Raw genomic sequence first — 139,609 nt, 5'->3', positions numbered from 1 at the left:
TCTTTTGCAGGTGAAAGTGCTGTGAAATGTATTATCTTTGAATTATTTACTTGCAAAATGTGTCTGGTATTGTTAGGCACCAATGTTGCTTTAATGAGTTATCTAAATTTACAGAACTCACATAAATGTGTACTTGGAAGGCTGCATCTACACTATGAGAGAAATTCAAATTTAAGGCAGTTAGCTCAATATTACCATGTGACTGCTTTCACTGCAAGTGCCATAAGCTCGATTTAGGGAGCACTAACATTGATATCACAATATCGTTGCTACCTGATTCGTGTAGCATTAACCTTGAATCCTAAAGTTCCATTAAAGGCCAATGTGGAAGTGCCACATCTTCAAATCAAATTTATTAGCCATTATGTAACCCACAATGCCCCTCAGTGCTTCGATCTGGCCGCTGCTCTCTAGGTGCACAGGAATTAGGTGTAACCCTTCTGTTAACGCCAGATGCCTGCCAGAAGGGCCGGGTTCAACTCTTGTGGGGTTTTCCTATCAAGGATACAATCAGCCGGCTCGAGCCCCCACCCAGTGGCCTGGGACAATTTCACCCCCGTGCTGGGTGCCTGTAAGGCGGTTCTCCCCCGCCCCGCAAGCACAGAGTCTGAGATAGAAATGGCTTGTTTAATGACCGTAACCTACCCCAAGGTTACAGCGACAGATGCAGTATATCTCAGCACAGAAGAGACAAAACCCCTTTTACCCAGATACCATCCCCATATGCAGTAGAACCCAGTCTCTTGCTGGGGCTCTTGGCCCTTTTCCACACACACACAGTTACAGGGTGTACCCTCTGCGGTGCAGTCCCAAACTCAAAGCCCACAGATACATCACCAGGGCAATACTAGCTGTCCACTTCTCTGTAGCCTCCCCTTGCTGTCACCAGCCGTCTGCCAGTCGCCGTCGTCTACCGACGCCGCTCCTACCGGCCGCTCCTACCGGCCGCCCGCCGGTCACCGCCGCTCCTACCGGCCGCCCGCTGGTCGCCGTCATCTACCGCCACCGCCACCGCTCCTACCAGCCGCCCGCTGGTCCTGCTGTTGTCCGCCGGTCCTAACCCCACTGCTTGGAATTGCCCTAAGGCAGAACCCAGTGATTTCAGCTCTGTGTGGCCTCAGCTGCCACTCTGTGATTTCAGCTCTTGGTATCTCTAGTGTGGGGTTTCACAAACACCCTAGTATCCAGCTCTATCTTTTAACAGGTGGGGAGGGTTAGTCAAGCCAGGCTTATAGCTACATGGCCAAGGCATAGGCAGGGCCAAGGCACTCAGCAAGCTGGCTCAACCCATACCCTCCCCTTGCTCTCTCACAATGCTTTAAACCAGGGAGCCCTGTGTAATCAATGTCTTACACAGCTAAGGCGACTGCCCTGTCCCCCACAACAACCCAGAGCATTGGTGAGATCTCTCAACTCCCACATTAAACGTCAGCTTAAATTGTGATTTTACAACTACATGTTTACAATAGACCAACTCTCATGGCTTACTTGCTACCCATTAGGCTTTGCCTGAAAAGGTATCACACATGCACACCTTTTGCATTCTCATGCAGATGACCTCTGGGAGACTCATTCCTCCCAGCCTTCAGCAGCACTGCATTCCTTCTGCCACATTCCCTACATAGGTAACAGGAAGACTGTGACTTTCCAGTGGAGACCAGGAAGCTTGTGGCTGTGGGCTCATGTTTGTGTGAGAGCCTGACAAATGTCTCTCGTTCTTTGCTATTAGCACTGTGAGATCATCTACTCATTACATTAGTCCCTGCACGGAGTTTGTGATTCTATCTCCGCACTTGTTATGTTTTCTGTGCTGCCTGGTGCCAGCTGCTGCCCCGCCACACCACGTGGCAACAAGGCTGTTGTGGGGGTCGTGCTCACATAAGAAGCCTAGAAACTTCTTCTCAGCGGTTTACATTTGTGCGTGAATCCTCCTCCCTTCTCCACAGGTGCCACAGAGTCGGGGTCTTTCCTGCGCTCAGTCACATCACATGGGAAGCCCCCAACCCAATAAAAGGACATGCCTGCCATTCAGTGCTGACCATGTTGCCAGGCAGCACCATGTCCTGGCTTGTGCTCAGTTAGGGCTTCAAGGGTGGGAAAGATTTCTGGGGGCTTGATGCTGCTGGGAGGAAGTCTCTCCTAGCAGCTAAGATATTTGGGTGGGACTACTTCAAATGGCTCCCCACCAAATATATTTTCAGAGCCTTTCTGTCACCAGGTGGAAATCTCTGCTGGAAGCTAAGGTACTCAAGGGGACTAATTCAGCTGGCTCCCCACTGAAAGCACCCCATGCCCCTAGCAAAGGACCCATGGGGCTTGCTGCCACCAAGAGGAAGTCTCCCCTGGCAACTAAAATACTCGGGGTCTTGCTGCCACCAGGGGGAAGTCTCCCCTGGCCGCTAAGATATTTGGGGGGACTATTGCAACTATTTCAACATTTCAACTGGCTCTGCAGCTGCAGACCACAGCCTCCTGCCACCAAAAATATTTTCAGGGGCATTCTGCCCATTGCAGACACCTGCTGGTTTGATATTTCTGTTATAAAATCTTTTTCCTAACATTTCCTATCTGTCTTCATGGTTTGACCCCCAAAAAACACAGAGTGGAGGGCCAGCTGAGATTCCTGTTTCCATTATAAGTTCAGTGTATGAGATTTCACTGCCATCCCCCGTGCTGGCAATGTCTGTGTAGTGCAGAGGGAAGAAAAAGATCTTTTTTCCTAGACTTTTCTATTCTATGTTTGCTGACTTTGAACCCTTTCATGCAGGGAAGAGTGGGCGGATGGCCAGTTGAGAATGTAGTCTGTCCCTGTGTTATTTTCAGGGATTGGATGCAATCACAGGAGGGGTGACAGTGGATGGCCATTTGAGAACACAGCCTGTGCAGAGAAGCCTTACAGAGCACTGGAAAGCCAAATACCATTCCCTCAGCAACTCTCATTTTACAGAAACTTTATCATCAGCTCTTTCTTCAAGCTTTTCAGGGTCCCTGTGGACGGGGTTTCTCTTAGCGGACAGATTTTAGATGTGATTAAAATGAAACCCTCCACACGGAGGACGTGAACCTCTGAATGCACAGATCCTAGGACCCAAACCAGAACCCTGCTGCAATCCCAAGACAGGAGAGCGCCACCCCAGTACACTCCAAACCCCATGAAGGCCTCCTGGAAAGAAGAGGCTGGCAAGGACAACGAGACCAGGACTAGGGCTAAATTTGAAACAAAGTAATTACTATCTTTATAGATTAGCACAAAGTAAAGTTAAACAAGTATCAACTCTAAACAACTAACTATGAATTTACAACAAACATTGTTTCCTGACAGATGGTTTAAAACTTTATTTAACCAGAAGGCAGAAAATTGGTTAGGAGAATAAATATAGGTGAGTTTATTTAGGATTAGGGTTTTAAATCTCCGCTGTTCCCTTAGAGAGGAGGGGTGACGTCGCTAATCTCACTCCCTACCGGGGCCAGGGTGCTAGCCTGCCCCAAGGGGTTAGGCCTAGGAGGCTGTCAGGGCTGTCCCTCTTCTTTCTTTGGGGGACCCCTCTACTCCAGTGGCCTAACTAGAGGGTACCTGGGAGGCAATAGGCTCTTCCTCAGGTCCTTTAGGGTGAACAGCAATCTGGGAGGCAGGGTGGCTGTGCCTACACCTGCAATATATTTTTATATAGAGATGGAAAAGGCAAAAGGGGATAAGGGAAGTTAAGCCTTCACCTTAATCTTGGATAACAATTAGGATAAATGGGAGTCTATCACTTAAAATGCTAACTATTGATTAAATGTATATCTAATAAATATTTACAAAATTATTAATTAAATATGCTTCTAAAGAATCTAAAATAATATCCCAGCCTGGGCTTTCAGGCCCAGCCTCATGGGTCAGGCCCCCAGGTACTTCCCCTCCCCTGTCAGGGAGGGGGAACAACGGAGGAGCAACCCCCCGCTCCCTCACAGAGGGTCCCGGTATGCCAGACTAGTCTAATAGGAAAAGTGTCAGTGAGCTCCACGTAAAGACATGGGCTGGTGAACAGGATTACTTGTCAAGTCCGGCAGTAGTAGTTACAATCAGGTAAGTTGAGGTCCAATCTGGTGGAGTTGTAGGTAGCAGTTGGTGAAGACAAGATGGCGGCCCCAGGTTCCGTGACTGGGTACGCAGTACCCGCCACCTGACGGTGATGGGCCAGTTCACCACCCGGTCACTTCCCCATGAGGCCGCTTGCTGCTCCTAGCGGTGGTGAAGGAAAACTCTGCTAGCGTGCGATGGCACCATGGTGACAGAGCGGCGCTGTGTGATTTCAGCTCTGCCCAGGTGAGATCAGCTCTGCTCTGACAAATCTTCGCAAAGCCTTCGCCTGAGCAGCTGGCCTGAGGGCTGGTGGATGCCACAAGTGGCCAACACCTCCCTGTACAGGTGACAGAATCCTGTCTGTCCCCAAGGGCCGCAGAGCACTGTGCTGCACCTGCTTTTATTCTGTGTTCTCATGCATTATTCATTAGGCAATTTAAATATTCATGATTCTAGCTGTGGTTCTCAACCAGGTCCTCTGGGCAGTGGAAGTTACTAGAAACTCCCACCTCCGCCCAATCATAGGCCTGGATTTTAAATCCTTGATCATGAATTATTCATGAGTTCAGGTTACTGGGAAAACCAACTGACCCAAAGTGACCATTGCTGATGCAACTAAATGGCAGCCTATGATACTTTAGATTTTTCATGTGCCTGCACTGATTTTATGTAGCCAAAGGCTTGTATTCCCTGGCCCACAGGGGCGATTATGCCCAAGGGATGTTAAAAATCCCTGACACCTGTGTTATTTTCAGGGGTTGGATGCACTCACAGGAGGGGAGACAGTCAGTGGATGGCCAGTTGAGAACACAGCCTGTACACAGAAGCCTTATAGTGAACAGGGAAGCCAAATACCCTCCCCTGTGCAACTCTCTTTTTTCAAGTGAGTGGATGGCCAGTTGAAAATTCAGTTATAGAAGAGATTTCCATAAACCTTGCCATCTTTGTGGATGCCCTACTATTCCTTTCTTCTGACAGGAAAAATGGATGCTTGCTTAAGACAGGAGGGGAATGAGGAAAATGAAAAGTGGCAAGCATACCCAGAATGCTATGGGAATGAGGGAACTGTGGGATAGGTTCCCACAATGCACTGCTGCAACAGTTGATGTTTGCCAATTTGAGTGTGGCAGCAATGAGTCAACTTTGTGCGGAGCATGTGGGGCAGTGAGGATGGTCAAATTCAAACTTATAAATTCCAGAGTTAAAAAATTTATATTAATAAATTCAATTTTATCTTGGAGTGCAGATGCAGTCGAAGTAAGAGCTATGCAAGGAGCTCACTACAATGCCCAATGATTTATTTGGGCTCTGACTAGTCCTTGTACACAACCAGAGTAGGGAGGCTGCCTTTTGATTAATTCTGTGACTGGAATTTTGTTCACACCATCTTATTATTTCTGAAGTTCTCTCTCAATCTTTCAATCTCTTTCACATATTTCCCACTTCAATATTTCTCCCTCTTCTCTAATAATGTGGGGTCAGCAAAAAGGAAAGGAGGAAGTTTATTTTCACTTAAACATTTTCTTTGATCATTTTATTTTGGCCACTATCATTTATAACATTCTTAACCTGTAAACCAATGGCATAATAACTTCACCTCCATGAGAAGTATAGGGCTTATGTCAGTGTACTTAGGGTAACACAGTGTCTGAGTAGCATTGCCTTATTCATGTCTGCTCTTAGCTAGCATTCTTGCCATTTTCAGGGCCTGGTGCTGGAGCTGAAAAATTGACCAAAAAGGCTGGTAGGCTCTTTGGTGCAAACCCAGCACCCAGTTCACAACTTTGGCTATCACCCTAAGTGTGGCCCAAATCAGCTAATTAGGCTGGAAATCAGAGAGTGTGAGGCTGGAGGCAACTAATTAGAGAGAAGCTGATGGGATGGACAGACAGGACTTCTAAAAGGCAGTAAATTGGAAGTAGAGGGAACTACTGGGAAGGACTCCACAATCAGCCCCTGGCAGAAGAAAGGTGTGTTGAGGGAGGGATTCTGGGATGAGACAGTGAGGAGATCAGCAAACCCAGAAGAGTGGGGAGGGCTACGAGGTATGACAATGGCTCGGGAACAGGTAGCAAGGTACAGTCCTGGAGCTGGAACCTGGACAAAACAGTGGGCCTGGGTTCCTTTACCAGACACTGCAAGAGTGGAGTGAAGCAGCAAATATGCAGGAGAACAAGAACTTGGATTATCACTGTTCTCCTGAAAGGGATGTCGCAGGAGTGACTTGGCTGGAGGGCTCCATCACCAAGAGAACAGCAGTGGCTCTGGAGAGCAAGAGGGGCTGCAGAGGAAAAACTGAGGGGGTGTGAATGCTGGAGGAAACATCGGCCTAAGCAAACTATTGCCAAGAGAACTGCCAAGCATTGGCACCATCCAGCAGTGGGCAGAGAAACCTGTCAGTCATTAACAAGTTCCATATTTTCTCTACCACTACAACAAAATCCAGTTCCACTGTTCAATATTTCAGGCAAAGTAGCAGACATGAATATATTGCAAAGGTGGTTTGTCCCCCTGATGTGATTGCAATTAGTCAGAGCTCATGTTTTAGCTTTGGGAGCTTAAGAAATGTTGTAATATTACAACTGCCAAGCTCCACAGCACACCCCATGTCACAGCCTCTCCTCGCTTCATAAAATTGGCTTGTGACTACAAATAAGCATAACTCAAAGATGTTTCATGCAAGGAAGATTATGTTATGTATCAATTTTACAATCACAGTCTGTTGAATCTGTATATCCTATTTTTGTGCATGTATCATTCTTGCATGTGAAGCTAAAAATATGAAGTCTGGATGCGTTTATAGTTCTGAATGTGGTAATAAGGGCTATTAATGATAAGTCAGGTACTTAATAACTCAATACTCAAACCAACAGCCTGTGAATGGTCATGTTTGTCCAATATGTTGTGTATTGGGTTGTTGTGGTGATAGATCAGATGGTTGTCATAGTAACATACTTAGAGCATTAGGCGGCTAGCCCCTGCCTGTTTTGGTTGGTTCTTGCTTGCATGTGAGCTGGTATAAATGGGAAAGTACCTCTCTGTGTTCAACTGATTTCTTCCTAAACTTGGTGACTCCAAACAATATAACAAATGTCAACAAGGATGGAATTCCTGGGCTGCCTCAGGAAGAAGGTAATGTGAGAAAACAACCCTTTAGCTGCCCTGAAGCGGAAGGAAGGTGAACACTGGTGGTGCAAACTGAAATTAACACCAGGGTCTGCTTTGCTCTGCCTGGAGTGAAGCCTTGAGGCTGGGAGAAAAAACAAAGCCATTGCTACACTTACAGGGATCCTGGACCTTTTGAGCAGACTATAGAACAGTGGCACTGTCCTGAATGAATGCAGAGAAAGGCTTAACCCTAACAGAGGGATTTCAGGAGAGGGTTGTCAGGTAAGCAAATGAGAGGAAGAGGGCGTTTTGGTTTTTTTTAACTGAGGGGTCTTTGTGTGGCTGCAGGAGAGAGGATTACTCTTAAGCAGCTGGAATGAATCCAGTAAATATCCTGCCTATCTCATAATCAGCCATAGATATGTAATTAGTAGGGAAATGTGTAGTTAGATATGATCAAGTTATGGTTATTGAATTTAGTGTGGACAATTTTTTTTCCAGTGGCTTTGCATAATGACTTGATTCTTTCCCCTGTATTCTGTAACTTCTAAACTGAATCCCAGCGAAGTAATTCTCTGAGTTATTTTCTCTTGGTTTATGAATAGATTAGTTTTTTCCCTTTGCAGATTGTCTGATTCCTGTGTCCTGAGAAGAGTCTGCATACATTCGTGCCTTAGACTGAAAGGCCAGCTATCAGATTACACCTTTTTGTTCCCAAGATCTCTGAAGGAAAGAATAAAGAGCTGGAGCTTCTCCCACAGGGAGATAGCTGCAAGTGTGTCTTCCTGGGTTAAAGGGTTTTTCACTTGGATGGTGGCAGCTACCATCCCAGGGTCAGGGAATCTGCGACCTTGGGGAGTTTTTAAAGCAAAGCCCTTTACAGGCAAAGTATTTTTAAGGTTTGGTGAGCCCCCACTTTCTGCACTCGGAGTGTCAGAGTGGGGAGGCAGCCCTGATAGGCACATATACTGAGCATTTTGAGCTGTTTGTTATTGCAAATGACTTTAGGAAGAAAAGGTACCAATATTCTTAAGCGTTTTGTATGGGCTAAGACCTACTTTCTGCTACAGTTTATTGTACCCTGTGGAGCCAGGGACTAAACCTTGCAGTGACATTGCAGGAATCCTGGAGTCACATTATGCTCCAAAACCACAAAAGAGACCAAAAAGAAAGCCAAACAGTTGTAGAATTTGTAGCAACTTTGAAAAAACTTAAGGGACACTGAATTTAAGGGGATGTTAAATGAAGTCATAAATGACAGGTTATTGTCTGGCCTGCACAAGTACAGCTATACATAAGTGCCTATTAACAGAGGCCCATCTCCCCTTACAGAAGGCCACTGATCTTGTGGTATCCATGGAACTGGTCACATGACAATACCTAAGTGCACCCCCTACAGTGCATAAAGTGTCCCCAGAAACTATCCCCAAGGCAGTGGGGAGCAAGGTATGTTACTGTTGTGGTAAACTGGGTCACCATGTATCAGAGTGCTGGTATAAGGACCTAGTGTGACAGTGTAGGGAAAAAAGGGACACACTGAGCATGCCTTCAAACAAAAGGAAAAGGGCTTGCAGTCTGGCAGACCAAAAAGGAGAATCTCCATATCCTTCAGCAGATTCAGAATGGTTAAAGTGGTACCCCATCTGAAGCAGAAGATCCACTCCACATTTTGTCTTTGGCAACAGGCTCACATGAATATGGGTAAGCCCGTTGTGGGAGAGCAAACCTTCATGCATGGAACTAGATGCCAGTGCAGCCGATTCACTGGTCTCAGACACTGTATATAAGGAAAAGCTAAAGCACCTGCCACTAATGGCAATGAAGATTGTTCTGAAGACATACACAGGAGAAGCTGGTCCCTGTCAGGCACTACTGATGTTAAGGTGGAGTTCAATGGACAAACTGCTGACCTGCCACTGTTTGTGGGGAAAGACCATTACTCAACTTTAATGGGTAGATCATGGGAAGATCCAGCTGGACTGGGCAGAAGTGCATTGGATAACTAAAGAAGAAACAGGTCTGACCGATCTATTAAAGAAACATGCTGCTATTTTTGGAGAATATCTGGGAAGTATGAGAGCAATCAGCATGAAATTGTCAGCCAACCAAAATATTTGAAGGCTTGAACGGTGCCATCAGGCCAAACAGTGAAGCAGACTCAGAGCACCTAGTCAAATATGGAGTCCTAATGCCAATTACCCATAGCCCACAGGCAACCCAGTTGTTCTAATATTGGGGGGGCGGGAAATGGCTCCATTCAGATTTGCAAAAACATTTAAGGTCACTGTTAATCTGGTGTTGTGTGCAGAGTGATAACCTCTTCCCCAAATCAGTGGCCTCTCTGCAGGCCTGGCTTGGTGACAAAAATTCAGCAAGATTGATCTGAACCAAGCATATTTACAGAAGCACGTCAAGAGAATCGTGCAACATCAACAGCAAGGTCAAGTAAGCAGGCTTGCAGCCAGAGCAAAAGGCTGTACCTTTAGTCCTGACAACCCGATTTTTGGCTCAGAACAATGCTTCTAGAGCAGAGGTTCCCAATCTTTTTCCAGATGGGGACACATTGTGATAATCCAGGAAGACTTGGTGACCCAAGGCAATTCAAAAACAGGAGGTCGGGGGGTGGGGGGGAAGTAGGGCTGTAACTAGCTAATTTTGCACCTGAGGCAAAAATATAAAATTGCGCCCCCTCATGTTTATATAATCATAGTAGTTAGTTCATAAGAAAAAGGATGATGATGATATTTATTACAATTATAGTCGATCTGAGTTGTGGTCAGGGAAAGACCCTTATCTCCAAACCACTCCCCCAACTTCAACCCCATACTCAGAGGTTAGAGGGACTCGGAGGGGAGTCACACTTGGTCTGAGAGGGTCACACTCAGAGGTTGGAGGGGCTGAGTGAGTCACTCTCAGGGGCTGGGGGAAGATACAAACAAAAAATGAAAACTGACAAATTTACTACATAGACCAGAAGGAGAGGCAAAAGTGGGGAAGGATGGAAGGGGGGGCACAAATTACTTACTGCAAGAGTCTAAGTGGCTTGCCTGGGATGGCTACAAACATCAAAAGTGGAGAAGCTGTCTTTGTAATGTGTAATTGCTTCTCTATTGATAGAGTTGCTGGATGTGGACACATACAGCTCCAAGCTGCTGGTGACCCTTAGCAAATCTAATTGCAACCCATGTTTGGGTCCCAACTCATAGGTTGGGAATCCCTGTTTGGGAACTAAAAGGCTCCTTGCCGCCATCATTGATCAAACAGGATCTGTTTCTTTCACTCTCCAGACTGCAGAGGATCTAATCTGACAGTAGCATGTAGATCAGCTGTTGCCAGGTTATGCCTGCCCCCAGGATACATCTCCAGCTGACTTGCTGAGCTCTCCAGGTGGTCTGTGATGGCCAAATGCCATGCCAAGTTGCTGATGTCTCAGTGGCAATGCATGATGTCCTGAGCATATCATCCCAGACTTCTCTCCTGTGCTTTTTTCAGTTATTTCTCACAGCAGGTGCTGAAGTACACAGCAAAAACTGGCAGCCCCACAAATGGGGCAAAAATGAGCTGGAAGCTCCTGGATGCAAAGAGGTGCCTGAGGGAACATTCTTCATGTTCCCAAGCTACCTTGCACTCCATTCCATGTCCGTACAGTGCCTAGTGACATTGTTTAGATCTTTTTTGTCGATCGTTAAATGTTGACAGGGGGTTGCAGTGTAAACATGATTTAGTAAATTTTTCATGTTGTGGGTTTTTTGCATATCTACATCTTTTTCATCACCAAAAAGTAGAAGTGTGGACATACCACAAAGCTCGTTCTCTCTGACTTAAAGTTCTTTACCAGAGATAAGAACAGCTGTTCAGGGTACAGCTTTTCATGTAACAAGTTTCTTAGTGGGTTAGAACCAGCTAAATATTTTCCTGCTAAGTTTAATTTAGTAACTTTGATTTGCTTGCTTTCACTTGCAACCACTTACATTTTGTACTTTTATTTATCAAACTATCAATAATTGTTACTTGGGGGTGGGAGGAACAACCACTGTGCATCTCTTTCTGTTTGTGGGGAACACAGATTTGATTGAGGTTTTCATCCCTTTGGGGGGTTGGTTTCCTGGGTGCTGAATCTTAGAACTGAGTGCTTCCACAGCGGAATGAGTTCAGTGTCTGTGTTGCCCCGCAGGAGGGCAAAAACCCCAACTCATTGCCTGGTCCAGGAAAGACCAAAGGATCTGGCACAGCAGGACAGGGTGGTGGGGAGCCTCAGAGAGCTGGAAGCAGTATCAGTGGCATGATCAGTACACCAGAAGGACAACCCAAGGGGACTTGTGTGATTCACCCATCACGCCTTGAACTGCTTGTAAGAAGTTAGAGGTGTAAACAGAGCTTGAAAGCTGTCTAGTTCCTCTTTAAACTCAGCCCAGAGATATCAAACTAAGAAAGCCTAAGTTAGACAGCAAAAAGATCTGGGAAGTGACCAGCCTCATCTATGCATGCAAAGGTAGAACTGGAGACTTCATCATTTTGCTTTCCAAGTGTACACTAGACCAGAACCATGCCAACGTTTGAACCCCCAAAAGCTTCCCTCTAGGGGACGCCATAAAATGTTTGATTTGATACTGTGTCTTTCATCTTTCCCACTGAATCTTCTGAGATACTTATTCAATAGTGAAGCAAGCAGTGCTGTAGCACCTTTATCAATAAGTAAGATTGTTTTACAAGCTTTCATGAGAAAGACCCACTTCTTCAGACCTGAAGAAATAAGTCTTTCCCATGAAAACTCATTACCTAATACATTGTTAGTTTTCAGGTACTATAGAATTGTTTGCTTTGTTGTGCAAAGATACAGACGAACATGGTAACCCCTCTGAAATTATTCAGTAATGAATGTTTTAAATCATGCTAAGGAATATTGTTTTGTTTACAGTTAGAGCCCCATATGATAAAATAGTTCAGCCATAAAATAAAACAAACCTCATCCTACAACATAAATTACAGAATGACAGATAAATGATAGCACTGATGTGTAGAAGGGGATCCAACCAGACACATGCAACAGCTATACTTGTACATATAACTTCTCCATCCACCTGTGCTGACACAGCAGGAATTATCAATTAAAAGCTTCATTGTGATGATACTGTAAAATGAGTGATGAATGAGATTACATTTACATTTACTAAGCAACTCTTTAACACACGCTGTTGATCTGACTTGTTTATTGGATAACCACACAAAAACATTTCAAGATCAGAGTACTGTGCCATTCAGCTTCTTGCCGTGCGACCAGGATGGAATATATTTACCTGCATATGCACAACCACTGAACCTTATAGCATATTTAATTCACTCACAGATTTACTAATGAAGATGTTGGTGTAATATATTACATAACAAAAATAATTACCTTCTCTGCTTAGTTTCTATTGCTTCGAGACACACAACCAGGCTCCCTCCTTCCAATGGAATCTTTTGTAAAACAGGAGAATATTTAAAGCTGGTGTACAATCCCTTTTCCTTTGAGTCTCTTCCAACATTTCAACTGACCTCGGGGGAAGGTTACAAAACAGGTTGTTCTTTGAAATGTGAAAAGAGTTCAAAACGTATGACTCAAAACATTATATAAATTCCCTGTGTAAGTCTGTATTAAAGAACTCAAGAAGAAGACTTAAAATAATAGCATAGTAATTTGTACTTTCACTCCACCATTTTCATGTCTGAAGTACCATTAAGGAATACAGGAGTGTAATAGTAACAGAGAGAACGCCATGCTAGTCAGAAAAATATTATCAAGGTGAGCAAATCAGAAAGTAGCGGGGGGGTAGGGGTAGTCAAGAATTAGATTAAGCTAAGTATGCAAAAGAGCCACTATAATGACCCAGGAAATTTGTATGCCAGTTCAAAACATGTGTTAATGTGTCAAATTTGAATATAAAAGAGGGTTCAACAGCCTCTCTTTCCAAAGTTGTGTGAAAATTCTTCTTCAGTAAGACGCAAACTCTTTAGTCATTAACAGAATGGCCCACTCCATTAAAATGCCAGCTGACCAGTTTGTGGATCAGGTGTGTTTTTATATCTGTTTTGTGCCCATTAACTCTTTGTCTAAAAGAGTTTGAAGTCTGTCCAATATACAAAGCATCTGGGCACTGTTGGCACATGATGGCATATATGATGCTAGTTGAGGAACGTGAGCATGTGCCCATGATTCTGTGACTAATCTGGTTAGGTCCAGTGATGGTATCCCCAGAACAGATATGTGGACAAAGCTGGCAGTGGGCTTTGTTGCAAGTAAAAGTCTCAGGACTGGTGTTCCTACGGTATAAACTGTGGCTGTTGGTGAGAATCCTCATAAGGCTGGGAGGTTGTCTGTAGCCTCGTACCCTGTGAGCTAGGTGAACTCCAGTTCGGTGCCTCACAGAGGGGGAAGGGGGAGGAAAGATCCTGCGAGCCAGGTGAACTTCTGGCTACCAGATCTCCACCTTTAGGACCATTCCTGAATTTACAAATGGACTTCATTCAACTGCACAAATGTCAGTCTTTTGAATATGTTCTGGTTATTGTTTGTTTGTTCTCGGGATAGGAAGAAGCTTATCCATCCAGGAAAGCTGACACCATTACAGTGGCAAAAAGACTTTTAAATCATTATATCCCATCCTGGGGAACACCTCTCATGATCTCTAGTGATAGAGGTATGCACTTCATTGGACAAATTATTCAAAATTTGGCAAAGTACTCCTCTATCCAACATACGCTACATTGGCCGTGACACCCGAACAGTGTGGAATCAGTGTAAAAAAAAAAAAAAGAAAAAGGATTGTAAAGAATAAGCTTGCTAAAATATGTGAGAACTCTGGTTTAACTTGGGCAGAAGCTCTCCCAATTGCCCTAATGAGCATGAGAGCCACTCCTAACCAAAAAACTGGACTTCATCCCTATGAGATTGTGTGTGGCCAGCCCATGAGACTGCTGAGCAGCCCGGAGATCAACCAGGCTGATACCACACTTATCAAAGGAAGCATCGTTAAGTATTGTCAGAAACTTATGAGGTGTGTGCAGTCCTATCATTCACAGGTCAAGGACACTTTCCAGGAGGCCCCAACTGAGCTGTGCCATAAGCTACAACCAGGAGATTGGGTCTGTGTGAAGATCCACCAGCGAAAGACTGCCTTGAAACCAAGGTGGAAGGGTCCCTACCAAGTCTTTTTGGCCAGCCGTACTGCTGTGAAGTGCAAGGGACTGCCCACCTGGATTCACTCTTCCCACGGCAAACCGGTTCCAGCTCCTATAGAGGCGGGTCCTGAAGAGGAGCTCCGCAGACCTGGCACCAGAGACCCAGGTCCAGAAGTAGATGAAGATCAGCGCAGGCCTGGTACTGGCTATCCAGGCCCAGAAGCAGACGAACCTGAGGGACCAAGACTATGGTACCAGCTGCGACCCAGGAAACCTGCCAGTGATAGGTGAAGAAACTACAAAGTCCTGTAGAACAGCCCAATGGGGCTGTCCAAACAAATCTTGCCGAACTTATGTTTAATCCTGTTTTTAATTCCTAGTAGTTATAGCCTACATGGCTCAAATATGTTTATGCTTTTAATAAACGAAGTTTCCCAAGAATTTAATGCCACAGATTGTTGGATATGTGCTCACAGCCATGTACATTCAGAAGCAGGTGTCCCAGTGATTCCAGTCCCACTAAGTAACACTCAGATGAATGGCACATGGTTTGATGAACTGGGCCAGAATAACACATGGTATGATAAAGGTTTTAATGGCCTAGGATATGTCTGTTTAGCCATAACTCCAGTTGGAGAATATTGTTGGATGTGCAATGGCACAGGAGCTTGTAATCCATCTTCGTGTGGAATATTAGTGTACAGAGCCTCTACATCCATGGTGGCAAGGATGGTGTTGTCAGGAGCTTTTCCGATGTTTTGTATTTAAGATGCATTGATGACATCTTTATGATTTGGACCCATGGTATAGAGACTCGATTACTCCACATGAGAGATATATTTCCTGGACACTATAGTACAAATCAAGGATGGCCAGATCGGTACCACACTCTACCAGAAACCCACTGATCGCTATACTTACCTATATGCTCCTAGCTTCCAGTCTGCATGCATAACTAGATCCATTGTTTACAGTCAAGCCCTTAGGTACAATCACATTTGCTCTGATCCTACTGACAGAGACCAAAAACTACAAGATCTTTACCACATATTCATAAACCTGAATTACCTACCAGGAAAAATAAAAAAACAAATCGACAGGACCAGACGAATACCCAGAGACCAGCTACTCCAAGACAGGCCCAAAAAAGCCAAGAACGGAGCACTACTGGTCATTACCTACAGCCCCCAACTCAAACCACTGCAATGCATTATTAAAGACCTACAACCTATCCTTAATCAGGATGCCACACTCCAGAAGACCCTAGAGACGGGCCTGTTCTCTCCTACAGACAAACTCCCAACCTTATGAGGATTCTCACCAACAGCCACAGTCTATACCACAGGAACACCAGTCCTGGGACTTTTCCTTGCAACAAAGCCTGCTGCCAGCTTTGTCCACATATCTGTTCTGGGGATACCATCACTGAACCTAGCCAGGTTACTCACAGAATCACGGCCACATTCTCATGTTCGTCAACTAACATCATATATACCATCATGTGCCAACAATGCCCAGATGCTTTGTATATTGGACAGACTTCAAACTCTCTTAGACAAAGAGTTAATGGGCACAAAACAGATATAAAAACACGCCTGATCCACAAACCGGTCAGCTGGCATTTTAATGAAGTGGGCCATTCTGTTAATGACTTAAGAGTTTGCGTCTTACTGAAGAAGAATTTTCACACTATTTTGGAAAGAGAGGCTGCTGAACTCTCTTTTATATTCAAATTCAACACATTAACACGTGGTTTGAACCGGGTTGCGAATTTTCTGGGTCATTATAATGGCTCTTTTGCATACTTGGCTTAATCTAATTCTTGACTCCCCCGCCCACTGTCTGATTTGCTCACCTTGATAATTTTTTTTTCTGATTTGTCTACCTTGATTACTATTTTTGGTTCTCTATGCCTTAAATGTTGACTCTGTTCTGGTATGGCTATGGTCTGAAGGAGTGTAATAGTGGAGGTTTTTTTGGAGTACAACTGAGGGGGCCAAATCAGGGCAAATAGCTTAAAACAGGGCAGTTTACAGCCCCAGAATTCATGTCTTCCACTATAAGGCACACCAAATCTGTCATGAAGAGCACTTCTGTCGGCATGCTAGCCAGCAAGAAGACACCCAAGCAATTCCCTCGTACACTTCAGCTTCCCTTGCACCACAACCAGTATCCCTCCTTAAACAGATGACAGGTTATAAAACCCAATCTCTCCAAATCTGAACAGGTTCATCTCCCAAGGGACCAGTCACTTTACTAGGTTAATGGACACCTCAGATCTTACCCAAAAGAGCACACTGTGTCAATTCTTTAGAATCTAAAAGTTTAAGAAAAAAATAGGTTGAGAGTAAAACTGTTAAAACCAACAAATTACATACACCATTCACAAAGTTATTTATGCAGGTATACAGCAGAGGTGGGGCATGCCCAGTAAGGCCTAGGGGTGTGGCTTTCTCAGCCTATAGGGCGGTGCTAGCCATTCCAGTATCAGTCAAGGGCTGGTACGCCCTGTCACAGTCTTCCATACATATTCCTTCCATAAATTATTGGTGACTGTCGTGAGCATTCCTCTGAGCATGCACATGAGAGACCACCCTTGTGCCTTCAACAAGTGAAAGGTTCCTGAAGCCATGAGACACACCCCCACTTTCCTACCAGTGGAGGTCAAACTGTCCACCATTGGTGCCCTCCCCACCTCCTCCAGACCAACCTGCTCCTGCAAAATGTATCTCTTTTGATATGCCACATTCAGGTTTCAGCATAGCTGAGTAGCATGTGGTGACGGGCACTTTTGAAATGTTGGAAGTTTTATATTGGCGTCTTAAGGAGGAAAAAAAAGAGAGAGAGAGAGCAGAACTGTTCCTAAATAAAATGTAGAATATTTCCATGACCCATATGTGTGTTTTCACTGGAGGCTACTGTAGCTGTCTGCTCAGGGTTAGCAGATTAATAGCCTACAGGTTGCCTTGTCTTTCATACAGCCTCTCTTTGCTGCATTCTTTCAGCATGAGAACTTGGTAGTCCACAGGCAAGAAACAGAAGAAAAATTGGTTTATGCAGATCTGGATTGTGCAATGTGGAAAACAGTCCAGGAAAGATGCTTGTATTCATGAGACTGGAGGGCAATATGGAATTAAATGAAGATTTTTCTGATCTTTTTAAGCACAGTATATATTGGTATTCCAAGCTGATTTCATTCTCTGATGATCTAAATAGTTTAAGACAACTTCTTTCAGCACTACTCCAGTACCTAAAGGTCAAGATGGGGCAGAGTGTGGGGAAGGGAAAAAGAAGAGGAAACAGACCCTGTATCTTTTTATATTTTACAAGTGTTTTTTCTAATATTATGAAGTTTCCTATCAGGGACAGGGATTTTATGGAAGAAAACAAACTTAAGCTGAGGAAGAAAATCTGGGTGTTAGAGAATATTTTTAATTTATCAAATGGTGAAACTTGAAACACAGCTGGGATCACGGCTGTCTGAAAGATTAATGGAGCCCTCTGCTATATTATCAAACTGGTGCCTCATGCCTGACAGCAGCTGGGGGGAATGACGATTTTTTGAGACATGTGATTTTTTTTCAACATATTATTGCAATATTTTTAAAACAAATTTTAAACCAGGGCTGTGGATCCACAGGCTGGCTCCAGCCATGACTTGCTTTGATCCAACCCACCAGGCTTGGCGCTTGCCCCCTGCTTGCCTGCAGGTGTGTGAGCTGGCACTCCAGACAAACAAGAGGAGAGGGGGAGGAACAGCGCAGCTCTGAGCCTCATGAACATGATCCAAACAAGCTAGCACTGGATTTAGCCTGTGGGTTCTGCCTGGCAGTGGGGAGAAAGCAAGTCCTGCGTGCTTCAGGGAACTGCCCCTTATTGCTGCCAATGGGAGAAAGAGGTGTGGTCCCTTGCAGTGCACATTACTACATGGAGCCACAGGCATGAGCTCCTCCCTATCCCCTGCACCCTTCTGCTCAGACCCTGTACCCCCCACTCCTACTCCTCCACCAAATCCTGCACTTCCAACCTGCTCCCATACCCTCCCTTTCAGAAGTAACGCCACACTCCACATGCTCTCACAAGCCCCCACACTCCCAGCCCTCTTCTGCACCCTCTCCCCTTCCCAGACCCCTCAATCCCACCCTGCTCCTGCAACCCCCTTCCACACCCTACTCCTAGCCCTCGACCACAGCCCCTTCCATACCTCACACCCCCACATCCCAGCCCGGGCCCATCCATCCCACCCATACCTCACACCCTCACTCCCCCTCCCACCAAGACCCTCTACTCTTAGTCCACTCATGCACACAACCTCCCACCCAGGGCCCACACTGCAAGCTCCCTTATGCGCCCTAGGCCTCTTCCTGGCAAATCAGCTCCATGCAATGAAACTCTCAGGTTGGCCCCACCCCAGGGCCCAGGGGCACCCACAACATCTACTAGCTCCCGTTCCTGAGGATAGTGAGGTGAATGTCTTTTCTCTTTCTCCTTTGTGGGCCACATCTGCGAGGTTCTTATTTTCCCCTCACTTACGCAGGGGCAGGTGAGTGAGAGGTTTGTTTCTTTTTCTAGTTTCTCACTCACATGTGGTCCCCAGCTCTGAAGCAGAGCTAGAGCAGGTGAGTGGACATTAAGACCAAGTGCTGCCTCTAGAGGAGCTGTTGTATTGTGGCCAAGCAGCTGGTATCAGAGAGCTGAGCTGGGGCAGCATATCAAACAGTTTCAATATTTCAATGGCTTTTCTGTTTTAGATCATTAACATTTAGGACACTGCCTGTTTGTCTGACAACTTGTGAGTAACCAGGCAGTCAGGCACAGCCTCAGGACAGATAAGACACACAGGTTCATTGCACAGGTCAGGGACGTAGCACTTTTGTGCTCTGGAAAGCACCCAGAATGGGGCAGTAGGGACCACTTGTGCTTCCAACTAGGGTACTACTGTGATGTGCAAATACACATGGAGAGGAAAGAATTGTAGGTTTCAAATCTTTAATTTGTATAGAACAATGAACACTGCAGACAAATATGTATTTTCATTCACTTTCGTGTATTTTCACCTCACTGCAATGAGAACACTGACTAGATCTCTTTATGAATATCCCAGGTGAACCTGAAAGGCAGGTCTTTCATTTTTGACTTAAAAACATTGTCAAACCCTTTACTATGTGCCACAGTGATGGTGTTCTTCCACACGCCAATGGTCCCTGAGGCAGGAGACACAGAAGGAGAATTGGTGATTAGACGCCCTGCTGCCACTTGGACAAATATAGGTCGAATATCACTTGTGCAGATAAGAGGCTGTAATCGCTGCTATTTGGGTTCAACTCCTGTTCCCCTCTGGTCCTCCATCTCCCCAGAATGTAGCTTTCTAGGGCTTCACAGTGACATTTCCATGCTTGGAGGTGTTGGTAAGCAGAGTAAAACCACCATCCTGCTTATTCAAATTAGGGTTGTACACCTAATCTGTCCTTTCTGGCACTAGAAATATGGCCATTAATATCCCTTAGATTGGCTGGGCAAATGTTTTATTGCTGTGACTTGTATGTTACAGATGTCAGCAGCCTGATCAGAGAATGCTCTGTCTCTGCTCAAACCTATGCCACTGGCAAAAAATTTGATTGTGTTCTATGTGGAATCCAGCCGTGCCCTTACAGAAAATCACAACAGCCCAAATTCAATCTTGGTGTAATTTTGCAGTGTAAATAGTTTGACCCAATCTTTCTGGACAATTTCATTACTTCTTTTTTAGGCACTGGTACTGATCTATTTCATTCCAAATTTTAGAAAAACATATTGGCAACAGGAAGTAGTTATTGTTTAAAAAATATGAGCTTCTCTGAACATCATTTTCAGGCATATTCAACAGCAGGCATCTCCCCTTTCCACACTACTGTGCCCACTCCAGTTCAGCACTGTCAGAAGAGCAAGGTGACCACAAATCCCTGACATCTATTCACGACTCTCCTGTATAAAGGGTACAATGTGAAAAGCACCCATCTCCTAACAGCCACATGAATTGTCTTTTAATTGGATGCTCTAACTAATCCCTGGAAGCTGCAGAGACAAATCAGTTCTAAGGCCCTCCATGTGTGAAGTTTCACGGAAACAGTAAACAGAACTGAGCTGCACAAAATTATTGATGCCTAAAGAAGAAACAGAATTTCTTTCAATTTTCTCCTAATGGTCACATATTTTTAATTTCTTGAAGGAGACCCTTCTCTTTTACAGGCAGCACAAAATAAATGCTACCCTCCAAAAGTGCTTGTCAAAAATTTCTATGTATTGAAATATTAACACTTTCATCAAACTTTTCCATCACTTTGTGCCCAGCTATTGCTCAGCAAACATTTAAGATATAACTGTCTTAGTGCCCCAAAGCCAATTATTTCCCAGGGACACAAGGGTGTGACTGGAAGTCTTAGGCTACGTCTACACGTGAAGCCTACATCGAAATAGCAACATCGAAATAGGCTATTTCGATGAATAACGTCTACACGTCCTCCAGGGCTGGCAACGTCGATGTTCAACTTCGACGTTGCGCAGCACAACATCAAAATAGGCGCTGCGAGGGAACGTCTACACGCCAAAGTAGCACACATCGAAATAAGGGTGCCAGGCACAGCTGCAGACAGGGTCACAGGGCGGACTCAACAGCAAGCCGCTCCCTTAAAGGGCCCCTCCCAGACACAGTTGCACTAAACAGCACAAGATCAACAGAGCCGACAACTGGTTGCAGACCCTGTGCCTGCAGCATGGATCCCCAGCTGCCGCAGCAGCAGCCAGAAGCCCTGGGCTAAGGGTTGCTGCCCACGGTGACCATAGAGCCCCGCAGGGGCTCGAGAGAGAGCGTCTCTCAACCCCTCAGCTGATGGCCGCCATGGCGGACCCCGCTATTTCGAAGTTGCGGGACGCGCAACGACTACACGGTCCCTGCTTCGATGTTGAACATCGAAGTAGGGCGCTATTCCTATCCCCTCATGGGGTTAGCGGCTTCGACGTCTCGCCGCCTAACGTCGAAGTTAACTTCGAAATAGCGCCCGACGTGTGTAGCCGTGACGGGCGCTATTTCGAAGTTAGTGCCGCTACTTCGAAGTAGCGTGCACGTGTAGACACGGCTATAGGCAGCTAGTTTCACCATTCCAGGCTCTACAGGATTAAATACGAATTAGGTTTATCTGCTTCAGCCTCACCTTTGTGAAGAAAATGTCCTTTGTCTTGTTCCATGAGATATTCTGGCATGTTTTCATAGTTTGCGCTGGGATCAGTTTTCATGTTTTCAAATGTAGCCATTTCCACAACTGTGTCCAGATCTTTTTCTTTTAGCTGCTTTCCTAAGAATTTGCAGATTCTCAGCACACCACCTCTGAGATCCTGAAATGAACATTAACTGTGAAGTAACAGTTTCCCAAATTAGAACATTAAAGGAACTAAATTAATAAAATGATTAAGTAAAAGATAATGGGATATATCAATAAAGGGACTGAAATTAAGCACAGGTCTAACGCACTGAAGAATAAAGGTGACTTCTTTTGGGGACCTTTGGTGTTACCACTCAACTTAATAAGTAAGATTTTAATTCCCTGTAAGGGGCTATAGGAGCATTAATAGCTGAGAGTGAATAGAAAGTTAAGCCATTGCAAATTCCTTCAACGTTATCCAACCCATCCTTATGGTCCAATTTTACCAGAGAAAAGGCTCATATCTCTGAGACTGTGGCCACACTAGGAAGTGACGTCGAAAGGGATAATCCCTAGCCATCACTTTGAAATGAGCCGTTTTGAAATGAGTCCTTTGGAAGCGACTACGCACAAAACGCAGATCAATGTTGCGATCCACTACATCGAAAAGACACCCCATCATTTTGAAATGGAGCAGCTATGCAGCCACAGCCTCATTTTGAAATAATGGGGCAGGAAACGGCGAGGGCGGGTCGAATGGCCAAAAAGCCCTTCCTGAAGCATGGGCCAACCGCCCCCTTAAAGGCCCCTCCCAAACACTCCCCTCCCCGTGCACATGCTGAGGACCTTGGCTGCTTGCAGCACGCGACCTTCTAGCACAGCACTCGGCAGAGCCTTGGTGAGCCACCACACCATTGCCTGCCATGGACCCACAGCACTTCACTGATGGGGACACCTTGGACACCATGGCCAGCCCGATGGCCATCCTGACAGCCTGCCATATGAGGCTACGTGCTGCCCGACATGTAGCCAGCCTCCTGCAGGCTCCCCCCATGGTGCATCCAGAGCAGTCCCTGTTCCAGCCCCGCCGTCACCTCTGGCGGTACCCCACCAGCGGGGAATGGTGGGATGACATCGTCCTCGGAGAGTGGAACAACAACCAGTGGCTCTGCAATTTCTGTATGACTCAGGCCATGTTCATGGAGCTGTGCCATTGGCTGGCACCAGCATTTCGTCACCAGGACACCCGCATGCGGCCCGCGCCCCCCCTGGAGAAACGAGTAGCCATTGTCGTGTGGAAGCTGGCCACCCCGGACAGCAACCGCTCAGTCGGCCACCAATTTGGGGTGGGGAAGGCCACCATCAGGGTCGTCCTTCTTGACGAAGGCAGACGGGGCCACACACCCCTGGCGGGGTCCCAAGGAGTGGGGCCCCAGGGATTGGGGTCCCAGGGAGGGGGTTTCCAAGGAGAGGGGCCCTGGAAAGTGGGGCCCTGGGGAAGGGGGTCCCCCATATGCTACCACACACTCATGGGTGCCTGTGCTGTCTACCCCCTATAGGTTGTTGCCACCATCAGTAGGATCCTCCTGCGCTGCCTGATCTGCCTTGGAGACGTGGATGCTGCCATGGCCAGCTTCCAACAGCTGGGATTCCCCAACTGCATCGGTGCATTGGACAGCACCCACATTGTCATCTGGTCCCCACCACACAGCTGGGGATGGTACATCAACCAAAAGAGCAACCACTCCATCATCCTCCAGGCCCTCGTGGATGCCCGAGGACATTTCATGGACATTTGTGTGGGCTGGCCAGGAAAGGCCCACGATGCTCATGTCCTGCAGAACTCGTGGCTTGGCTGGAGGATGGCAGAGAGCACCTCCATCCCCCCACAGGAGCTGACGGTAGGAGATGTCATCATGCCCCTGTGCATCGTCACCGCTAATGCTCCTCTACCCGGGACACACCAATGAGAGCCAGGACCTCTTCAGTGCCCACCTCAACCAGGCCAGGAACACCATGGAGTGGGCATTCAGCTGTCTGAAGGCGCGTTTCAGGTGCCTCCTGATGCGCCTGGAGGTAGGACTGCCCAGCGTGCCTGCAGTCGTGGGTGCCTGCTGTGCACTCCACAACCTCGTGGACAGCAAGCAGGAGCTCTTTGTGTCACACTGGGTAGCTGAGACCGTGCCACACTATGAGCAGCCAGGTGAGGTCCTGTGTCACCAGGTGCACCGGGACAGGGTGCGCGTGTGGGAGGCCCTCCAGGAGGCCTTTGCCCGGGGACGCCCATGACCTCGCCCGACTCACTCCACACAATCCTTGCCCCCGTTCTCACCCCCACCCCACCAGCACCCCTCTTGCCATCCCTACCCGAGGCAGGACACATATCAACATTAAATAAATTCAACTGCTATTTTTGGAAAACAAAGAACATGCGACTCTTTACATGGGGGTGTGTGTGAACTATATACATGGGGAGGCAGGGGGCCTCAATCCTATGTTGGAGTGGCTGGTCAGGAGCCATGACAGCCCTGGGGCCTTGACTGCCCCGGGTCCAGGGACCACGGTGGGACTGGGATGGGGCAGGTGGAATGGGGAGGTAGGGCTGGACTGGGGTATCTAGGGGCTCAGACTCACAGGGAGGAGTGGGGGGAGACACACATGGGCAGGGCTCATCTGGTCACAGCCTGCACACCAGCTCCTACCTCTCAGCTGGGGTCATGTCGGCTGGGAGCAGAGCTGCAAGGGTGGTGGTGCTCAGGTGCTGGGGGAGGGGGGTAGACTGAAGGATGAAGGGCCAGTTGACATGGTCCTCGAAAATCTTTTTGGGGCAGGGAGTCTGTGGCTTGAGGGCCAGTTGAAATGGTCCCCCAGGCAGCAGCAAGCCCCTGAAAATCTTAGGTGCCATAGGAGATATTCCCCAGTGGCAGCAAGCCCCCAAAATATTTTTGGGTGGTGGGGTGGGATCTGTGGCTCAAGGACTAGTTGAAGTGGTCCCCCCAGGCAGAAGCAAGACCCTGAAAATCTTAGGTGCTGAGAGAGACTTCTCCCAGCTGGCGGTAAGCCCCTGAAAATCTTTCCCACCCTTGGAGACCTCAATGTGCACAAGCCAGGACATGGTGCTTCCTTGCAGGATGCTCCTCACTGGACAGCAGACACATCCCTTTATTGGTTCAGGGGTAGCCCCGTGATGTGGTTGAGCATGGGAAAGAGCCTCACTACATGGCAACTGTGGGGAGAGGCGAGGGCCCTGCACAAATGTAAACCTCAGAAAAGAGTTTCTTGGCCCCTCATACAATCATGACCCTGCCCAGCAGCCTAGCTGAGATGTGGTGAGGCAGGGCAGGGGCTGGCTCCAGCACAAAAAGAATTCCTTGTGCACAGGACTGCAGAAGTACAGACAGAACCATGAACTCTGCATTGGGGCTATTTGTAACGGGTAGAAGTGCTGATAGCAAAGAAAGAAAGAAGTTTCTCAGCCTCTCATACAAGCATGACCCCACAGGCACAGGCTTCCTGGTGCCAAATTCAAATTCACGGGCTTCCTGTTCCTTAACTCCCGAACACCTGGAGACCAGCAGAGATGAGGAGGTGAGGCATAAGGGGCTGGTGACAGAGGGGCTTTTTGCCAGCAGGGGCACGTCTACACGGCCTCTTTACTGCGAGCACCCCCCTCTGCCAAGACCGAGCTGTCAGGCAGCTATGCTAATGAGCAGCCAGACCATGCTAGTGAGCAGCCATTTGCAATTCTGAGGCTACTCGTTAGCAAGGACCTGCAAGCAAAGTTGCGCCGTGTAGACCTAGCCACTGTGAGTAAGAATGGCAAAATGAGACTGCAAAATGGAAGTGATGTATTTACCGTTATGTGGGGTGTAAAGCGGTTGACTGGTCTCACCTTCTTCATCTCCTCACAGGTAAGGAAGAGAATGTTGAACTCATCCCTGTGGTTGTTTCAGCCTCTGATGTGATCAGACCATGAGCAGGGCAGTACTTATGAAGGAGAAAATGTATAGAAATAAAAGTTAATACACTCAAACAGAAAAGCCATTCAATTATTAACATTTTTGCATTCCAGTAGGCTCATAAGAACAGCTGCAGGTGCAGAATTGCTGGGGCATACTTCCTTATTTCACCTCTTATTCTCTCTGCTTTTGGGGGGGATATATGGGCTCACAAAGATATTATTCAGTTCCTACTGTTATTCACAAACTTAAAACGGTTTAGCTTTCACATTAAATATGAAATAAAGACCAGGCCAAACCTATCCCCTGTTCCCCAGCCCTGCCCCACAGTTACTTGATAACTAAGACACACTATATTTTTACCTCTGGAACCCACTGGCATCGCAGAATTGTAATTTCACCTAGTGCAGCATATTGGCACTTTTATGTCATGAATTATTTACTTATAGTTAATAATCATCATTGCTTTTGATGGATGGGTGATCCAAATCTAGAACTAAATTGATAGAATCTATTAATCTATGAGCCAATGGCCAGAAGGGACCATTGTGGTTATCTAGTCTGACATCCAGGACAATGCGGGCCATAGAATTTACCCAAAATAATTCCTAACTCTATCTTTTAGATTTGCATCCAATCTTCATTTAAAAATTGTCAGAAATGCAGAATCCACCATGATGCTCAGTGAAGTTTCACAGAGGTTAATTACTCTCTCAGGCTGCATGTACACTATATCTGTGTCTACACACGAGCACCCTTTTGAAAGGGTGGAAATGGAAGTTCGGCGGTTGAAATAGCGGCCGTCGAAAGGGAGCACCCGCCGCCATTTACAGATCCGCACTTCAATTTGCTCTTTTGAAGTGCCGTCGAGGTCTTTCAAAAGAGAGCGTCCACACGGCTCCAGGCCCTCTTTCGAAAGAAGGGAGGCAGGAAACACTGCGGACAGGGTCCCATGGCCAACAAGCCCTTCTGAGTCCGCAGCCAGCCGCCTCCTTTAAAGGGCCTCTCCCTCTGCCTTCCCCTCCACATGAGCTGAGTGCTGCCCAGGCTTTCCCAGCCCAGCAGAGCCCACTCGTGCCCACCATGGAGGCCCAGCGACAGCTCCTGCAGGAGGACACCCTCATCATGGACACCTTGTTGGCAGTGCTGTGCACCATCGCCGCAGCTGCACCCAATCTGATCGGGTGGCTGGTCGGTCCCCCTGGGGCCATGGGGCTCCCCCACCCAGGGCACCGCTGGGCACCCTGACACCTCTGGACCCACCCCAGCAGCACCAACTGGAGGGAGCGCATGGTGCTAGGGGAGTGGAGCAAGAAAAGGTGTCTGCGGAACTTCGGCATGTCGAGGCAGACCTTCGACGAGATCTGCCACTGGCTCACCCCCACACTCCAGCACCAGAACACCTGCATGTGGCCAGACCTCACCCTGGAGAAATGGGTCATGATCGCCATCTGGAAGCTGGCCACCCCGGACTCCTACAGCTCCGTGGGACAGTAGTTTGGGGTAGGCAAGGCCACCATCAGGGCTGTACTTATGGAGGTAAGGTGGGGCTGGGTGGGTGGCGGGGCTGGGGGCAAGGGGAACCCTCCGCTGCAAGGGGCCAGATGGGGCAGGGCCTGGATGGGTGGGGGACAGGGGGCTGGACGGGGTGGGGGCTGGATGGGAGTGGGGGGCAGAACGGGCCTGTGGCAGGGGGAGACAGCTGCCACACCCTCACTAGAGCACGTGTCCCCCTTCCCCCTCTGCAGGTCGTCAGGGCCCTTAACGCGATACTGCTCCATAGGGTTGTCTGCCTGGGGGATCTAGACAACACTGTCGCTGGCTTCCAGGACCTGGGCTTTCCAAACTGCATCGGTGCTTTGGATGGCACATACATCCCCATCTGTGCCCCGCCACACAGCACCAGCCAGTACATCAACCGGAAGGGCTACCATTTGGTGGTGCTCCAGGCCCTGGTGGACGTGAGGGGCCAGTTCACCAACCTCTATGTGGGCTGGGCCGGCTGCACCCACAATGACCAGGTCTTCTGGAACTCCTGCCTCTGCTGGTGCATGGGAGCCAGCACCTTCGTCCCGGAGCGGGAGATCCCAGTGGTGGAGGATGTCACCATGCCGCTCTGCATGGTGGCAGATGGCGGCGTACCCTCTGCAGCTGTGGCTCGTGTGGCCATACATGGGACACCTTGACCCCACCCGGGAGGCATTCAATGAAAAAAAAGGTTTTGGCTGTTCCTGGAGTAATCCTCCCCAATGAGCAAGGTGCATGGCGAGAGGAGATGGAGGAGAAGGGTTCAATTACAGCAGCTTGGATGGCTGCATGGGGCGGGGATCTCTGTAAAATAAAAAGAATAAAAAATAAAATAATATAAAAATCAAAAGAAATCCTGTGTAGAAAGGGATACAGGAGGGAAGACACCCAGCACAGCCTGGCAGCCGTGTGGTGCCACAGAGTCCTGTAAGATAAAAAGAAATGCTTGGTAGAAAGGGACATAGGAAAGGAGATGTCCAGCAGAGCCTGGCAGCCACATGACTCATTGGATTCCTGTAAAATAAAAGAAATGCTGGATGGACAGGGACATGGGAGGGCAGACACCCCAGACAGCCCGGCAGCTGTGTGGTGCAGGGGATCCCTGTAAAATAAAAAGAAATGCTGGGTGGAAAAGGATGCATGGAGGGAAACACCCAGCAGAGCACAGCAGCCATAGGGCACAGGGGAGTCATGAAAAATGAAAAGATATGCTGGGTGGAAAGGGACATGGGAGGGGAGAAGACCCACAGAGCCTGCAAACCACATGGGGGTGGGGTGAGGAACAGAGTTCCTTCCAGCTGTTTCAGGGAAATATAAAGGGGCAGGAAATATGGTAAAAAAAAATCTGATGCAAATTTCTGTGCTTCTGTAGGTTGCCAAAGAAGACATCATCCTCCTAAAACCAACAGATATGGACAAAGAACACCTGCTTATGCTGTGTGACCAGAAGCCTGGAAAATTTGCTAAAATGTTGTGTGGCACCATGACACCAGATTGCTAGCTGGTTGTCTGGCATGGCAAGGTATGCTACCATGGAAGCCACAAGAAGTCAGGACTGCACAAGAACCTCATGAAAAAATACAAGAGTGACTGGATGAGGCCTTCGAGGGGATCTCAAAAAGGAGAAGTGTTCCATCCCAGGGAACATTAACACACTGTTCTGAGGGGCACAGAACCATAGCAAACCTGTACCCATACCCATCTCGATACCTATACCCATCCACAACCCACTTCTAGCATGCAGTATAAATACTCATGTGAACAGCTTAGTCCAAGGGGGCTCGGGGACCAGTGTGAGGTGACTGGTGTAGAGGGGACTGCTTCCAGGTCTATGGTGAAGAGCTCTGGTCTGTTGGGAAGAACGTCTTTGTCCCCTGCTCATTGCCCCCTTCCTTCTCTCCATTGGCCTCTTCCTCTGGGGCACCCAGCTCCTCTCAGCTCACCCTGAACTCCAGACCAGGGCCTCCACAAGTGTCATAATTCATGCCGGGCTCCATGGTGGGGTTGCTCCCCAGAAGCACGTGCAGCTGTTCACAGTAGCAGCAGGTCTGTGGAGCTGCCCTGACCACTGGCTGGGCTCCAGGACTTTTTGATAGGCCTGACAGAGTTCTTTCACCTTCACCAGGCACGGCACAGAGTCCCTGGAGTAACCTCTGGTGGTCATCTTGCCTGACATCTGATGGTAGATTGAAGCATTTCTCTTGGCCACCTAAAGTTTCTTTGCCACCTATTGGTTTCCCCAAATGGCAAGAAGATCCAGGATCTCCTGGTGGGACCATGTTGGGGCTGTCTTGCAAGCCTGAGAAGTACTAGGCAGATCACTACCCTGACTGTTCATAATCACAGTAGATTGCTACTGATGTGGTGCGATGAGATAGGCAAAGGAATTTTTCATTGTGGGTGCCCTTTATTTTGCAGGCCTGGACTCTGCTGAATTCAAATTTAAATTCTAATTCAATCAAAAATTGACGGGCTTCCTGTGACCTTCTTCCTGCGCACTTGGACAGAGAGCAGCAGAGAAGGAAGCAGCCATATATGGAGGGTCACTTGTAGTTTTGAGGGACACATATGGAGGCTCATAAATTCACATTAAGGACATGGTGCTTCCACGCTAGCTTTCATTCGAAATTTTAAATTCAGAATTGACACTATACCCATCCCGTAATATCAACATTTTGTTATCAGTTAGAGCTCAATAAATTGAGCTCATGGTTTTTACAGTGACATCAGTGATATTTTAATATCTAACTCCTTAAAAATTCTATTTTATCTCATAGTGTAGACATGACCTCTGTTAACATTTATGCCTCATTTCCAGTCAAAGGGTTTGTTTATATTACAGGAAGATTAACCCACTCAGAGACATATGAAATTGAACTCTCTGAGTTCAGCAGTTGACCCCTGTACTTCTTGTTATTGCAAGGAGTAAGGGAGGTTGAATAGAGAGTTTCTCTGGTCAACCTCCCTCTGTGTGGACAGCCAGATAAGTTGATTACAGATAAGTCAATTCTAGCAATGCAATTGTGTATCTGCCATCTATTTACCTGCCTAGCATAGACCTAGCCTAAATTTGTCTAACTTCAACTGCCAGCCATTGAATTGTATTATCCCTTTCTCTGCTTGATTATTCCCCATGTAGACGTAATCAAGTCATCCCTTACACTTCTCTTTGTTAAACTAAGCAGACTGAGCTCCTTGAGGGAACATTTTCTAATCCTTCACTCATTGTCATGGCTCTTTCCCTGAACCCTTCCCAATTTATCCTCATCCTTCTTCAGATGTGAGCACCTCAACTGGACACAGTATTCCAGTAGTTGTTGCACCAGCGCCAAATGCAGAGAGAAAATAACCACATCAATGGTGATGCCCAAACTGAAACTAATCTCTTCCATTTCTGTCTGTCATGTGATACTTCTTCCATCTACTCTATAAAGTTATTGTCATCTATTCTGCCCTCTCGTGAAGGGTTCTAACCCAACTGGTTTCCACTTGACAGCTGCGTGTGTGCATCAGAAGTACATGCCCCATATACATCCAATACTTCCTTCTACTTCTAGTGGAAATAAGCTGTTAGCTGGTGATTCCTGGATATAATATATATATATTGTGGCAAGGCTTGCCTTGCTCCTGGGCTCCGGGCCTCTGTTTAGTCCACTGCCCCACGGCCAGGATACCATTGCCCTTCTCGAGACGGGGGGGGGGGGGCGAGGTGCTGGTCTGGGGGGAACCCAGGCCCCACCCACTTGTCCCAGGTTCTGTACCAGGGACCCTGTGTGGCTGCTGGTGGTGGGGGAGGGCCCCCCTCATTATGAACACCACAGCTCTTCTCTGGGCCACTTCCCCAGATGATTCCTCTCCCGCACATGTCCTCCAGGTAGTTGTAGTGGCAGCAGCAGCGGCGGCAGCTGTACATTCTCCCTCCTGGTTTGGCTCCTCCTGTGTGATCAGTCTGCTTGGCCTCACATCAAATCTCAGGGCTTCCTGGGCCAGGCCCTAGCCCCTTGCAGATAAGCACATCTCTCCTCCTCTGGTGCTTCTAGAGAAGCCCCTTTTGCCTCTCTCCTCTCCTCTATCACTTCTTCCATCACTCCCCTCTCCCCCTGTCCTACTGGGCAAAGGGTTCTTTTAAAGACAGGTTTAAGTGGGACCAGCTGGCCCCAATTGACCAAGGGCAGCTTCCTCCCCAGCTGCTCACGCTCTGCTCATTTGCCAGCCCTGCTTTTCCCTCTTGTACTCACCCCTTGCCAGCCTTACCCTGTCACTGTGTGTGTGTGTGTGTGTCATATTGATCCATCCACTGTCCAGAATCTTTGCAGGCATTTCTCAGCCTGTCCACTATGTGTCAATGGGGTTCCTCTGGGGATGTCCCTTGCTTGTTTTTGGCTGATCCCAGGTATTATCTCTTGGGAGTTCTTTCATTTCTCACAAGCAAAAAGAATAGTGGTTGTGATGGGTGTGTGTGTGGAAGCTTCCATAACTTTGCCATCATCCACAGGTCCTCATATCACTTGCACCTCTGTGGACATCCCTTGAAACGTAGAATTCAGTGGTAGCTTCATATTAGAAGACAAAACCACCAAGAAAGTAGAATCACTCATCTACCTGGTTAGCACCATTCTCTGCAACAGAGGTATCTAAATGATGTGACACTGAGGTTTAGGAACACCCACCTCATTCACTAAACAACACATGGAAATCAAAGCAAAGCAAAACAGAGAATTCTCAACTCAAATGTCTCAGGGATAACATAGGGCTGTGATAGCTAAAGATCTACTGAAATGTTAGACAGAGAACTAGAAAATTCTTACTGAGGACCATTGTAGGCGGTGTAAAAATATTTTAGTATGCATTTAATTTTTCAGTGTGCCATAAGCATCATTAGTGAGAAAACTGCATTGACTGAGACCATCTGAGAGAACTCTGGAGCTAGATAGGTGACAGCTGAGTCTTTCAACTCTTTGGAAGGTACCAGTAGTGATTTGGGATTGTGGGCTCAGCAGCAGAGTTATGGAAAAACTATGAAACTAGAACGTTAACATTAGAAAAGTACTTGTGTGGGTTCTGTGCATGGGGCTTATCCTCCCCTCTGGTATCTGAGCACCTAAGTAGAGTTCAAACACATTGAGATCCTCATTGTTGGGATTCAGATTGAACAACTAGTTGAGATGTGTGAAGCAACTTGCACTTGATTGATGCAGTTCACATGACTATGCCACTCCCCTGGACTCTCTTTGCACATGAAGGCTCTATTGTGAACTGTGGATGATACTGCATTTGCTGCAAACTGAGACCCAGGTTGTGAAGTTGGGGCCCAGATTTTGATGAGCTCCACCTTGGTACATGAGTGTTTTATATGGGCTGTGATCAGGGTGCAGGGCTTGGCCTTTAAGCAGTAAGTGAAGCCTTACCTGTCCCAGCTAAAAAGCTCTCCAGAAAGACATTAAAATCCGATATTGTCTCCAGCTGGACTGAAAACTTGGAAAAATGAAAATAGGAAACTACAGTGTCCTTAGGGTTTCTGACGACATAAATAACCCGCAAGGTAAACAGAGTGACAGTCTCAGACATATTCAACAGACATAGTTAACTTACAAATCTCTACACTATTGCTGCAGAGAGCATTAAAGATCACTGTATCTGAAAAAGAGTAGAATAAGGGCTTGATTATATTATTTATTCTGCTTTCACTTGTGTCTTTTTCCGCACTTTCTGTAAATTCAGTATCATTATTGTGCTTCTTTAATTCTGAACCCCTTTGTGCACATGCATAACTGTCTACAGGTGATAGTACCATTGACTCCAATGGGATTACTCACAATTGTAAGGTTACACCATGGGCAAGTTTTCTTAGAAGTGGACTGTCACATTTTTTTGACCTATTTGCGTGAGTCTCTCTAAAAGCAAGAGCTAAGAAAAAAAAATAAAATCACTGAAAATGTGATAATTAAAAGGCACAAATACTGTTGGGGATTGCTGAAAACAATGCAAATGTTTTAATCAGTTGGTTTGATTTTGAGTTTCTTTTAAATGCAATTACTGCTAAGTCCTCAGCAGATGCATAGTTGTTTGCTGTGTCTGGCAAAGTATTTCAGTAACAAATGTATCATCAGATTAGAATCCAAGTAGGCATGAATTTACTGATTTTTTTAACTGCAGATGTTTTGAGACAATTGTAATGGACAAAGTATTTAATGAAAACAGGGGCGTCCTCAGTATACATTGGGGATAGGGACCATGAAGTTGTGACTTAAAGCAAAATGACATACAATGAGGAATTTTCTTCCATAAGAAATAATGTATATAGCAGGGAATAGGGACTTGAAGAGCATAAATTTTGCCTATGTGACCACTGAAACCCTAATGTACCACTCACTTACTGAATCATACATTAAAAGCATTTTAAACAACATTTAAAGAAATTATCCTAATCCAAAGTACATTTGTAAACCAAACTGCGCAGTATGTGACAGAGGAACGTTGCAGAGGATGCTGGGAGGCTTTTCTAAATGATGAAAAGACTTAAGTGTGAGGAATTTTTATGTTGTGTTCCTCCAAGTTTCAATTATGTAAGAGCGAAACAATTTATATTGGAGCGACTTATATTGAGCACTGACTGTAATGCTAAAATCCAGTGCTGCACACCTCAACCAATTTCTTCAGCAATCTTGAGTTGAGAATTTGTGAGAAAGATAAGTTAAGTGGCGGTGCACACAGATAACAACCAGCCAGAAGCCATGAAGAGAAAAAAACTCTGTACATCGCATGCGACTCTTTGCTCAATGAAATGTGGCTCCTCCGCAGAGACACACATCCAGACTGCTCACCACTGCTCTGCGCACGCACCCCAGCACCTGGAGGGAGAAGCGTGTGGCTGGGCCAGCGGTGGATCTGGTGAGACCCAGTTGGGCACGGGGGGAACCAGGGGTGCCTGGCTCTGCAGGTGGGGGAGGGCATTAGGTTAGAGCAAGGAGGCTGGGAGAGGCATGTGGTAATGTGTTAGAGTGGGGTGCTGGGGTTGCCTGGGCTCTGGGAGAAGAGTGTATGCATTGGGGTTAGAGCAGGAAGGCTGGGGGTGTCTGGTTCTGGAGGAGGAGAGGCAGATTGGGTTAGAGCAGGGGGCTGGGAGTGACTGGGCCTGAGGGAGGGAGAGGGTATTGAGTTAGAGCAGGGGTTTGGAGTAATGCAAACTCCAACTTCATCTAGGGGAGATGTGCTTTGGAAAGGGTTGTTGTGGGAAGAACAGACCATCTGGCCCAGAGGATTTGGACTCATTTACTGGTGAAAGACACAAGTTTTCAAGGATAATGTTAAATACATTGTAAAGGTAGTATCACCTACTTTTGCTCTTCTGTTCCTCAGATCTTGTGGAACAAAACTGTAAGGCAGATGAGTTGTAAAGAGACGAGGTGATGGACGATTGACATAATCAATACTATGCAGGTTATATTTGAGCCATGGAACTCTGATCTGTGTTTTCATATTTTCTGTTCCATCCCGATGGCCTTCATGATAATTCAAACTCAAAATATTCTGAATCCGCGCTATTCCTGGAAAAGAAAATAACTTTTTCTGAAACAATTTTGATGCTAATTTTATATTAATGTTATGTAATAATCCCACCATAATTACAATTTCTTAAACTATGTCTCATTTTACATTATAAATGAAGTATGAAATCTGTGCAAAACGGAGTCTATGTATGCAGCAGTGATGGGAATCCAAAGAGCATTATAGTTTGGATTTGATACTAAACGTCCAGGAATTATCTCTCTCTCAATCTATCTGCTGGTCAATAACAAAATCTTCAAGTATTTCTACATAAGATATTCAAGTTCCTTATAGAGACACTAATCACTATAGACTGTGTTTCCCTTTCTTCTATAGCTTAAATGATGCAACTTTGCAGTCTGAGTGTATTAAATCCACATATACAGAATAAGAAACAATGAAAAGTGAAATATGTAGAAAAATTGTAATACTACATTAATTTAGTGGTGAGGGTATAATTATGTTTGTGAGTTTTAACCTGTCAGCTATCCTTCCTGCCTAGCAGAAAGAACCCTACAGGAACCGTTGCAAAATACGCATCAGGTAAGTTGTCACGGTCTACCCAATGCTGAGGCAAGAAAAAAACAGATCCCTTTTTGATAGCAAAATGAACAATAAAAAACCAGCAATTTAGAAATGGCATTTTTAGGGCCCAGCATATGAACCAAAAATATTCTGCAGGTAAAAGTGCTGTGAAATGTATTGTCTTTGAATTATTTATTTGTAAGAAGTGTCTGGTATTGTTAGGCACCAATGTTGCTTTAATAAATTACAGTAAACCCTCGATTTAACCTACTAATATGGGGAAGGGGTATCCATTAAAGCTGAAAGTCTGTTAAATCAAGGGTTTACTAACCACTCTCTCCACCAGCCCCTGTTCCACCCTCGAAAGTGCCTGGGACTCACCAACGGAGTCCGCACCACTGGAGGAGCTGCCAGAGCCTGCTGCCACAACTGGGGATGCCAACCCCACCGAGCAGCTGGAAAAACCCCACCACAGTTGGGACCCTGCTGGCGAGTAGCTGGGGAAACCCCATCGTGTGTGGCTGGAGCTTTTCCGCCACATCTGGGACCCCGCTGGTGTGCCACAGGAGCTTTCCTGCCACATGCAGCTGGAAGAGCTGCTGCCATCACTGGAGCTGCCATGCACTCTTTCCATCAGGGGTGGGGTGCGTATGCAAATGCCGTCTGCCCACATATGTGCCCCACCTCAGGTGGAAGAAACATGTGGCAGCTCTGGCAGCGGGCCAGTACTCCATGGAGGGTTCAGCCGTGATGGACCAGTAAGTCCCTTACTTTTTGCGGGGGAGTATGGAGGGGGGTTTAGGCTTTTACGGGACCCAATTAAGCAGGCTTTGGGAACAATGGGGGAGCTGGGGGATGTCCATTGTTCCTGAAGCCCGCTAAATTGGGATCCATAAGATCAAGGGTTTACGGTATCTAGTTTCACAGAATCCGCGTAAATGGCCACTTGAACTCAGTTATAAAAGGAGCCCACTACAATGCCCAATGCTTTCTTTGGGATCTGACTAGTCCTTGTACACAACCAGAGTAGGGAGGCTGCCTTTCAATTAATTCTGTGACTGGAATTTTGTTCACACCATCCTATTATTTCTAATTTTTCTCTCTCTCTCATATTTCCCACTTTAATATGATTCTCCCTCTTGCCTAGTAACATGAGTTCAGTAAAACAGGAGGGAGGGAGCTGAAGTTTATTTTCTCTCTAGGGTTTTCTGTGATCATTTTATTTGGCCACTATATATTAAAAGATGCTCAACCTGTAAATAGGTAACATCATAATTTCACCTCCATGAGAGGTGTAGTGCTTCTTCTGGTGTACTGAGGGTGATGCAGTGTCTGAGGTAGGGTGACTATACATCCTGTTTTAGCTGGGACTGTTTTTTTAGCTCCCTGGGAAGAATCCTGACCTTTTTTTTTTTAAAAAAAAAAGGCTAATTATCCCATACGTTGCAATGCATGGACCTGAATTTTAAAGAGACAGAACTTTAAGCAGAAGAGTCACAGAATCATAGGGCTGGAAGGGACCTCAGGAAGTCATCTAGTCCAGCCCCCTTCTTCAAGCAGGATCAACCCCCACTCAGTCATCCCAGCCAGGACCTTGTCCAGCCAGGACTTAAAAACCTCAAGGGATGGGGAATCCACCACCTCTCTAGGCAACGCATTCCAGTGCTTCACCGCCCGCCTGGTGAAGTAGTTTTTCCTAATATCTAACCTACAACTCTCCCTCTTCAACTTCAGACCATTACTCCTTGTTCTGCCATCTGACTCCACTGAGAACAGTTTCTCACCCTCCTTTGTAGAGCTCCCCTTCAGGAAGTGAAGGCTGCTATTAAATCACCCCTAAGTCTTCTCTTCCATAAACTAAACAAGCCCAAATCCCTCAGCCTCTCCTCATAGGTCTTGTGCTTCAGCCCCTTAATCATTTTTGTTGCCCTCCACTGAACCTGCTCCAGCACATCCACATCCTTTTTGTGCTGGGGGCCCCCAAAACTGGACACAATATTCCAGATGTGGCCTCACCAGTGCCGAATAGAGGGTAATAACAACTTCTCTAGATCTGCTCGAAATGCTCCTCCTAATGCACCCTAGTATGCCGTTAGCCTTCTTGGCTACAAAGGCACACTGGTTACTCATAGGCACACTGTTTACTCAGCGGGGGTTGTTTGTTTAAAGAGACGGCTGGAGGAGGTGTGTGAGCTCTTTAAGAAGTTTGTTTAAACACTATGGCTGTGGCCACACTTGGCCAAAACTTCGAAATGGCCATTTCGAAGATTACTAATGACGCGCTGAATTGAATATTCAGCACCTCATCAGCATTAGGACGCTTCTGGCCACGGCACGTCGAAAGCACCGCTTTCGAAAGCGCACAGCTTAGCGCGGCTACAAGGGGTCCTTTTCGAAAGGACCCACACCTTTCAAAATCCCCTTATCCTGCTTGCTGATCGGAATAAGGGGATTTTGAAAGGTGCAGGATCCTTTCGAAAAGGACCCCCATGTAGCCACGCCGAGCCGCGTGCTTTTGAAAGCAGTGCTTTCGAAGTGCTGCAGCTGGAAGCATCCTAATGCTAATTGATATTAGCTAATATTCAATTCAGCGCCTCATTAGTAATCTTTGAAATGGCCATTTGCATGGCCATTCTGAAGTTTTGGCCAAGTGTGGCCACAGCCTATGTTGCCAGCAGCTCCCAGGTTGACTGGGGATGGGATGATGGGGGAGAGGGGCAAGATCTAAAGCCAGAATCAGGCTGCTGCGCACTCTTTGCTCACACTACCTGAGAAAGACAGAGGAGGCTGCGTCTCAGATAGTTCCCCCAGCCCCAGATGCTGCTGGCAGGTAATAGGATTGGGGCAGGGTGGGCAGAGCTTCTGGTGGGGAATGTGGGGGGCCGACACTTGGGGAAAAGGAGGGGGCAGATGTTGGTCAGTTGTACTTAGCTTGGTAGCGCAATGGCAGCACAAACAGGCAAGTCTCTGGGGTGAAGGGCAGAGTGGCCCAAGCCAGAGGTTAGATGAGGAATCCTGGGTTTGGACAGCTCAGGAGGGTGCAGAGATAGGAAGAAAAGGACAAGAAAGGTGAATCAAGGAAGAGGGCTGGTAGGACTGGATTAACTCTTCTGGAGGCCAGGGCTGCTAGATGTTTGTGGGGTGCCCTAGGAATGCAGAGAGCATAAGTCATAGGTTCAGAGTATGAGTGGGGTGTGCTTCAGATTGGGCCAGAAGCCTGGGGCGTGAGATGCGGTGAGGGTGCTCCAGCTAGGAGTGTATGCTCTGGAGTAGAGCCTGGGATGAAGGGTTTGGGGTGCAGCAGAAGGGAGCTCCAGGCTGGAGCCTAGAGATTTGGAGCATGGGAGTGGACTCAGTCTGGCCCACTGACAGATGGGGGCAAAGGTGACAAGTGCCTGGGACTCCAGACAATTTAAAAATGGACTGGGAGTCCGAAAACCTTTAAAATTGCTCAGGCAAGTGTATCAGGTGGAAACCCGCATTTGGGGAGGCTAACCCCCTGCTTTGAGAGGAGGTGGAAAAAGGTGAGGGGATGGGAGAAATCAGATGGGAGAAATTTGGCTGCTCCACTTCAAAAAATTCTACAAAATTTACAAATGGATATATATAAAAATCATAGAACTGGAAGGGATCTTGAGAGGTCACCGAGTCCAGTCCCCTGCACTCATGAGCTGTGTCTACACATGCACGCTACTTCGAAGTAGCGGCACTAACTTCGAAATAGCGCCCGTCGCGGCTACACGCGTCGGGCGCTATTTCGAAGTTAACTTCAACGTTAGGCGGTGAGACGTCGAAGTCGCTAACCCCATGAGGGGATCGGAATAGCGCCCTACTTCAACGTTCAACGTCGAAGTAGGGACAGTGTAGCCGATCCGCGTCCCACAATGTCGAAAATGCCGGGTCCTCCATGGCGGCCATCAGCTGGGGGGTTGAGAGATGCTCTCTCCAGCCCCTCAGCTCACTGGTGGCCCCGTGGAGCGGACCCTTAAAGGTCCCCTCCCGCTCCCTTCCTGTGCAGGAAGCTGAGGCAACGTGCAGGCTCCTGCCTGCACACGCGGCGAGCCTGCACAGCCCTCAGCCAGACAGCCAGCAGCAATGGCGAGCCGGCAGCCCCCCCAGCGCCCCCAGGGGACCCCCCCCCAAGGGGAGCCAGGGCAGCCAGCCCAGCCAGAAGACCTGCCAGTCTGGGAAGCGGCAGCGGGGCCCCTCCTGGACGGAGGCCGAGCTGCGGGACCTGCTGGGGCTCTGGAGCGAGGAGGAGGTGCTCCAGGTAATGGGGAACAAGAGGCGGAACGCGGATGTGTTCGCTCGGCTGGCCGACGGCCTGGATGCCCGGGGTCACCCTGCCCGCACTCCGGACCATGTCCGGAGAAAGGTGAAGGAGCTGCGGCAGGGTTATGCCTGGGCCCGTGATGCGGCCAGCCGATCTGGGGTCGCCCCCGTCACTTGCCCCTTTTACAGGGAGCTCAGGGACATCCTAGGCTTCCGGCACACCTCCTCCCCTCCGGCCACCCTTGACACCTCGGCTGACGAGGCCCAGCAGGCCCTGCAGCCAGAGTCTGACCCGGAGGCAAGCCCCGCACCCCGGGGGCCCCCCCCGGAGGCCACCCCCGGGACATCGCGGCAGGAGGAGGAGGAGGAGAAGGAGGAGGGGGGCTCCTCCTCCGCAGAATCCAGCCTGCAGATCCTCCTCCTGCCATCCCGGAGCAGCAGCAGGGCCTCCGACCCCCGGGGATCTCCGGACCATGGGAGCGGACCCACAGGTAGGTACCCCTCTCTGGTGGACACCCCTGGGCTTGAGGGGCGGGGGTAACAGAGATGTGTCCAGGGCCCCCCACACGCTCACATGGCCATGGCCCCAAGGACACCAGGGCCATGGCCCTCACAGCACTGCAGCCATCAGCCCCTGCCCCCGCCACCCTGCATGACAGTGCCATGCCCCATCCCCGGGCCAGGGGGGAGCGGAACCTCGAGGGGCCCCCGGGCGGAGGGGGTGGGACACCCCGCAGCAGCAGCATGTGATGGAGTGGGGGGAGTGCCAAAGGGAGACTCAGGCTACATATGAGCCACAAGAGCCGAGGAGCTCCCAGGGCCAAAGCAGGATCCTGGCACTACAGCTGGCAGGTGACACCTCTGCCCTGAACAAACAGGAGGGAGGAGCCGAGCTGGCTTGGAATTGGGGGGCGAGGGCGGGGGCCACAGGTGGAGGCTAGGGGAAGGGAGAGCTGGTAGGCAGCCAGCCAGAGGAGGGGGAAAGCTGCATCCCAGAGGGGCCCCCCTTGGGGTCTTCTCCCCACGACGGGTTGGAAGGACAGTCTCTTCCAACAGCTGGTGCTGTCACTCCTGCCAGAAACTGGCCATCTGTGGCCTAAGAAAGCTCTCCTGCTCTCAGACCCTGTGGGGTGAAGTGAGAGTCGCTCCCACCAGGGGACGGGGTGCAGGGCAGGGGGACCCCTGAACCCCATCCATCACAGCAGCATCTCCCGGGGACGGGGATGGGGAACCTGCAGCACAGGGCGGGGGGGACAAAGGCCACGGCTCGGGGCCCACACTAACGCCTGTCTCCATTCTTCTTCCCCCCCTCCTCTCCTGTGTCCTGCACCTGCACCTGCACCATCCAAATGACTGGAAGAGAGCGCCGGCGAGGCCTCAGTTGTCCCGGAGAGCCCTCCGGGACCATTGCTCCAGGGCAGCCCCTCGGCCGAGGAACGACCGTCCCCGCGGAGGGCAAGATGGCGGACCCCGTGCCTACTACCGGCGGAGGCGACGGACCCCCAGCTGCTGGCCATCCTCCGCCGGCAGCTGGAGGTCTCGGAGAAGCACCTCCAGCTGCAGGAGCGGGCGCTGGCCTGGCGCCAGGAGGCATGGGGGTCTATATGCAGACATTTAACCGGCTGGTTGATTACCTGGCCCCCCATGCCGCGCCAGCCGAGCCACCGCCCGCCGCGCCTGCTCCTGCAGCCCCACCACCAGCTGCTCCAGCCGTCGCCGGGCCATCCGCCGTCGCCCCACCACCCACCCGCGAGGGCCACAGCGCCAAGGGACCCCTGGAGCCACCTGAGACTCGCCGGCGCCGATACCTTCCTGTGCAGCCCACTCCCACCCAGCCGCGGACCAGACTGCAGGCACGGCGGGGCTCCCGGCCGGGCACGCCCAGTGCTGGGCTCTAGGGGCGAGGGGCCCGGGACGTGGCCCCCCCTTGTTGTATATAGTTTGACTGTTTGTTTTTGGTGCCCCCGTTTGCCCCGTCCCCCCCATGTAAATAGTTCTCCCCGTTCTCCTCCCTGCTTTTCTTTTTTGTTGATGGCGCACACTTCTTTGCTTTGTTGTTGTATTGTTTTATTTGTGCACATCTTGCTTTGGTTGAACGTTTGTCCCTCCTTTTTGGTTTGTGTTTCACATATTTATTTATTTACATACAAAAAAAAAAGTTTCGTAAAGACGAAAAAAAAGTTTACGTTCACCCACAAGTTCGTGCTGTCATTTGTCCAGGACAAGTGGGGGGGGTGGGGGGGTGCTCCATGGTGTAGGCTTTGGGGCAGGAGTGTGGGGGAGGAAGGGGCGGGCAGTAGGGGGCCTGGGCAGAGTTCACCCCGCGGCCTGTTGGTCGAAGTGGGCCCGCAGGGCCTCCCGGACCCGGGTCCCCTCTGGGTCCACCTGCCGACTGGGGGCAGCAGGTGGCTGCACGTGTGCCCTGCCGGCCTCCACGGCCCAGCCCTGTAGAAAGGTCTCCCCCTTGCTCTCCACGAGGTTGTGCAGGGCGCAGCAGGCACCCACAATCTGGGGGATGTTGTTGGGGCCCGCATCCAGGCGGGTCAGGAGACATCGCCAGCGTCCCTTGAGGCGGCCAAATGAGCGCTCCACCACCTGGCGTGCACGGTTCAGGCGCTCGTTGAAGCGCTCCTGGCTAGCGGAGAGATGGCCCGTGTAGGGGTGCATGAGCCACGGCCGGAGGGGGTAGGCCGCATCTGCGATGAGGCAGAAGGGCATGGTGGTGTCCCCCAGAGGGATCTCCCACTGGGGGATGTAGGTCCCCGCCTCCAGCCGGCGGCACAGGCCCGAGTTCCGAAAAACCCGGGCGTCGTGGGTGCTGCCAGGCCAGCCCACGTAAATGTCCTGGAAACGTCCCCGGCTGTCCACCAAGGCCTTCAGGACGACAGAATGGTAGCCCTTCCGATTGAGGTATCGTCCTCCACTGTGATGCGGGGCGTGGATGGGGATGTGAGTCCCATCCAGAGCCCCGAAGCAGTTGGGGAAGCCCAGGGTGGCAAAGGCGGCGACAGTGGCATGTGGGTCCCCCAGCCTCACGAGCCTGTGCAGGAGCATGGCGTTGATGGCACGCACGACCTGCAGAGAAAGCACATGGGACAGCCCCAATGAGGGGTGAGCAGGGTGTGCGTGGCCCTGCCCTGCCCTGGCCCCCCTGCCCTGCCCTGGCCTCCCCCTGTGGGTTCTCTTACCTCCATGAAGACAGCCCCGACGGTGGCCTTTCCGACACCAAACTGCTGCCCCACGGATCGGTAGCTGTCCGGAGTGGCCAGCTTCCAGACAGCGATGCCGACCCGTTTCTCCACAGGGAGGGCACGCCGCATGGCAGTGTCCTGGTGCCTGAGTGCGGGGGTGAGCCACTGGCACAGCTCCAGGAATGTCTGCCGGCTCATCCTGAAGTTCCTGAGCCAGTGGTCGTCGTCCCACTCCCCAAGCACCAGCCGCTCCCACCAGTCGGTGCTGGTGGGGTAGCTCCACAGCCGCCGGCGTGTGAGGCGGGGGGTGGAGCAGGGTGCTGCAGGGGTAGCGGTTGAGCCCTGCTGCCCTGGGGGCATCTCCTCCCCTGGGGCAAGAAGGTACTCAGCTGCCTCCCACATGGCATGGGCCAGGGCAAGCCCTGCTCCTGCCGGGAGGGCTGGGTGGACCTCTAGCTGCTGCTGCTGCTGCTGCTGCTGCTGCTGGGGGTCCATGACTGCGGCGCCCGGGGTCTGTGTGCCTATGGCTCCTCAGACCGCGTGCTGTGCAGGCTGAGTGTATGTGGGAGGGGCCCTTTAAGGGAGCGGCTAGCTGTTGCCCTGGAAGCGCTAGTCCGTCCGTTGACCCTGTCTGCACCTGTGCCTGGCATCCCTATTTCGATGTGTGCTACTTTGACGTGTAGACGTTCCCTCGCTGCGCCTATTTCGATGTTGGGCTGAGCAACGTCGAAGTTGAACATCGACGTTGCCGGCCCTGGAGGAAGTGTAGACGTTATTCATCGAAATAGCCTATTTCGATGTAGGCTTCACGTGTAGACGTAGCCATGATCTGTTACGAACCAATACATTTTTTTTTAATCTAACCTGCCCCAGATCCACAAAAGGCCCCCTAAGGGATTGAGCTCACGACGCTGTGCTTAGAAGACCACTGCTCTAACCACTGAGTCAGTGTTTCTCAATTTTATTTGGCCATGGAACCCTTTTAAACTCAAAAGAATTTTGTGGAACCCCATGCCCGGGTTCTACCCCCATTGGCCCCCAAACCCACCCCCCATCTCCAAGCTTTACCTTCCTCATCCCCCAAATCTACTGCCCTGTTCCCCAGATTTACCCCCATCCTGCAACGCCCACCATCCCCAGGCTTACCCCCCAACCCGCTTCCCTAACCCCAGGATTAACCCACCTCAGCCCCATACTGGCCCCTGGGACTACCCCATTCATGGCACTGGCTGGAGAGCCTATGCCAGGCAGCCATATGCACCCAGCGGAAGGGAGGCTGGCATGGAGGTGTTCCACTGGTGGGGTGAGCCACACCATGCCCACTGGAGGGGTGTGCCCAATCAGGTAGTAGGGCAAATGAGGGGGTCTCTGCAGTTCCCTGCCTTGCTGCTGCTGAATTAATGGAACAAAATTCAGTTGGTTTAATGGCCAATCCCTCCCACCACCCGGCTGGCCATTAAACCAATTAAATGTAGTTCTACTGTTTCAGCAGTGGCAGGGCAGGGAGCCACAGAGGAGTCCGCTATTGAAATGGAATTTTCTCATTGGAGAACCTCGGGGTTCTGTGGAACACCGTTTGGGAAACACTGCACTGAGTTATCCCAGATTTCTGCTTTGGGATCCCTGATGAAAGCCAAACTCCTGCACCAGCTCCCAACCAAGCTGCCATAAGCAAATTACAATTTGCTAATGCCTGGTGCTGGCTCCACCTTCAATCTCTTTTGGTCAACACCTTCAGCTGTCTGCAGAATAATATTATTGTCATTGTGATGGGATGTGTTCCCCACACTGACCCTGCAAGAGCTGAGTGGGGTCACGTGGCTCGAATCAGCTAATTGGGCTGGACATCAGAGTTTGAGGCTGGAGGCAACTAATTAAAGAGACACTTACCAGGGGAGAGACTGAAAAGGTTCACAGAAGCTGCCTATGGTAAATGCCTCCCCCTCGGAGCCTGCACTTGGCACCCCACTTCCTCTGGTACCCCAATCCTCTGCCCCAGTCACAATCCCTTTCTGCATCCTAATCTAGGGATCCTCTTCTGTACCTCTGTCCCAGGTCACAACCCAAACCCTCTGCACCTTCACTCCTGCCACTGGTCACAGCTCCCTCCCAGACCCTGTACCTCATTCTACAGCCTCCAACAGGTCAGAATCCCCATCTACCATGCACCCTCTCCTGCACTGCAGTGCCCTACCCGGAGCTCCTTTCTGTACCCAGCCTCTGTCTCAGACCCCCTACACCTTCTATCAGTATCCAAGGATGGCCCTTACCAAACTCTTGGAACTCCCCCATCCCTGCACACTAAAACTTGTTGTCTGCCCTAGAGCAATGCTTTTAGGTCCTAGCTATGCTTTTTTACTTGACACATTAGGGGTCTTTTTTAATCCGCTTTAAGCGATCTGCAACAAGTGTGCCATGATCACTTCATAGGCATGGCCTTGTTATGCCACATTAGTTGATGCTGCCTCACATCTTTGCGGCTGTACAGCATGAAGCTGTTTCACTAGCACTTAGCTGTCCAATCAGTCAGGCCGTGGTATTGTGGTCAGCCATGGTTCTGTACCAAGTATGGGATTTTCTGAGCTCTGAATTGTAAGAGTTTGGGTCAAACCATATAATTCTCAAGAGGCCTCTTGTTTTCATTCCATTCTTCTTCCTCCGTTCACAAAGCAACTGACCTCTTATTATTCTTTTATGGGACAGGGCACACAAGAAGTTCTGAGCATGTCTCTCTCTACTCTTCAGTTTGGATGCACAGGTGACTCCCTTAGTTTCTTTCACACAACTAATCATTTTATTTATTTTATTATAAAGAAAACATAAGGACTTGCTTTTTAAAAGTCAGCCGGGGTCTGATTTACACAGTGGCTACGTCTACACTGGGATGCTACATCAAAATGGCTTATTTCGATGTAGCGAAATTGAAATAAGCTACTTCAATGTGTAGCATCCACACATCCTCCAGGGCTGGTGCCGTCAACATTTAACGTCGATGTAGGAAAGCGCTACATCGAAATGGGCCCTGCAGGGGAGCATCTACACACAAAAGCAGCTCCGATTGGAATAATGGGGCTAGGAAAGCCTGTGGACAGGATCACAGGGTGGACTAGTCCTTCCGGGGCAACAGCAAGCCGCTTCCTTAAAGGGCCCCTCCCAGACGCACTCAGCCTGCACAGCACAAGGTCCGCAGAGCTGACAACCGGTTGCAGATCCCGTGCACGCAGCATGGACCCCCAGCTGTAGCAACAGTAGCAGCAGCAACCAGAAGCCCTGGGCTAAGGGCTGCTGCACAGGGTGACCACAGAGCCCCACGGGTGCTGAAGAGAGCATCTCTCAACCCCTCAGCTGAGGGCCACTATGGAGGACCCCCCTATTTCAACATAGTGGGACGTGGATCGTCTACACACACCCTCCTTCAACACTGAACATCGAAGTAGGGCATTATTCCCATCTTTGGATAGGAATAGCGATTTCAACGTCTCGCCGCATAACATTGATTTCAACATCAAAATAGCGCACGGTGTGTGTAGACACAACGCGTGCTATTTCGACATTGTGCCAGCTACTATGAAGTAGCCAGCTAGCGTAGACACACCCAGTGTGACCGATGACAAGGACATGCACTTATGGGTCAAACTGTAGTATCCATGTGTAGCCAGACAGAACCCCCGCTTTTGCTCTACTCCATCTTGCCTTCCCTAGGTGCTGCAGAGCACGAAAGGGTTAAAAGGAATAGCCAGCCCTGGAATGCCCCAGAGTGCAGATGTGCTTATCTTAGCCATGGTGTTTGATGTTCCAGAGCAAAGCTGATAAGAACAATGGTCTAAGTAACAGCCTGGCCTCGGACTGCCCTTGGCTGATTACCATCAGTTGATTCGCCTGCACACTTGGTCCAGGCAAGAGGAAAATCTCTGGCCCATTAAGAAACAAATGCCCTCAATTGCCTACCTCGCAGGTGTAACTAAGCCCTTGAACTCCCTGTGAGAACCAGCATCAGACAGTTTAATTCAATTGGCATTTTTTTTAAAACCAGGAAGAAGTGCTTGTGACACAATCGGTATAAAAGAGGGGTCCGGCACACCCCCTATTTGAGCTCCAATTATCTTTTCTGCCAGACAGGAGGGTGTGGTCTCCCGAGGTCCCTGGGGACGCCTGACTCCTTGAGAAAAAGGGAAACGGACTTCTTCCCAAGGGATTGAGAGAAACTGGCCAAGCCACGTTGGTAACGCAGGGGTGAAAATAAGACCTGCTAGGTATTTTACTTTTCATTTTTGCATGCATTTAACAAGTATAGATCTATGAATTAAAGTGTATGCTAGCTATTTGTAATCAAAGTATAAACCTTGTAACATTGTAGCCACAAGAGCTTAACTCATTAGTTAAACAAACAAAGTAACAGTGTAACCACAAGAGCTTGACTTGTTAGATAAATAAACAAAGTAATTGATTAAGTGGTAACCTGACTCCTCCTGTTACTGTGCAAACCGAACACAAAACAAAGAACCCAGCTGCTTTTGAGCTCCTCTAAGCCTGGTCACCGGTGGGGCTCTACCCTAGCAGTTGAAATCTTGTATTAATACAAGGGCATAGTTGGTATCTCACCTGACCATCGGCTAACACCATGTTAACAAGGCTAACATGTTTTTCTCCACTTTTAGAATTCTGCTCCCACAGGGTTTTTCCCAGTCTTAGTTTGAGCCTGACGTGCTGAGACATCTTCAAATCATTTCTACATGGTGTAGTACACCTGGATCTGCGGCTGCTAGCTAGGAACTGGTCTTACCACATAATGCAAAGGAGAAAATAAAACAAGGTGCAGCAGTAGGAAGCTGCTGGTGGACTAGCAGGATGTACAAAGATGTGGGTACAGAAGAATTAGCCTAGATATTGGCTTCATTTCAGCTCAAAAAGGAGGGTGCAGAGCAAAAGGGAGCAAGGAACAGTCAGGTTAGTGACTGATTGCTTCCACTATCTGTTTTCTTTGGACAACATTAGAGTCAACATTAGAGTCACTGCTGAACACTTTCATATTCAAATTTGACACATTAACACGTGGTTTGAACCAGGATGCAAATGTTCTGGGACATTATAGGGGTTCTTTTGCATACTTGGCTTAATCTAATTCTTGACTCTCCCCCGCCCCCCGCCCTTCTGCTCTCTGATGTGCTCACCTTGATAATTTTTTTCTGATTTGTCAACCTTGATTACTGTTTTTGGTTCTCTATGCCTTAAATATTGAGTCTGTTGTGGTATGGCTATGGTGTGAAGAAGTGGGTCTGTCCCATGAAAGCTCACCTAATAAATTATTTTGTTAATCTTTAAAGTGCTACTTGACCGCTTTTTTGTTTTGACAGTATACAGACTAGCACAGCTTCCTCTCTGTTACTATTAGAGTCATGTGTGCACAGAAGAGAGACACAGGTTTTCAAAAAGGTCAAGGGAAAAGCCCTGCTACTCCCTGAAAGGCTGGCAACCCCAGAACTGGTTTGGCAGTGGTACAAGGCCAAGAACAACCTTGGAAATGAAGGAGTGATTGGCTAAACTGGAACACGATCCCTGTGACTTAAATTCCATTTTGTAATATTTTGATCAGCAGAAAGTTCATGGCAGACAAATCCAATAATGCCATAGCACAAAATGATTGAAATAAGAGCTTGCAGCCATACTAGGTCAGACAAAAGTTTTAATCTAGCTCATTATCCTGTCTTCCACCAGTGGCAAATGCCAGGTGCCACAGAGGGAGTGAACAGAACAGGTAATCTTCAAGTGATCCATCTCTGCCACACATTCCTAGCTTCTGACAAATGCTCTGGTTGCTGAAGAGGGGGCTTTTTAAAGCTCTGTACTTCCTGAGTAGCCCTGTCCACTGGTTAAGGCTTGATGGGTATTAAAGAAATTAGGCATCAATGCCTCATTAAGAAGTTCTTGGCCTTGCTTAGCAGGCTGCTAACCTCAGCATAGGGTCCTCCAAACAAACAAGCTAAGCACACCGTATCTTTCAGGGAAGCAGCAAGCACACCCCAAAACACAATCACTTACCCAAGAGTAACGTAATTGTTTAGCCTTCACCTGGAGAACTTCCTCACTAGAATCCCATGGTAGCTCCTCCTGTTCACTAGCTCCTCTACTCACACAGAAGTAGGCTTTTCAAACCCCTGGCCTTCCTAAGTAGCCTTGTCGCCTAGTCAAGGCTTGATGGGTATCAAAGGGATAACACATTAGATCTTTGTGAAGAAGTTCTAAGCCTCACCTAGCAGACTGCTAGCATCAACACGATTCTTTGAATAAATAAGCAATAATAATCTTTCAGGAAAAAAGTAAGCACATCCCAAATGCAAACAGGGCAAATGCTACTGGGGAAAGGATTGTTATAAGGGTGAGAATCTCCTGACTGAAGCACATCTAACTATTGCACAATCATCAAGCCACAAGGCAGTACAAAAGGTGTGGCTGCTGAGTGAACATTGTGCTATCCAGGTTTGGACATATTTGAAAACGGTAAAGGGAAGGCAGGAACTAATGCTGGCAGAAAAGGAGTTACAGTAGTCTTTGAACAAATGTGAGACATGTGGGTCTGAATTGGTACCAGAAAAGCTTAAAATGGTGACTGTTCTTAAAATCATGCAAGAGGAGATGGAAAAGGCCTAGGAGAATGCAGAACAGTACAGGAAAGCAGCAAATCTCTTCCTGGAAGATGAAAATAAGGCAGCAGCAGGCCATCAGAAGTGTGAGGCAGAGATATATAAATTTTGTGATCAACTTGGTGCCCATGAGGGGTGCTAGCAGCCATAAGGTTAAGAGAATTGCAATTGGGAGCCCCCAGTAAAAACAGACATATCCCCTGATACTCATTCCAACCCCATTCAACCCCAATTGGTCACACAGGCATAACGTTGCCTGTTTCCATAAGAGAGATTAAACACATAGTTGCAGGATCTTCCCACAAAAGAACTGGTCATGGATGTAATAAGATAGTCTCCCTAGTCAGGCCAAAGCTATAGCCAAGAGACTGGGACCACTGAAACATGACATAGTCATAGCATGGCTGGCTCGCATTGGGCAAATATGCCCTTCTGCTGATGGCATGGACCTAACCCAGTTGGCTCAGTTGTGTGCGCCTCTCCTTGTGATGCGGAAGCTTGGGACATAGTTATAGGTTCTTGGGAAGGGACTGTCCCTGGACTCCAGGAATGGACAATAAGTGCTCTCAAAATATCACTGCCTGCTTCTTCCCTCAAGACAGTCTAATAGAAGAAGCAGAAACCCAGAGAAGCCCCTGAAGCTCACCTAATTCAGAAAAAGATGCTGGCAGTTCTCTCTGATTCACTACCCCAGACAGAAGAGAGTGGGATTATCACAATCCAGTATCAGGGACTCGATTTAGCACAGAGCACTTACGCTGGACTAAGTTCTCAGACAAAAATGACCATAGGGTCTCTGGATGTAGAGCTACAGCTGGAATGAACTCGTGGCAAAAGCCGGGGCTCTGTTGAGAGAGACTGGTATCTTGAAAAGATAAATAAGCAAAAAAAAGACAGCCTCAGAGCCAGGACAGGCTATGACATTTGCAAACAATGGTTTTCATTCTGCCAATCACCCGCCCACAGCCCTGGCCAGCCCTGAACCAAGGAACTTGATTTGCATGGAGCTGGTGAAACCAGGAGAGGATATAGAAAAATATGATTGTCAGCCCCTCAGTCACACTGAGGACAGAGTTAATGCAGGGAGCCCCACAATGGACTTTTACTCCAGTATGGAGTGAATCTCCCACACCCACTCTGTCAGAAACAGACCTCTGAGTGGAGGCTCTCAAGGGAGTCAGGTGATCAGTAAGAGTGTCCAGTTGCCAAGTGGGCCTCCACAGCTGATCACAAGACTTTGCTGCAATGGGTGAGGGAGACACACTGTAAGAACTACTTTAAGGAACCCAGGGATATTAGCCCAATTGCTAGTGGACACCAAAGCATCAGTAAATGTTTTAATTCCTCATTGGAACTCCAGATGGTGACCTACCAATAAATATAAAAAGGCTACCAAGGAAGGAAATGGGAACACCTGGGTAGCTCACACAAATGGTCTTCAGAAAAATCATTCAGCAGAAGCACACTCAAACAACAGATCTGATGCCTTAGACAAAGTTCATCATCATCAATAACCGTGGGCTCAGCGCCCGTTGGTGTCTGATGCCTCTCTCGCTATTTCCTTCCATCTTTCCCTATCCAGTGCAGAGTGGCTTAGTTTCTGTAGACTAGCTCCGCACCAATCTACTACATCATCTATCCATTCTCCGTGCGGTCTGCCTTTCCTATTCAAACCATCCATTGTGCCGAATACTAGGGTCTTGATTTTTTGTTCATCATTCATTCTGCAAATATGTCCAAATAGTTGTAGCTTCCATTTTATAACCTTCTGCAGCAGGTTCTTTCGGCTGTATCTTCCTATATCATTCCTCATTGGTGACCTTCTGCATCCATCCTGTTCTCAGAATCCTTCTATAACAACTCCTTTCAAATGCCAATATTCTTCTTTTTGAATCTTTCGTTATCACCCATGTCCCACATCTGTACAGCATGCTGCTGAATACACACATCTTCAAGACGCCCAGCTTTGTTCTTAAGCTAATTGCTTTGCTTTTCCAGATCTTATCCATCATCTTCAAACTCGCTCTTGCTTTTGCTCTTCTAGTCGCTATTTCCTTCTTACAGTCTAGATCAGATGTTATGTTGCTCCCCAGATGTGAACTTCTCTACATTTTCTAGTTCAATACCATCCACACTGATCTTCCTTCCTATTTCCTTATCTTCAAATACCATTGTTTTTGTTTTATTGATGTTCATAATCAGTCCGTACCGCTTCCCTTCTTTGTTTAACACCTGCACTGTTTTCACTACCTACTCATCTTCTTCAATGATAACTACAATGTCCGCTGTAGCCAGACAGAGCCCTCCCCCCATTTTGCTATACTCCATCTTGCTTTCCTTAGGTGCTTCAGGCACGAAAGGGTTAAAAGGAACAGCCCAGTCTTGGAATGCCCGAGACCGCAGATCTGCTTATCTCCTAGCCAAGTCTTTGATGCTCCAGAGCAAGAGCCAGACTGACCCTGAATGGGCCAAAACCAGACAACAAAGGACAATGGACTAACAGACTGCCAGGGCCTCGGGCTGCCCTTGGCTGGTACTGGTGATTAATACGCCCGCTTGGTCCCAGACGGAGGACTCTCCAGTCCATTAAGAAAAAATGTCCTAAATTGTCTCCACCTCACGGGTGCTGACTAAGCCCTTGAACTCCCTGTGAGAACCAGCATCATGGGACGATTTAATTCAATTGGCACCTTTTTAGATAAGGAAGAAGCATACGTGACCCAAGAGGTGTAAGAGGAGGGTCTGGCAGACCCCTTGTTGAGCTCCAATTACCTTTGCCTGCCGGACAGGAAGGCTTTTGCCTCCCGAGGTCCCAGGGGACGCCCGTTTCCTCGAAAAAAGGGAAAAAGACTTCTTCCCAAGGGATTGAGAGAAGACTCTGACCATGCCACGTTGGTAACGCAGGGGTGAGAATACAACCTGCTAGGTATTTTACCTTTTGCTTTTGCGTGCATTTAACAAGTACAGATCTATGAATTAAAGTGTATGCTAGCAATTTGTAATCAAAGTATAAACCTTGTAACCATAAGAGCTTAGCTCGTTAGTTAAAATAAAGTAATTGATTAAGTGGTAACCTGACCCCTCCTGTTACTGTGCAAACCGACCACAAAACAAAGAGCCCAGCTGCTTTTCAGCTGCAACAGCCTGATCGCTGGTGGGGAGTATTGAGAGCCAAGCGCTGAGTTGTGCTGCCTCCACGGAGCAGGCTTTTGGGGCACCTGTCAGCCTTCCTGGCTGCCCGCTGCAAAGGGACTCTGTCCTAGCAGTTAAAGACACGGGTGTAGGAGGCTCTCAGTACAACCTGTGGGGCACCTGTCAGCCCTTCTGGCTGCCCCCTGTGAAGGGACTCTGTCTTAGCAGTTAAAGACTTGGGTGTTAGGACCTGGGGCATCCATCAGCCTGCCTGGGCTGCCCGCTGCAAAGGGACTCTGTCCTAGCAGTTGAAGACTCGGATGAAAACAAGGGCATAGGTGGTATCCCACCCGACCATTGGCTAACATCCGCGAACCTCAAGTTGTTAGTTCTTTTCCCGTGCACAGATATCCCTTCTACCTCTTCCTTGATCTTGTCCATCGCTCTCTCCAGATGTGCGATGAAGATACCTGGCGATATTGTTCTCCTTGTCTCATACCTCTACTTGTTTTAAACCAACTTCCCAACTCCTCACATGTTCTCACTGCTGCCTCCGCAATATCACTGATATCTTTCAACAACCGTATTAGTCTGCTATCCATTCCGTATGACTCCAACATCACCCAAGTCACTTTCTGATCTATGCCTATGTCAAATGCCTTTTGAAAATCAATGAAGCAAGTGTACACGTTTTTGTTCTTTCGTTGAGCTTTCTCCGCTGTTAGACAAAGTTGCTGCTGCTCTTAACCACACTAGAGACACAGATCAGGCAGAACAAATAAACACAGTGACTTTGTGGGCATAAACTTCAGGCCAAGAAATAAATACCTTATACCTGAATACCCCTCCAAATAAGGATACTGAAATTTGGTCCTTAGCCAAAAGAGAGACAGATCCCACAGAGGAATACAGGATTGAGGTTGTGTGGAGATATTATTTACGTGGCACTGTATATGAAAGGTTTCTTGGTTTCCATACTGCTGGGCTATTTGATGCAAAATATCTCAGTATGCGAAGATGACTTTGTCACAGTGTGGTACTTATATACTAAACCGTTGCACTGTATGTTCATAGTTTCAGCCACAGCCTCATTTTAGTCTCAGAGAGGTAGCCATGTTAGTCTGTATCTATCTCACTGAATTCTCACTAGCAAGCACACGACACACCACTGAAATACTAATCCTGGAACTTTTCCTTGCAACAAACCCCATTGCCAACTCTGTCCACGTATTTACACTGCAGACAACATCACTGGACTTAACCATGTCAGTTACACGATCAGGGGCTCATATTTCTGCATTTCCACCAATGTGATATATGCCCTCATGTGCCAGCAATGTCCCTGTGCTATGTATAGTGAACAAAATGGACAATCACTTTGCCAAAGAATGAATGGACACAAATCATACATGAGGAAATCTGAATACACATAAACTTGTCAGTGAGCATTTCATTCTAGCAGGTCATAGCATCCAAATCTTAAAAGTTTGCATTCTAAAACAAAAAGACTTTAACACTAGATTAAAAAGGGAGAGATCTGACTCAAAGATATTGATTACCTTGCATGTTACAAGGACAGTTTCCCCATCTTTGATATTTGTAGTGATCCCAGGCACTCCACTTAACAGAACCTTGCAGAAACTATTTTTCTTCCCTTCTCCTGCCCACCTGTCTTATCAAGCTGATTTGTCAGGTTTTATTTCTTTACTTTTCTGTTTCTGTTAAATTCTCTTCATCTCAGTTATAATTTATCAGAATTTTCCAGATCTGAAGTGGACCTGTCCCACAAAAACTCATCATTTAATAAATTATATTGTTAGTCTTCAAGGTGCTACATGACTGCTATTTTATTTTGAATATCAGTTTAGTTATTATTGTTGGATACAAAGCAATCAAACATTCATTGATTTTTTTTTCACTGTCTTGGAGAAATTAATACACTTTTGTCTCTGAATTAACTATACACGCTGAATTCATAGCTCGTCAAAAGCAAATACAACTAAAAATAAAGCCTTGGAATTGAAAAAGCTCTGTGACATTCAAAGGGCCTGCCAAGTTTCTGCTTGTAATGCAGTGAAAAATACAGTTGTTTTTCTTCTTGTGCTATTCGCTGTGGTACCAAGATGTGCCAAGTGTGACAGGTCATGAGTGAAAAACGACTTAGTTCCAGGTTACACTTGGATTTTATTATACTCCTTTGCATATTTACAAAAATCTTTGACTAAAGTTCTATTTGACTATTTACAAGCAGTTGCATGTGACTTGGGGAAGTGCAGGTGGAGGGGGGCAGGCTGGATGACCCAGAGGGGATGGAGAAAGAACAAGCTTGTGTAGACGCACCCTTAACGAACAAACCATAGCTTCACAGATTCCAAGGGCTGGAAGGGACCTCCAGAAGTCATCCAGTCCAGTCCCCTGAACTCATGACAGGACTAAGCACTTTCTAGACCAGCATCTTACTATGTTTCGCGGAACAGTGTGTGCCATGAACTCGCAGGTGTGTGGTGAGCATCTGGCACTTTTTTGATACTGTACACTAATGGTAAACATTTTCTGTCATTAAAACCAGACAGCGTTACTTTTCTTTGTGTGAATCCTGAAAAATTACTTCATTTTGGTTTTTTTGTACATGTTGCTGTTGGGTGGGGGGGTTTTTTTTGGTCTGAATTTTTGGAAGAAATTTTGATAGGTGTTCCACATAAAAAAAAGTGTTGTTTAGTGTTACATGGTCTCAAAATATTTAAGAAACACTGAACTACATCATCTCTGACAGGTTTTTACTATAATGTATGGAGATGCACATTTCATAGAACTGGAAAGGACCTTGGGAGGTCATCAAGTTCAGTCCCCTGCCCTCTTGACAGGACCATCCCTGACAGCGTTTTTTTTTTTTTTCAAATCTATTTGTTCTAGATCCCTAAATGGCCCCTCAAGGACTGAACTCAAAATCCTGGGTTTAACAGACCAATGCCCAAACTACTGAGCTCGCCCTTTTCCTGAAGGGTGAAAGCCCTAGACATCCCCAGGTTCAGCAAATATAATTTGCTATTTAACTATGAGTTATTTATTTTTGGGCTTTTAGACATTCACCATTTATCAAAAATAATCAGGAGAGGTTTTTATTTTGTTTGTTTGTTTGGCCTTTTTTTTTTTTTTTTCTTCTTTTTTTTAATTACAGCATTGGGAGCCACAAAGCAGTTCTTAAAGAGCCACATGTGGCTCCGGACCTGCAGGTTGCAGATCCATTCACTGTGGGGTCGGGTTTGCTAATGACCACATGATTCGGAATGTGGTTGTGGTGTTTTCCCAAATGAATACCTGGTTCCCTTTCTCTTTACTAGAAGTTCTCTTCTGTTATACACAAACTAAGGCCTACAGCTAGTTGAAAGCTAATAAACACACTTTGGTACTTAATTCTCAGGTTGATTTATCATGGTGTCAATTATTAAAACATAAAGCAGAACAAATCTTTTTATTTGTAAGCTGAGTATGTGAACAGAAATAACTGAGATACTGAACTCCCACTGTGCTATTTTAAGAAAAAGCACTCAAGTAGCACTTTAAAGACTAGCAAAATGGTTTATTAGGTGAGCTTTCGTAGGACAGACCCACTTCTTCAGACCATAGCCAGACCAGAACAGGTCTGGCTATGGTCTGAAGAAGTGGGTCTGTCCCATGAAAGCTCACCTAATGAACCATTTTGCTAGTCTTTAAGGTGCTACTTGACTGCTTTTTGTTTTGATAGTGTATAGACTACCACGGCTTCCTCTTTGTGCTATTTTAGTTTCTTTTCTGAGTAAAATTGCAATCTCAAACTTAGACATCAGCATCATCACCAGAGTATGTTTTACAATAAAGTGCTTCTCCTATAAATTCTCTCTACCATTTTTATAGTGTTATAAAAAGACACTTCATTTCACCAAAACAGCCTACACCTGGAAGATGCATTGGAGCCTAAGTTAGGGGATGTAGGGCAGCAAAAAGGTCAAGCAACCAATTACATTGAAACCAGGGCACAAATTCTAGTTTTATTATGCACAGTAAGAATTCCTCTGCTAAACCAAGATGTCAAGGAACCACATGGGTTACAGCTGATTAATTTGTCCCAAAATCTATGGGCATCCAAAGCATTTAAATGTCTTTTAAGAGCACAGGATGCAAATGGAATTTAAAAGTCTTCCAGGAAATAGATGTGCAGTTGTACACTAAATAAAAGTTGCAGAGGGGTACCCATGCTAGTCTGTAGCTTCACAAAAAAAAACAAAACAAAACCCAAGTAGACAATGCAGTATAGGAAGGTGGAAGGCAGCCATCTGTGGGGAAGGAAAAAGTTCTGAGGTATCTAAAAAAACTATATGTGCACAAGTCCATGGGTCTGGATTTGATGCACCCCAGGGTACTGAGGGAATTGGCAGAGGTCATTGCTGAACCTTTGGCCATTATCCTTGAAGACTCTTGGAGATCAGGGGAGATACCGGATGACTGGAAAAAGGCAAACGTAGTGCCCATCTTTAAAAAAGGAAAGAAGGACAATCCAGAGAACTATAGACCTGTCAGCCTACCTCAATCCCTGGGAAAATAATGGAGGGAATCCTCAAGGAATCCATTTGGGAGCACTTGGAAGAGGGGAAAGTGATCAATAGTAGCCCACGTGGATTCACCAGGGGCAAGTCCTGCCTGACCAATCTGATCAGCTTCTATGATGAGGTAACAAGCTCCGTGGACATGGGAAAGTCGGTGGATGTGATATACCTTGACTTCAGCAAGGCTTTTGAGACAGTCTCCCACAATATTCTTGTCCATAAGTTAAGGAAATATGGATTGGATCCTTGGACTATAAGATGGATAGAAAGCTGGCTTGGTGGTTGGGCCCAACGGGTAGTGGTCAGTGGCTCAATATCTGGATGGCGGTCTGTTTCAAGCAGAGTGTCGCAAGGCTCAGTTCTGGGGCCGGTGTTATTCAACATCTTTATTAATGACCTGGATGAGGGACTGGATTGCACCCTCAGCAAGTTTGCGGATGACACAAAACTAGCGGGAGAGGTAGATTCGTTGGAGGGTAGAGAGAATCCCAAGGGACTGGGATAAATTGGAGGACTGGGCCAAAAGAAATCTGATGTGGTTCAATAAGAAGTGTAGAGTCCTGTACCTGGGGCGGAAAAATCCCAAGCATTGTTACAGGCTGGGGACCGACTGTCTCAGCAGCAGTACGATGGAAAGGGACCTAGGGGTTATGGTGGATGAAAGGTTGGATATGAGTAAACAGTGTGCCCTTGTAGCCAAGAAGGCTAACGGCATACTAGGGTGCATTAGGAGCATTTCAAGCAAATCTAGAGAAGTTATTATTCCCCTCTATTTGGCACTGGTGAGGCCACATCTGGAATATTGTGTCCAGTTTTGGGCCCCCCAGTATAAAAAGGATGTGGATTTGCTGGAGCAGGTTCAGTGAAGGGCAACAAAAATGATTAAGGTTCTGGAGCACAAGACCTATGAGGATAGGCTGAGAGATTTGGGCTTATTTAGTTTACAGAAGAGAAGACTTAGAGATGATTTAATAGCAGCCTTCAACTTCCTGAAGGGGAGCTCTAAAAAGGAGGGTGAGAAACTGTTCTCAGTGGAGTCAGATGGCAGAACAAGGAGTAATGGTCTGAAGTTGAAGAGGGAGAGATGTAGGTTAGATATTAGGAAAAACTAGTCCACTAGGAGGGTGGTGAAGCATTGAAATGCATTGCCGAGAGAGGTGGTGGATTCTCCATCCCTTGAGGTTTTTAAGTCCTGGCTGGACAAGGTCCTGGCTGGGATGACTTCCTGGGGGTTGACCCTGCTTGAAACAGGGGGCTGGACTAGATGACTTCCTGAAGTCCCTTCCAATCCTGTGATTCTGTGAAGTACTCCTGTAGCACCTTAAAAACTAAGGATTTTATTTACTATAATCTAATCTAAATAAAAAAATTTGTAATCTTCGCAGCATGGGAAATGAGCATAAATAACTGCTCTTTGGCCAGGGGAACCTAACAAAAGCAGGAATTATTGCAAAATATTGAAGATGATTTCAAAAGCTAATTGAAATGTATAGCCAAACCTTTATTCTCCAAAGGGAAAAATTAGAAACACCACTTTATGGGCACAATTTTATTGTTAGTTTACCAAACTTTTTTTTCCCCCAGGCTGCATGCAGGGGTTGTCTGACAGAGAATTTGTTGGAGTAAAGTGTAAGAGCCCATTTGGGTATGCGGATGCACTCTGGGATGAGGCGGAAGAGGTAGGCCAGCCCCGGCCTCAATGTCATGAGCACATTGCGCACTGAGAGGTAGTTGTAGACAGGTTTTCCGTCCACGTCCCAGAAGTGGTAGCGGCGGGCGAGGTCTGGGGTGAGCAACACCTTGCCGCTGTGGCCCATGACAGCAGGATCAGACACCAGGGCCACCACGCACTTGCCGCTCACTTCGGGGCTCTCCGAATTACCAATCATCCTCTGCAGCGGCACGGCCCAGGGTCCTGATCCCTCAGCTTCCTTCAGCAGCAGCTCGGTGCGCACGAGGCCGGGCCACAGCGCGAGGCAGGCCACGCCGTAGGGGCGCAGCTCGACGGCGCAGTCGGCAGCCAGGCGGTCGCAGGCGGCCTTGCCCACCCCATAGGGCACATTGAACATGTAGCCCAGGCCGCCGGGGGAGGAGATGACGACGATGAGGCCGCGCCCGGCGGGCACCATGAGGCGGGCGGCGTGGTGGGCGCAGAGGTAGTGGCCCCGCAGACCAGCGTTGTTGATTTCATCCCAGAGGATGGCCGGGCTCTCCCAGAAGCGCAGCCCCGCCTGGCCCACGATGGCGCCCACCCCGGAGAAGGCGTTGCTCACCAGCACATCCAGCCGCCCGCCCTCCTCCTGCCGCAGCCGCTGGAACAGCGCCGCCACCTTCTCCTCCCGCGACGAGTCGCACACCACGGGCACGCAGCGCCCACCACGGGCCGCCACCTCCACCGCCGCCCTGGCCAGCATCTCCCGCTGCCGGCCCGTGATGTACACCGTGGTGCCGGACTCCGCCAGCTGCAGCGCGATACCCTTCCCTATGCCCCGCGAGGCGCTGGTCACCAGGCACACGCGGCCCGCCAGCTGCCCGCCGCGCGGCCGCGCTCCCTGGGCCTGCAGCTCGCGTAGCTCCTGGCCCGGCTCAGCCTCCGTCCCGGCACGCCCCCCCCCGGCTAGTCAGGGGGCGGGGCGGGGCCGGGCCAGTCAGCTACCTGCTGTTGCAGGACGCAGGGGACGATAGGGATCTGAGCTGCCTGCGGCCACACAGAGCGCTTGGCAGAAGCACAGACCCTCCCCTTGGCGCGGCAGGAGTGGCGCCGCCGCACCCACTTCAAATAGTAGGTGGGCCGGGGGAACAGATTCGAGTCCTATCCTGGGAAACCCCGAAAGCTGGTCTGCGGGGAGAGATCCATATGCGTGAAGCGTCTGAAAACCCCACTTTTTGCAACTTTTTTCATAGGGTCAAGCTGGAGAGAAAATAGCAGCAGTCACTCCAGCTCCAGATGCAGTACAATCACGCTGGGTATATTTACCCCAACTCACCTCCGGAACATTACAGAGAGAAAACAAGCAGCCATAAGTGAACACAGGTTTGCTTATATAGGATTGCTCCTATACAGAAATGATGAACTTTTGTGCTCTCAGCCAGCAACTGATAAGTCTTTTAGTAATGAAGAGAATTGGTGAACACGCACCATAGGATAGTTACAGCCTTGTGGTACAGTTGCTACACACAAGTAAGGAAATCTAAATCTTCCATAGCTCTAGAGACTGACCAGACTCCCCACTTTATTATATTCCATAGTTAACAAAGGCCAGCCACTTATTCCTGCAGGGTAGGGAGTATACAACCAAGTATGCCATATGTGTTTATTAAAATATTAGCAGGACAAGCTTGTTTTTCAACAATGTATAATCAAAACACTAAAAATATTACCACAACTACAGTGATTAAATACTGTCAAACAGTTTTTCAAAGTTTCACATTCACAAAGTTCCATCAGTTTGCCATCCTTCATGGAATCCTTTCTGCTGTGAAGATTTGAGAAGCATGACAGCGAGCCTTAAAGAGAAAAGTTAGATGCACTCAGAACAAAAGTACAAACTGGAAAGTACCTTATGTAATTAAAACTATTAGCTAATTTATAATACTGTTTTGAAACACTCATTTCTTAAGTATTAAATTATTTTAACTTTGACCTAAGTTTGCTTATTTCTTTCTATTATAAACCTTGCCTGCCATTGCTTATACTTTACCAAACTTTAAATGTGCATGCTGAAGTCTCCCCCAGTATATGTCTTAGCGGAGGTTTTAATGTTTAGCTGAAACCATGAGTTTAGGGAAGTAGTTATTGTGCCCCTATGAAAATAATCAGCCATTTAATTGAGAAGTTCTTGCTTGTGATGGTGCAGGGCAGCACCTGGTGTCAGGGACATGCCTTTTGTTAGGGATATTATACACTTCTGAAAAATTTGTTTGCAGGTGCTTAGCACAGGCCTACTGAGAGTTCTAAATCCTCAGAGCATTGCATCTATGTGTACTGACCATGCTTCAGCCCATGGTTGCATGGACCAAACAGAATTTTTCTTCACACTTCTGAGAACTGCTCTGGCTGACAGTAGTACTGTGCAGAGACACTCTCTCCCTTAAACAATCAATATTGCCAATGTTGGGCAGGATGGAGGCAAAAGCAATGTGTTTGCAATGCAGAGGGCAGGAGAAAGGCAGAACCTAAATAGAGAAGAGCAGTTGACAGGGGAAGGACAGAAAAGAGATGCAAGGGGAAAATAGTCTAATGTAACCACTGAGTATTCTCCAGAACCAGTAAGTCAATGAAGGAGTCAGACTCCATTTCCCTGGCGTCAACAAATACCACTGTGAAACATACCAGTGATGTGTGTGGCTTAACCTTTTTTTGTTTTATACGTAATCTAATTAAATACCCTTTACAGTTTGTTAGGTATGACAGTGTTTCTGAGAAGAGTTCTCTTCTTTTGGAGACAATGCTGGATACATATAAAGTATGCAAAATTGATAAAAATAAAGTATAACAGAACTGATTTAGGAAAGTTTTTAAAGATGGCAGAATTAGTATACACAAATACATATTTTGTCTAATATTCCTTTAAATAGAATGTCAAGAACTTGAACCATGAGTATAAGAACATGTGCTAGAATGTTTTAAAAAATTGTTTACTTAGTGAAGAATAAACAGATGGGCTCTTTGTTCTGGGGTGTTTTGCTGGGGTGTAGAAAGATGAAAAAAATTGACCCACCCAGATAACTGCTCTGGACATATACAGTTGAAGACAAAAGATCAATTCTATTTATTATGTTTCTATTCTGTATACAGAAATATTACAGGAATACTTACAACTTTTTCCTCTGATGAGAGCACGCCCTCTACAGCCACTATTTGGTATTGCTTATCTTTTAAGCTACTCACAAACTTCCGAAATAATTTGAGACTGGTATCACTGCTTTGTTTTAACAGTTTCTGCATTTCTTGGGATGGGCATCCTGGGTCAAATACTAGTAAACACAATGTTCTGTTCTTCCTCTCTTCTATTCCAACAATAGTACGGCTATGTCCTAATATCAAAACAAAATAATGATAGTAAAAGCTTGCATCAGCTACTAGAATTTATTTTCTCTCTGAACTGCTACAAGTCCTTTGGCCAAGTAAAGAATGAGAATATTTTATCTACCAAGCTATTTGCCACTGAAAAGCAGATATCAACCAGTTCAAACTCCTAATACGTTCTTCAGTTGATTTAACAACTTTAATCTGATGGAATCTTATTTTACATTTCTCTTTGCTTGCAACAAACAAGATTAACAGGAAATATATTGGGAAATCTGGTACATAAGGGATGAAGGAGGCAGAGGACACAAGATATAATTTGAAATAATACCCTGTTTTACAAATAAAATTCAATAGAAGATCAAAGAACTAGTACAGATTATGCTGACCTTGGTGCTGCATGTAGATAGGTGGTTTGGGAGTACAAACTACTTTTGTGCCACCTTCTTTGTTTGAAGAATAGTAGGTCAAAACCCATTCAAATAAACGAGGATGTGTACCCAAGGGACCAGTTGGCTTGTGAAAGTCAATGATTTGACACCTACAGGAGATTAAAAATGAAAACTCAGAGTATCATAAAAAAGTCCAGTTTAAAAAACAGACAATGGTCTATGGTATCTAGTCTTTATTCTGTAGTGTAATATACTTGTCACTACCTTTATAAAAACAGCACTAAACAGTAGTTTTGTAATTGTGTAGAACCAGAGACCGCCAACAGACCTTACATGTCTGGAGAACTGTTGAGCCACATACTATTAAACTTTGCCTCGGATTATCCAAAGTGGCAGGAGACACACATTTTAAGTCTAAGTAATAACCTTCACACAGGCAAATAAATGGCTGCATATCAAACTTTTTTCCTAACACTTGCTAGACCTCAGTTAGGAAGAGTTCTTGTGAATGTTTTAATGAATGTGAAGCTTTAATTAAAGCCAGTAAAGGTCTGTCAACCTGCCACAAAAGTCAATGTAATTTATGTTGTGCAGAGTTATAGAAACCACAACTGAGCTACATAACTACCTCAACTTCATGTGGCATCTACTCTTTGCTTTTTTGTCTCCCATCAACACACGTTCCTCCTCTCCTCTCTCATCTTGCTGATGGAAGACTGGTATCCCACTGACCTTCCTGTGATTTCACCAGATCACTAAGTCAACAACACTGCATCGATCACTGTGGTGCAACGCTCTTAGTTTTAAAGCACTGCCTGCAATACTACACAAACTCACAAAAATTGTATGGTGAATTAATTAAAGGGTTGTCTACATTACAATATGAGATCAACTTAACTTAGCTACAGTCACCACAGTAACTGATTCAGCTGTTAGTGCCCACAATACATACCTTCTGCTGATGAAACACCCTCACTAGGAGTGCTTACTCTGACTGAAAAGGGGCCCTGTGGGACACAGGTAGCCTTAAGAGGTTCATAACTGCAGCCCTCATACCCCAGGGTGACAGCCCCAGCTGTGAGACTGGTACTAGGATTTCAGCTGTGAAACTGAGCCCAACAGCTATGAAATTGACATTCTTGTCCATTTCACAGATACAGCTGTGCAGGACAGTGTATCACCCTAACTATATCAATGTAAGGGCTATGCCTCTCAGTAAGGTGACGTTATTGTTTCAGTGAAATACTGCGTGTACATAGGCAGAAGCAAGGCTACAGTGGCTGCATCTACCTTAGCAAGTTCTTTCAAAATAGCCAGACCTTCTTTGAAAGAACCCATGAAGCACCTACACCCAAAATGCACTCTTTTGATCTGAAATTGGAAGAACACATCACTCCTTCCAGCGACCCTCTCCCTCTCCCAGAAGAGAGAGAGTGCCTTTTTATGAAAGATTGAGATAAAAAAGTGTGTAGAGGCCCCAGGGGCCCTTTTTTCCAAACAGCAGTGCTCATGGCACCGATTTTTCAATCCCTAGACCGTTCTCCTGAAAGAACGGGGTGTACAGCCACTCTCTATCAAAAGAGTGGACTGATCTTTCAATATGCCTTTTTGTTTGTAGATGCGCTCTTTCAAAAGATTTTTCTGAAGAGCTCTTCCAGAAAAATTGTTTTGAAGGATTGCTGTAGTGTAGACGTAGCCAGTGTGTATAATGACTTAGATTAAAGTAAACTGCCTTGTGTTGCTCTAATTCTATAATGTTGACCATGTCTCAGTCTCACATGCATTTACAGATTAGTCAAATTTAAAGTCAATGAAGCTGCAGGAGTAATACAGCTCCAAAAGCAGAGTGCCTGGTAGTCACTCAAGGAAAGGAATTTAAAATAAGAAACCAACAGCCTAAATTGGTTTGAGGTGTGCAGATAAACATATGTATAAGTTGAGAATTTTGGCAACTCCACCTCCTTCAAACTTTATGTGAAGAGAAGAGACATAAGTGTGGTCAATTTTTATCTCTATACTATTAGACATACAATACAGTGTTGTATCATGTGTTACCACTCAATATGTTTAGACTGGAACTGAAAACATCCCTGATTCTTAAGAGATGGATGAGAATTGTCACGTACTTTAACCTTAAACTGGTTAACAGACAATGAATTTCACATGCTCCTATCCATGCCTTGGTACCATGTAATCTATTGCTGAAGTGAGATGCTCCCTGAGGATCAAAACCTTCTTTCCAAGCATCTTCAATCATGGACTGAATTTTTGGAATACAAGGAATTACAGTAATATCTGAAATAAAAATATACACCCAATATTTACATTGCTAACAACATACTGAAGCAGTCTCAGTTAAAACTGTAACCAAGTAAATGTTTCATTTATAAAAACAGGGAGCGACAGGTCATCAGAAAGCCTTAATACAGAACAAACACACATTTCTATTTCTCTCTTAAATCTAAAAGATTAATTGTATCAGTTGTATCTCCTTTATCCAGTCTTCTTGTCTCAAATTGATTCCTGAAAGTTTCTAGAATACCTGCCAATGATAAAGTATTTAATGGATATCAACAACCTATTAGTTACAAAAAGTTTACACTTTCTGGTTTCTACTTAGTCAAACTGTTGTATGCAGAAGCTAATATTCAAAACAGTAAATCACTGTACATACCTTTTAAACAGTCATTATACAGGTCATTCCTCAATAATGAAGAAAGCAGCATTTGAAAGTTCCTGTAGCCACAACCCCAACCTCTGTCTCCCAAAGATGAGTGGAAGTGATCCACTCCTGTAGAAAGCCACACACGCCTTACATCTTTGATTTCATTGTGATAATACCTGCAAAGTGCTTCAATGATTCCTAAAGGAAAAAATATACACATTTTAAGCCTACACAATTAATATTCTATACAGGCAAGTTGACAAATCAAATGACAACTCAGGTTGGAACTGGTTTATAAGCATACAGCAGTAAGTTAAATTGCGAACTTAGGTCACATGCTGGTATTAGACAATCTGGCCATTTACTTTCTTTCCCTATGATGTTATTGGATTGTGATGTGAACATGCAAACTACTGTTGTAAACTTTGGTATATATTCGCACCAAATCCTGTACGCAGTGGGCCAAATGAAGTATCTCTTGAAAGCTAATGATTTGCTAATTCTGTTTATAATATTCATAGGTATGATTTTTGTATTTGAAATTATAAGTATTGCACATGCGCTTGTATTTCAAATGTTTATATCTGTGAGAGAACAACAGGCTTTACCCTCCTACTGCAAAACAGCTTCTAGTTGAGTGAATCAGAATACCTGACAGCCAATGGACCTCCACTGGTGCCAATCCACAAATGAGGAACTCTGCTGTTGCTGTGAATATTCAAAACCGGCATATAAGCCAGGATGGGCAATAATTTTTGATGGGGGCCCCTCCAAGAATTTGGAAAGTGGTTAGGGGCCTTCCAGACACCACACCTCCATTAATATCATGGGACAGAGGCTGGGTGCAGAAGGGATCTTGGGGTAAGGGACTGAGGTGTGGATGTGTCTAGCACAGAATTTGGGTGGAAGAGGCGGTTGTGACCTGGGGTGGGGGATTGTGATGCAGAGTCTGCGAGTGAGTATCTGTACAGGAGGAGGGGCAGAGGCTTCGGCAGGAGGGAGGGGTTGAGGTCCTTGAGGCAGGCTCTGGCTGGGAGACTTACCTGGGTGACTCACAGCCAGCTGCCCAGCAGGTTTCTTACACAGGGGCCATGTGCTCTCTGAATAGTCACAACCTGAGGGGAGGGGTGCTTTGAACAGGAAGCTCCCCTTGGCCAGAAACTAGGCAATGGGATTGTTCTGAGGGCAGGGGCAGCACACAAACCTTCTCCCCACACGCTCCCCGAACTGCTGCAAAACAAACAGGAGCCACTTTTCTGAGCCATGTGTAGGGGTGCGGCAGGCAGGGAACCCATTTTGCCTGGCCCTGATGGAAATCATGGCTGCCAAAAGGACTGAGTCAAACAGGAAGAGGTGACTTGATCATGTGACAAACTCCATCATTAGCATACTTTCACACAGTGAGAACAATGGAATTCTCTCCACACAGGCAAGGTTATAAAGGGACCTAGAGTTTCCTTCAATTGGCTTCATTATAGCTCATCAGTTTAGGAATATCTTTGCTATGAACTGTGCCTGAAAGGACTGATGACCCATCCTAACAAAGGATGTATTCCAAGAACTTATAAAATGTAGGAGAAAACCTATTACATCAATTGTAATCCAGACAAGAAGGCAGAGGGCCAAACAGACAGACCCAAAAGCTAGATGCCAAATTTTTAAGGCCGTCCACGGCAGAAAAATGGTAATGAATAAGAATTCAGGACTATTTTGGGCTCTACTGAATTAATACATAGTACAACTATTTAGAGCATATCCAACAGATATGCTTTAAAACCGAACCCATCTCTAAACTATTTAACTACATATGTGGCACAGAAACTGCAGTGAGCTTGATGAACAGATGGAATGAAAAGACCAACTACATGAATATTAACAAGTACATATTAGGCACAGCAAGTCATAGCAATACCATCGCTTTTGGTCTCTACCTTGGCTGGAAAAAGAGAGAAAGAAATCCATGCTCCTCCAGCAACGTAGGGTAAGTACTGACCTGAGGTCTTCGTTTTCCCATCATCTACACCAAAAGCCAAAGATTCCATCAAATCAGCTTTTCTCTTATGATATTCAGAAGGCTGCATCCTTCCCCTAGCTACTTCCCTCTCCATTCTCTTTAGTGACTGCTGTTTGTAGCCTCCAGAACTATCCACACCATATTGCTTCTGTGGAACATAAAATGTGAATAATTTTAATTATTTTTTCCTGTCAATTATAATTGTGAGTTAAAAAAGTGCAATCAGTATATTAACAAAAGCAATGAGGGGTCCTGTGGTCCTTATAGACTAACAGAAATGTATGAGCATAAGCTTTTGTGGGCAAAGACCCACTTCTTCAGATGCATCTGATCAAGTGGGTCTTTGCCCAAGAAAGCTTAAGCTCATACATTTCTGTTAGTCTATAAGGTGCCATAGGACCCCTCGTTGCTTTTGCAGATCCAGACTAACACGGCTACCCCTCTGATACTTGACAATATATTAACAGTGATTTGGAAATACTGCAAACCTGGACCTGATTCTACTCTGTGGGATTATGTGCTCTACTATAGCTACACTAAGCTAGACCAGATGTCAGTCTGATAGAAGGCACTTTCTGAAGGAAGCGTTTGCTGGTTATTTGTCTATAGCACGTGAACATTACCACTAAGTTCTCTTTAAGCTATGCAAATGTGCAGTAGCCTATTAAACACCACACAGGCAGTCAGGGATTCAGCAAGGAGAGATACCTTTCTCCTACCCCAGAGCTCCTGTGGTGGGCAGAGAGAGCGCTAGGAGGATTCCTCTCTCCTTACCACAGTCCCAGGACAGCCTACATCTCAACATCCTCATCCTTGGACCCACCCCAAAAGCCCACGTGCCCAGCCAGAGCCTCACTCTCCAGTGCCCCAATCCCTTGCTGCAGCCCTGAGCCCTTCATCTTCGGCCCCATCCCAAAGCCTGTACTGCAAACTAGAGCCCTCACCCCCCTCATCCCAGCCCTAACCCCCCTACTCTCACTCCCTTAGCTCCATCCCTGCCACATGAATTTTATTATGTGCACCAGCACAGAGGAGGTGATTGACATATCTCCTCCACTCTGGTGCACATAACAAAATTCATTCTGCATGTGCATGAGAAAAAACAGAGGGAACATCGATTAGTACTGAATGTTTATGCTGACTTAAAAGGAATAAAGCCTACCATTTTATGTTTTTTTTATTGACTGTGATAATCAAACTTCTATTAACAAAATTAATTTTATGTTCGTACTTTATTATGTGACTGTTGCTATAGTTGGACATGACTAACTATTTAATGCAAATACAATAAAGTTAAATAATACTTAGTGTATATAGTGCTTTTGGATAATAAAAGCGCCGTACAGACATTAACTAATTAATTCTTGTAACATCCTTGGGAAGAAAATCCATGTTTTACAGCTGGGAAAAAAGACACTAAGGTGAAATGCCTGCCCAAGGCTACACACTGAAAGTCAGTGGCAAACTCAAATTTAGTACAGGTTGACCCTCTGAAAATCTGTACTTTCTGGTCTGGCAACATCCAAGGTCCAACAGGACCATGGATGTTCTTGGGCCAGAGAGCCCTGATTAAGGGTTGGTGGCTGGCAGCTCAGCCAGGGCAGAGGCAAGGGAGCCAGTGACTTACCTCCACCCCAGGCCAGCAGCAGAGGGATTGGCAGGCCTCCTGGGGCTGGTGGCAGGGAGCTGGATAAACAGCATGGCAAGGAGCTCTCAGGGCTAGGAGCCCTGCTGTGGCCCAGATCCTAACTGGGCAAGTGGAAAGTCAGAACGAACTGGGAGGCTGGCAGCCAAGCCAAGAGCCAATCCATTCTGGGTAAGCAGTGGCAGGGGGCAGAATTGACCTTCCCTGGCGTGGCAAATCCCCTCGTCCAGGACCAATCAGATCCTGAGGGTGCTGGAGCAGGGAGGTCCAACCTGTACATCCTGACTCTCAACCCTGTGCCCATTTCTGCAGACCACATTACCCTTCCACAAAGGCACTCAGAGTCTCACTCTGGCACTCAAATTAGAGATTTCCTAAAAGCAGCATTTCCCCCAGCTTATTGTTCTGTAGTGAGTCTGACAAAGGTCACTGAGCCAATCAAAACACAAAAAAGCAGTAAAGTAGCACTTTAAAGATAACAAAATAATCTATTAGGTGAGCTTTGGTGGGACAGACCCACTTCTTCAGACCATAGCCATACCAGAACAGACTCAATATTTAAGGCACAGAGAACCAAAAATAGTAATCGAGGTTGACAAATCAGGAAAAAAAAAAAAAAAAAGTATCAAGGTGAGCAAATCAGAGAGTAGAGGGGAGGGATGGGGGGAGTCAAGAATTAGATTAAGCCAAGTATGCAAAAGAGCCCCCATAATGTTTTGTTAGTCTTTAAAGTGTTACTTTACTACTTTTTTGTTTTGATAGTACATAGACCAGCACAGCTTTCTCTCTGTTACTAATCAAAACACAGTTTAGCTTTTTTTTTTTTTTATATGCAACAATTTCACTGGTCAAAAGTTTAACAGTTATATGTAAATGACTGAAATAATGAACTGTGACCTCTTTCTGATAGAACTGCTTGACAAGTTTCTTGAGTTACATACACAATAAATATGTTCAACCAACTCTAAGCCAGATTTTAACTACTTATTATATTGAGAGCCACCATTCAGAATATACTCTTACATTGTACGTTAGAACAGCATGGACTTTCTCTTCACATGATGCAAAGTGCTCTGCACACTTCTATAATACATCACATCTGGGATACTGCCAAATTTAATCATTCCCAGTTCATCTGTGCCTGCACAATACTTATCACAGAAATACATATCTCTGAGAAGCAAAACTATTTTATCCTGCATGAAGAAGGGCTCCAAGTCTCAGTTTAAAACAAATCTAAATTATTATATGAAGTTATAAAAATAACATATGTTTCTATTACAGGTGGGACCTCTCTGGTTTGGCATCCTTAGGACATGAGCGGTCCCAAACCAGGAAGTTTGCTGGACTGGGGAGACCAAGGCTCCCCTGCTGGTTGCCAGGTTGTAACCCACTCCCAGTGGACATTGCTGGCCTCTGGGTTCTGCTCCCAGTCTGGCATGGCTCCTGGCCTAGCCATGGGTTCCCTGTGCTGCACTCCCCACCAACCACTACTGGCTGCCCTGCCACCAGTCAGGCTGCAGCTGCCGGCCCAGCCCCTGTTCCTCAGGCTTTTTGGTTCTGCAACATCCATGGTCTTGCCAGAGTCACGACATTGCCACACCAGAGTTCCCGGATTTCAGAGGAAAAACCTGTAATTGCTGTACAGTTTGCAGCAATTTTCTAACAACAAACCAGAGTCATAGGAAGTTATCAGGCAAAAAATGTGAAACACAGTAAACAGCAAAATAGAAGTAAAAAAGAGTGATGTGAAGAACTAAGCTAAGAATGCAAAAACAAACACCAAATTATTTCAGCGTTAGCATTTGGATACCATGGAAAAGAATTACAATACCTGCAGTTTTTGGAATTCTTCTCTTTCTCGTCTTGCTTCTTCTAGTCCTTGCTGTTTGTCTTCTTCCTTCTGAAGCTGCCGAGCCAGTTCCAGATCACTTAATTCACCTACATTTATATCTACTGGTATAAGTTTAAAAGAAAAGAGGACACGTGCACTTGAATAGGTTGACATAAAATTCTATTGGTCTATAGCAAAGTGTTTGTATAGGCATAGCAGAATAGAAGACAAAATGGAGAATGCTAAAGTTAAAATGTCTGTCTTCTGTGTATTGACAACAAAAGAACTAACAGATATTAGGTTGCATGTCAAGTGCAATTTCGAGGAACCGGATGGACGTGCTCTGGACAGTTGTATATTGAACTGGAAGGGTTCTTGTGATATTTAAATAAATATGGAATTGGATTGTGTCTGTATGATAAAGCATGTGAAATGAATTGGCCTAGAAGTTAACTAGTGATTCTTTTATTAAGTAAATGCATTGACAATAAATACATCTGAGTGAACTTAACCTGCAAATCAACTCTTTTGTGGCAGGAATTCTCTTATTTTACTCAGTTATTAACAAAAAACTTTAACTGGATATGATGTCGGTAGAATCAGACACAATGGAGGGTTATGGGCACTGTTACCTGACAAGCAGTACTTCTAAATGCTGGCATCTTCTGTGTCTGTTTTTTCCCCCTCAATCTTCTTTATTTTGCTAGGGAAGAGCCCCAGTCTGTTGGACCTTGCTAGTTCCAAAAGACAGGCTCCCACTGACAAATGTTATCAGGTCTATGAGAGATTGGGTGGCTTGGAAGAGAAGAAAGAAACAAAGAAATTGGGAGCCAGGGACTGAAAGTGAGTCTGTAAGGAACAGAACTTAGGTGAACCACACCAGCACCTACACATAGCAGAAAAGAATTGAGGGAAATTTTAGTTTTCACAGACTGATTTTTAAAATAATATGAATGTGACCATAGGAAATTTAGACTGTGTGTATTTGGGCTAGTATGTTCTAGGGCAGGGGTCAGCAACCTCCAGCACAGGGGCTAAGAGTGGCACTCAAGCCAATTTTCATTGGCATGCAAGGCAGGAGCCCTGCCCCTCCTCTGCAATTCAGCTGAAAGCTTGCCCAAAGCTACACCACCTGTTGATTTACAGAAGGCTAGCTAATACTACCAACCACCACCTAAATGCTAAAGCTCTGCATCTTAATTTATTAATGAAGCTATTGTAAGTAGGACTATTAGTGACTTTAAAAAGTATCACTCACACTCAGACCTTACATAAAGGTCAAAAGTCAAATTTAAGCAATCCGCCACAGAAAGGTTGCTGACCTCTGCTCTAGGGACCTGGAAAGAACATAAGGTAAGTAGGGTTAGTGTTTTTGTTCGATTGTTTGTTTTTAAAGTGTTTCAACATACATATTTAAATTTTGCCTAATGTAAACTACATCTGCTTAAGGGCTCTACAAAAATTAAACTGTGTAGCAGTAGTGTAGCTTGTGAAAGTGATTTGTCACAGGGAAATTGCAGGGTTTTACCTCTCTCTAAGATTAATGTAACCTTAACTACAGAGTTGATAGTGACATCTTCCTCATAAGCTTATCCAACCATTTTTCTTTTATAAATCTAGACAAATGCTTGATAAACTCAACCTATCTTTTTCTTGATGTGTTTTGGCATACATTCATCAATATAAAAATATCACTAATTTAAAGTAATTTTCATCAATCCCAAGTATTAATTTGTCTACATACCTTCTGAAAAGCTCTGCTCCTTTAAGTGCAAGTCAACATGTTCCTGTAGAATCTGACAGTTTGCACAGACAAGATCACACATTGGACATTCATACAGCTGTCGACCACTTCCTGTATTTAAAGAGGAGTTGATTTAAAAGCAATGAACAATGCTACTATTTGTTATTTCACATGGGGAAAAAAAAAACATTTGACAGTATATATTGAGAGGGATGTTCAAGCTGGTGACAGTGATTAATTTTCTACTAATAAAAATCAACTCCTATTGAATGAATCATGAACTGTACAGAATATTAACACTATGAAATGGATTTATATGTTGTTTATATGTTAAAAAATTAAGTTCTTTCCACTTAAGCTACGACAAGTCTGTTGGTGGAGTCTATTTTTTCCCACCAAATAACTGTTCATCAAGCATAATAACCTGTCCCATTTAACTTAATGATCAGATTTTTTTAAACCAAATTTTTCGCTTCAGAGAGATGGTTAGCTTGAAACATTCAGCTCAGCAGTAACCAGAACAAATTTCTATTGTCTAGTGGAGGAACCTATGTTTCTGAAAGAACAGAGTGTCCAAGCCCTTATGGTTGTGAAGCCAATATGCAAAAGGAGGAAAAAAATTCAGTTTGCACTTTTTCTGCTTTATTGTGCATGAGAGAGGTGGGAAGTTTTCACTATGACCCCAAAGGAGAGTTTGTTTATTTGTTTGTTTTTAAATTAAAAAAAAAAAAGCTTAGAATTTTAAAAATAAGTTTGTTTGCTGTTTTTGCTAACAGTTTCCTTGGAGGACCACAAGACCAGAATGGGAAATTGCTCATTCCATTTACATAGAGGATGCTGTGAGGATTTTTTTTTTCTTTATGACTTTTTATCACTTCATTTTGATGTTGTTAAAACCAAAACGTACTTTTGCAGAGTGACAAAAGTTCATTTTACTCTCTGAGTTACTCAATTCCCTTTTTTGGGTTAATGTCAATATACGAGAATTAGTACATGGTGGGCTGTTGATGGACTTTTACTCATAACTGTTGCAACATTATGTGTGGACAGGCCCTCTTATATCCCATGGACCCACATTAGGCAACAAAATTATTTAGAAAAAACAAGAAGTCCTGTGGCACCTTATAGACTAACATGTTATTTGAAGCGTAAACTTTTGTGAGCAAAGACCCACTTTCTCAGATGCACAGTCTCTTCCCATGAAAGCTTATGCTCCAATTAATCTGTCAGTTTCTAAAATGCCACAGGACTTCTCATTGTTTTTGCAGATACAAACTAACAGGCTACCCTCTGAAAATTACTTAGCACTCCAATGCTGCTAGGGCTTCTTTTAAATATAAGCATGAGCGCTTGTAATGAATTGACTATATAATTATCTTATACAAACCAGCATAATAGCCAATGTCTTATTTTTACTGAATTCTAGCATTTAATGCTGTTCTATTTTCACTTTTTCTATGCCACAAATTTTTGTAGTAATGATACACAAACTGTACTGTGGAATTTGTCAGGGGAAAAGCTGCAGATTTGACAGTACAGAAGGGGCTTTCATCACTTGTGGATGCATGGAATACACTTCAGAACTATGAGATACATCTGTTAGAGGAAATTTTCTGCTGTAATTATCTGCAGTAGAATCGTTAATATTGAAATTTAAATAGTAAGAAAAAAAAGAAAGCTAGAATAGTTCATGTCTCACAGAAGTATCATTTTAGGCAAATTCCCTGTTCAGGAAGACAAAAGAATATTGATTTACACTCAATTCATATTTCAAGGCCATTTTTGCTGCTGTAAGGGGCAGAATTAACTGGGAAGTGGGAAGGAAATCGAGACAAAAAAGGAAGCTGGATTCTAAAACTTAGTTATACATACAGCCATAAACTGGTTACAACAGACAAATACTTATAGCTCCGAGTGCTCACCATACACTCAAATACCAATTTGGGATATACTCAATTGGAGCTATTGACTGGACATTTGAACATATGTAAAATTTTACTTTCTAAACCAGAAACATATCCCTTTTCCTTGGTACGGCTGTCTAATTTTTTTTTTTTTTTAAATTAAGTAGTCTCACAAAACCCTCTTGAATAATTCCTCTGAGATGCCAGGACTAACACTATTGGAAAGACTAACAAAATAATTTATTAGGTGATGAGCTTTTGTGGGACAGACCCACTTCTTCTTCATCTGTCCCATGAAAGCTCATCACCTAATAAATTATTTTGTTAGTCTTTAAAGTGCTACTGGACTGCTTTTTTGTTTTGACAGTATATAGACTAGCATCAGAGGGGTAGCTGTGTTAGTCTGGATCTGCAAAAGCAATGAGGGGTCCTGTGGCACCTTATAGACCAACAGAAATGTATGAGCATAAGCTTTCGTGAGCAAAGACCAACTTCACCTGCATCTGACGAAGTGGGTCTTTGCCACGAAAGCTTATGCTCATTTCTGTTAGTCTATAAGGTGCCACAGGACCCCTCGTTGCTTACATAGACTAGAACGACTATCGCTCTGTTACTACTGGAAAGCTACAAGCAACTGGATATTGGTGTTCAGAACACAACTCCTTCACAACTTTTAACTACAACCTAGTATTTTGACTATACAATTAAAACTAAATTTCCTGGATCTTCCTCATCCACCTTTGTGCCTCTTCTCTGCCAGCCTCACTAGGGACACAGCCCTGCCACTCTCCCAACTCTTGCTCAAGCAGGCACTAAGTGTATGAACAGAGTGATAGTTTCTAGTCAAAGATCATTTTACTGTCAACTTCTCAATCTTTATGTCATTACCTTATGCATCAAATAAAAGGAGTTACTTAATCTGCCAAAAAATCCTTATTCTTTTTCTGCCAGTATTACATGTACCACATTTTCATATGGCTGAACAGCACCATAAGGCCAGTACCTGCTGGACTTCATATTGGGATACATACACCTCACAGCCCATGACTCTCCAACAAAGAGGGTCAAAGAATCAGAGAACACTAAAACTGGAAAGGACCTTGAGAAGACATCAAGTCCAGTCCCCTGCCCTCAGGGCAGGACCAGGCTCCATCTAGAACATCCCTGATAGGTGTCTGTCTAACCTGCTCTTAAATATCTCCAATGATGGAGATTCCACAACCTCCCTAGGCAATTTATTCCAGTATTTAACCACCCTGACATTTAGGAAAAACTTCTGAATGTCCAACCTAAACCTCCTTTGTTACAGTTTAAGCCCATTGCGCCTTGTTCTATCCTCAGAGGCCAACGAAAACAATTTTTTCCTCTCTACTCCTAACACTTCTTAGGTAATTGTAAACCACTGTCATGTCCTTTCATGGTGCTCTCTTTTCAAAGCTAAACAAACCCAATTTTTCAGTGTTCCTCATTCTTCCAATTCTTCCTCATAACACATGACTGCTAGAACTTTAATCATTCTAGTCGCGCTTCACTGGACCTTCTCCAATTTCTCCACATTTTTCTTGAAATGTGGTGCCCAGAAGTGGACACAATACTCCAATTAAGGCCTAATCAGGACAAACTATAGCAGAAGAATGACTTCTTATGTCTTGCTCACAACACTCCTGTTAACGCATCCCATAATCATGTTTTCTTTTTCGCAACAGCCTCACACTGTTGACTCCCATTTTGCTTGTGGTCACTCTGACCCCTAAATCCCTCTCCACAGCACTCCTTCCTAGACCTTTGCTTCTTACCCTGTATGTGTAAAACTGACTGTTCACTTCTAAGTGGGGTACTTGCATTTGCCCCTTATTAAATGTCATTCTATTTACCTCAGCTCATTTCTGCAGTTTGTCTAGATTGTTTTGACTTATGCACCTATCATCCAAAACAGATGCAACTCCTCCCAGCTTGTATTACCTGCAAACGTAATGAGCATACTCTCTGTGACAATGTCTAAACCACTGACAAAACTATTGAACAGAATTGGTCCCAAAACAGACCCCTGAGGAAACCTCACTGGTTCTGCTCTTTCAATATGATTGTAAACCCTTCAAAACTACCCTCAGAGAGAGGTATCCAGACAGGTATGCACCTTATAACACCCTCCTAGCGATGGTTGGCTCCAGGGCAAGCACCACAAGGCGCTTTCAGCCACCGTTAAGCGGCTAACCTGGCTTGAAGGAGCTAGCTGCTGAGCGCTTGCCCGCACACGGGGCGGTGTGTAGGGTACGGACAGCTGTCCCCAGCACGGAGAGGCAGAAGACCCGGCTCCTCCGGAGACAGCCGCGCGGGCGCGCAGCGAGTCGCGGGTACAGGCGGGCTCCCGGCTTTCCGGCTGCGGAGCTGGTTTATACCGTGCCGGGGGAGCACGGAGCCGGGGTAGGCGCAGCCTAGAGGCGTCAGCGCCTCAAACTCACTCACCCGGGCCCGCGCCCAGCAGGGGGCCGCGCGGGGCCCTGACGCGCGCCTCCAGCTGGGGACCCGAGGCGCCCGAGGAGCAGTGGGACGGGACTGCGGGGCCCGGCTCGGGGTGCGCGCTGTCCACGTGATCGCGCAGCTCCTCGTAGCCGGGTGCGGCGAAGGGACAGAGCGGGCAGCGGGGCTCGCGCTCCAGGTGCGCGCGCTGCAGGTGGCGCCGCATCTCCGGCTCAGTGCGCAGGGCCTGGCCGCACAGCTCGCACAGCGGCATGGCGCGGGCGGGACGGGGAGCGGCTCGACAGCCCCCCGCCTGCCGCCGCCGGCTTCTCTCAAGTGCCGCTTTCGTTCCTCCTGAAAGTTAAACGCAGCGCACGCGCAGTAAGGACCACTCGCCCGGTACATCACTAAAACCACCGCCCACAACTTCCGGTTCGGAAGGGTCCGGTTGGTTTTCCGCCACGGGGTCTTCTCAAGGCGCGGCTCTCCCCGCGGTGCATGACGGGAGTTGTAGTGCTTTGGGGAGCTACTGCGAGCTCCGTACCCTTGCCGCCCGGTTCGCAAGGCCCGCTGGGAAGGGAGAACTCGGCGGCCGGCGCTCCGGCCGCCATTTTGAAGTGCGGACCCTTCCGGACGCCGCGCTCTGGCGAAGCGGTGTGGAGGCTTCTGAGGGAACATGGGTGAGAAGGCGATGGGAGTCGGGTGTTTCCGCGTGTCCGAGCCGCAGCCTCCCGGGCTCCAGGCGGTGGATCGGGACTGTCTTGTCTTTCGGGTATAAGGTGCCACAGGACCCTTCGTTGCTTGTCTTTCGGGTAGCGCTCCGGACCAGGGGCTGACGGTGTCACGCCCTCCCGGCCGCGACTCCCGCCCTTCCTCGGCCGGGGGTGGAGGCAACAACCGCGTGTCCGGGCAAGGGACCCGAGAGCGACGCGGGGGACACCCACCGGAGCTGGTGGCCAGGGCTGAGGCCGGGCACTGTCCTGCTCTGATGGGAGCCGCTGGTTTCTGCGGCCGCGCCTGGGCTGGCCCCAGGGGCCGCTTCTTTCATCGGCCCTGCCCCGGCGCGTGCTCTCTGCCTTGTCCCCCGCCCTCGGGCTTGGATGGGCCTCACCCCCTGTTACAAATCCTTTCTTGGCCAGTTTGAAGGACACCCTCTTCGTTAGGCTCGGGGCGTTGCAAGCCTCGGGAGTGTAGCACCCGTGTCCCTCTTCACTTCACTTCCCTCGTCTCTCCGTTGTTTACTTTCTAGAGGCACGTGTCCTGACCCAAGGGTTCTGGCGGACTTCACAGAGTTTGGATTAGAAGCTGTGTTTCAGAAACCTCTTGAGTCAAACCCATGTAACACTACAGATTCACGGGACTGCTCTGGGAAAATCACTACCTGATGATAACAAGAACTCCTATGGCACCTTATAAACTAACAGATATTTTGGGGCGTAAGTTTTCAAGACTCGCGCATCTGACAAAGCGGGTCCTTGCCCAGCAAAGTTTATGCACCAAAAATCTGTTAGTCTATAAGGTGCTACAGGACTTATTGCTGTTCTCGAAGATACAGGTTAGCGTGGCTACCTCTCTGATACATTGCTTGATAGTAGGTTTAGAAACTCCAGTTAGGGGTCATTCTGCCGGGAGCCATTAGTCAGTTTGTCTGTTTTAAAGATGCGTGCAGTGTTATAGCTTTGACTCCAGTATGCTGGAGAGCCAAGTGGGTGAGGCAATATCTCTGATTGGATTAGAGGTGAACGAGATCTTTGTGCAGCGTGAAAGCTTGCTGTTTTCGTCAACAGAAGTTTGTCTGGTTAAAGAGGTTGCCTCACCAATCTTGTCTTTCTGTCTCAGGATGTATTATCTAATTGTCAGGATGCAACAGATGCATAAAACAGCTGGGTTCCCCTGGGGAGTGAAGGTTACAAAGTAAACAGTTTAGCAGAAAAATGGAAGCATGCTAGTGGCCTCAACACATTAATTAGAAAAAACCTGGGCAAAAAGTAACAGAGAGGGAGCTATGTAGTCCACATACTATCAAAACAAAAAGCAGTCAAGTAGCACTTTAAAGACTAGCAAAATAATTTATCAGGTGAGCTTTCGTGGGACAGACCCACTTCTTCAGACCATAGCCATACTAGAACAGGCCTGTCCCATGAAAGCTGACCTAATAAATTACTTTGTTAGTCTTTAAAGTGCTACTTGACTGCTTTTTGTTCTGGGCAAAAGGTTTTTACACTTGAGAAACTTTGGCTTAATTGTTGGTGGAGAGACTTCTGCATATGAGCACTTATCAAGGTGCCTTCAGTTTCCTCTTTGGGTGCTTATTAACTTGTCAGATGGATACCATATCTTTAATTGTGTGACAAAGATACTACCTTATTCAACAGATCTCCTTATTGTTTAATGTTTGATTATTTTAGTAATAAATATTAGCGTTGTTTTTAATTTGTCTCTGTTTGCAGCTAAGAAATAGGGGTAGGATTTTAATTGTTTTTGCACATCATTAGAAATTGTAGCCAAGTTTCAAAAACAACAAGAGGTCCTCTGGCACCTTACAGGCTAACAAATATTTTGGAGCATTTGCTCACAAAAGCTAAGACCCACTTCCGAAGGATCTTGTCTTTAAGGTGCCACAGGACTTCTTGTTGTTGTTGAAGATACAGCCTTAACGTGGCTACCCCTCTGACCTAAGTTTCAGTCATTTACATTAGTTTAAAATTATTGCAGACAGTGGGTTAGAATAGATATCATAGACTTAATTTGGTTTCTGCAAAACAGTTGTTTAATGTTGATGTGCCGAAGGACAGGGCTCAGGTTGATACTTGGGTCCAAGGTTGTTTGTGAGGTAGGTATTTAAGAGAAACATACCATGAAAGCTCACCTAATAAATTATTTTGCTCGTCTTTAAAGTGCTACTTGACTGCTTTTTGTTTTGATAGTGTATAGACTAGCATGGCTCCCTCTCTGTTACTATTCATACCTGTGAACAGAGTGCAATTAGCATGTTTAGGCAGTCACTTCTCACATTTAAAATACCTCACTTGAAGTTCATTTAGCTTGTTGCCTCAGAGAGAGGCAGTCTTGTATGTGTGTTTAGAAAATGGTATGTGATGATGTGAACTTCAGATTTCATTTTGAAGGTGACTTGCAGCATAGTGTTAACGTGTTTTCCATCCCACCTTCCTCATATGGCTGGCAGCTTTGTTTTGCAGTAACTGAACCTTTTAAGGGCACTTCATGGTTAAGTCTTTGCAATAATCTAAGACAGAATTTACAAAATAGAGCTGTTTAGTCACTATATTTGGTATTTTAGCAGTGTTCAAAATAGGCTAGGCTCTGGCCACAAACACAGGAAGACACAGTTCTACCCCAAATATTCATAATCCAAGAAAAGGCATTGATGCCCCAAAATCTAGATTTTTTTGGGGAGGCGTAAACATCCCATTATTTGTTGTAGACACCATGGCGAGCCCAGGAAAAGATAATTACAGAATGAAAAGTTACAAGAACAATGCACTTAATCCTCAAGAAATGCGCAGACGAAGAGAAGAGGATGGAATCCAGCTTCGAAAACAAAAAAGGGAAGAACAAGTAAGTTCCCAACCACTAAATGTAATAAACTTGGTTGTCACCTGAGAGCTAAGATGGTTTAACTAGTAAGCGTGAGGTTACCAGTACATTTCTTGGTTATCTGGCCCTTTGCTGGTGAACTGCAGTGTCAGCTGGCTGTGAAGTGGTCAGGCATCAGGCTGCCCTGGTAGACCAAACAGCAGGCCGTGAGTTTGAATGGTTAATTGTTAAAATATTTCTAGTGAGAGTCTTATATTCATAGAAGATTTTTTTCAATATTCATATCAATGGACTGATTTTTCAGTAATTATTTGTTTAGTTTCTAGAGAAAAGACACTAACACATTTTAACATATTTTGGAGCATGAGCTTCCATGGCCAAAGACCTGCTTTGTCAGATCTCCAAAATATCTGTTAATCTATAAGGTGCCCGAGAACTTCTTGTTGTTTTTGAAGATACAGACTAACTCAGCTATCCCCAATACTTAATGTGCTTTTTGTTTATGCTTTAAAAAGAATTAGGAACAGTCTGCTAAAGCTTAAATATTTCAGTCAGGTTGATGTATCTCTAGTATATAAACACATATAGGAAGGTAATAGTAAAGTAGCTGCAACGAAGGGTAAAGTAGCTGTTTATGTTTGTTCAAGTGGTAATGGGAAGTATATGTCAGCTTGAAAATTAATTTTTTCACTTTCTCATTGAATATCATTAAAACAATGTGTATGAATTTTTGTCAGTTACTTGGTAATTAAAGTAATTTAGCTAATATGTAGTTGCTATATATAAAGAGAGCACAACATTGTGAAACTTTTGGGGTAAGAAGGTCAAGGAAAGGCTTTAGTAAGCTAGTGTGACAATCACCATTAGATCAGTTTGGTTACTTTAAAATATCTTTGAATACCCAAAACTATTTTGAAATTAGTTTAAATTATATAAATTCTCCTTTTTAAAAACAGTTTTGAATTATAAAGGATAAAATGGAAATGGTCAAGAAAGGAAAGTTTCTTCTAAATTAATAAACAGCTGATTTCCAAGATGAATCCTCCAAGTCAGTGATGTGTTAAGTGTATGTGTGGTTGGGTTTGAAGGGGAGTGAAATTTCGTAAGGGAGGTGCAGTGTGATCAGCTGCTGGGTCTCAGGCTCATCCATCTCATTAAACATTTTTAAATATGTTACTGTTTTCATGTATGTGTATTTGCATTTATGTACCGATTAATAAAGTTTTTAGATTCTATGTACTTATTTTCTTACACATGCTGAAAGTGTTTTGGGTTTTTTTATTTCAAATGACCATAACCGGAATTTCCATTAGTATGGATTATGTTAGGTTGAGGGGCCCTGCTAAGTTCCATGATGAAGAGCAGGGCCTGACGTAAAAAGTTTGCTCTCACCTGCTCTGAGTTACATTAGCTCTTTCTGGGTTACAAATACTGCAGAGGTTTTTCTTTGTTTTTAAGATTCTTAGTTGCATGAGTGATGGCGGAGGGGAGGACAGTACAGTAAAACCTCGAAATGTGCAATTTTAAGTTGTGCTTAACTCGCATTAATGCAAGTTAAGTACAGCTCAAAATCCCGCTTCCCCTCCGGCCCTGGATCAAACTCCCCCAGCCCTGCTCACCACTGCGTGTGGCTCCAGCTAAACACATGCCCTTCCCCTCCCCTCCCCCCACCCCGGTTCAAACCTGCCATGCACAGCCCTGGTTCAACCCCCCGATCCTGGTTCAATCCCCCCTCCCCCTGCTGGCTCACGCCTCACAGGCGGCTCCAGCTCAACACCCTCCTGCCTCTATTCAGACCCTTCACGGCCTGGCTCACCACCCGAGCTCAGCTCCCACTCATCGCCCCCATGCTCAGCTCAACTCCACTCCCTGCCTCCTCACCTGTGATCTACCTTGAGTATTTCAGACTTTCAGATTACTGCTTTTCAAAACTAACTTACTTGAGACATAAAAAAATCTGTATTAGTTCATTAGTTCATGATATGCTTTGCATATCTAGGCCATACATTTAAAAAAAGCCCGAAACAATGTAAACTTTACCTTTTTTTTTCCCTTTGTTTAGTTATTTAAACGCAGAAATGTTTCTCTCTTGGGAAATGAAGAGTCTATGGTAGAGAGCCCTATCCAGGATCCTGATGTCAGCTCTACTGTACCTATTCCAGAAGTAAGTAATGCATAAACCCATTTAAAGTATTTTTACAAATGTACTTAAAACTCCAGATGATACCATGTTTACAATTTTAGGACGAAGTCATCACAGCAGATATGGTGCAGATGATTTTTTCAGATGATCCTGATCAGCAACTCACAGCCACACAAAAGTTTAGGAAACTGCTTTCTAAAGGTAAATTATTGTTATATGCTGCTTATTCTATGTTTACATTACACTGAATTTATGACTAACATTTGTAGCTGGAATTTTTAACTTTAAAGAAAGCAGATCTAGGTGGAGCTTCTAGCTGTGTTTGAATTAGTTAAATGGTCACATTCATTTAGACATCAGGGCTAAACACAGGAAGATTCATTACGGTAATGTTAATTTTTTCAGGCAAAGCAACAAAAACATGGACATTTTAATTAAAGGGAGTTAGGACAGTGATTCAGCTACTAATATTAAAATAAATTTGCAGTTTGTTGTTTAGAATTGTGGCTGATACCAGTAATGACCTCTATCTCTTATGCTGATTTGTTCTTTGATGGTGGAACTTGTTCTGTGTAATTGGATCTTTAGTAAAAGTGAGTCAAATATTATATTATATTGTAATAATTAGGTATGTGAAAGAAACCCAGACAACTGATGTTATTTTGCAGCCATGTTAGATGTGTATACGTAATTATTAAAAAGTTATTAAAATATGCCTATTACTAGTTTGGCATTCTCCTGATGTATTTTTCCTGTTACTATCCAAATTAAAGTATTCAGTCTTGGATATATTTTTGTAAAAATACCTTTTTTGTAGTACAAATTAACAATTTTATAGTTACAAATTACAGCTGGATTTTTGGATACCACAGTTTTTTGTATAGTAGTCAATACATTTTAAAATCTATAAAGGTTTGGAAGTTTTTGACACAATGTATAATTGAGGCCCAGAATTCAATAAGATTTTAAAAAAGGCTAGACATTTACACTGCTTTATAAGAACAGTTATAGTTGCATTATATAAGTATCATTAAAACTAAGTTTGGGATGGATCTTAATTGTCATGCTTTAGGGTAGTGGTCCTCAAACTTTTCAGAGCCATGCCCCACCTTCCCCTCGTCCACAGTTGTGACCCCTTCACCTGCGCTCCCCACCCCGGGGTTGGGAATTTGGCCAACACTGAGGCATGGAGGCAGGTCAGGGCTGGGTGCAGAGCTGATGCTGCAAAGGAGTAGCAGTGGGGAGCAGGCATTGTCTGAGATACATTAATCCTGATTTTGGGGCTGAGAAGAGTCAAACCTTCGGGGAGGGGGTGTCAAGTTTTGGGCCTGAGAGGGGTGAAGTCTGGGGGCAGAGCAGGTTTTGGCTGAGAGAGGTTAAACCTGGGGGTTGCGGGGCAGATTTGGGGCTTTTTTGTGTTTGACCCTCAGAACATGTAAAAAATTGCCGTGTGTCCCCCCCACCCAGTGAAGAAAGGTTGGCCACCGGTGGACTAGATGGATCAGTGATCTGATCTGGCAAGGCAATTTCTCTCTCCTAATTACATATTTAACTACTTAAAACAAGTGTAAATTACAAAGACACAATTTAAAGTCTAGTCATTTTTAAAAGATCAGATTTCATGCAGTTTTATGTGCTACACCTGCATATTTTGCTAGGTAGTTTTTGTGGTTTTATGAACGTTTTTATGTATTTTAAAATGTTTCTCATTTTCTTTTGTGTGAAAGTATCACACACAATAGGATGCGAGGGTGAGATCCACAAAGACACTTAGGCTAGTCTAGGTAGATCCCCCCAACAGAAGTCTGTCACTTTGGGAGCCTTCTGCTGACATTCTAGTCTTCCTCATTCCACGAGGAAGAAGGGATGTGTCAGCATAGGGAGTTTTCCCCAACATTTTGCCCTGTGTGAATGGGCCACATGTAGGGAAAGCCTCTCCAAACAGAACTGTTAGCAGGAAATACGGCAGTGCGTTGCACAGTTTCCATATCTTTTGCTGACAATTCTTGGCAGTCTAGACATAGCCTTATGCTACTAAGTCTGAGATCTAAGTTCCTACATCTCATTTTTAGGCTCCTCTGTAATTGGCGTAACTCTCTCAATCCTGTGGATGCCTAAATTCGCTTAGCACTTAACTTCTACTCTGGAAATTTATTGTATTACCTGTGCTCGGGCCTGGCTGCCTTCCTCTTGACACATTACTGCAGGCTGTGTACACAGTAAGGTTCTTTATGTGCTATATCAGTGCAGTAGGACTATATCTATGTGCTTGTCAATAGAATAGGTAACAGAAAAGCAAAGTGTAGCTATTGAAGAACTGTAGTTTCACATTTGACCTGAGTAGACTAAATTGAATTTAGATCTTGATATAAGTGATAAGTATGAAACGTGACTACGAAGAGTGAATTGCTTGTTAGTACATCTTCAGGATCACAATAAGTTTCTTATTAAAGAATTGGTCTAAGTAATAGAAATAAAGAAAACATGGTGAATTGGGCACCAAATATAAAAATGTGTGGGGATACACATCTCATAGGACTGGAAGGGACCTTGGGAGGTTATTGTGTCCAGTCCCCTGCCCTTTTAGCAGGACGAAGCACCATCCGTCTCTCTCTCTCTCTCTCTCTCACACACACTTTTTTTTTTTTTTTTAAATCTATTTGCCCCAGACCTGTAAATGGCCTCCACAAGAATTGAACTGACAGTTCTGGGTTGAGCAAGCCAGTGCTCATACCACTGAGCTATCCCTTCCCCTGGTGCAGGTGCAGTAAATGATTGATTAGAAATGCTTAGTTCAGTACGAAGGCAACAGTATAGCTACGTGAGAGGAGAGCGAGCTTGAAGAATTCAGCATGTCTTAAACTGGTTGAGCTGACTTTAGCTAATATCCAGTAACCCACAATGACATGGCTTGTTCATGTATAAAAAGTTGGTAGTCTAGCTGGTCTTTGTCAGTTTTTTCCATACTATTTTAGTCATCCTATGATGGGAATTTGTCTCCATAGCCTGAAATTGTAAGCATTTTAGCTAATTCTTAGAACTATTTGTTGCTTGATATAGAATATGGATGTATATGCTTGAACCTCTTTAACCCGACAATCCTGGAAAATAGGGTAGGCCAGGTTATAGAATTTTCCAAGCCATGGAGGGGACCATGGGATCTTGGCATGACAAGAATGGGGTAGGGTGTGGCGCTTACCTGATGGCACTTAATTTCTAGGGGCACATGTGGCTTCATGCCACCACCTCTGTGGGACTGGTGTGGTGAAAGCCTCCAGACCATTGCTGCACTGCTATTCTCCCAGCTGGGGGATGGGAGAGGATTGGCAGGCAGCATGCAGAGCCTCTGCCTTCTCATGTCAGACTCCAAACCGCAGGTGTTCCAGGGATGGGGATAGGCGGAATATGGAGGTTCTAGTGTAGTTATATTTTGGATTAAACACATGCCAAGTAGCCCTTGGGGCTAATAAATGAATGCTTGTATAGAAACTGAATAGTGGTAAACCTTCATAAACTTGGGAAATTTATTTCCAACAGCTAGGTGGGAAATTTAATGCAGCTTAGTTTTTCTGCAGTAACTTGCCATGTAGATATTCTTATTCTGTACTGACCATCATTGTGCTATTGAAGTTAATCTTCTTCAAACAAATTACTGCAAGTTCGTTCTTCTGTGCAAAAAAGTCCTAAAATGATGAATTAGGGAACTAACTATAGTTGAGGTTACACTTACGGCAGGGATGTCCTGAGAACTGTTCTTGGTAATCTATATTATGTTTATGGGATAATTTAATATGTTTATTTTCATTAGTGTCAATAACTTTTTTTCCCCTCTAGAGCCTAATCCTCCTATAGATGATGTAATACAGAAACAAGGAGTTGTGCAGAGGTTTGTGAAATTTCTAGAGAGGAGTGATAATTGCACCCTACAAGTGAGTGAATTCCACCCTATAAGTGAAATGATATTGACTTAGCTTTGGGAATGGGAGAGAAAAATCATAAAACGATTGGTTTTTTTTTTTGAATTGGTTTTACTAATATGTGGCCATCAGGGTCCAGTTGCGTGAGATGCCAGCTTATTACCAGTTACTAGAAATTCTCACTTGGCACTCAAGAGACTTACATGCTGTTCCTGTTATCAAACACAGCTTCTGTGTGAATGGCATTCTGTTCAAGAGAGCACATGCTAGAATATCTGGGGTACTGATGCAGCTGTGTAAGCAAGCTGACCCAGTGTCTGATCTCACAGTCCAATTTGAAAATGATTTTGTGGCAATTACCTTCATTCACAAATCATGTAAAACAAAATAAAAAAAAAAAGGTAAATCAAAATGTTTCTGTTTGGCCCCTCCAGAAAAATCTTTGTGACACTTTCAACAAATAATAAAATCCACCTCCTTTTATCCAGTACTTTTTGTTCACACTGCAAAATTGTCGACTTAAGTTTGGTTGACCTACCACCATCACAGTAATTAAATCCACTCTTCTGTTGGTCGTATGTGTTGCACATTGACTTAAATGGGATTTGGGGGGCACTGTGCTTAGGCTGTGAAAGATAGGAATGGATAATGTAAGAAGTGTGCTATCGGTGAGAATGCTCTGTTGACCTAACTATATTGGCCTTAGTCAGGAATGGGCAAAATAAGGCTCCCCAGAGTCTTGGATTTGGCCTGCCACCATCCCATGGCCCAGCAAGAGCCTCAGGCAGGCTCCCTGCATTTTGCTTAAATGGCTTGGCTGCCAGTGTCATGTGCATCTGTGCGGGTGCATGCTGGAGGTGGGGTTGGGGATTTGCATACTGCCTCTGCCCCCAGCACAATCTCACAGCACCTGTTGGCTAGAAAGTGCCTCCCAAGCAAAGCTTGCACCTGGTGCCTCACCCCCGTTCTACACCCGCAGGCTTTGACCCAGATCACAAACCAAACCTCTGCACTTCTGTCCCAGTTTCACAGTGCCCTCCCATGCTCTGAACCCACTGCAACACCTCTCTTCCAGGTCAGAATACTGTCCTGCACCCATATCCCCTCCATAAGATGCCGTATGTTGACCTAATTCCACAGTATAGATCAGGACTAAAGCTTTGTCGAACCAAGAAAATAGTACCAGAATTAGCTTTTCAGCTAAACATGGTTTAAACTGAAATTAGCTCATCTACACATGGAATTGTTACTGATTTAGCTCCATCTACTCCAGCATAAGACTGTCCAGGCATAGCCTTAATGAATGTGTAGACAAGTCCCAGTAATGTAATCATGCTAACAACTTACTTTACTAAGATGTGTAAGAGGCGCTAGATTATTTGGTTAAGGCCAGAGACTTACTTTCTTTCTTGTAAAAGCATAGTAGTGGCAAGATTTCAAAGAAATAAAATCTAATTGAATAATAAACTGATTAAAATTCCAAGTACATAAAATCTGATGTTTAACATGTTTTTGCTTTCCCATTAATGACTTCTGTTTATCTTTCTCCTTCAACAGTTTGAAGCAGCTTGGGCTTTGACAAATATAGCATCTGGAACTTTTCTACACACAAAAGTAGTAATTGAGACTGGTGCTGTTCCAGTTTTTATTAAGTTGCTTAATTCAGAGCATGAAGATGTACAGGAACAGGTAAATATTTGTGGGTTTTTAATGTCTATGTAACTGTGCTGTATAGTTTAAAAAATAGTAATGTTTTCCTTTGTGTGTAGTGTGAAAAATGGTAGAATGGTAGACTCTTATCTTATGATTAAAATAAATGAGGGAATCTAAAGCATGGCAATAAAGGAAATAAAATAATTTAACCCCTAAGAGATCCGTATGTTTGAGTTACCACATGGTCTTGTTTCATCTTCATTTCTTCTCTTCCACCTCAAGTGCATCTTGCTAGCAGGTGTTGAAGTGGCAGTTCGGATCAGGGACTTTGATTTGTTTGTAAGATCCCTAGTTTATTTTGGAGTAAATGATAAATTATGAGCAATAATAGTTCCTTATCTATCAAATAATTTATAATGTCACTGTTTTGAGATAGCTTGTTTGCAGCTGAATTGCTTAGCCAAAGGGGACTTCATCCTTATTGCATGCAGTTAGAGATCTGAAATCTGCTGGTACCCACTTTATATCCAGGGATGTGGATATCTACACACCGTTTTTTGGGCTGCGAAGCTGATGTGGATTCAGAATTTTTATCACCGGAGGGCTCTACAGATGGGCTGTGTCTGCACTAGAGAGTTTTGTCAACAGAAGGGGCCTTTTGTCAACATAACTCAGGGACAGAAAGAAAGCAGCAGAGTAGCACTTTAAAGACTAACAAAATAATTTATTAGGTGAGTTTTCGTGGGACAGGCCCACTTCTTCAGACCATTGACATACCAGAACAGATGAGTCTGGTGAGTCTGTCCCATGAAAGCTCACCTAATAAATTATTTTGTTAGTCTTTAAAGTGCTACTGTACTGCTTTTTTGTTTTAATAACTCAAGGAGCGTATACATACTTAAAGCATTATGTTGATGGTCTTGACAGAACTCTGCATTTGCCTCAACAGTATTATCCCTCAAAAAGCTGAGGCATAACAATCTGTCAACAGAGAAGACTTCACGTTGCAGGGCAGCCCTTTGCAGAGCTGCCATTCCACTTTTTGGCACCAGAGGGCAACGCAGTCTGACAGTTCTCTGTCGACAGAGGTTCTTTCGTGATTTCCCTGTTGACGGATGCTTCTAGTGTAGCCATAGCCATAGAGAATAGATTTAATTGAAGAAAATAATTTTTCTGGTGGAAGCATATTTATTCATGTTATAAAATACTATTCATCACAGATATAGGTTGTACCTCTTAAATCCTGTACTCTCTTGTCCAGCAACCAGACCATGGGTTTTCCAGGACCAGAGAGTACCAGGGCTAGGCTGACATTCACAGAGTAGCGTGGAGCCCTTGCTTGCCCCCGCAGCAGCATGGGGCTGGGGACTGGAGCCCTGTGGCAGCTCCAGGGGACCTGGGCAGGGGGGTGGAGTCCTGGGGAAGCAGGAGGCTGGGCCAGAAGTACTGCACTTCCCCAGTCCCACAAATTTTCTTCTTGTTTGGGACCTGTCAAGTCCCAACCATGCCAGACCAGGGAGATGCAGCGTGATTAATTCAGTTTTATATTTTTTGATATATGGCCATTATAATGTTTGACTAAAAAACTAGCAAGCTCTAAGTACAAGAAGTCCTGTAGCATCTTAAAGAGTAATGAATTTATTAGGTCATGAGCTTTCGTGAATAATACGTACTTGTGTCATCTGAAAAAGTGTGTCTTACCCACAAAAACTCATGACCTAATAAATTTGTTACCCTTTAAGATTCTATAGGACTGCTTGTTGTTTCTGAAACTGCACACTGACACAGATGATTAAAATCATGAGGTTTTTTTTGACGCCATCATAGGAATCTGTCATGGGAGGAAAAACAAGGTATAGTCTATGCTATAAAAGTATTTTAGATAAACTTTTATTGTGTGTATATTGGCTTATGTTTGCATTTTGCTTTTTAAAGGCAGTGTGGGCTCTTGGTAATATTGCTGGTGACAACGCAGAATGCAGAGACTTTGTATTAAATTGTGAAATACTCCCACCGCTATTGGAGTAAGTCTTTAAGCTAATATTTTAAGTAAAACATACAGTTCTAAAGAATGTACACTGTACACTACAAGTTGTGTGTATGTAGATATTTGAAAAAATCTTTACTTTGCTTTTTTTACTTTCTTTAAGAAACATGTGAATGTAGATTGCAGTTTTCCTCTTTACTAGGTTTTAGACCAATAAAATACAAGGCCTGTATCTGTTCTAACACTTGGAATACCTAGGCTTAATTTGTTTGGATTCTTTAATTGATTTACAGATGACATGGTATGGTATTGCCACCCTTACTTCTGCGCTGCTGCTAGTGGCACTCTCTTCAGAGCTGGGTACCAAGCCATCATCTGCCACTCTCTGGCTGTGCATTTCTGAAGGCACTCAAGAAGTAAGGATGGCAGTACCACAGTCCCCCTAAAATAACCTTGTGATCCCTTGACCTTCCACCCATCCCCTGCAGGTCCCTTTTGGATTATGTCCTTCAGTTTAAGATAGACTGGTCTCCTCTGTGAAACCTGATGGTTATAGGGTAAAAGCACCCGCAAGACCAGATTTCATGGTCCGTCATGTGTTTTTCTTAAATATTAGTCATGTAAATATCACAATAATTATGACTTGTGAACTACTGCTTCTCAGTAGAGATCGCCTAATGCCACTCCTGAAGTTTTTTCTATATATACATTTGATATAGAGGACCCCTGGGTTACAGAGCTATTTAAGGATAGCTGTTATGCTTTAAATTTGTACTCTGTTAATCCAAATACTCTCTAAAACTGTAGAGTAGCTCCATGTATTTGTTAAAATATATGACTTCTGCACTTTGCAAATAATTTGAAAATAACACAGAACAATGTGACTGTCCATTCCTTTGCAGTTATTGCAGCCTGAGTTTTGCAGCATTGCATACCATTTTCATACTGTTTACTTTTGTGTTTAAAAAGCAAATTTAAATGTAAAAAATTACTTTATGTACATAGGTAGCAGTCTTTAAAAATATATAAATAAAATCTTAGCCTGAATGTGTTCCCTTAAGTGCGAATACCTAAGTTAATAAGCAAGGGTCTGACTTGCTCTTCCTGCATTTCAAGGAACTGTTACCTTCCTAATATTTTTACGTAAACAATTGCTGTACTTGCCACAGCAGTGTTATGTGATGATAAATGAGGGAAGGGTAGCCACTCAGTAGTGTATGGGAAAGTTTATCCTTCACAAGATACAATTTATTAAGTTGGTCTGTATCATGAAGTCATTTCAAAGCAGACAGAAAAATCAGTGTTTGTAAGAGGAAAGGAATTGAACTGGTGCAGAGAGAGGGGAATTATTTCTAAACTTCTGACAGTATTAACTATTCGAGGGAAACAAGGGAATGCCATTCTGTGGTAATTAATGTGATGTGGTATTTGTTCCCTTCCTTGGCAGATTGTTAACACATTCAAATAGACTTACAACCACGAGAAATGCAGTCTGGGCACTCTCAAATCTCTGCAGAGGCAAGAATCCACCTCCAGACTTTAGTAAGGTATTGAAATGTTTTATTTTTAAGAAATGCAGAAAATTTGAAGGGTCACTATACTTGTAATGAGGTGTTCTTATACAAAGAACAGTCTTCTTGTAGTTAAACCAGTCTGTCTCTGGGATAAAGGACTTTTTGTTATGAGAAGATATGTTCGCAGTACATTTATATTATCTGTTTTTATTCTGAGCTTGATTTAAATTAAATCTTTGCTAATTAACAGTCACCACTTTGTGTGACACAACAGAATATGAAGATTTGCCATATTATATCTGAAGCTTCTTGCATTTTTGCTGACCTTAATTGCCTCTATTCATTTACTATCTGAAATCTAGTGTTTCTAAATAAGCTTTGTTAATCTTTTTGTGATGCTTCATCAACTTGGTCTGCAGTAGGAAACAAGGTTCTTGTATTTTGTTCTGGCTCTTCAGCAGAACAATATTAACGTGGTGGTACTTCAACTTTGAAAAAAAAATCTGTATTTGTAATGTAAACATTAGTAAATAGGGAACACTTTTGTATTCTTGTTCTCAAGCTTTTAAATAGTTGATTTCACTGAAGTAAAATAAGTAGTTATTCTGGAAGATGGGAGTGCAGTGCCTTGGTTCTAGTTCCATTTCTGTCATAGGCTTCTATGATCTTTGATAAGTGAATTGCTGAGTCTGTTTTTCCTTCTGCAAAAGTTTTCTTATAGTGTGAGATTATTAACTTGCTACTTTAATTTTACTCTTGTGGGTGGATGCTGATAAAATGAGCATTTTCCTCATCTTCCTAGCCTAGTTTATATTAGTGTTGCCTTCAGTAATTGCTCTTTCAATTAGGCTGCATCTACACTAGCAAGTTCTTTCGAGAAAAAAGGGCCTTTTCTAAAAGAACCCATGGAACATCTACACACACAATACGCTCTTTTAATCTGAAATAGAAAGAACACAGCACTTTTTCGGCGGCCCTCTTCCTCTCCCAAATGAGGACGAGCACCTTTTTCCGAAAGATTCTTTCAAGGAAAAATGTGTGTAGCTGCCCCTTGGGCCCGTTAGAAAAAAGAGCAGTCCTCACAGCACTGGACTTTTCAATCTCTAGCCTGTTCTTTTGAAAGAGCAGGAGCTGTGTGGATGGTCTCTGTTGAAAAAAGGGATCGTTTTTTGATCTGCTATTTTGTGGGTGGACACGTTCTTTTGGAAGAAATTTTTTCGGAAGAGATTATCTGGAAGAGCTTCTTTTGAAAGATCTCGGTAGTGTAGACGCAGCAGTAGCGTGGAACAAGAATGCTCTTTGCTACTCACTCTCTTCTCTGGGCAACTGGTACGCAGAGAAGTTCTCTTGTTTTTCACAATAGCAGTACTAAAAGGAGGAAGCAGAAGCAGAATTACATAGCAGTTGTCAGATGAAGAGAAGAGGAGACTTAATCCCTGAAAAGAACCTTTATTCCCAGCATTCCCCCTTTAGGGGAAAACTGAAGGATGAGGTGGGGCTACAGCCCACTGGTTCATCAGACAAACTGCTATCCTTGTGGAGAGGATAGGAGGAGGGTAGGTTCCAAGCTTTGCCCAAAGTGCAAATGAATGGGAGCTGAGATAGAAGACATTTGCCTGGCTTGCCTTTGTGAAACTCAGTAGTGTATCTGAAGCTGAAAAATGTATGAGCTCTTTTTGTAAGAAGATAATAATAGTTCCTTCAAGTGGACAGGCTGAAAAGCAAGTCTTCCCTGATACATTCTGAAACATGAAAATAAATAAGGCATGACCTTTTCATACACAGACTGGAATTACTGCAGAATGGCAGTGTCTTTGTAGCAGACTTTGATAAAGCAAAGGTAAACCCTGTAGAATTCTGATTTGTGGTGTCACTCATCCTTAGTCTCTGAATATGGAATAATCCATTCTGAGATTGTGTACCTACACTATTCAACATATAGTACAAGTAACGTGAAAAATATTTGTTAGCATAGGAGTAACAAACATTTTAAAAGAAAAAAATTGGAAATCTCTAATCCTCTATAATTCTTTTTTAACCTAGGTTGCTCCTTGCTTAAATGTTTTATCAAGACTGTTGTTTAGCAGTGACCCAGATGTATTAGCAGATGCCTGTTGGGCCCTCTCTTACCTTTCAGATGGACCTAATGATAAAATCCAGGCAGTTATTGATTCTGGAGTCTGTCGAAGATTGGTAGAACTTCTTATGTAAGTGACTTTAGTTACATCTCTATTTTAGGATGTTGTCAACATGAGCAAGGACCCTAGAGGTGGTCCTGCAGTATTGATGAACTGTCCTCCAGGGCAGTGGTTTTTCAACCGGGAGTGTGTAGAGATCTTCCAAATGGCTACATCAGCTCATCTAGATGTTTGCCTAGTTTTACAACATGCTACATTAAAAGACACTGGTGAAGTCAGTCCAGACTAAAATTTCATACCTCCAGTGACTTGTTTTTATTGCTCTTTGTGCTGTGCACTGAAATGAAAGTGCATTATTTATAATGCAGTTAATTTATTTTATTATGTGGAAAAAAGAGAGAGGAAGCAGTTTTGCTATAATAGTATGCTGTGGTGTTCTTGTATGTCTGTTTTTTTTCTTATCAAGAGAGGTGAAACTTAGGATGTGGTAGACAAATCACACTCCTGAAAGGGTTACACTGCTATGAAAAGATTGAGAGCCACTCTTCTAGAGTTATTCCTTTTTTTCCTCTGTCCTCTTTTAAGGTGTGTTTACATAGTAAAGTTACTTCAGAATAATGGCCACTATTCTGAAATAACTTTCTGAGCATTCATATAACACAACAGCTATTTCAAAATAATTTTGAAATAGTGGGTGGTTTATTTCGATTTTGGTAAACCTCATTCTCTGAGGAGTAGTGCCTCTTCCAAAATAGATGCTTCTAAATAGGGGCTGTCTTGAAATAAGCTATAGTACGTCCAGGGGTTCTCATCCAAAATAGCTCTAGTGTGTGTGGATGCTCTATTTTGAAATAGCTGAGCGCTATTTCCGTACTCATTTTGCCGTTTCTGTGGAAGGAGCATGGTAATGAGCAGCTCAGAAGATGCTAATGAGATGAGGATGTAAATTCCCCACTCATTAACATGTGGCCATGTGATTTGGAGTCCAGAAGAACCTCTTCTGGACTCCAAAATACATTGTGTAGACGTGCATCCCACGGGGATCTTCCTGAAGGAAGCCCTCCTTCTGGAAACCCCCTCTTAAGAGCCTAATTGGAGCCTGAGACCCAGCAGCTGATCATGGTGCACCCCCTTTATGAAATTGCCCACCCCTCTCTTTGTGCACCCCTGCTCTGAGGAGTCCACTAGCAGAAACAGTGACATTTGTGGGTACATAAATCCCAGAAATAGACTTGTGGCATGTGACGGGCTGTGGGGAGGCCCCCTCCAATCTTAGACAGCAGAATACCAAAGTAGGGGTCCTTGAGCTGCTCAGTCAGTGTCAGCACTACTTCCCATGAATAGATGGCTAGGATTTCTTTAAGGAGAAGTGGGGGGAAGGAGATTTATTGTGGGTTGTTTAGTTTTTTTATTTCCATGATTGTTGAAGGGACAGTTCAGTAGACTCTTGTCCTAGTTGGTAACAGCAAAGGTGTCTTCATGTTGTTAGTTTGTGAGAAAGGAATGGAATCTGTCTCTCAGAAAACTAGAGGCAATATTGTCAACTTCACTGCCTCTTTTTTAGGGAGGATGGCTTTTTCAGGAATTTTGTTCACTGGATTATGTCCTTCTCAAAGGCCTAATTATGATGAGAAATTCAGACAAAATGAAATCATTCATGTTCTTGATTTCAAGGCATATCTTTTTGTGTGACAAACCAGAACTATTGCAACTTCCATGTGGCAATTCTTCCTTTAAAATAGGCAATTGTACTTAACAGCTGTAGAGTAAAATTTGGCCAAGCAGTGGAAGATTGCCAGAGAGAGCTTTCCATTGCCATAACCATAAGTTTGTCTTACCAGAATCCTAAAACCATCCTGCTTTAATTATTATATAGTTTGACCGCCTCAAGCAGTTTAATGTTTGTATTGTCTCTAGGCACAATGATTACAAGGTGGTGTCTCCTGCGTTGAGAGCAGTTGGAAATATTGTAACTGGTGATGATATTCAAACACAGGTAAGGCCAGTTTATAATATGTGAAATATATCTAATTTGGAAAGGAGGATAAAATATTTTTGGTATAGGAGTGAACAGTGTTACATAGGAGACTGAAGAAAGCTATTTAGTTACATTCACGTGTTTGTCTAGCAGCATGTGTTCAGGTACTGTAGTGAAAGGGCCATATAAGAACGGTGTTATGTAAGAATTAACACCTTTATTACTGTTCTGACAGGGTATTAATTTTGGCCAAAGACTTTTACTTTATTTGCTGTGGTTTAGTTGCTCTGGGTCTATGAATAAAATGCTATTCCATTTTTGATTTTTTTAATTTATTTTTATTTTTGTCTTTCTCGGGTATTAAGGTAACATATATTCAACAGTTGTTAATGGGAGTCCTCTATATAACCCATTTGGATAAACAGTCTGTATTAGCCATTCTAGCTGCCACCTTAGAGACACAAGCAAACTGATTCAGAACTTCTTCTCATTTCCCATGAAAACTTCAGCCATAGAGAAGTATCTAAGTAGACTGTAATTATGGTTTGTATTTCAATATGAACCTTATAAATTACAGTAGACCTCCGGAGTTACGTGAGGGTTGCACTCCTGCACACCCTTGCATAACTCAAATTTTGTGCAAGTTGCAGGGGGAGCTGGGAAACTGACTAGTGCACCAGCACTGGTCAGTTTCCTGGCTCCCCGCCACTCTGGGAGCCAGAGGCGGCAGCTTCTCGCTTTCCCCAGCCGGGGGAAGCCAGATGGGCAGACAGTTGCAGTGGCATGGCTTCTCCCCAGCTTTTCCCAGCTGGGGGCTGGAGCAGGAAGCTGGTGGAGGAGCTGCCCTCCTGCAAGCCCCTAGCTCCTGGGAACCCCAGGATTTCAACTTGTGCTTAACTCGCATTAGCACAAGTTAAGTGCATGTTGAAATTGTGCATATTGGGAGCTTTGCTGTACAAGTAATAGACAAATGTGTTATTAACCAAAGCTTACAGAATGGTTTTAGTTTCTTATATGGGAACTATAATCCAGTTTCTTGTATTTATCTGTTTCATTTAGGTAGTACCCTAATTATTTGCTCGTTAACTGGTAATCTTGCTTGTATAAGGTTTCCTAAAGATTAGTCAAGTGATGACACCAGATTTGAGTCTCTGCAGATATAGTGCCTGCTTAAATACAGCTTAGTATCTAGGCGACTTAGACAAGATAAAGTTGATGTAAATAGGTGTGTATTAACTGGAACTGGCAAAAGTAAATTTTAAGAGGGATCTAAATGTAATGGCAAGGTCCTGTGGGTGAAAAGATAAATGTAGTGTGAAAGAAGGCATGAAAAGGGAGACTTGGTATGTAGACTGTGGCAGAATTGTACAAGTATTCAACAGTGGTATAAAGTGCTTGAATTTGACATTGAGGACAAGAAAGCTGTTTGCAAGAATTTTACCTGGAAGGTTGTCTGTCAGTAAACAGTGTGGCTAGAAATAACATTTTGATTATTGCTGTTTTGGGGCTCCAAAAGAGAACCGTATAGGTTTCAGAGATGCAGCTAGAGAGTTGGAGATTACTGTAATCAAGACTGGAGATACATCTGCCCAGGACAAAACTTTTAGCATTTGAACCAGAGAGGAAAGCTGATTCTTTCTGAAACATTTAATAGAAAGTGTCAGGCTTTTGTGACAACCTGGATGCATCAAAAGAAAGGGGATGGATGGGTCAGATGTCTGAAGGTGAAGGCCCAAGGGATGGGATTATTGTCAAAAGCAGCAAAAAGGAAGAGGAAAGGGATTTTAGCAGGAAAAACAAACTTTGTGTCTAATATGAATTGTTTATGGTGCTGCATATGTCATGTGTCAATTGATTTTTTTGAGTTCTCATCATGTGGACTGCATTCCTTCTCTAATGAATAAATAAAAGAGGACCAAACACAGGGAAATGCGCACACAGAGATGGAGGGAAAAGATGAATTGCTAGAAGACTAAAGCAACAGTTGGTGGCAGAAGAAGAATTGGGACGGGATAGGGACACAAGTTGAGAGTGGTTCTTTAGGACAGGAGTGAGCAAAATTTTTGCGTTAATCCCCCCTTTTTTTTTTTTGTACGTTTAATTAGCATAGCCTCTCTCCCCCTAACCCATCTAATGTAATCCAAACCAACAGAAATTTCAATTATGTTAATATGGGGGGAAAAAAAGGCTTTTTGGTATGTGTAAGTAAATAAGTATGTACAATGTGAAAACTTTATTAATAGGTATTTAAATGTGAATACACGTAATATAAACAGTAACCTAGTTCCACAACCAGCAGCTTTGCTGTTTCAACTTAATCAACTGCACCTCTCCACAAATCCCCAGATTGTGTCTCTGTGGTGTCATAACTGCCATTAAACACTTTCATTTTGGAATACTTTAAAGACTAACAAAATAATTTATTATGTGAGCTTTCGTGGGATAGACCCACTTCTTCAGACCATAGCCATACCAGAACAGACTCCAATACAGACTTCTATGGCTATGGTCTGAAGAAGTGGGTCTATCCCACGAAAGCTCACCACCTAATAAATTATTTTGTTAGTCTTTAAAGTGCTACTGGACTGCTGTTTTGTTTTGATAGTATATAGACTAACATGGCTATCTCTCTGTTACTATTTTGGAATACAATCTCTAAGTTCCATAAAGTATTAACTTATTCTTATAAAGCTTATCTTTCTTGAATTGAACTGTAAACTATGAACTGTCTTTTTATGCTGCATGAGCAGAAATTTTCAACTTTCAAATTATTTTAGGTAATTCTAAATTGCTCTGCATTGCCCTGTCTCCTTCACTTGCTGAGTAGTCCTAAAGAATCCATTCGAAAAGAAGCATGCTGGACTGTTTCTAATATTACTGCAGGAAACAGAGCTCAGATTCAGGTAATGAAATTCTTCAAGGTAATTCTTCTGAACTAGAACTTTGTGCTTTTCTTTTGGGGGGGAGAAAAGCAGTTAATATACTTTATCCTTCCATTTTGAAGTTAGAGGTTTTTATTTGTTTTTTCCAGTTGTTTTCGTGCTTATTAGAAATTCTGAGTTTACAACTAATTACATAAAAATAAAAACGTATCTGCATTGTTTTGTAGCCAAAGAGAGGGATGCCCATTTTGATATTTTAAAGGGGCTGATAAGTAGCTAATAATTATAAAGTAAATTGAAGATTAAAAGCTGTAAAGTGTTAAGTGTTGTTTGCAAAAAATATTTGTGTAAGTGCTTGTTTATGAACTTTTAATGGTCTGTGCTTAAAAATGTTTATGGAATTTTGCAAAATATATATAAGGCATTTTGGCAAAATGGATTAAGGACAGGGAAGTATTAGACAATGTACAGAAGCTTTATAAGCAATATTCAGAATTAGGTACTGGGTCTGTTTGAGTTACTGAAAAGCAAGTGAAGTTGAAATGCTTTTTCTGTTTTTAAAAGGACATGATTAAACTTGACGAACATGACGGGTGCAAAGAATGCTTAAAATATTTTTTCCACAGTATTTTTACGACAGGATGCTGTTTTTCCCAATTTGCTGTGTTGAAGTATTATGTTAAAGGAGATTATTTCTGTCGATTAAATACATGTTAAAATACTTGTTCTGCTACATCAAACTATTTTAACATGTAGATAATTCACTTCAGTGAAAGACTTAAATTTAATTTAATGTAAGTCACATTTTTTGGGCAAAAGTCTCTTTATTTCATTTTTCTTTCTGGCACTGTAAAACAGTTTATTTCAGATAGATGTAGATTCAGAACAACATTTTAAGTTCCTTTTTTTATTTGAAATGGAAACTAATTTCAAAATAATTTCTACAGGAAAAAATTCCATTTCCCGTACAGCTCTAGTTTCCACTATGAAAAAGCTTGGTATGCCCAGATTACGATATTGCAAATGTAGTGTAACTTCAAAATACAAATTGGTGAGCAGTATCCAGTATAAACTTAACATCTTTACTAACCTGCACACTTGTGAAAGACTTGTTTTTCTTGTTTTGTGCTATGATCAGCCTAAGATATATACTTGCACATTTTAAATCCTACATACATCAAGTCCAAATGTTCAGATAATTTGCAGACTGTATTCCATCAGTGGCTTTCTTTAATTAATTGAGTGGCCCTAATGTGGGGAACTGACTGTGTTTGTGCATATTGTAAGCCTTTCTAAGAGAGCACAAGCCATTTTTCTCACAATATCTTTCCCCACTGGATGGCCTGGGTGTGGCTAAATTGTTTAATTCAAGTTTTAATTGAAATCCTTGATTTGTAACAGCTTTGTCAGTGTCTTAAATATGTTGACCCATTCTGAATAACCTTATTTAAAAGGTACTATTATTCTATATCTTTTGAGATCCTTATTATGAGGCAAATCTGTAAGTGAAATAATCTTCAGGATCTCCCTAAACTTGTGTGTTCTGGAATTTTCACATGTTAATAGACAGTTGCTGATTGGTGCCTCTTTAAGAATGAATAGCTTTTTAACAAATTATAGGATAAACAGTCTTGGCTGACAAATTATACTGAATGGTGTTATTCTCTATTCTGGAAACATCTTTAATGTTCTTTCTCACATTTATATTAACTTAATTGTTTTTGTTACCAGTTATAGTTTACTGTATAATATTACTGTTTCTTGTTTTAGGCTGTTATAGATGCAAATATTTTCCCAATATTGATTGACATTCTTCAGAAAGCTGAATTTCGCACGAGAAAAGAAGCAGCCTGGGCCATCACCAATGCAACATCAGGAGGTACTCCTGAACAGATACGGTAATTAATTAGAAATTGATTCATAGGCGTATTAATATGTGACACTTAGGTTCTCTCTACAACACAGCGATCTGTCGGCAGAAGTTACTGTCGGAAGATGTCTTCCAGGCAAACTTCTGTCACCAGATTGCGGCCAGACTGCAAAGTTGATCAAAAGAGTGATCTGCTCTCTCAATGGAGAGTGGCCGGAGTGCCTGGCCACTCACTTGACAAAACAGCCAACTGGAAGCACAGCAGACAGGGATGTCTGGCATTCTAGAATCCCTGTCAGTTGACAGAAGGTCCCCTGGAATGTCCAGACTGGCTTCCTGTGGACAGAGCTCTGTCAGCAGAGGCATTCTGTTTGATGGGGGAATGGCAGAACTCTGTCAACAAAAGTGTTGTGTTCTGTCGATTTACTGTCGACAGAGCACCTTGGTCAGGTGGATACGCTGCTTGTTTTGTCTACAAAACTCTCTAGTGTAGACATAGCTTTAGTGTATTCAGATAAAATGACCTGTTGAATTGAGTCACAGTTAAACATTTTGCCACTTACTGTCTCTTTGACTCCAAATGTTCTTTCCTTAAAGAGTAAATTCTTAGTCCCATATTTGGACTCGAGCGAAATTCACAACAAATTCCTAAAAATGAATTTGTCTTCATGCAACAGTGAATTTTAATTGCAACTTAAAAAATGGATTGTGTAAAGTACGCATGAAGTTTTGGGGACTACTGACCAAGGTTCTGTTATCTCTAGCCCTGTAATCTGGGGTGCCTTTAAGATGAGCACCTGTGGTTCAGACCCCTGACACCAGTTGCCTGCCCAGAAACACAAGATCTTACCCTGGCTTCTGTTGTCTAGTTAATACTGTTTGGATGGTGGCAGAGCTTTGTGACTTTGTCCTCACCCACAACTATTTCAAATTTGAGGACAATTTATACCTTCAAATCAGTGACACTGCTATGGGCATCCACATGGCCCCTCAGTATGCCAACATTGTTATGGCTGACCTAGAACAAGGCTTCCTCAGTTCTCATCCTCTAGCACCCCTCCTCTACCTGCATTACATGGATGACATCATCATCTGGACCCATGGGAAGCAGGCTCTGGAAGAGTTCCACCATGATTTGAACAGTTTCCACCCCACCATCAACCTTAGCCTGGACCAGTCCCCAAAAGAGATCCACTTCCTGGATACTACTGTGCAGATAAGTGTTGGTCACATAAACACCACCATATACTGAAAACCCACAGACTGCTACGCTTATTTGCACGCCTCCAGCTTCCATCAAGGGCACACTACATGATCCATTGTATGCAGCCAGGCACTAAGGTACAACCGTATTTGCTCCAATCAGTCAGACAGAGACAAACATCTACAAGACCTTACCAAGCTTTCCTCAAACTACAGTATGCCCCTAAGGAAGTGAAGAAACAGATTGACAGAGCCAGACGGGTACCCAGAAGCCACCTGTTACAAGACAGGCCTCACAAGGAAAACAAGAGAACACCACTGGCCATCACATGCAGCCTATAGCTAAAGCCTCTCCAATGCATCATCAGTGATCTGCAACCCATCCTGGACAACGAGCCATCACTCTCACAAACTTTGGGAGGCAGGCCTGTCCTTGCCTACAGACAGCCTGCCAACCTTAAACAAATTCTCATCAGCAACTATATATCACAACACAGGAACTCTAAACCTGGAACCAATCCCTGCAACAAACCTCGCTGCCAACTCTGCTCATACATCTACACCAGCAATATTACCACAGGACCTAACATCAGCCATACCATGAGGGGCTCCTTTACCTGCACATCTGCTAATATAATATGCCATAATGTGCCAGCAATGCCCCACTACAATTCACATTGGCCAAACTGGACAGTCTGTACGTAAAAGAATAAATGGACATAAATCAGACATCAGGAACGGTAACGTACAGAAACCTGTGGGAGAGCACTTCAGTCTCCCTGGACACTCAGTAACAGATTTAAAAGTAGCAGTCCTACAACAAAAAAAGTTCAAACATAAAATGGAGAGAGAAATCTCTGACCTGCAATTCTTTTGCAAATTTGACTCCATCAACCAAGGGAGTGGCTGGCCCCTTAAAAGAGCAGCTTCTCTGCTCTGGATGTTCACACCTCCACATTAGAATCTGACAATGGGCCACATCTCCCCGACTCATCTGACTTGTTTTCTCCTCTCTTGGTGTATACTACTGATAATGAGCCATTTCCACCCTGACTGAAGAGACCTTGTCAGCTCTGGCCCTCCCTTTTAGTGGGATTCCCCCTTTAAATACTGCTCTGAACCCGCCCTTACTCCTGCATCTGACAAAGCAGGTCTTTACCCATGAAAGCTTATGCTCCAAAATATCTGTTAGTCTATAAAGTGCCACAGGACTTCTTGTTCTCAAAGATGCAAACTAACATGGCTACCTGTCTGATACTGTTGGGGTGACATTAACATGCCTTCCAGTCTCACAGATCTTTTCTCAGAGTTCTTTACTACCAACCAGTCTGACATTTCTTGTTTTTGCAGTGATAGCTTAGTACAGTTGACTCATTCAGTACAGTTTATGCTGTGGAGACTATTTGGTGTAAAAGTGACGAAAAGGTTTTTCCAATAGTGGTGGAACATAAATCATAGTTTCAAGGATAAAATAGTTCCAGATCTTTGTCACTTGAGTGTTTTTATCTGGTGTACAGGACGTGCTCAGCTATGCTGAGTTGGTCACACTTAACACAGGAGTGGATATGGAGCATACAATGCATCCAAAGTTACACAGAAAACCTCTTGTTTTATATGTATATATAGCTGCATGTTACATTGCATTTACTGTATACTCCATCATATGTTTTTGGATTGATATGGTTAATTTATAAGAACCAGTCTCTATACGTCATTCTCTGTCCATGTGTTACTGAGTTATTCTTTACCTCATCTTACATTCACGGCTTACCTGTCCATTATAAATAGTTCCCTGGATGTTCCCCCGATTATCCTAGCAAGTTAGACGTTCTGTCTTTTAGCTTACTGACCTGTTCACCTATCTGAATGAACACAGACATTCTGTTGCCAGATAGCTGATCCATTTACTTTCCCAGTCTTGTCTCCCAACAAATGGGTGCATATCCATTTCTGATTACTCACATCAAGCCAGGCCTGCAGTTAAGGTATTTCCACACACATAACCATCTTTATTATTATGATGGTCTGACTTGGAAAAATATTTGATTCGGTTCTATCACTAAAGAGATCAAAGCAATTTTTCTGTTTCATCTGATTGGTTGGTGTTATCTTAAATGACTTGTTGATAGTATCTGACTACCTTGGTAACTAATTCTATATTCTGTTGTAAACAATCCTTTTTAAACAAAACGAAAAGTATCACAAAATATTCGTCTTTTTGTAACACCAAAAGTGTGCTAAGTACTTTTGTATTTCTTGGAAGCAGTTAAACTATTCTGTACTGCTACAGTCACTAAATATTCTAATCAGAATACCAGAAAAATGTTTGTAATTATTCTTGTAATTTAACATTTTAAACATAATACCCTTATTTTAAATAAAATGTAGCTGATTTGATACAGTATGTCCTGTGGATCTTCTCACAAAACTTTGAAAAGTTAAATATTTGTCTGGTGCCATAAATACTCTGCACATTACAAAACGGGGGAAGGAATGACTTCTGTCATACAAGGCTTACCTCTTTGAGTACTCTGCACTTAAATAATAGCACCTTTAGGATTTCAAAATGTGTTATGGACATAATTACCTAAACTTCAAACAACCCAGTGTTGTAAGCAAGCCTTACTGTTTTACTGATACAGTAGGAGCTGAAGCACAAAGTTTGACTGCTCAGGGTCACACGAGAAACTTGTGGCAGAATCCTCTGAATCCTAAGCCCTTTGCTGTAGTCACAACATCCTTCTTCTTTTTGGAAGCTGTTGTTCAGAATTCTTTAAATATGTTCTATTTATATTTTAATGGATTGATAAGTGAAAAAAATTTTTGTCTTCTTGAAGAGACATGCTAAAAGTTTTGGCCATTGCATGTTACTCTTGAATTGAGAAATGAGGATGTTTTATCAAATTGTTACATACAGAAGAAACTTATATAATCCGAAGTACATGGAATGTCTTCTTCAAGAACAAGGTTACAATTATGTATAAAAGGGATTGAAAATGGTTATATTACACGTTTACACTACCTAATAACTGATGATTGCTGTAACTGTTGCATTCCTGTCTCATCAGGATAACCCAGAGGTTGAATCTATTTCAGAGTAAGATTGTCTTCATGGGTTGTAAAAATGGTCTTTTTTTCAGCAGGTTACTTAATGTTTTTAGCAGAACTCAATAACGTGAAGTGTGCCAATATTAATATACTAGATTATTAGTTCTTTTTTCCTCTCTTTTCTCCATCATTACAAAGGTACTTGGTAGCATTAGGTTGTACCAAGCCTCTTTGTGACCTCCTGACTGTGATGGATTCCAAAATAGTGCAGGTTGCTTTGAATGGACTTGAAAATATTCTGCGGCTTGGAGAGCAAGAATCCAAGCAAAATGGAACTGGCATTAATCCTTACTGTGCCCTTATAGAGGAAGCATATGGTAAGCAATTATTTCTCATGAAGTTATGTGCTTAAAGTTGCCATTTTCATCACTGAAGAGGGAGCATAATATAAAACACTTCAACAGATACAGATTACTTAAACCTGCTTTTAGCCATATCAGTGTCTAGCCATATATCAGACAAAAATGCATCAATACACTGGAATTTTAATTCGGTAAGTACAGGTTGGAACTCCCTGGTCGGGCACCCTTGAGACTTAAACAGTCCCAACAGAAGTCTGCTGCTCCAGGATCTGTCTGCTAACATCCTGGTCATCCTTGTTCCACAAGGAAGAAGGGATGTGTCAGCAGAAGGAGTTTTCCCAACATTTGGCCCCATGTAGACGGGCCAAATGTAAGGAAAGCCTCTCCTGACAGAACTGTCAGCAGGAGATTGCATAAATGCATTGCACAATTTGTGTATCTTTTGCTGACAGACTTCTTCAATCTAGACATAGCCTTTGGTAAATTTAGAATCCAGAACTGTTGAGTAGTGGAGGAGGAAAGCTAATTTTGTTGGAACTGCTGCATGGGAATAGGGATATGCTGCTTTTGTGAAATCTCTAATAATTCAGTTACAGCTACAGTTATAAAAAGCAGTTCAGTGTAGAAGCAAGAGATTTCAGTTATTTTGGTGATCTTTGTTAATGCCCTACTTTTCCTTCCTTTCTCCTGGAAAAGTGTCTGTTTTGCACTGCCCTCATTCCTCTCCCATTGAAAGCAATGTGAGAAGATGACATCACATACCCACAACCACTTACAGGGCATTTTTTTCCTATGCTGAACCAGCGAAAATAGCCAGAATGCTACAGGGCTGAGGGAACTGTGGAATAGGTTCCCACAATGGACTGCTGCAGCAGTTGATGTTTGGTGTTTGAGTGTGTCATCAGTAAGTCGACATTGTGGGTAGCCTGTGGGGAGGTGAGTATATGCCAATTTGAATTTATAAAACAGTGTTTCAAAGTTGATTTTAATAAACTGCAATTTATCTCATAGTGTAGACGTAGCCTAAGTCTAATTGATACATGCTCTTAGCATAGAAGAAATGTACCTTGGTTTAACATTAATAATCCTGGAGTCATCAGTACAAAGTACATACATCAGTGCTTTGAAAAAATGATACATTCTGGGTTGTTTTTCTCCCACACGAGGAATTTCCAGTTTATTAAAACCCAATTCTTTGATTCATTCACACAGCTTAGTTGTAGTATTCAAAACACATGTATTTAATTATTTTCATCCTAGTTCTATATTTTCACCCTTAAGTTTTTGAGAGCTGTTGGATTTAGTGCACATCTTCTGTTTTTTCTTTTAAATTCAGGACTAGATAAAATTGAATTTCTGCAAAGACATGAAAACCAAGAGATCTATCAGAAGGCTTTTGAACTTATAGAACATTACTTTGGTGTGGAAGAAGAGGATACCAGTATTGCACCTCAGGTAGATGAGAGTCAGCAGCAATTTGTGTTTCAGCAGCAAGAAGCACCAATGGAAGGATTTCAGCTATAATTTGTCTAATGAAGACAAAGCAAAAATATAAACACTTATAACTTTTCAGGGTATTTTTTATGGCCAAAGTTGGAGGAGAAGTTTGAATGTGTTGTGCAGATGACAGATAAAGAAGCAGCCCATGCACTTTATACTGTTCTACTAGATACAACTCTTCATTCGTTGTTTGGGGGGGTGTATTTGTATGTATTTCATATGTCCAGAAACTAACTCTGTGAGTAATCAAGTCTAAGTTAAAGGTTTGTGATGTGATTTAACAAGAGTGTTAAGCTTGAATAACTTCAGTAGGATTTTAGGTAATGGTTCTGAATTTTTCATGCAATTTCTGCAACTGCGCTAAAGCTGTTGGCAATTGCATTTTGGCAGTAAACTTGACATGCCCTGTCTTGTATCAAATCTACCTCTATCGTGAAGCAAAAAGGTTGCTTCAAAAATAAAGCATGAAATAAAGATGAGCTTGTCAAAAGCTAAATTTATAATGTGAAAAATATTTATTGAAATTGTGAAATGTAGCTTTATGCATTGTACTTTTCACCAAACCAGTAAAATATATTTATGAAACATATTTAAAAGTATAATGCAGATTTTTGTTTAAGTATATAATGCTCAAATACCAAGTAGCTTTGAATATGTGACAGAAAAGTTCTTCTGCATTATGAGGTTTTCAGGTTGCAATAAGCAGAGAGCTGGCTGGTCATGTGAGCTAGCTCCTTATTTCAACCTGCTAAACATCGTTAAAAGTAAGCTACAAATAAAATACTTTGCTGCGTAAAAAATTGCTGAAGTTGCCACAGGGACATTGTGGTTGGGAAAAGAGGTGATTTGTGCCCTTGTAAAGGAGACAGCAGATAGTTTTATGTTACTATCTTCATTTTAAAATATGATAATATAAAAGTTTGGCAGACCTTACAATATTTGCCTTTCTTGAAGCATTTACTTATTTAAACTGTTTCTAAGTATTGTATTTTTAACCAAATATGCTACTGCTTTCTGAATTTTTTTTTTAAGTTATATATCTTCATTTTTTAGTTTTGACAGTTCTTTAGAAATAGGCTCTTTACAATCCATACTGGTGGTGTGATTTGGGGGAAAACATTCCTCCATTTGATTGAAGGAGGAAGGTTTGTTATGTTGTAAATATTAAGAATATGAACACCAAATGAATCTGAAGATGTCTGTCAGATATTTATGTTCTAAAAGATTTGATGTCCGTTTGCTACTACCCGCTAGAAGAAACGTATCTAAGAATTTAGGGGGAAATTCTATATGCTTTGAAAATCTACATTAGATTTTTTTGGACATTCAAAATGTTACTGCTTGAGTTCACCAGTACCTAGTCTGAATTTGAATTAATTAAAATGTATAATTATTAAATATTAGTCAAGTATTGTGTTGAAATAATCGTAAAAACTTCAAGACATGAAATTATTTAAACCATGTTCATTTAGTTTTAGTTTTAATTTCAACACTTAAAAATCACTCTTCCATGGTAGTGTGCTTGTCACTAAACAAAATGTTGATATACTGAAAAATCCAGATTAGAGCACAGTATCATTTCTATACTATGTTCTGGATTTTAACTTATGTGTGCAAGTGCTGTTTTCATTTAAAATTCATAATGTGTTTTACTTTGAGACTGTTAAAGCACTATATGATGGATAGTAGTTTCATGGGAAGAACTGAAGCAGTTTTTATAAGATTAGTATTCAAAATGACTATTGTATATATCACTATCAAGATACAATTAAAAAATTACATCCTTATTTGAAATTTTTCTCCTGGCAAGAAAAAGTATGTTATGAGGAAAGGAGTGACTAGAGGAGTGCTGTTACTTAGCAATTTCTGTGTGATGAAAGATTTGTCAATTACTTTGTCTAGATATGTACAGAATACAGCACGTTTGAATAGTGTGCATAATGCTCAGCCAAATTTTTCTTACCATGTTTGAGAATTGTAATTGTGCTCTTTTTTATGATTGTTTGAGACTATAGTATATTGGCATTTTTTTGCATCATCTCTTCACAGTTCAGGGTAATGATACTGGAAATTTTACCAGGATTATCAGTTAAATCATGGTGAATTTCTGTGTTCAAGTGCAAGAATAATCATATAAATACTTAGGTAACAGGGTATGCCACTGTTTCTAGCAAACATTGTTTTGATATTACATAGCCAGCTGTGCCTGCTTTTATTTTGAAGATCTCACAGACACTGCATTTATAAGGCTCTGCAGTTAAGCCAAATCTAAACCTAAAAAAGAAAAATCTTAAGACTTGTAAATAGAGGAAATGGGGGGAAGGGCATTTAAAGTATTCTTGTTTGAGAGGTTTTCTTCATTTCTGTGGCTATATTATTGTATATGTCTGAGTAGTTACAATGACTGCACTATGTGTTTATAAATTCATGCCTCTGGTATATTCCAGGTAGTGATTTTAGTTTAAATGGGATCGAAAATTGATGGAATCTGGTTCCAAAAGGGAAAATAGTTACTCAATCTTAACATCCGGTAAATCTAAAAATGGTTAATCCGACATTCTTATGTACATGTATATCTACGATAGATTAGTCTCACTGGTAATGTTAATGAAAATGGAATGTGTTAACAAAACTTATTGTCATCTGACACTGAAGGCATTGATGATGCTTAAGAAAACAATTAAGCTGACAGGCAAGAAAATCTGCTCTGCAGAAAGCAGTTAGGAGTGGAGGATTGAGCAGGAGCTGTATTTGCTGAATAGATTTTTTCCATAATAGTTTTATCCAAAAGACTATTACAATTTGAAGGAGAGGGGTTGTTTAAATAAAAAAAACAAAGCACTAAAATATCCCTCTATAATTATGCAGCTTATTCAAAAGGGAAGTGTTTTTCAAAATAGGGTACCATTTGTTCTGTTTGAATTTGAATTTTGACAAGTTAATCTATGCAACTATGCTGTCTGTTTAATTTCATAAGATGTTTGACACTAAATCTTAACTAATTTTCTACTGAAATATATCATAGCACTTTTTGTTCTTAAGAACTTTGTTCATACTGCTGTTTAATTTTGTAGTATTTACTTTAAACACTATTGCTAGCAGCAATCGGAGGAAAACAAAAACAAAAAAAGTAATACTGGTGCAGAAATAACTTTACTGTAGCACAAGTTTGGAAAATGATCTTTCTTGGGTCTGTGTGTTAAATGCACTATCCTCTCTCCTCCAGGTTCAGGTATCTCAGATGCATTTTTGTGTTTATAAAAGACACCAGGACCACACCATCAAAAACACACAGTGAGATTGCAGTTAGATTATTTTGAAATGCAAATTGATATGCAGGGTAAAATACCTGCTTCATAACAGGAAATTACTGCAAAAGTTTAATGGAAATTTTAAATGAGAGATTTTTCCATCTGACTCATGGCATTAGAGTTTTATGTAATCTAAAATGCCTACATTGACTTTAAGTAGAGTGATAGTGCATTTTTTAATGCAGACTGAAGACCCATTGTTGTGTATACAAACCAACATGTGAACAGTATGCAGTATTATGGTATGTTTCAATTCAGAATACTATACAAAAACTAATAAAAGCTATTTTACAGAGGTGAGTTTATTGCATTCATTAATATTCTAAAATTAGTCCTGATTCTTAGAAAATTGCCAATATAAATACACTCTATATCAGAGCAGAATTCAGTAAAAGCTATGGCTGACTCCCATACTATAATATAGTATGCCATGCCAGAAAAATCAGCTTTGGAAGAGGATGGAGAAAAGTTAAACAAAGTATTGCTTGAAGTAACTTTTAAAACTACCATCAAAATATCTCCTCCGTGAGCAATCACATGCCTCCAACCATCACCAACTTCCATCTTTTCTTCCCTTGCAAAATAAATGTCATGGAAGTTCCCAAGAGTTTTTAGAGGAACTGTTTATAAGGACTAAAATGCTGCCTGTTTTTAATTTGCCAATGTAAACTTTAGCAAGGCAAAGTGAGTAAGGTGGTATCTCTTTATTGGCCTAGCGTCTATGGTGAGAAACAAGTTTTTGACGTTAATACAATAAAACATTACCGCTCCCACCCTCTCTCTGTCATATCTGGCACTGATACATCTACAGACTGTACAAGTAAACCTCGTCAGTTATGCATGCTTTAGTAAATGAGGTTTGACAGAAATATTGTGGTGATTCTATTTTTCCTCCTATGTAGAATTGCAGAAATGAGTTACATAAGTAGGATTGATAAAACTTCAAAAGAACAAAAGTTACATGCTCACTGGCTTCCCTTAGTATTCAAATGCTTTGTGGCTTTCACAGTTGTTTTTATCCTCTTTGCTTTAATATAGGACATTTCAAATCCAAGCCTTCCCATGACTTTCTCCCAACCTTTGTTTATCTGTCTTGACCTTCGTGTTCCAGTCTCCCCAGTGATCAACATATCTCTTTTGGTATCTCCCCCAGCGTCTTTAAGTCTTTATTAGAATAGCTCACTCTCTTCTTCCGTGCTATCTGACATGGATGCATACATCTGAAGGACTGATGTTGAACGGTTTCACTTTGAGTCTCGCTACCGTTGTTCTCACACTCACTGGTTTGTAACCTAACAATACTCTTCTAGCTCTATTGCTAAGAAGAAATCTGATTGTTGCCTCTGCTTAGATTCGTTCCCTGACCAAATGACTTCACAACTGCACATCCCCCCGATGCTGTCCAGCACATCTGTGCCAGTACAAGTATATCGCATTGGTATCTCTCCATCTCCTTTCGAAGCACTTCTTACTTTCCAGTCACCGACAGCATTGAGATGGTCCAATTCATAGCATATGCGTTAGTTGTAATTTTCTTTCAATAGCCAGCTTATCAGCCTAACTCTGATCACTCAATTGGTGTTGCGCATCTTATTTATTTGGGCGACAGCTTTGCTAGCATCAGATTTCATGTGTGTGTTTTATGATCAGCGCATTAGCACTTGTCTGGCGAACCCTCCTCCTTTATCCAGGCTTGGGACTGGCATGGAACCCCTAGAAGCTTCATGGTGGAGTTCATGGGAAGGATTGGATACGGAGAAAGAAACGAACAAGGTGAGAAACTAGTAGAGTTTGCTACGGAGTTAAGAGATGGTGATCTGGAACACAAGATTCCAACAGAATGACTGTAGAAAGCAGACATGGCGATTGAATTGTGGGATGTTCAAGAACAGGATAGATATGATTTTTGATAAGAAGATGGGCAATATCAGTACAACAGTGCCAGACTTTCCAAGGAGCAGATATGGATTTGGACCACAGTCTAGTGATTACGAATGTCAAGATGAAACTCAAGCAAAAGTATAAGACAGTTCAAGAAATAAAGAGACGTAGTGAGGCTAGGTGAGGAAGAAATAGGGAATTGTACAGAGCAGCACTCAAAGAGAAGATCAGGAATGAGGGCACAGAGAGAGACCTAGATAAGAGAGTTGAAGGGATGCTGCGGAGATAGAAGAGGCAATAGAGCAGATGGTTTTAGAAGAAGAGAAGATCAATAGGAAGTGGATTACTCAGGAGATGCTGAAGTTGGTCCAAGAGAAGAGAGCACTGAAGATAAGGAATGTGTTTGGCCAGAATGGATAAGGCGTAATGGTTAGAGGAGCAGTGTGAAGATACCGAGAAGTATTATGGTGAGTGTAAAACCAGGGAGGTGTATAAGATGATCAGGAATATAAATAGGAAGTGGCAGCTGAAGCAGATGGCGATCAAAGACGAGAAGGATGAGGTGCTAACGAATAAGGAGAAGGTTGTGCAGCACTGGACAAGATACTGCATTATACAAAGCACAGTTGGACCTGAGTGTCTCAGAGAGTGATCAAAACTGAAAGACATCACTGCCGAGCATCGAGAGTGAGACTAATATTTTGGAGGAGGAAGTAGAAAGAGCTGTGAAATGACTAAAGAACAGCAAAGAGCCCTGGAAATAAGATCATGGGAGAGATGATCAAATATGGCAGAAAAAGTATGATTCAGTAAATACACCAACTATGTAATATAATATGGAAAGAAGCAAAGGCACCTAAGGTATGGACAATATCCATGCTAGTGACAATACACAAGAAAGGAAGCATGTTGGAGTGCAAGAGCTACAGAGTGATTGCTCAAACAAGTCATCTAGGCAAGGTGCTGATGATGATACTGACAGACTGAGATCACAGATGGAAGAACATCTAGCAGATGAGCAAGTGGGGTTCAGGAAAGGTAGAAGTACCATACAGCAGATATTGGCACTAAGATTAATAGAGGAAGCTCAATGAAAGAACAAAAATATCTGCAGTTGCTTTGTCAATTTTCAGAAGGCATTTGACACTAGAAATGAGAAAGTGACTTGGGTGGTGTTCGAGTCATTCACAGTGGATAGCAGACAGATATGGGAAAAAGGGAGGAGGTGTTGCCTTGTATGTTAAAAATGTACACACTTGGACTGAGGTGGAGATGGACAAAGGAAACAAATGTGTTGAGAGCCTCTGGATTAAGCTAAAAGGGGTAAAAGACAAGGTGATGTCCTGCTAGGAGTCTACTACAGGCCACCTACCCAGATGGAAGAGGTGGATGAGGCTTTTTTTAAGCAACTAACATAATGAGCCAGGGCCCAGGATTTGGTGGTGATGGGGGACCTCAACTACCCAGATCACAGCAACACACAGACTATCCAATAAGTTCTTAGACTTCATGTTTTTATTTCAGAAGGTTGAAAAACCTACCGGAGGTGGGGGGGAAGCTGTCCTAGGTTTGATTTTCACAAATAGTGAGGAACTGATTGTGAATCTGAAAGTGGAAGGCAGCTTGGGTGAAAGTGATCATGAACTTCTCGAGTTCACAATTTTAAGGAAGGGTAGAAGGGAGAACAGCAAAATAGGGACAATGGATTTCAGGAAGGTGGATTTTGGTAAACTCAGCTGGTAGGTAGGGTCCCATGGGAAGCAAGACTGAGGGGAAAAACAATGGAGGGGCGTTGGCAATTTTTCAAAGGTACATTATTAAGGGCCCAAAAGCAAGCTATTCCTCTGCATAGGAAAGATAGAAAATATGGCAGAAGACCACCTTGGTTTAACCAGGAGATCTTGCATGATCTCAAACTAAAAAAGGAATCATATGAAAAATGGAAACTAGGACAAATTACAAAGGATGAATATAGGCAAACAACACAGGAATGGAGGGACAAGATTAGAAAGGCTAAGTCACAAAATGAGCTCAAATTAGCTATGGGCATAAAGGGAAACAAGAAGACTTTTTATAAATACATTAAAAGCAAGAGGAAGACCAAGGAAAGAGTAGGCCCATTGCTTAGTAAGGAGGGAAAACAGTAATGGGAAACTTGGAAATGGCAGAGGTGTTCGATGACTTCATTTCGGTCTTCGCTGCGAAGTCTGAAGACGGAATGCCTAACATAGCGAATGCTAGTGGGAAAGGAGTAGGTTTAGAACATAAAATAAAAGAACAAGGAGCTAAAAATCACTTAGAAAAGTTAGATGTCTGCAAGTCACCAGGACCTGATGAAGTGCCTCCTAGGATACTCAAGGAGCTGATGGAGGAGGTATCTGAGCCATTAGCTATCATCTTTGGAAAATTATGGGAGACAGGAGAGATTCCAGAAGACTGGAAAAAGGCAAATATAGTGCCCATCTATAAAAAGGGGAATAAGAACAATGCAGGAAGCTACAGACCAGTCAGTTTAACTTCTGTGCCAAGAAAGATAATAGAAAAAGTAATTAAGGAAATCACCTGCAAACACTTGGAAGGTGGTAAGCTGGTTGGGATAGCCAGCATGGATTTGCAAAGAACAAATCATGTCAAACCAATCTGATAGGTCTCTTTGATAGTATAACGAGCCTTGTGGATAAGGGAGAAGTGGTGGATGTGGTATATAGATTTTAGTAAGGCATTTGATACGGTCTCACATGATATTCTTATCAATAAACTAGGCAAATACAACTTAGATAGGGCTACTATAAGGTGGTTGCAAAACTGGCTGGATAACGATACTCAGAGAGTAGTTATTAATGGTTCCCAATCCTGCTGGAAAGGTATAACAAGTGGGGTTCCACAGGGGTCTGTATTGGGACTGGTTCTGTTCAATATCTTCATCAATTATTTAGATATTGGCATAGACAGTACGCTTATTAAGTTTGCAGATGATACCAAGCTAGAAGGAGTTGCAACTGCTTTGGAGGATAGGGTCCAAATTCAAAATGATCTGCACGAATTGGAGAAATGGTTTGAAGTGAAAAGGATGAAGTTTAATAAAGACAAACGCAAACTGCTCCACTTAGGAAAGAATAATCAGTTTCACACATACAGAATGGGAAGCAACTGTCTAGGAAGGAGTATGGCAGAAAGGGATCTAGGGGTTATAGTGGACAGCAAGTTAAATATGAGTCAACAGTGTGATGCTGTTGCAAAAACAAACATGATTCTGGGATGCATTACCAGGTGTGTTGAGAACAAGACATGAGAAGACGTTCTTCCGCTCTACTCTGCGCTGGTTAGGCCTCAGCTGGAGTATTGTGTCCAGTTCTAGGCACTGCAGTTCAAGAAAGATGTGGAGAAATTTGGAAAGGGTCCAGAAAAGAGGAACAAGAATGATCAAAGGTCTAGAGAACGTGACCTATGAAGAAAGGCTGAAATAATTGAGCTTGTTTAGTTTGGAAAAGAGAAGATAGAGGGTGGACATGATAGTGGTTTTCAGGTATCTAAAAGGGTATCATGAGGAGGGAGAAAACTTGTTCTTCTTGGCCTCTGAGGATAGAACAAGAGGCAATGGACTTAAATTGCAGCAAGGGAGGTTTAGGTTGGACATTAGGAAAAAGTTGCTAACTGTCAGGGTGGTCAAACACTGGAATAAATTGCCTAGGGAAGTTGTGGAATCTCCATATCTGGAAATGTTTGAGAACAAGTTAGATAAATGTCTGTCAGAGATGGTCTAGACAGTATTTGGTCCTGCCATGAGGGTAGGGGGCTAGACTTGACCTCTCAAGGTCCCTTCCAGTCCTAGCATTCTAAGATTGAAGGTTATAAACGACATTGTAGAGGCAGCAGTGAGAATGCATGGGGAGTTGGGAAGTTGCTTTAGAATGAGTAGAGGTATGAGACAAGGACGTCCAATATTGCTGAGTATCTTTGGCACCTGGAGAGTGATGGATAAGATCAAGGAAGAGGTAGAAGGGATATGGGTGCATGGGATGAGAATTAACTTGAGGTTTGCGGATGATATAGTTATGGAGGAAGATGAAGAAAAGCTAGTGAGAATAGTACAGGTGTTAAATGAGAAGGGAAGCGGTAGGGACTGATTATGAACATAGATAAAACAAAGACAATGGTATTTGGAGATAAGGAAATAGGAAGAAAGGTAAGTCTAGACAGGATTTAACTAGAGAAGTTCACATCTGGGGAGCAATATGACATGATCTAGATTGTAAGAAGGAAATAGCTACTAGACTAGTGAAAATGAGCGAGTTTGAGGGCGATGGTTAAGATCTGGAAAAGCAAAGCGATTAGCTTAGGAATGAAGCTGAGCTCCTGGAAAACCTGTATTCAGCAGTACATTGTACAGATGTGAGACATGGGTGATAATGAAAGTTGAAGAGAAGGATATTGTTATTTGAGAAGAGTTGTTATAGAAAGATCCTGAAAATAGGATGGATACAGAGGGTCACTAACGAATTCTATAAGAAGATACACCTGAAAGAGGACCTACTGCAGAAGTTTATACAGCAGACATTACAACGATTCAGACATATCTGCAGAATGGATGATGAGCGAAAAGTCAAGACCCTGGTATTCAGCATAATGAACAGTTCAAATCGGAAAGGCAGACCCCACAGAGAATGGGTAGATTGGTGCTGAGCTAGTCTACAGAAACTAAGCCACTCTGCACTGTACGAGGAAAGATAGAAGGAAGGAAATAGTGAGGAAGGCATTGGATACCAATGAACGCTGAGCCCATGATTGTTGATGATATGTCAGATGGAGGATCTTATCAGTAATCTTGTGTTTGTAGAACAATGTCCAGAATCAAATCTAGCAGGAAGAGATTTCAGAACAGGGCTGGTGGGACATGCTGTCTTTGTGGACAGTTACATGTTTTTTTTATCAAATTGAGGCAAAAAAATACATAAAGCCTCCTGAAAATTGAATTATTAAAACTCTGTAAAGTTCTTTCTAACTTTCTAAAGATTTGAACTGACTAGTTGTATGTTGTAAGTATTGAAAATATCTGTGTAAAGTATAAAAAGAATCCTTGTTCCCCTCCCTTTCAACTTTTTTTGAGTACAGCACTGTGAAGCCTCTAGTGTGCTAATGTTTTGTCATAGCAGTCTAACTAGTTAGACATTCACTAATTAAGTCAAGTAACTGGCTTTTCTGTGGTGTTTTGATCAACAGTCTTCAACAGAAATATTACTTAGTCTTAGATATTGCCACCTCTTCACGCCACTTGGCTTTTTTTGCTAGGTTACAACTTGTTAGGGATTCGTGGTGTTCAGCCTGCAAAGTAAAACATCAATTTAAAAGTAATGTCCTGTGAATCACTAAATTACATTTTAGAAGAATCTTGTGTAACAATAATAGCTAATATTTATCTCATGCTTCATGAATACAGGTTTATGGAGGTAGAAATTACTTAGATTTAAATCAAATGCAAGTATTTGAGTCTGGAACAACAATGTATATACCTGATACACATTTATATGTATAAAAATCTTGTAAATATTAAACTTTTAAAAGATAATATACCTACCCTTCTAGCTGATGCAATAACAGCAAAGCATGCAATAATTGTAAGTCCAATCATTAGATAACAGGCTTTCACTCGAGCTTTGTTTCTTGCAATATCCAGCATTTCTGGCCTACAATTAAAGTTGCATTGAACAAAATTAGCCTGAAGTACGAATAAGTTAATTCAGCACATCACAGATTTGTTATAACAGAAATATAATACTCTGCAGGAATAAGCTTCCAGCTACTATTACGTGATCATGCGTTGTTTGGCATTGCCTAAGTATTGACTATTTTGCACACTCGGAGCTAATCCATCTCTAATTGAGAGGAATGCGAGATGGAGTTGAGATTCTTGATCTTTGCTGTAACTATTGTCAGTACTTGAAATAAGCAGGGCACAAACCACCTCTAACACTGTTGATCAGTAGTGATGTGAACTTCAGGTAATTTCACATGTATGAAAATGCTCTGTTAGAAAGGGAACTGACTTTGCCTGATGTGAGGAATTTCCCTGCCTATTCAAAATAAATGTCTATTAGTTGTAATACCTAACCAGCACTTTAAAACCTGCCTCAAATTTAGACTTTTTCAGTCAGCTGTAGATCTGGAATTTCATGGATTTGGTTAATAAAACCAATCAGTTTCATTCCAGTACAGGTTGTAGTTGTATGCATGATGTTTATTTTTAAGAGTAATTTTGGTTCAGGTGGAACCTCTCTAGTTTGGTACTCTTTGATCTGGCAGCATCCATCTTCCAGCATGATTTTAGTTAGAAGTCTACTTCTCATGGGTGTAGCCAAACTTCCCACAGTCTCAAAAGTGTTTTTTTACAGCCAGTAGTACTAGCTTTCAGTGTTCTGTGCTGTTTAGTTCTCATTTACCCCTAAATGTCGTCTTAAGAGTGCAGTAAACAGTGGAACAGTTGATAATGCTGCTAGACAATATTGACCTCTAACAGTTTGGCAAATTCTCCAGTTCAGCATTGGTCAGATCTCGAGGGTGCCGGACTAGAGAGGTTCAACCAGTATTAACACAGCCAACATTTGCTCACTTATGCAGTTTTGCATGCCTAAGAAAGCGCAGAAACTGCTGGCTATGACAAAGGCATGTGCTACCTTGAATCCATAGAGTTGTAGTGTCCAGCACACTAGCCATATGTGACTATTTGGCTGGTTGAGTGGAGCTAGTTGTCTTGAACAATAAAAATCTCTCCAAGCCACAGCCAGTCTCTCAAACTGGATTTCACCCCTTCACCTGCTAGATAGGGACCTGGAAACAGTGTTCTAAAGATGCCTGGTACATCTGCAGTCTCAGAAATCACAAAGGCATTATGTTAGAAGGGACAGCAAGTGTCATCCAGTCCAGTGGTTCTCAAACATATTTGATCGTGCCCTCTTTGTTTGTCTGTATTTATACTCCTGCCTTCTGTCACATAAGTGCATATGCTGCTGCCCAGCTTTGAAGGCAAAGCAGAGTGGTGGCTGCTGGCGTGGACACCAAGCTCTCAAGGCAATGCCACCACTAGTAACAGAATTAAGGTGATGAATACTATATCATGTTACGCTTATGCCTCTGTTGCTGCTGGCACCAGCACTACCTTCAGAGCTGAGTGGCATAGCTAAACATCATCTGCTTTCCTCAATCTTGTAACTCCCCCTCCCTGGGGAGGGGGGCAGGAAGGAGAGTGCCCCCCCCCACATGCGACCCTCTGATCTAGACTAACCCCTTGCCACGATGAAGCATTTGTCGTGTCTAACCCGTCCACTCTCGCCTGTTCATTTTTTTTTGCTTTAAAAGGCCTTTTAGGAGTCAGATTAACTTTGAGTGGCTCTTCATCTTTTAAAAAAAATTCCATTTTAAAAGGCATTCCCTATGAAAAACACGTTTTTAAAACTACATCTAATAATTTGACTACACAATTATATGCCTTCCCTCCATAAAGTTATTTACTCATTTAAAGCACACAGACATGGGAACCTGAGGGCACTGCTAGCAGACAAAGCAGCTGGTAGCAAGCACTACTTAAATCAATCGTAATATATACCATTTTTAAAAGGGAAAGGGCATGCTGAAATTGTGGAGCCTGTAGTGCTTTCCCTTAACCCATGAAACCATCACACCAAATGGCAAATCTTACAAGCAGCCGAGCTAACTGGTTTTCAGTGATGAGTTGTGAGTGTTGAGACGTCAGGGCTTGCAGGTTTGATAGCAGTGTGAAGAGGCTGTAGCTGGAGTTCATAATACTAAACACATTAGGTATGAGAGATCAAACCAAACTAGAACATATATACTATTAATCTAGGGTCCATTTGGAGCAGAAGCCAAATTATAAATGGATTTGTTTTCAGCCGTCATGCCGTAATCATATTTCACCATGCATTAATTGAAGCTGTTCTGAAACAGAATCCCAATTCCTACCTGCTTTCTGCCACTGTTTCAAGGAAACAGGCCTAATTATGGTTTTCTGTAGTTCTTCATTAAGGACTGTGTCTCTGGATCCTTACTCAAGCTGAACTCCTACTGAAGTCAATAGGAATTTCTTTAAGCATGTCATGAATAAGGTCTGCAGAATTTGTCCTTGGTGCTAAATACCTTACAGCAGATTTTACTCACACCTAACAAAGGGCCATTTTCATAGCTAATTGTTAAAAACAGGAACTTGTTCAATGAGGACCCTTGGACTTTCTAATAGTTGGTTTATTTACATCTTCAAGAATAGTTTCTTCTGGTTGTTTTGGTTTCTAGTTTATGAACTTCCAGTTCTAAAAAAGTTTGGGAATTTGAAGAGTGATAGTAAATATTCACTTGTGCGTCTTTGTTTTGTTTTCTTGTTTAAAAGCATGCCCTGGCATTCTTTCTCAGGCAAAGTTCCCATTGAAATTAGAGGTGGAAAGTAGGGTCATCTTATCCTCTCCCACAGGAAGAAGTCCTGGGAGGAAGAAACATAAGTTTCCTCTGAAATCTTTGGGGGCGGGGGCGGCAGGAGGGGAGTAGAGGCTGGTACATATTTTCTCTGATGAAGCAGGTAGGGATTTTGGTGCTCAGAATACACAGATCCCCTAAAAACCTACTAGATGCACAGAGCCAACTGCCTGGAGCCTTGTGCCTTCAAACTGCCTTACAGACTACTGTCCCCTAACCAACTGCTTGGTTTCTGAGCGGATAGCACCTCCTCGCTTTTGATGGCACCCTAATTCCCATTTTCAAATGTAAAGTGCTTAAAAATGAATCTTCCAACACACTTATTAAATTGCTTTCATGTTTCTCAAAAGATAACTATCCTATACTCAAGATTGTGTGTGAATTATTGGCTCTGTTGCAGCCAGAGAAGTTTTTCATTGACTTCGAGAGGTCAGGATTTCTCACTGAGAGAGGATATAAGTCTGACAGGTGAATAGAGAGCAAAATAGCCTTTGGATTAATATTAGACAAAAACGGGGGCTGTTGTTCCTCGCAGGGATACTCTTGCTTATTTTCTCTGCTGCAGTAGGAATGAAACTATTAGGAACAGAGGAAACTGGAGTCTTCCTTGTAACTACCACCCAATAAAGCTCTTTATGTTACCGTCAGCTAAACAGAGGTGAAGGCTGGTGATAAATGACAGCTGTTCTGTAGATGAGCAACACTATCTATCAATGAGGCTGACAAATAAACTGTTACATGAACTCACATTTCTATAACTACTTGGGGGAGGGAGAAAATTGTCAGTGACATGAACTGAGCTGGTGGTGGGTAGTAGGGGAGTAATACTGTAGCACCAAGACTTACTTGCAGGGTGTTTAGTGCTGTCCTAGAAATACCTCTCTCTAAGTATTTGTGACAGACAGTTAGTACAGGATTCCAGCTCTCTCCCAGCCCTCCCATCCTCTCCAAAATACTTCCTTGTCTTGTAAATAAGTTGTTTGGAATAGGGCAATCACTAAATATCAAACATGTTAGATGTATTTTGTTTATATAATTTGTAAACAGAAAATACTGTTGATAAATCAAACAAACAATCCAGTCTGTAAATATAACCAAAGCTCAAACCACTACCACAGTTAAGCCTAAATTGTGTCTCCTTGCTCAGGGCTTAGTTCTATTTGCCTCTATGATTGTGCTGATGAGCACTGGGTCTTGGCTCTTAAACTGTAAAAATCTCAAATCAGCTAAAAATGCCTCTAATTCTCCAGGGCAATGTTGGGATTAGGGAGAAACTCTGGAAAACCATTCACTCATGGTTTATTTTAGTGTTTTGAGTTCGCCAGACTCCAAGGATGATAAATTGGCCAAGGTTTAACACACTTCCCTCTTGCTTTGATTGCACTTACTCTTACATTTGGATGTATTATCAGTTTTAATAAGACGTGCTTGGCCCACAGTAGTCTCTTTTGGGAATTCTGTCACGAGGCACTAATAAGCCTCTGGCCACTCAGTGAAGGAGCCAGCACAGTTCAGCAGCTCCTTGACCTCCAGCAGGTGAGAGTATAATGGCAACTTGGGGCACAGTTTGAGCTGGAGCTCTATAGTGACAGAAGCCACTGGTGGAAGAGAGGAGGTGATAGGGCCTAACTTTTCATGGCGATCTCAAATATGGGAAAACGTTGACTGGTTCAAGCTGAGGGGTCATTTTGAAAAGGAGGAAGCCTCCAATCTCTTTCTTTTCAGTTGACAAAGCCTCTGTAAGAAACAGTTATGCACTTACGGGATCCTCGAGGGAATTTCTTCTTCAGTCTTGAAGCGTCCTGTCCATGTGAGGATTTGTTTGTCGAATTTGGAAGGCTTGTAACTGCCAGGTACTTTGTACATCTTCTCAGCTGCAAGCCCAACCAGAGAAAGGAATTTCATCACTTTCCACACTGGAGGAGTAGTAAGGTGTTTTTTGGACAGAGCGGGGAGCAAGCTGAATTTCCCTAGTGATGGTCCATCTCTCTGACTGGGTTCAGGGCTTTGTTTTGTTCCGGTAAAGACTCTAACCTTTACTTTTGAACAACCTTCCTTCCTCTACCTCCAATCATCCCTTTGTTCCACCTCCACTCAAACAGAGAACAGAGGGTCCCGAGATATTAGAGAAACAAGGTAGGTGAGATAATCCCTGCTGAAAAGGACTGGAGAGTAGCTCAGCATTGCTCTAAAGCTCTCTTGCACATTGTGGGCTTGCAATGGCTCTGATTAGAAGCTGGACCAACCTTGGATCAGCTGATTTTTGTACTCAAGAGTCTGAATTGTACCATCAGCATAGGAAGTCTACTTGCTCCCACTGCCCCAAAAATCTAAATCTTGCTGCAACATGGCCCAGGGTATTGTAAATAATCTTTTCCACTCCTGAGTCCAGCCGCTTTTTAACCACACGCCCAACTCTAAAGCCTCTGCAGAGAACAAGTTGGGTCACTCCCTCTCCCAAGAAAAATCATCCCCCTGCTACTCAGTCTGATGCAGGGTCCCGGTTTGGTCCCGGACACCTGAGTTCCACAGCCTACCTCAAGACCACCAATCCCACGGAATCACCAGCTTCGAAGAGACTCTCAGAGAGAGGTAGGGGAGCCACAGCTGGCTCTCTACTGCATTTCCCCTGCTTTCTGCCCCCCAGCACAGGATATCAAAATACCCTATGACTGTGACAAAGCAAAAGCTTTCTGATTTAACCAAAGCACTTGTACTTGGTCCATCTTTTTGCCGAGAAAGAGGAGCAGGTGTTAGGGAGAGGTAAAGACACAAGGAGCTCAGGCCTTTATGGGGAAAGTGGGATGACTGATTGGGCCAGTGCCGCTTCCTTAAAATCTCCCTGCGGGCAGTCTGCCGGACTTTGGCCATGACTCCTACCCCCACGAGCCGGAACAAACGCCCGGACTCCGCCATCTGCTGGGGCAGGGTGAGGCTGGCTGGGGAGCAGCCGGATCTGCCTCACTGGTACAATTCGGAGACTTGGGTCCAGGGCCCCCGCCCGGAAGCGCTGCAGAGGGGAGCTGGGCGGGGCCAGCACTCCGCGGCGGAGAGGCGAGGCAGGGCAGAGGGGAGCCCGGCTCCCCGCTTACTCACCCGCGCTGATGGCCGCCCGGCTGCGATTGTGAGCGCCGCTGGAGGACGCGGCAGTGGCCGGGCGAGCGCGGAGCAGCGGGGCGCGCAGCTGCGCCGGGGCCAGCAGCCGGGCCCGGCACAGGCAGCTCCCGGCTGCCGCCAGCATGGCGAGCTGCGCGCGGCCGCCTCCGAGGCTGGGCAGGCAAAGCGGGAGGGGACCCCTCCCCCCAGCGCCTCGCAGCTTCCCTGCGCCCGCCCCTCCTCCGGCCCGGGGGCGCCAGCGGCTCTGCCCAGCCCCGCCAGCCCCCAGGCACCTGCCCGCCTCCCGCCCCGCCCCACCCCCGCTTGGGAAACTGCTAGTCCCAGCTGCCCAGCCCGGGACCGGCAGGCGGCGGGCGGTGCTCCCTCACCCCGCAAGGCGGCGGCCACCTCTCGCATCTCCTCTGCAGGGAGAGAAGCAGCCACGGGGTCAGACCAAAGGGTCATCCAGCCCAGTATCCTGTCTGCCGACAGTGGCCGATGCCAGATGCCCAGAGGGAGTGAACAGAGCAGGCAGTCACTGAGTGATCCTTCTCCTGCCGTCCATTGCCAGCCTTTGACAAACAGGCCAGGGACGCTGTTCCCACCCATCCTAGCTAATAAATATCAATAGAGCTAACCTCCATGGACTGATCTAGCTCTTTTTGAACCCTATTCAAGTCCTGGTCTTCACAACACCCTCTGGCAAAGAGTTCCACAGCCTGGCTGTGTGCTTTGTGAAGAAACGTCCTTTGTTTTAAACCTGCTACCTAAACCTGCTGCATGCAGGAGGAGGAGAGGTAGGTGCTTCTCTTCCCTCAAGATAAACCCATCTCCATTTGCCTGTTAACCCTCAACCGCTGTCCCCCAGCAATTGCCTCCTTTCTGCTTCCTTAAGCTGGTGCTGACAAGTGAGAAACCAGGGAAGACTGCTTCTCACCGGGCCAGGGTTGAGAAGACTGATCTAGGCTGGCAAACTGTAAAGTGGGTCATTACCCACGAAAGCTTATGCTCCAAAATATCCCTTAGTCTATAAGAGGCCACGGGACTTCTTGTTTTGTAAAGGAGAGAGAAACATCCCTCAGCATTTGCTCTGGGCTGCTAAAGGAGTGGTCAGAAAATACTTCACACACATGTGGGACAGGCCCCTTGTAAATTAGGGTGGGGAAAGAGGAGAAAGGGGGCTCCCAGTGCCTGCACATCAGACTTCTCTCTCCCACCATGGACAAGGTATGTAGTTGCCTCAGTGTGAGCAGTGTATAGCAATATGGAGACATGCTTCTTGAGCGGTGCCTTTAAATGGATCACAATTCCAGTACTAAGTATAGATCCTGTCCCTGCATAGATCCTCACTGCTGCTATTGCAAGGAATTGTTGACACCAGCACTAATAAATGTCGACCTGCCACCTAATCACATTCTCATACAGATGAAATTACCAGCAAGAAAGCATAGATGTTGTCCAAAAAGGACTCCTAGCTCACTTTCTAGCCTCCTGGGACTAGTGCCAGCACAGTGTGAATACCCTTTAGCACGCAAAGCCAACAGCTAATTTTCAGAATCTTCAGAACATCAGAGCTATGCTCAATGTTCCTAAACTATGTTTTAGTCCTTTGCTGTGTCAGTATGGCCTGGGAATGAAAGGGAAGAGACTGCTGGGTCTGAAAGCTTGTAAGTGATGTTTCCTAAAGATCCTGAACTCATTTTACCCTATTGCCAGGCAGGGCTGGTCTTTGGGGCTCTGTGAATCCCATGTTCACAGACCTCAGTCACTGGAAAGAACCTCATCCATTTGTGGCTCAGGGAGGCAGTTCCATGCATGCTGTAAGTGTTAGTGTTACTAACAATGCTTAACTGGTTAGCTGGTGATATTTCCTCCATGATTGAAAGGGAGGGTGACCATCTGTCCCGTATTAGGTGAGACAATCCCGTATTTGGGATGCCAAAAAGGTGTTCCTACTTATTTTTTAAAAGGGACTAATTGTCCCTTATTTGAGACCAACCCTGCTGACCTTTTCCACCAGCAGCTATGCTGGCCAGAGAGCACTAGGTCACTTCCCCCAGCCTCAGGGAAGTGGTGGGGAACATGGGCTGCTTCCGCTTCTCCAGGGCTTGGGGACCACCTCTGGCTGCTGCCCTGGGGAGTCCTGGGGGCTACCGCTTCCCCGGAGAGGGCTGGTGGCTGCCACCTCCTTCCCAGCTCCCCAGGGCTTGATGGAGCCTCCCCTCCCCTCCCCTCCCCTCCATACATCCTGTCCCATATTTGGGACAGGGCAATATGGTCGCCCTTTCAAAAGCTGATGCAGTGCCATGTGTAGGGAGATTGCTGGGAGAAAGGGAGGAGCTCCCTGTGTCCTGGTAAGCTAGTCCCCTGGGGGCAGCAGGCAACTTGGCATGTCTTAGAGCATCCCTGAGGCTGTGGAGACTAAAAAGATTTCTTGTTTGCCCTAAGTTTGAGGGAACCAAAAGATGCATACTTTCCCTTTCAGGGCAGCTCTCTTGAGAATCTAGCCCCTGGTACGTGAGGGGATTGTAATTCTGGCTGCTTTCTGGTACCACTGTTAGGGAACTCTCTAAAACATGAGTATGCAGTAAATATTTTTTTCTTCACTTTGCTGTTTACAGGGGAAGGTATGTATGGCTTCACACAGCTTTCCTGTGGTGTCTTCACTTAATAAAAAGACTGAGAACAGTTTCTATATGAAATGAAGTTTAATCCTGTCCTCCTGCACAGGACACCATCTGCTGCATATCACGGATGCGAGGAGGAGTTTTTTGTTTTATTCCCTATGCATGCACATCATCCATTATTTGTGCCCAAACATACATACAGCCTAAAAGTGAGGTCCAGGATGCCTAAGTGCTTTTGGCAAATACCGGAGATAGGTCGAAAAATGCAGCTGAGGAGGTGACGTGGCATTTGTGTTATTTAGTTCCTTGTGGAATTTCCTCATGTAGTTTTCCTCATGATTTGCCACAGAAGCCAACCACCATTTCCTGGCACAGAACCTAATGTTCTTCAAATGTGCTGCAAATGCAAGAGCATCGCAAGGTGCAATGACTGCCTGCTCGGCCATGACAGAGCTTCTGTGCCACTAGGAAATTTGGTGGCAAAAGTTAAAAAAATGGACAAAAAAGCTGCCAGTGGAGGATGCCCGGGATGCTTTTGTACCAGGAATGTCAATGGAATGAAAGGAATCGTATGTTCCGTTGGTGTGACAGAAGGTCTGTGGAATATTTTTCATTCATCTGGCTCCATTTGGGAAGTCCCTGGCAGCCAGAGCACAGCTGGAAAGCAGAACCTGACTGAAACCACCCTCCTGATTTCACTTGCCCCTTGGCTCTTGCAGCTGGTATGCTATGATTCTTTCCTCACCTTTTACATTAGAGTCCAGCACTAGCAGCGGAAAGAAATGTGGAATGAACCATTCTCATTTTTCAATCCACGGCTGAATCAATGTCATATCCATACTGCTAATATCACATATACACTTGAACCTCCCCACTCTGGGTGTCCCTGATCCAGGAACATCAGTGGTACAGACCCAGGCATGCAGAGAAGGCAGCAGCTCTGTGTGCTGCCACTTTACTTGCCTCCTCTCTGGCTCCCCTCGGGGGAACGGCAGCATGATGGCATTCATTTCCTGAGGCCTTTCCCCACACAGGAGTGTGGGGCAGTGCCTGGGAGCAGCAGGGGACACAGAGCCATGTATGCCCCGGGAGCAGGGTGCCTGGTAAGTGCCCCACTCACATGCCCCTCGCACCCAGATCCCACAGCGTCCTCCCTGGCCCAGAGAATTCTGCTCAGAATTTTGCAGGTCTGAAGAAGTGGGTCTGTCCCATGAAAGCTCATCACCTAATGAATTATATTGTTAGTCTTTAGAGTGCTACAGGGCTGCTTTTTTGTTTTGTGAAGATACAGGCTAACATGGCTACCTCCCCGTGACTACTCAGGGGTAAATTACAGCTGAATAACAGCACAGAACATTGAGAGCCAGGACTGGGGGCTGTAAACAAACTGCCTGGGACCATGGAATACTTGGCCATACCCATGATAAGTGGTCGCCCAGCTAACTAAAATCATTCCAGATTACAGATGTTACTGGATGAGAGAGTTCCAGATTAGAGAGGTTCAATTTGTAGTAATTCACATCATATCACTGCATCAACTGCAGCAAATATATGTGAGTTTTAGAGAAAATGGGGAAGATATCACTGCAAAGAGCAGCACAGTGCCAGTAATTATACAACTCAATTTTACATTTAAGAGATTTCTAATGCAGCAGCAAAGACAAAGGTCACTTTTAGGCAGTGCTAGAACTTCCTTGTACACCACATGCACACACAAACACAGTATTAATGCACCACTAGATGGCAGCAGCACAAAATAATACAGAAACACTGTAGGCCAACAACTAGGATCAATGTGAAACACTCTGGAATTCTAATTTTGTTTGTGTCCTTTAAAACAAGTGTTGAAGTCATACTAAACAGTTGACCCAAATTTTCTCCTGAGTTGAAGGGTGAGGTAGGCAATTCTCTTTGCGTCTCAGGCCAAGTCTACACTGCAGTGGAAGGTTGAATTAAGGTGTGCAATTCCAGCTACGTTAATTACATACTGGAGTTGATGTACTTTAATTCGGGCTTTTGCACCATCTCCACTGAGGAAGGTACATGGCAGTGTTCACTCCTGCCAACTTCCCTTACTCTAAATGAGGGACAGGATAACCAGCACTAATGGGGACGCTCTGTAAGTTGGATTTAGCACGGCCCTACCAGGCACACTAAATTGAACTCTGGAAGATCGACTGCCCCAGTGTCGATCTTCCTGGAAGTGTAGCCTTCTCCTATAAATCTCAATATAGGCACAATCTATGGCCCTGACAATTGCTGGAAAACATAGGCACTAGAGAAAAGTAAAGAAAAGAACTAACAGCAACCCCATAAAGTATAACCATAGTTAAACAGTTAAATAGATTCTCTGATGTAGTTTGCTGTATGTTAACCCCACATCCTAGGGTGTTTCCCCTCCTGCAAAAACTCCCTTCAAAAAGTACTTTTGTAGCATGCTCTGAAGGTCATCTGACTTCGGCTGTTTCAGTCTAAGATGAGGGAAGTTGAGTCCCCCAACTAAGAAAGCTCTAAATCAGTGGTTCTTAAACTTTTTTCAGACCACAGAACACCAAACAGTAATATTTTTAATGTGGAACACCTATGAAAATTTTCTTCCAAAAAAAAAAAGCCCAAAGAGCAACATACACAGCCAAAACAAAATGAAGTAATCAATGAAGAAGTAACACTGTATCTAGCTTTGATAACAGAAAACACAGACCATCTATCAAAACAAAAAGCAGTCAAGTAGCACTTTAAAGACTAGCAAAATAGTTTATTAGGTGAGGTCTGTCCCACGAAAGGTCACCTAATAAACTATTTTGCTAGTCTTTAAAGTGCTACTTGACTGCTTTTTGTTTTGATAGTGTATAGACTAGCACGGCTTATTCTCTGTTACTATAGACCGTCTATGTATTTTTCAAAATGCTCAGGGCACACCTCTGAGTTGTTCACAGAATATCAGTGTTCCACGGAACATAGTCTGAGGCTAGGTCTACACTTGCCACAGAAGATACACGGCTACATTCTACATTCTGCAGTGAGGACAGGGACCAATGTCGACAGCTGCAAAATCAATTTTAGGTACGCAACTGGCATGCCTAAAATTGCATATCAACCATCAACATTCCCAGTAAGTGATGTAGACATAGCTTAAGAAACACTTCTCTAGATGGTTCAAGTAGTCCCTGTCTGGACACAATTGAATTCCTCAAGTTGAGGCTGGCACCTGTTGAAAGGGTATTGCAGAGGTTAGGGTGCTAGCCTAGGATAAAGGAAGCCCAATTCTGTTCTGTTTTGCCACAGACTTTCTGGGTGATAATGATATCTCAAGATCTTCAAAGATATTCAGAGCCTGAATACTTCTGAATATTCTAGGCCTTTGTTTCTCAGTTTCTTATTGGTCAAATGCGGATAATGGTACTTTCCTATCTCACAGGGGTATTGTCAGGATAAAAACAGTCAACCTTTAAGAAGTACTCAGATTCTGCAGTGATTGGGGCCCTGGAAACAACAAAAAATCACTGTGAATGGAGCCTTCCTCTGAGTTTTCCAGGTTAGTAAGATTCCCTGAACCTTGCTTCTGAAACACTGACTGGAATAGGTATTATGATCTACAGCAAAATGGACAGCTCCCAAGGTACAATTTTTCTTTTACCCTCCTGTTGACATAACAGTTCAGTGTTTTGAATGATCATGTCCTAGTTCTTGAATACTTGTCCTCCCCGAGACTACATGTCAACATAGAAATCTATTTTTGCATCAATCTATAGTTACAAGAAAGAGGCATTAAATGCCTTAATGTATGAGTCAACTGTATTTTCCAAATCGGAGTTTAGCCAGGTAGCATATACTTGTTCAATATACATTATGGAGATGGTTCCAAATGGTAAAAATTTAGTGTTCTGTGCTCCTTATAATGAGCTAAGAGAGTTTTTGTCATTTAAATGCTAACAGTGAATTAGCTGTTATTGCATTCCCTGAACAGAACAATGTCTCACTAATTTCAAACAATGAACATTCAATGCTGGAGCTTCCTATGCTCATTCTATGGCTTAAGAGGAGGGGGCAGGTGTATGTGTGTGTAATTCTGCTGTTCTCTGAAGTGTACATGTTGAGGCATCGCAAATCATCAGCTATCACTGTGTTGATAATGAACTGCAGGGGCCTTCCATGCTAAAAGTGGAGGTTGTTTCCAAGTAAGCAGAAAAATATGTTCAGTACGACACAGTCTGAAACACAGGAAGTTACTCGATAGTTAAGACTGTGCCGAGACTTTGACTTTACTCAAGGTCAAAAGCTCTGTTTTTTTCTCATTTTAGTGATAGAAATGTGCCTCCAAAACTCACAGATTAACTCTTCCTAGCACAACTGAATTTTCGATGGGTTTTTATTTGGTTATGAGATCCAGGTGGTGCCTTCCTTTCCTTCAGCCACATCGTGTTGGTAGAGAACGTTAGAGAAGTACCAGCCAGAGACTTCAGCTAGTGAGAACATAAATAGAGACCTTTTTTACCCTCAGACATTGCAGTCAAAACCAAGTATTCTCTTTCTCTGGCCCATGCTGACTGGCTATTTGTTCCAACCCCCTCTGTCTCCTTTTTTCAGTGTCATCATCTCAGCTTTACGCCGTGTGCCCTTCTTACTGTTTTTCGCCTGCCCTGTCCACTTCACCCCCTTCCCTTCTCTTTATATTTAGCAGATCCCATCCTAATTAATCCCATCTCCCCAAAAATTATGGGACTGGCACAATATTTGACATCATCTCATTGTTCACTCTGCTGTTGTGTTCCACCCCCTTCATCACCCTGTGTCTGTCTTGTCTCTTTTGACAGTGTTCCCTCATTGTTTCCTTGTACTCACCCATCTAGCTGTATGATTCAGATGTCTTTTGTCTTATATTTAGATTGTAAACTCTGTGGGGAAGAAACTGTTTGTTTTGAGCTTGTTCAGATCCTAGCACAATGGAGGGGAGAGCAACAGAAATGAGTGAAAATTTAGGCCTGGTCTACACTAGGGAAGAAGTCAATCCCAGATAAGCAATTCTAGCTGTGCCATTAGGCTAGCTAGAATCAATGTAACAAAATCAACTTCCTGCCCTAGTGTGGACTGGGGCTCTTTGGGCTCACACCAATGTCCCTTACTCCATGTGATAGCGTGGAGTACCACAGTCGATGGCCAAGTCCAGAGAGATAGATTTTGTCATGTCTTCACACACACAGCAAAATCGAACTCTGGGAGATTGATGGCGGCGTGTCGAACACCTGGTAAGCATAGACATATCCTTAGAAAACTTGACCTATGAGACTAGGGTATAAACACTGGGCATATTTAGTCTTGAGAAAAGAAGACAGTGGGGCAACTTCATAACAGTCTTCAGATAAGGATACAGCTACACTTCCTGGGAGAGCAACCTCGTCAGGGTCAGTCTTCTGGGGTTCTATTTTGCATGCATCTATTTTAGGGATGCACAAAATCAAACTATCAGGACTTGACAGTCGACCTCTGTACTTCTCATTATCACGAGGCGTAAGAGAGGTCGACGGGAGAATTTCTCTCATGAACCTCCTGCACTGAGGACAGCCTAGATAAGTTGATTCCAGCTACTCACTTGTCATATCTGGAATTGCATGCTAGGATCAACTTTCAGGTCTTATGTAGACCTGTCATAATTTAAAGACTGTGACAAAGAGGACTATGATCAATTATTCCCTGAGTTCACTGAAGGTGGAACAAGAATTGATGAGCTTAATCTGAAGCAAGGGAGATTTCTGAGACAATTTAAATAAAGGACTGTTCTGGTAAAAATGAGAGGGATGGTCACCCTAGCTAGATAACTGTACACTTTGTATTCTGTGTGGTAACTGAAATCCAAAAATATTGAAACAAATGCTTTTCTGGTATTGTTTAACAGTGAGATTAAAACTTCGATGAATCACAGTTTTTAAATCACTTGACATCCTTACCTATTTTATCACAAATTTACTAGAAAAATCAGAAGTTTGCTATATAGAAACACTACTACAAAGTTTTAATATTAAAAACATTTATTTTCATGTTGAATAGTTTGTTAATATCAACATAAGTAACATGCCACTAGAATCAGTAGTATTGATTTTGATCTTCCTTGTCTTCAGGTTACTTCTGATTTTAGCTGGTGAGAATGAGAATCATGATCACTATCCAAAGGTTATATTTCTGAAATCTGTACAATTCTGGACTACCATTGCATAGAAATTAAAATTCCAAGCGATATTTTTCACATTTTGCAGGTTAATGGCCTAAATAACTGTTCTTTAAAGTCTGAGTTAACAACAGTCAAACTGCTACTGCTAGGTGTCAGAAAGGTTTTGCTGTTGTTTTGCTTTCAGAATCCAACTTCTGTACGAGTAATATAAAAGCTAAGATGTTCATGACATGGTTTTCATTGATTCATGCCATGGAATGATTTATACAAATGAGACGGGAGAATTCCATATAGTGAAGTGCGTGTAATTATTGTGTTGTAACACAGAGCATTTCCTGATTCGGCCAAAGGCAACACCTCTGGGCAAGCAAGCTGAGACAAGTTCTCTTGACATATTCTTCCCTCCTCATGCATGGGAGCTACAATCTGTGTAGGAGGGTTTAGGAGAGAGAAGGGGACTGACAATAAATGTAGGTACAGAACTGTGGGGAAAGCTTTTATTTTTGATACAGAGCAGTTTCTTTGGTTACTTACCCCCAAAGCATCTGAGCACTTTCCCTCTCCACTTTCTGCCTGAGGATAAGATGTGAGGGTGGTGTTTTCTTTTGGTTTGGGCATTTTTTAACCTTCTCCTGAATCGCCATACCAATGTGCAGCTGTTTATACACCCTACAAAACCACATCCTATGTGGGTTGGACAGGGCCTTGGGGAAAACAAAGAGGCAGGAGACATGGAGAATAACTGGCTTACTGAAACTAATCCTCCCCTGTCTAGTTGCTCCAACACTACACAGTCATATGCTACAGCAACGAAGGGTCCTGCGGCACCTTATAGACTAACAGGAAAGTTTTGAGCATGAGCTTTCGTGAGCATCTGATGAAGTGAGTCTGTGCTCACGAAAGCTCATGCTCAAAACTTTTCTGTTAGTCTATAAGGTGCCACAGGACCCTTCGTTGCTGTTACAGATCCAGACTAACACGGCTACCCCTCCGATACTTGACAGTCATATGCTAGACAACCTCTTCCTTGATATTATTCTAGTGCTTTTTTCCAGAGGAATATTTTCTCTTGTCAGACTACGTCTGGAGACTTCACAATGGCAGTTGCCATTCAGAGAGTTTTTTTCAGCTTTACAAGAGTTTGTGAAGGGATGCTGGGGAGTTGTACAATTAGACGCCAAAGAAATCTGGCTAACGGTAAGGCTGCCTGCACTTTTGGATGAATAGTTGTAAATGATTTTGAGAAAGGCAGATTTTGTGTTTGTTTCCTGCTTGTAAAGTATGATGTAGCATTTGGGCAGGAAGGTGCAGCATAGAATTCCATAATTGGATATTAAAATAACAGTGATCTCTACTGCTGGCCGGTATTTACCAAACGTGGTTGTATAGACAGGGATGAATGTAATCCAAGCGATGAAGTAAATGAGCATGCCAAAGGTTATGAATTTTGCTTCATTATAATTTTCAGGTAATTTTCTGCCTTTAAAGGCAAATATGAAGCAAATAAAGGCCAGAGCAGCTATGTAGCCTAACATGACCCCAAAAGCCATAATAGAACCTTCATTACATTCCAGGATAATCACTCTTCGAATAAAGAAATTTTGCTCAACAAAAGGGCATCTAAATGTAACCCAAAAAGTGCAAATGACAATTTGAATTCCAGTGCAGGTGATCACGATAGGAATAGGTTTGTAGAGATACTTCAGAAAATTCTGTAATTTGGGATCAAAGCTGAAGGCCAGTAAAATTTTCAGTGATTTCATTAAAATACATGAGATGCACAGTGTAAAGCAGATGCCAAAAAATGCTTGACGGGTTTTGCATCTGAATTCCCTGGGCTCACCAATGAAAAAGCTAGTACTAGCAAAAATGAGGAAGTGGCAGAGAAGAATAACATAGCAAACAGTTAAACCACCTGATGCTTTTACAACAGGGGTTTCCAGGTTTCTAGTAAATATCGTGCTAATTGCAAAAATTAACACAACTCCCAGCCCAGAGAGGATTAGTAGCAAAATAGCAAACCAGTCATTCCAGCTGAGGTATTCAATTGTCTTTTTGTAGCACATAGTACTGTTCACAGGGGACCAGTGAGTTTTGTTGTTGCACAGAAAGCAGTAATCCATATCTAAAATGAGAGAAGTGGAGATTACTGAATAAGACCAAAGTAGGCCAATTATCCTAGATAATTGGGGTAATCCTGAGCTCTGGACCAGGCCACATGTTATATATTATCTAGGATGAAAAATTATACCTTTTAAATTAAACCGATTACCTCATGTACACATGGAAATATAATTCCCTTACCAATGCTGTTTTTACCATGGAGCAAAACTCTAAATAGCATATACCTGTCATAACTTTCATTTTACAGACACGTTTTGAAAATACAAGAGTGAGGCCAGACACTACTGTAGTTTGCCCTTTGAAAGTCTAGCTTTATACTAGCAACGAAGGGTCCTGTGGCACCTTATAGACTAACAGAAAAGTTTTGAGCATGAGCTTTCGTGAGCACTGACTCACTTCATCAGATGCACAGTGAGTCTGTGCTCATGAAGGCTCATGCTCAAAACTTCTCTGTTAGTCTGTAAGGTGCCACAGGACCCTTCGTTGCTGTTACAGATCCAGACTAACACGGCTACCCCTCTGATAGCTTTATACTCACACTGCTACCGTTTGGCACAACTCTCTTGAACATATCTGAAAAATTCTTTGCAGAGAAATTTTGCAAATGTTTTGGTTTCTAAGAACAGCACAAAAAGAGGATGGGTTATAATTTACTACTGGCTGCTATCAGAATGTTCAAAACAGGGCAATGGTCACAATACAACACTCTGTTGACAGAAGTGACTGTTGGAAGAGATTTCCTGACAAAACTTCTGTTGACAGAGTGGGCCACACAAAAGCCAATAGCTGGGTCTACAGGTGAGCGCCCTTTCGAAAGGGTGAAAATCGAAGTTCAGCAGTCGAAATAGCAGCCATCGAAAGGGAGCACCCGCCATCATTTTAAGATAGGCATTTCAATCCACTCTTTCAAAGTGCCGCCCCAGGTCTTTCGAAAGAGAGCGTCCACATGGCTCCATGCCCTCTTTTGAAAGAAGGGAGGCAGGAAACGCCGCAGACGGGGTCCCATGGCTGACAAGCCCTTCCAGGGCTGCAGCCAGCCTCTCCCTTTAGAGGGCCCCTCCCGCCACCCCCCACTCTGCATGAGCTGAGTGCTGCCCAGCCTTTCCCAGCCCAGCAGAGCCAACCCGTGCCCACAATGGAGGCCCAGCGACAGCTCCTGCAAGAGGACACTATGGACACCTTTCTGGCAGTGGACACCCTGCTGGCAGTGTTGTGCATCATCACCGCAGCTGCACCCGATCTCATTGGGTGGCTGGGCAGTCCCCCTGGGGCTACCCCCCGGGTGTCCCAACACCTCTGGATCCACCCCAGCAGCACCGACTGGTGGGAGCGCCTGGTGCTGGGGGAGTGGGATGATGAAAGGTGGCTGCGGAACTTCCGCATGTCAAGACAGACCTTGGAGGAGATCTGCCACTGGCTCACCCCTGCACTCTGGTACCAGGACACCTGCATGTGGCCAGCCCTCACCCTGGAGAAATGGGTCATGATCGCCATCTGGAAGCTGGCCACCCCGGACTCCTTGGGAAAAATTGTAAAAATTTGTAATTGTAAAAATTGTAAAAATTGTGAAAAATTGTGCCTGTCTGTTCTGGTCTGGCTATGGTCTGAAGAAGTGGGTCTGTCCCACGAAAGCTCACCTAATAAACTATTTTGCTCGTCTTTAAAGTGCTACTTGACTGCTTTTTGTTTAAATATAGACATATATATTTATCTCATTACAATTTTTCCCAAGTTGCCAAAGCATACATTGTACACGAATAAATCAAATGGCTTATTTGGATCATGATTCCTTACCTGTCTGATTCGTATAATAGTCCTCTGGGCAGTTCACACACTCATAGCAGCATGTATGTGGACTTGCTGAAACCTTCTTCATTTGTCCTGGTCTGCACTTCTGGGAGCATGTTGAGCTAACTTTCTGCAGTGTTATGGAGAAAGCAAACAAAACACAAAATAGCACAACTAGAACATCTCCAATTTAAAATTAACATCACCAGGGTCATTTTAAGGTTTGATCAAACTCTTTGCTCTTAAACATTTTAATGCAACCTACCAATGACTCCATAAAAATTGCATTTTTGTGCTCCAGGTTTATTGTGTTTCAATACTTTCTGAATGTACTCATTTTACAAGTAAAAACATAGGGGCTACCAGTTAGAAACTTCCCATCTTATTACCTGTAAATTACTTGTCACCTTGTAAATCTTCTAAGTCACTTTTGAAAATTGGACTAGGTCTTCTAAGTCATTTTGGTGCTTTGAAAATTTTACCCTGAATCTGACCTTTGGATACATTATTTTGCATCATTGCCAGTAATAAAGGTTTTACATGCCAGATTAGTTGTGCAATCACAACTGAGCAATCAAATTTTGCCCTCAGTATCATCTGTGAAATTCTAGTGAAGATAATAATGTCTAGATTTAGCCAATTGGGATTAATTCGCGAACAATCCCAAACACAAAACCAGGGGTGGATAACAATTTTGTTGAAAAGGCACAAGATGGAATACGATTTTACCTCACTCTCTTTTAGTTCTGTTGACTCTACAGAGCTAGTAGAAGCAAAGAATAATAAAGACTTATTTTGATCACATTGGACTCTTCATAGACACAAATAAAGGATGTGTTGCATAAGAAGTTGACATTTCTACATAGTTACTTTTTAAATTAAACCATGTTATCAAATTCTTACATAATTTTTTTAGGAGCGCTGCAAAGGCATCTGTGGGAGGATCTGGATTGGAGCAATGTTTTTGCTGAAATCATTGAGACCACTTGCAGATAAAGGTATTAAGGTAAACAAGGGTGGCAGAATCTGGCCACTAAGTAATGGAGCATTTGAACCCTAACATCTAGGCATAATCTTCACTAATAATACTAAGTACATTAGAAGTGAATACTAAATACATAACCCAAGAGCTAGATCCCGCAGAAGAAGTGCATGGAACCAACTGCACAAACCACATTTTGTTCACTCACACTTTCATATTTTACTAAACAAACATAGCATGTCTTCCTGATACCTTTAAATTCAGAAACTCAATTTCTGTCTCTTCATCCTTGAAGATGAAGTCATCTTTCTGAAGGTCATATTCTGCCACCTCAGTGATCACCATGTGGCCACTGATTTCCTTCCAGAGAAGCACATCATAACCAGTGTTAAGGTCTCCTTTGGCATCAAAATGAACTTCTTTTTCATTGTCAGTGAATGTTATTTTTTTAAGTTCTTCAAGCAGCTGTAGCAGTAAAAACAATAAGCAAAGGCATATTAGCATCCTTTCAGTTTGGTAAAATGGATACAGTTTATATGGTCACATAAAGATAAGAAATATTGCTTTTTAGGAATCAAGAAAGCTCAACATTGGAAGGAACCATTTTGATCACCTCACATGACCTATGTTACAGAGACCATCGAGTTACATTATGCAGGAGGCCAAACAAGGCAACATAAAGGCTCGGTAAACAAGTTTTCTTATAATTGCTTTATACAACCCTACAAATGCTCATTTTATTGCTTGTCTAGCCTGTGACGATTTGATACAACGAGGAAAGCAGAGGATCTGGCTGATAAGAAATGGAGAAGGCCTTCAAGAATGAGCCTCTTGTAGAGAACTGTACCAGTTACTATTATCTAGCTGTTTCTATTGTAAAGATGGACAAAGTTTAGAATCAGATATGGATCCAGACTAAAATGTCTCCCAAGCTCTGGGAGTGTTCAGATCCATATCCAAGTCTATCTTATTTCAACTGTGGCTTTGATTGAGATGAGACTTCTAATGCCATAGTTACAGGATGGGGCTGACAGGGAACTCTGAAGTTCATACTTTTTCGTTACTAAAATTTCTTATGCAAACATCTTCTATTTGAATAAAATTCAAGAACCATTCTTTCAAATGCAAACGCGTTAGTCCAGTTTCTGCTCTCATATACACTACTATGATCACAATTTCATTGATGCTACACTGAGGTCAGGCCAAAGTTTATTTTTAATGGCGTTATTTTTGATTTTCACTGGTGTGTATGACAGGAGCATCAGGCCCTAAATTACTAAGCGGTTAAGGCCAAAGTTTCAAAAGTAGCCTTTAACTTTGAGTGCCTCAGGGTTTTTTTCACATCCGATTTCAGACACCTTGTGCCTGATTCGCAGAGGTGTTGAATGCCTAGAGGGCTAGATGAAATCAGAACTCTCTTCCTCTGAACATCAGCTCTCTGTTGTGTTATGCTGGAGACCCAGAAACAGAGAAATCCCACACTAGAGGCCACTTTTGAGCAATTGTCTTTTTCTGATTTGTCTAGGATCATATATCACCTGGAATCAGTTAGGCTATGTCTAAACTACAACCCTTTTCTGGGATACCGGAGGCATCGCAGAAAAGGTCTGCTGCGTCCAAGGAACATGCCTGCTTTTCCTAGAAAAAAGCAGACACGTTCTTTCACCTTCCCTGTAAACCTCATTCTACAGGGAAGAAGGGATGTCCCAAAAGAGGAAGCTTTTCCAAAATTTGGTGCCAGGTAAACAGGTCAAATGTTAGAAAAGACCCTCCTGACAGGAAAGAGGAAAAAGATTGTGATGCACAATTTGCATATTTTTTTCCCCAGCATTTCTTCATAGTCTAGACGTATCATTAGTTGCAAAGGCTGAATGTCTACAGCCATCATGGTTTCTCAGGACAAGGAGCTGTGCTAAAGATTCTGTTTCAACCTAAACTTTGAATATGCCTGCTTGTGGGGCTTCAGCGTGAACCCGAAGGGGTACATTTTCAAAACAGTGCATATTTAGTTAACCCTTGATATTCCTATGTTTTGGACTCTAAACAGGTCTAGTTTTATATCTTATAGGTTTTGAACCATAAATTCATTCAGAGCAATTCCACTGCAGTTACTGAGATTGTATCCATCTATACCAATCCTTTTGTATTTACACATTTATAGGAAAAGTCAATTGCTGTTTTCTTCATTTCCTATCTTGGTTTGACCTGCCATGACCTGGGATAACAGATCACAACTGATCAGGGTGCTTCAGAGATAGGTTACCTTTTAAATGATCTTTGTTTAACTGTCTCAGTAAAAGTGTTTAGAAGGGAAATTTTCCTGACCCTCTACTTGGGTAAAAGGTCAGGTCAGGTTTGTTTGTCTGATTTCTCCTGTTCCTTGCCCCCTCCACCCCCACACACAGAGATGGGTACTAGGCAGAATACTTCACCCATCCTGAAGATCCCGGCATCTGTTTTTCTTCTCATTCAGGATTAACACATGCACATAAAAAATAACGGTTTGTTTCAGTTTAACTTTCAGGTGAAAGACATTTGAACCAAGGCAAGGTGGTGATAACCTTGGGAGGTAATGGGAAATGCTTTGAAGAGCTTCCTTGTTTTCTAATAGTCCCATGTATCAAGAGCACCTACCTGCATCTGGATAAGTTAGTCTGCAGCATCAAGATCTTTAGTACTTTGGAGAAGTGCAGGTACAAAAGGAGCATTTAACTTCTTAAAATAGATTGCTTAGGTAATTTTGAGTGTATCTAAGCTGCTTGACCAATCTCTAGCTTACACATTTTCTTTTAGATTGGCATAGCAATGGTGAAGGAACGACTCAA

At 43.9% G+C, this 139,609-nt stretch overlaps 5 protein-coding genes and 1 pseudogene across 10 annotated transcripts in view; 1 reads left to right on the top strand and 5 right to left on the bottom strand.

Annotated features, from left to right (window-relative positions):
• Window positions 1-19,414: 19,414 nt before the first annotated feature.
• LOC142010696 (amine sulfotransferase-like) lies at window positions 19,415-34,622 on the bottom strand (annotated as a pseudogene).
• Window positions 34,623-58,426: 23,804 nt separating this feature from the next.
• On the bottom strand, window positions 58,427-59,430 carry DHRS1 (dehydrogenase/reductase 1). The gene has a single exon (XM_074989119.1). It carries the CDS (start codon window positions 59,303-59,305, stop codon window positions 58,427-58,429), a length of 879 nt encoding a protein of 292 aa, XP_074845220.1. The 5' UTR covers window positions 59,306-59,430.
• Window positions 59,431-60,116: 686 nt separating this feature from the next.
• Window positions 60,117-76,981, bottom strand: ZUP1 (zinc finger containing ubiquitin peptidase 1). Of its 2 annotated transcripts, none has more exons than XM_074990695.1 (9): window positions 76,585-76,981; window positions 72,215-72,325; window positions 70,471-70,589; window positions 66,971-67,139; window positions 64,987-65,175; window positions 64,439-64,607; window positions 62,310-62,461; window positions 61,711-61,928; window positions 60,117-60,398 (listed from the first exon to the last, which is right to left on the bottom strand). In XM_074990695.1, exons 1-9 carry the CDS (start codon window positions 76,850-76,852, stop codon window positions 60,351-60,353), a joined length of 1,443 nt encoding a protein of 480 aa, XP_074846796.1. In that variant the 5' UTR covers window positions 76,853-76,981; the 3' UTR covers window positions 60,117-60,350. The 2 variants fall into 2 exon arrangements, with proteins under 2 accessions (XP_074846796.1, XP_074846795.1); XM_074990694.1 differs by having other exon boundaries at window positions 70,471-70,592; window positions 76,585-76,980.
• Window positions 76,982-77,118: 137 nt separating this feature from the next.
• KPNA5 (karyopherin subunit alpha 5) lies at window positions 77,119-109,961 on the top strand. Of its 3 annotated transcripts, XM_074990690.1 has the most exons (15): window positions 77,164-77,258; window positions 77,828-78,133; window positions 80,024-80,157; window positions 82,199-82,300; window positions 82,381-82,480; window positions 86,114-86,208; window positions 87,754-87,885; window positions 89,785-89,873; window positions 91,284-91,383; window positions 93,394-93,557; window positions 95,406-95,484; window positions 98,244-98,369; window positions 100,119-100,246; window positions 104,668-104,846; window positions 106,168-109,961. In XM_074990690.1, the coding sequence occupies exons 3-15, from the start codon at window positions 80,029-80,031 to the stop codon at window positions 106,353-106,355; spliced, it is 1,611 nt and encodes a 536-aa protein (XP_074846791.1). In that variant the 5' UTR covers window positions 77,164-77,258; window positions 77,828-78,133; window positions 80,024-80,028; the 3' UTR covers window positions 106,356-109,961. The 3 variants fall into 3 exon arrangements, with proteins under 3 accessions (XP_074846790.1, XP_074846791.1, XP_074846792.1); XM_074990689.1 differs by lacking the exon at window positions 77,828-78,133 and having other exon boundaries at window positions 77,119-77,258; XM_074990691.1 differs by lacking the exons at window positions 77,164-77,258; window positions 77,828-78,133 and adding an exon at window positions 77,286-77,357.
• On the bottom strand, window positions 108,579-123,251 carry FAM162B (family with sequence similarity 162 member B). The gene is made up of 4 exons (XM_074990693.1): window positions 123,098-123,251; window positions 121,764-121,875; window positions 117,099-117,207; window positions 108,579-116,845 (listed from the first exon to the last, which is right to left on the bottom strand). Exons 1-4 carry the CDS (start codon window positions 123,240-123,242, stop codon window positions 116,759-116,761), a joined length of 453 nt encoding a protein of 150 aa, XP_074846794.1. The 5' UTR covers window positions 123,243-123,251; the 3' UTR covers window positions 108,579-116,758.
• Window positions 123,252-132,822: 9,571 nt separating this feature from the next.
• The window catches only part of GPRC6A (G protein-coupled receptor class C group 6 member A), a 13,018-nt gene continuing 6,231 nt past the window's right edge, over window positions 132,823-139,609 (bottom strand). For 2 of the 3 annotated variants that reach the window (XM_074988803.1, XM_074988805.1), the window contains exons 4-6: window positions 137,037-137,249; window positions 135,809-135,932; window positions 132,823-134,015 (exon numbers count right to left, since the gene is read on the bottom strand). In XM_074988803.1, the coding sequence (XP_074844904.1) occupies window positions 132,895-134,015; window positions 135,809-135,932; window positions 137,037-137,249 (1,458 nt within the window). In that variant the 3' untranslated portion in view covers window positions 132,823-132,894. The remainder of the gene's footprint in view (window positions 134,016-135,808; window positions 135,933-137,036; window positions 137,250-139,609) is intronic. The other variant, XM_074988804.1, reaches the window with a different exon arrangement.

This window comes from Carettochelys insculpta, chromosome 3 (genome assembly GCF_033958435.1).
Source record: "Carettochelys insculpta isolate YL-2023 chromosome 3, ASM3395843v1, whole genome shotgun sequence".
In the NCBI taxonomy this organism is placed as follows: domain Eukaryota; kingdom Metazoa; phylum Chordata; order Testudines; family Carettochelyidae; genus Carettochelys; species Carettochelys insculpta.
Note: the sequence above shows the minus strand (reverse complement) of the source record. Positions and strands in the feature narration are given on the sequence as shown.

What these genes read in the sequence shown, in the direction of transcription:
- DHRS1 (XM_074989119.1), bottom strand. Translation starts at nt 59,305, where the DNA reads ATGCTGGCCAGGGCGGCGGTGGAGGTGGCGGCCCGTGGTGGGCGCTGC.
- ZUP1 (XM_074990694.1), bottom strand. Translation starts at nt 76,852, where the DNA reads ATGCCGCTGTGCGAGCTGTGCGGCCAGGCCCTGCGCACTGAGCCGGAG. An exon ending in TTAACCAGTTTAAGGTTAAA is followed by an intron (nt 62,462 to 64,438) that starts GTACGTGACAAT and finishes AATCTCCTGTAG; the next exon opens with GTGTCAAATCATTGACTTTC. An exon ending in TCTCATCAGAGGAAAAAGTT is followed by an intron (nt 60,399 to 61,710) that starts GTAAGTATTCCT and finishes TTTCTCTTTAAG; the next exon opens with GCTCGCTGTCATGCTTCTCA.
- KPNA5 (XM_074990689.1), top strand. An exon ending in CTACTGTACCTATTCCAGAA is followed by an intron (nt 82,301 to 82,380) that starts GTAAGTAATGCA and finishes TTACAATTTTAG; the next exon opens with GACGAAGTCATCACAGCAGA. An exon ending in GTGATAATTGCACCCTACAA is followed by an intron (nt 86,209 to 87,753) that starts GTGAGTGAATTC and finishes CTCCTTCAACAG; the next exon opens with TTTGAAGCAGCTTGGGCTTT.
- FAM162B (XM_074990693.1), bottom strand. Translation starts at nt 123,242, where the DNA reads ATGCTGGCGGCAGCCGGGAGCTGCCTGTGCCGGGCCCGGCTGCTGGCC. An exon ending in CCGGGCGGCCATCAGCGCGG is followed by an intron (nt 121,876 to 123,097) that starts GTGAGTAAGCGG and finishes TTGGGCTTGCAG; the next exon opens with CTGAGAAGATGTACAAAGTA. An exon ending in GAAATTCCCTCGAGGATCCC is followed by an intron (nt 117,208 to 121,763) that starts GTAAGTGCATAA and finishes CTTTAATTGTAG; the next exon opens with GCCAGAAATGCTGGATATTG.